General features: G+C 37.5%; 1 protein-coding gene across 1 annotated transcript; it reads left to right on the top strand.

Annotated features, from left to right (window-relative positions):
- The first annotated feature begins 16,877 nt into the window (after positions 1 to 16,877).
- Positions 16,878 to 103,914, top strand: MTA3 (metastasis associated 1 family member 3). The gene is made up of 14 exons (XM_075042796.1): positions 16,878 to 16,991; positions 19,238 to 19,305; positions 21,235 to 21,328; positions 40,054 to 40,180; positions 53,094 to 53,157; positions 54,261 to 54,378; positions 72,839 to 72,941; positions 82,401 to 82,500; positions 87,532 to 87,720; positions 93,043 to 93,117; positions 98,944 to 99,002; positions 101,515 to 101,639; positions 102,925 to 103,076; positions 103,575 to 103,914. Exons 1-14 carry the CDS (start codon positions 16,964 to 16,966, stop codon positions 103,812 to 103,814), a joined length of 1,542 nt encoding a protein of 513 aa, XP_074898897.1. The 5' UTR covers positions 16,878 to 16,963; the 3' UTR covers positions 103,815 to 103,914.
- Positions 103,915 to 144,179: the final 40,265 nt, after the last annotated feature.

The raw sequence follows: 144,179 nt of genomic DNA on the forward strand, positions 1-144,179 counted from the left end.
TCTTATTTTCCAGGCAACTTCACCGAGTGTGACATTTTTTTTGTTGGTGTTGAATTTCGTGACTGGAAGTCTTAAGAAATTTGAAAAAATAGGATGGAGAGCATGAAAGAGACAAAACACTTAAGACTTTGTGTGACCGTAAGCAAAACACTTAGTAACATATTAAGAAAAAGATCTTTCTAAAGGCTATTGTGGGGAAAAAGGTGTGCTTGAAAGTTCCAGCTGTCCTGATTTGAAAGATGGTACCTAATTAGTAAAAAACAAGTGAGCCAATAAATCCATTTAAATAGGTCAGCATAGAAATTAGTAAAGAGTATTCAACCTATATGTTAAATGGTAAAGTATGAGACATAAAGTGAATCTCTAGAAGTGCTGAGCTGGCTAATAATCTAAAATATAATAAAGACCTCTTTCAAGTAGTTGAGTTCAGGTGGTTGGGGGGTTGGGTTGGTTTTGGTTTGGGCTGGGTTTTTATGATCTGGAGATACGTGCTGGGATGTTGAATCAAGGCAATTGCCCTTTTCCTGGTGTTATAGTTATTATCCTTTGCTGCCCAGGAGGAACTTCACAATTAATAGTCATTATGTAAAAATAGCTTTCTTTGTGTCAACATTTGTTTTCATGGCTTGCACTATGCTATTGCATCCTAGGGATATTTAATGAACTTGAAATATTTTCTACAGTTTCCAAATCTTTCTGGCCGCACGCTGAGACCATTGCTTTGTGTTTTGAGTGTAGCTCTATGTTTGCTTTTTGGAAAAGAGATTCTGTACTTGCATTTTGTATGTGCTATATTTTGATGGCAGGCATTTTTCATAACTTGGGATGAGATTCTGTTCCTACTGAGGTAGCTGAGTGCTGTTGACTTCAGCACAAGCAAAACTGGCTTTTGGTGGGCTGTCTTCTGTCAGGAATCTCGATTATTTTTATGACCACAACATGTAGGAACTCTAGCTGTGGAGCAGGTTGCCATGATGATAGACCTGTACACACAGAACAAAAAGATCTTCCTGGCCAGGGAGTATACAGTATGTAACACGTAAAATTGTGGGGGGAAAACCCCAATGCTTTTTGGTATTAAACATGCTGCATTTGGCCGTATCTATCTTAATTACCTGAAGAGACAATACATAAAGACTAGAACAAATGCTTCAAAAAGTTCTGCATGCACATATGGACTATGGTTTGCATTTCTCTTTAGTTTAGGAAGAATTGTTTCAAATAGATGTTTTTTTCTTTACCTAAACTTCTCTGCACCAAAGCCCCTCTACTTCAGTGTGATTTGGGGGCTATGTAGAAAACCTTTCAGGAGATGAGCCTATTACCACATATAATTGCCAAACAAACAGTCTAATGACAGATGCAGTGTGGATTGTCAGTGGCACCTGACATAAGAGTACAAGTTCCCTTGTCACTGAGGCACTTATAAAAATCTGAATAATTTTGAATATGAATGTTTCTAAAAGTGGATGAATGACATTTAGTAGGGAGCTGGGTATTCACATGTATATACATGTGCACAGAATACAATCTGTAGTTGACATTTATAATTAGACTAACTTATTTCATGAAACATGTTAACAATTTGGGAAATTTGGCTGTGAAGAATTAAGATTTGATACTAGAGACTTGATGTATTTATAGGTCAGACTGCGAGTTTTTTTTAATGTGAGAGACAACTGCCTTCTCTGTTGTCCTTCATCTCCATATTGAGAAAATCCCAGCAAAACTTCTTGTACCTGTTGCTGAGCTAATTACTGAAAGCTATTAAATTTCAATGATCATTGAATGAAATGAAGCCCTCTTGGACAGAGATGGTTACTAGCTGGCGTAAACCAGTTTTTTACATATGAACTCCAGGCAGGCAAAGTACAGAGAGAAGGACATTGCTTGCCTGAGGAAGGTGATTAGGAGACTTGCTAATGGGGAATTCAAAGGCATGAATGTATTCTCACAGGAGAGTACAAGACATGAAGATCCTTTTCTAAATGCCTACTGAGGGGAGGGGAAACTATCTGCAGAGAAGATGGAGAGAAATACTGGGATTTGGAGAAGCTGTGTGTGGGTGAATCTGAAGTATGCTCTCAAAAGAGGAAGAAAACCAGGCCAGACAAATGCATATAAACACTATATTGTCACGATCTTACTTTTTTTTTTTGCATTAGCTAACAAAAAGAGTTACTGTTGTGCGTTTTTGTAGGGGTTGGTTTGGTTTGGGGTTTTTTTTCCGCTTGCATCCTCAGCAAAGGCTATGAGCTCAGCTGACTTGCCTAAACATACATGCGTTAGTGCCGCTTGAGATGCCCTCCATTTTCCCTATTCCCCACCTGCTGCTCCAGTCGTGCATAAGCCTTCTGTGTCCTGTCCACCAGCCCCCGTGGATGTCCTGGATGCCATACAGGGGACGCTTCGTGCCTGTGTTTAGGTAACTGAATTGAACCCTAGGCATCTGTCATGCCTTGTTGAAGAACAGGACTGGAAACTTGGAAGTTGTGTTGGCTGGGACTTGCGTCAGTTGCCCCCACCCGTGGTCTTTGGGAAGGGAATTCTGACAGCTGGGACTCTGAAATCCCATTGCTGGGGACTTCTGCAGAGCTATTGAAAGCAGCACACATAGCTCTGCCTGCTCATTTAGAGGAGGTGGTAAGCCTGGAGGTCTAATTAGGTGAGACTTAACCACAGTGAGTTAGTGTCCTGCAAGTAGGGTTTTACAGGATTTGTGGAAAAAATATTCTAAAGAGAAGTTTCTGGAAATATTAATTTCTTTTATTCCTTAATGAGAAATAGATACCTAAAATGGAAAAGTATACTAAGCTCTCAGGGGAAAGAAAGGAGAGTTAGAAACTCTGTCTTGCTATTACACTGCTCTAAGCTTCACACTTCTGAAGAAATTAAGTTAAATAGGGCATTTTTTAAAAAACCCTTTCACTTGTTTCCTGATGAATAGGGGAAATAATTCCTTCTTAAATACTGCTCTTCTCAAATGCTGCATTGTTAACTACTGACCACTCGATTGTACTGAACGACAATAAATGGTGCAGAATCAGGTCTTATATAACACTTGAGCATACAAAATTGAGTCAGTTTGACCCCTTACATGCAGATTTTTATTTCTAAAAAGAACATTCATCTTTTTCATCTAATCCTACATGTTCTTCTAGAAGTCCCAGAAACTCTTCCTGTTGACTCTACTTGTTTATAAGAATGATCGAGCTTGCTAACTTAGATAAACTTTTGCATGACTATTTAAAACTTAAAGGTGGTGCTCAGGTTCTTAAAATATTAAATCTGAAGTCAAATACTCATCCAGTTAACATAAATAAACCAGTAGTGTCTTGTGTTCTGTTCCCAAAGAAATCCTTTCATTCTCGGTGAAAATGAGATCAGACCTCTCTGTAAAAATGCTCTTTTCCCAAGCCTCCTGCAGCACTCTCCAGTGCTGCGTTCTTGTATCCTTCTGCAGGACGTAGGCAGACCTGGTTCTGCAGTGCAACGAGGTGTTAAAGCCTTTGTGTTAAAACCTTTGCGTTATCGGAGCTTCAGGAGCAACTGGAGCATAGCTCCGTTACCATTACAGGGAAGCCAATCAAGCCGCTCCAGCCTGAGTTTACCGTGTAGGATGTTAAATGGTAGCTTGCCGTTCATGGCTGTGCAGAAATAAGCTAAAGATCTCTCAGTACTTTCTGTAACTTACCTGCAATATATTGGAGAGGACTCTGGCTTCTATAAAAAAGGTTCTATTAAACTGGGTTGCATGTAAGCAGTTGTATACAGGTCTGCCCAGGTGTCCACATTTAGGCAAATTACATAGATGTTTCCCAAGCTCACTGCTGTACCACTGGCACAAGCTGGTATCTGCTTCCAGGAGGAGTGGTAACTTCTCACCCCTTACATCAAGTGATTCCTTCCTAAATCACACAAGAGGCTGGATTATGTCCCAGAATTGGAAATTAAAGTGATCACACCATTATCTCCACTACATAGCTAGAAATGTCTCATAGCCAGAATGAGTCTGTCTTCCTCTGCCTTCATTTTACGAAGGTATAATATTCCTTGTGATGGTATTTTTCAACTATGACTTCAAGATGTAACCACTGATGGTCTGGATCAGGTACAAATACTTGCAACAAAATCCACCACAACAATCTGGTGGATTGATCATGTCTTAGCAAAATATCTGAGAATCTGGTTCTTGATATTAAAAATATGTTCTCCTGCAGTTGTTTTATTTCTTTCACACTGTAAAAATATACATTTGTGTACAGTTTTTATGCTGTGTTGTTCTCTGGTATAAATTACTATAGCTTGATTTTCTGCAAGTACTGATTTAATGATTTTTCTTTTTAATACATACTTTTGCCTGTTTCAACACACTTATGTCTCTATGCTAGCAACTGCAGATCCTACCTATGTGCAGACCTGCCCCCCCTTTTAAGTCAAGTGTCACTAAAGTCACAGTTCCTGAGTCACTTCTTGGAAAGCTGCAATATGTTCACTAATTGTTCTTTTCCTGCTAATTACAGGAGGGGAAGTTGAACTCCCCACACTCCCCTTGGGGAGGGAGGAGTGGGAATCAGAGGAGGAGCAGTTTGCTAGTGGTATCCCTCTATAATGCGTGCCAAATCCATGATGAAATTGCAGTTGAAAAAGATGCATTCCTTTGCCATCACTGGGTGCATTAGGAAGTGCTGCTGGTGGACTTTGCAGTGCTCAAAAACTGCTGCGTTGTGCTGAAATCAAAGGGCAAGTGGGCCACCTGCATTGCTGTAATGGCCACTACCTCTCTGACTCAGCTGCTGATGTACCTGCAGGATGTAAAGCTAATCAAGTGACATTAGCAATTTAGACATCCCCTAATTTCCCTGCTTCCCATTGTGATAAACTGTGGAACTGAACTGCTGAGGCTGGAGTGACTTCGGCACAACTTTGCCATCAAGTTAGGACTGACTCTAGCCTGGATATAGCAGAAAACCAAAATGTCACAATATTGATGACAAACCAGATCTTTCCTGGAAATGATGGCTAAGAAACAAATTATTAGTGCTGTCTGCAGAGCTATGTGAATTTATTCTGATAAATATCTTTGTTAAATTTTTGGCTGGGTATGACTGGGTTTTTGCATGTTAAACTGCCCGGGCAGGCTTACAGATGTGCCTTTCAACTGCAAGAGCCAGAATAAAATAGATCGGTCATTTCAGATTCTAAATCATGGGTTTTTTTGATCCATGGGAGTTTGTTTTGTGGGGTTTTTTCTTTTTTTTTTTTTTAAACTATTGCACAAACAAGGTGGGAGACATCAGTAATCTTGAAATCATAGAAGAAATTTGTACATGTCTTTTCTAAAAAGCTTAATATCATTTAATGAGACACACTGTGTTATGTTGCACTTCAATGAGTATGATATTTCCCTGGTTCTCAATCACAGAAGCTTGTTCTGAAGGCTCCTACCCTTAGCAGAAAGTCTCTGCCCATAGACTGTGGCATTCAGCTGGAGGAGCTTCTTTCTGTTTGGGGGTTTGGACTTTTTTTTATTTATTCATTTATTTATTTATCTTTATTTGGTGTTGTAGTCTTATGCTGAAGACCACAAAACATGACATTAAGATCATGTTGCTGCCTTAATTTTCTGAAGAGTATTGTTATCAGATCATCAAGACATTTTTCCCTCAGCAGGTTTAAATGTGACTCTCTCTCTCCTCTCCTTTTTAGAAATTTCATCTGTTTAAACATTTGTGCTGCCAAACAGCTTTCAAACTGGGAACAGACATCTCATGTTTGCAGTGCCTTGTTTGTTTGATTTCTTTTCTCCTATAGTTATATCTTTAATTCTGAGATCTGTCTTTAATTCACCAATTTATATCACTGGTTTTCTGTGTCTTTTACCTAATACTTTTTGTAATCCACATGTTAAAAAATATTTTTCTTCAAAAGAGAAGAATAGGGAAAATAAGCTTTAAAAAAAAACCAAAACACAAAACCAAAATAGCCCTCCAAATAACCCCCCCAAACCCCAAATACTGATTAAAACATAGGCTTGAAATCCTGTGATTTTGTTTTCCAGGAGCCATACTGGGAGCCCTACTTCTGAGTGTCCTACTCAGCAAGTCATACATTCATCCTCTCTCTTTCTCTCTTCTTAGCCCCAAGCACCTTGTGCCTCTTCTCACAAAGAGGATGGTGAGGAGTTCCCCGCTCAGCCTGGGCCGTGGTCACCCGTTCAAAGATGCGTACAGTTGCCATGGCATGGGTCCCAGCAGAAATTAGGGATGTGCCAGAGCCTGGTGCTCTCTCTTATTATTTGCAGAGATTATCTGGAAAATATTCCTTACAATCTCCTCATCTCTCAAGTTCAACGTTTCAGTGACTTCACAGAACGTGAAAAATACTCAGTCACTGCCAAATATGTAGTTAGATCGTCTACTCCGACAGCTGATTTTTACGGTCTCTTGCACTTCTGTTATCCCCCAAGAGGAAGTCCTTGAAAGCCATGAGGAAGACAAGCTTCTGGAGCTGTGATTCCTAACCCCGCAGTTCTTGGCAGGTTTGTGGGAGCGAGCCTGTTGAGGTTTACCAGTATTCCTCCTCCCAGTGTGCCGGGGAGCTCTGGCAGACCAGTTACCAACCTGAAGTGTGCAGTTTCCCATCCCGTACTGGGAGCAGAGCAGATAGATGCGCAGCTTTCCTTTCGTGGGGTTGGGCCTTAAAGATTCTATCTATTGCTGAATTTTGTAATCACGTAACCAAGTTCTCTTGCCTTCCCCAAGACTGTGATTCCTCTGGATTAACTCAACGGTATCAATAGAGTTATTCTGAATTTACGTTGGTGTGACTGAGAGTTAATTATGGCTCAGTATTTCTGGGTCTTTGTAGGCAAATAAAATAATACATTTTCATCGCTAATAATGATTGTCTAGTATTCCAGTATTCGCTGTATTTAAGGAATTTTAGATGATAAATTCCATTGAAAGGAATCTGCATTGCAGAAATTGTGACCATTTAGGTCAAGTGGCTCAAGAGACAGATATTCTGAGTAACAGAAAAATTATTTCTCATAGGCAAATTGCTTGGTACAACTGTTTGCGGGCATTAGATTCTTTGCCTATTTTGTTGATGTAAAAGCAATCCTCTCTCTCTCCTACAACCAGAGAAGTAATTCAATAGTAAAAAAGAAAATAGCTCTTAGGTTCCTTAAACCTCACAGGACAAATTTCAGCCTAGCATGAACTTTTACTGCCAAGTTATAAACCTTGGAACAGAGGCTGGTAATGGAAATAGTGATGGAGAAAATTTTAGAGTTATGAATGGTGACATGATGGATTCTCTGTGCCTCAAAGTTTTGTACTCAGGGGGAATTGCAAGACTGGTATGTCTGAAATAGCAGCATTACCTTTTGCTGTTCAGAATGGCAGACTCCAACAGAAAGTGAATACTATGATTTAATACACCATTCCAGACAGATCATGAAGAACTGTAGTTATTTTTGTCCTCTTTGGTGGGGAAATAATTTTGATGAAAGTGTAATGGGGTTTCCCAGTGTTTGTAGGGAGCAGCTCATCCCTGAACAATGAAGTTCTTGAACTGTGCACTTGCATTCAGAAATGTATTTGCATTTGTTAAGGACTAATACAGCAGCAAATATTGCTTTCAGTCCTTGTGGTATTTCCATCATAGAAATCTGTAGGTGAATAAGAAAGCTGCTAGGCAGCACAGTTCGTCCATAAAAAAAAAGGGGGGGGGGGGGAGGCTTAATCTACAAGTCGATACTTTCATTTTTACATTTTGATGTATAAGGAAAACTGTAAAAGGCCTTTAAAAATGATTGGTCACCCTTAAGTCATGATTGATCTTAAGCAGTGCACTTCAAGTATTAAAGATAGAACTAACATAAACTTAACATATTCTATGCTTTATAGATTGTATTAAGCTTGCTAAAGAGCTAAGGTAAAATGTCAGATTAAGTAGTGTAAACTCCATATAGTCCAGGTGCCACCCTATAGAAGGCAACACTATGGCCCTGCCCAAACGCCTTTTCCTCCTGCGTCTCCCATCACAACAGATCACTATGCTATATTCAATAACTTGTTATTTTCTTTTCTAAACAGAAAAGGTTGGTAGCCAAACACACAATGACTCATGTTCAGAAGAAAATATTCATCAAACGATCGTAAATAAACTTCCTCATCCCAAAATGCTGGGCAACTACCAAAGATGAACCCAATCAAAACATGAAATCTTCTTAAAATATTCATTAAAAATGTCATATTCTGAAAGGCTTGACAGTCACTATGGCTAGGATATTTTTATTGCAATTTCCCCCTCCCTGTCACGGTGTCCTATTTTCGACTCCTGTTTTCATGGAGAAGTCTGTAGGGAACTGATGTTATGAATAATTATTACAAGAACTTACACAGTACTCTCCAGCACTGTGAAGTTGGAGGGCCTTCTACCTGTATTGTACATTTGGTACCTTCTGGTTGATGTTCATGAAAGCAGAAGGCATTCGGCACCTGTTAGAACTGAGCCCTACACTGAAGGGGCTGGATGTGGACCACTGCTTATTCACAGATCCAACCAGTCCTCGGAGGGATATGAGTCTTTGCTTGGGAAGAAGACCAGAACTTCTGGAAGCAGATCTGAGAAACATGCATGAGCAGGCCTCATCTGTCTCAGTGTATATGTGATTTAGCAGCATGAGCTGTGTTTATTTTCTCTCTAATGTCTTCTGCGCATTTCACGTACACAGATGTTTGTACTTTGACCTGGCTGCTGGTTGTTACGCTGGTGAGATTCAGGCTTCAGTGAAAATAGTCCTGGGTAACTTGCTGCGTAATTTGGGGGTTCTTTGGTTGTGGTTTGTTTGGTGGTTTGGGGTTTTTTTTGTTGTTTTGTGGTTTGTTTATGTTCTTTTTTTTTTTTTAATTGATGTTGATATGCATTAGTTTAAAAACTTACAGATTCCTAAAGGGAAAGAGCTGTAACAGTATAAAAGGGGGTTATTCCAGTATAGCTTATTCTTGTGTTTAGGAGAATAGGAAAACAAGCACACTGTATGCGTGTGAGCCCAAGATTCCTTCCTTCTTTCTATCACGTGTGTCTCTCTTCTGGAATTTTTGAGTTCTGTCCCAAAGCAGAACTCACAGGATGGACCTTGAAATATTTTCAGATTTGTATGGCAGAACCATTGGTTCATGGTTTCAAAGAGCATACTGTAAAAGGCATTTCTTTGGTCACATTCTTCCTGAAGAGCAAGAATTTGTGTTTTCCCCTAGCAATTCTCTTCATTGCCACTTCCCTAGTTCAGAGCAGTTGGTTGGATAGTTTTGAGGAAGACAGGGGATTGGCAACATTCAGGTTTGTGTCTCTGTGTGTTTGTTAGTCTCAGCTATGTGTTGTACTCTTGCCTCCCAGTGGAGCTTCGTAAGGAGAAGAGTTCTGATGCACCCTGCTTTTTTGTTTATATTGAAATATAAATGATGAGAACAACTTGTTTGTAAGCACATAAACTATTCCTTGGTATTCTAGACAATATTGTAGAATGTTAAAACTTGTATACTTGCAGACTGTTAATCTCAGGTATCCAGATTTTACAGGTTTCCATCCTTAGGTGTAACCAAGACCCAACCTGCAAAAGGGTCTAGTTGCAGAGATTGAAGAATAGTGAGAGGCTCATCTGATAAATGGGCCTGAACACTGTAGAGCCAAAAATCTTCAATCTGCCAGGGAAAAGAGTAAAACTTGACAGACTGAGCATGGACATGACAGACCCATCAAGTAGAATTGGCATCTGCCTTCCCTACAAAGAAGAGAGACTTAACTCCAATAGTGGGGAGATTTTTACTGAATATGGATGTTTCAGAGGCAGGTAGTATGTTCAGGTTTTTTGTTTCTACCTACTTGGTACAAAGAGCCAAAGTTGGCACAAATTTGCCTATTGTTGTGTCTATTTTGGCACAAACAGCCATTATTAAAGAACTTGCAGGACATATCAGTTCATATGACATCCAAAGTTAGGCTCCTTGCTGTAGTCCTGTTTAGGAAATATGTAAAATCTCCTGTTCCCTTGCATACAGGGGGAATACTCAGGGTATTCCAAGTGCACGAGTGTTCTCCATCAGTACTTTGTGTGCTGTGGGGAAGAGGGTTTTTAAACTGTTTATTTCTTCTTGCCAGGCATAACACATAGCTGATTTAAAACAAACAAACAAAATCCAAACAACAAAAAAACGTGCCAGCTTTGCGACTAGCGATCCTCTCCATTCTTAACAATATTTCTTGTGTCATCACCTGTTGCCTGGTGTGGTAACTCCAACTACCTGGAGTAATCTGGCTACCTAAAGGTACGTTACCTGTTTTTTTCCCTCATCTAGAGAAAATACTTTATGCAATTCACTGACTGTAGCCAGGTATGTGATTGTCTCTAGGTAAAAGACTCGCTTAAAAGTCAACTGCCAATACTTTCCAAAATAACAGTATTACTACCGTTCTGCGGAGTGCTGCTGTTCTTCCTCGACAGTACCCAGATTGATTTTTGGATGCAAGTCATCTAGTCAGAAGCCTGTTAATCAGGCAGGCAAACTGGCCTCCTCTGTGATATTGCCTGTTGTTAAGAAAAAAGGTCACTTGAGCACAAAGTTAAATTCACTGTGTGTAAGCAGGCACGATTTCCCTGATTTAAGAGGAAGGCATGTGTATTATACCACTGATAAATGTGTCCCTGAAATTCATCCAGCCATTCCAGAAGTGAAGCTCCTCCTACCGAAAGAATAATAAGTGATCCTCTTCTCACCGCACTGACCTGGAGACTTGCTACCTGCAGAACGAAATTGTTCTGATTTTCAAAACTAAAGGTAAAAACAGTACCTGAGAAGTTCAGGTCGAACGTGTCTGTAATGGAAACACAAGGCAGTATTTAGAGACACGGTAAGGCACTGAGGGACTGAGGGTACATTTGATCAATAAGTTGTACTTCGGTGTTGCTTGCCCATAATCATTCAATCCCCAGAAAAACTGAACTGAACAGATGCCGAGTCCTTGACTTAAATTAATTCTGCTCAGATGAATGTACTGTACTTTACTTAAATATGTGTCATTAAGCACCTTTGACAGCTTTTTAGCAGGTGTTTAGCACGAAAAATAGATCAGTTGAGAGAAAGGGAAAGATAAAGAGTAAATCCAGTGTGATGTCTTTAATGTCTACCTAGTATTATTGTGTTGAAGCGCAAAATGGCTTCATTTAGGAGTGCTGCAGATGTATGCAGCGCTCCAGTGTGCTTCCAACTGCTCTGATTTGCAACCTTGCTTATGTCAAAGATAACAGAGGTATATAATGGTCTCACCTTAGCCCTACTGGAAGCAACCACAAAACTCACATTGACTTTAACAGAAACAAGATATGAACCGAAGTCTTCTCTAAAACTGGCAAACAGAATGGGGTACAAAACTGAATCCTAGAGTTGCAGGCTTTTTCTCCATTAGGATGTGAACTGCAAAATAAATTGGTAGCTATAACAAAAGCTCTAGATGGGCAACTTTTATTTTTAAAATCTGATTAGAAAATAATATCTTTACTCTGTTACTGAGATTATTATAAAAACCTGTGAGCATTATACCTGTGGAGTGGAAGAAATGCATGTTTTGCATATCTAGTCTTTAGTAGTAGACTAATAATAAACCCTACTTTACCATCCCTCCCTCCCTCTCTCCATCAAACCTGTAGTATTATTTCCATTGCAATAGGATGGTTTTCATTAAAGCAAATTCAGTCAGACCAAGAAGATAAGTACATACAGGTCCAGATCTGACTTGATTCTGCACAAAAAAAAGTCCTTAATTCAGTTGTATGATTTATGGGAAATGAAATTATGTATAGTACCAAAGCAGTGCCATATGGTAGGCTATAGCATCTATCTATGTAATGGTATGATAGTTGTTGAAAAACCATTACCAAGTATCTCTTTTTCACTACCCACTCAAATAATAACTTGTTGCCAGCATAAGTACCATTTTTCTCTGCAGATTGATTTAGGAGTATTCTTACAACTTTTAAGATTTGGATTGAATGTCTAAATCTGCAGACTACTGATAATTCAGCAATTAACTTTATTGTTTAAATGGTATTTAATGAAAATAGTGACATATTTAGCTAAGAGTCGCTTGAGAGATCTGACTCACAGTCAATAAAAAAGCCAATGTTATTTCTGATGCCAAGAGAAGATCATTTCTCTTGTGGGAGGGTTGGGATTTTTTTTTTCTGATTTATAAGGAAGTTGATATGGAAGCATCTATTACAGATTGCACCTAGCTTCTGTTTCAGTAGAGGCAGCTAAAATTTTTTATTGCTTATTATAATAAACATTGAATTTCATATTCCTGTAAATTAAACAAAAAAACCCCCTTATATAATGTCTGTTACAAAATGGAAGTTATCTAAGGTTTTGATAAATATAATCATGAGTGTTGAAATGGAAAAAATGTTTTTCTTCGGTGACTAATTAAGTGACAGCAATATGAATTCTCTTTCTGCTACAAATTCATTAATGAGGTTTTGCAAGCTATGGTGTGTCTTTGCATTAGTAAAAAAAAAAGTGCATGTACTTTTAGCTGCCTGTAAGCCAGTCTGATCGATGTGCAGCTGTATTAGCTGGCATGTTTGTTCACACTAGATGAAAGTGACTTTGTACAGACTACATATTATTTTTGAGCCACAGGACAAGTCTGTGAACTACTGAAGTCCTCTGTGGCGGTGAATTACTTTCATTGTAAGTAGGAGTTTAGGCTGATAAGAAATGATAACTTGTGAAGTCTGTTGTAATTTTTTTAACTGTTTGCATGGGTTATGTGCATGCAGCCTGTTTATCCATTGTAGCAAAGTTTTACTAGCTAGGGAGCCACGTTCCCTTGGTGTGAACCCATAAACTTGAACTGCTGAATGTTTCCTGTGCTTCCAGGTTACCCATGCCAAAAAGAAACTCCAGGCTCAGCCACTTTGAGTTAGGCAGGTCCTGTGTATGGCCCAAGGATCAGAAAGTTTAAATGCTTTTAACTTTCTTTTGCATCAGCATGAGGGCGAGTCTTTATGAAAGCTCTACAAGGAGCCAAGCACCTTTTATTAAGGTTCAAGCAACTCTCTTTTCCAATGCTTTTGTTAATTCAATAACATGTTTCTACCTGTAAGATCCCAAAGTATTCCATTCTTAAACACACCTCTATCAATATATTTTACTTTAGACCTCTGAACTGTCAGTTTAGTCCTTAAGCAAGTAATTTAGGAAAAAGATTTGTCTTCAGTAGTGGTGTCTCTTATGAGCAAGTTCTTGGGGTTTTGTTTTTTTTGGGGGGTGGTGGTGGTTTGGGTTTTTTTTGTGGGTTGGTTGGGTTTGTTTGGGTTTTTGGGGTGGGGAGTTTTTTTGTTTGTGTTTTTGGGGCTTTTTTTATTCAGGCTTTTATTACTTCGAAAAGATGCTGGGCTGGAACCTTTGAAATTAAGTTTTCTGGACACAAAACAGGATGTTGCACGACAGTTGCAAGGGAATTTCCCTCATTCTGCTGCTTTCTGGTGTGATAAGGTTGTCGGAGCTTTTTGAAACTTTCATCTTGGCTCTGCAATAGTGGAAAAAGAACGTTGGTGCTGATGCAAGAATCCTTGAGGATTTGTCCTAAAACCTCTGAACTCATGTGAACAGCCAGAGTTCTGGCACTGGCTGAACACAACTTCTGGTCTCTGAAAAGCTATAGGGAATTAAAAATGAAAATTCAGGAATAAAATTCTCTGCTAGCAGATTCCCATTCCCTTTGTCCAACCAATTCTACACATGAGAAAGAAGCTTTAAATTGCCTATAAAGTGAAACTTTTTTTATTATCCCAAATGAAAAAAAAAATGTATTTCATCATGCATTTTTTTAAAATACAATAAGAAAATTGTACAGCTCCAGTCAGCTTAATGGGTATTTAATATACATGATTTAGGTGCATCCAACGATGCTAAAGTGAAAAATCCAATAAAGAGGGTGCAGCCTGGGCAAGTAAATAGACACTGTATTGGTAATACCATAAAAGGTCCTCGGGCAGCCCTGCTCTCAGTGCCTTGTCTCCATCTCCTTCAGTACTGCTGAGCTAGTGGAAGGTGTCCCTGCCCATGGCAGGGGAGTTGGAACTTGATGATATTTAAGGTCCTTTCTAACCCAGACCATTCTATGATTCTATGATCTAGCTCACAGTGGGGGCTATTGGTGAGCCTGGACCAAGGAACTGGTCTATGTTCTAAAATGATCCTTTGCACTCTGTTCTTTTCTTATTGGCTTTTTTTTTTTTTTTTTTTTTTTTTTGAGGAATATGAGGAAGAATGATGGGCTGCTTGGGATGGCACAACAAAAAAAAGTTGTGAAATGAAGTTCTCAGGTAATCTGTGTCTCTAAAAGGAATAATCTATTTTGCAACTTTGATTTCAGTTGCCACAGAAATGTGGTGCTTTTGAACAACACAAGTAATCTTAGTCTGTAGCTGAATACAGTTCATTTACCAGGTTAAGAGAAAGCTATCTGAATTTTTTTCTCAACAATGTTGTGGTTGAAACAAGAGTTTCCCATTATATTTAATCTAGAAAAATGAAGATGTTTACATAACTTTAATTTTTCTCATTCTGTGCACTGAGATAGCACAGAAAATAAACTGTATCCAAGCTTTTGTCTACATTACACCGAAGTAAAATGTACTGCCATTCCTGCAACTTGGTACCTGACCACAGCTAGCTGTGCCCACTACCTCCCTCAGCTTGCAGCAGTGACTTTAAACTATGCAATTACAGCAGCACGACACCATACAGTATCAGGTTGTGCTGTCTATGGCTGTGCAAATGCTGTTAGTGTGAATACCAAGGCCCAGTGATTCAGTACTAAGGTATATAGAAGTCATTCTTCATTTGTCTGGTCTGTGATGCATGCCTTAGGCAACTGTAAATAAAGGGGGTTTTTCTTAGTATTTTCAGGCTGTCAACCTGAAAGGGCAGGCTGGGACCATGGGCTTTCCTGGGCTGCTCTCTCATGATTTTGAGAGGCGAATGCTGTATCTTCAGGAACTGCCTTCCTTTTCCGTAGGCCATGCCTTCAGATGTTGGGAGCAAGAGCCTGTGTCTACCAAAATCCACTCCTTGCTGGGTGAGGGTACATTGTAAGCTTCCAAGTGTGGGAAACTCCTCTAATGTCAAAGTGCAGACTTAAGATGAGGAAAAGAGCTTGGAGGCATTTTAATTGATAATGACTGCGACAAGCCAGCTATTTGAATTAACTGTTCTCTTGCCTTGGAAGTTTAACCTGTTTCCTTTACCAAGCAGTAAACCACAAGAGTAAAAATAACACCCCATTTAACTTCTAGCTATTTGTATTTGGGTATCTGCTAAGGTAGTGTTGCTGTGTCTCCAGAAATAGCCAGCTGCACAGAGCTGCTACTTCCCAAGGAGTTTCTGCAGGCTTTCTTTTCAGCTCCCACAGACGTTCTTGTCAGGAGACAAAACGGAGGAAGATTTCCAATTTTTCAATGCGTGAATGTGTTGCTGTTTATTACAGACTAAATCACTGTGAATATCACATGCCTTCTTCACGTATTTCAGGAATTTGGTACTCGGATGCCTGTTTGACACAAAGCAGCCACTCAGGACATAAGCGTGCCCTAAAAAAATAGAAGAAATCTTAGCCCAATAGTCCCAGATTCACTTAAAGGGGGAAACGGAAGAGAGCATACGATCGTTTCAAACACCAGGGAAGCTCATCCTTCTTCTAATCAACACGTTTCCAAGCAGCTCAGGATGAAGTGAAATGTTAAGCTTGGTAACGCTCAAGCTACGTGCGCAAAAATCCAGGACATGAAACAAATGATAAATCATCACCTTCCTTGCAAGAAAATGCTAAAAAGCATTTCTCACCTAAGGAAGAATTCTACAGCAGGATCAATTTGTTTGTAAAGCGTGTGGATTGTCTGTGATGGTGTGAACTTTGTGTAAGACAAACGGGGGCCATGGCTTCGTGTTACATCAGCGTTGATGTTTTCGGAGCGCCCCTCTCGCCCGATGATTTGTAAGCATCTCCTTGAACGCTCCCCGACTCCGAGCCGCGCTGCTAGATTTATCTTTATCCTGTCGTAGCCGCTTTCTGCTGCCTGTTGCCAGCGAGCTGGCTTCTCCCCTGCCAACGGCGGAGCCCTCAGGGAGCCGCCGTGCCCCGCCGCCGGAGCCGCCCGCTCTCCCCGGCTCCGTCCCGCTCCGAAGGCGAACAAAGGAGCCGCCACGTCGGTCACCAACAGGTGCTGCGCACTCGCGCGTGTGAGAAACTTCCTCGGAGTTGCTGCTGGGAGGCTCCTAGGGGGAAGACATCCCTCGGCCGCAGGGGACAAAGCGGCGCCGGGGCAAGAGGCAACCGCCAAACAACCCCAGAAAAAGGGGGGCGGCGGGGAGATGGAAGAAACAGTCACCCGCTCCTTCCAGGCAGCGCGAGGCTCCCGAGTTTTGGGACAAAGCGGCGGGAGCCCGCCAAACGCGGCGGGCTCTGGGGTACGGCGGGCAGCCCTCGCTCTGAGGGAAACGCACCTCGCCCGGCGCCCGCCGAGCCGGGGGAGCCCGCACCTCCCCGGGGAACGCCGGCCCCGGCCTCGGGCCGCCCCACCTGCGGCCCCGCGCCTCCGGCCCCTGTCTGCGACCCGCCCCGGGGCCGGTGCGCGGCGGGGGAGGGAGGGAAGTGGTGGGGGCGGGCGGTTAACCCTTTCCCCGCACGGGCGCCTCCGGAAACGGCCGAGGCGGCGCCGGCCCCGGCCCCGTGAGGCGCGGCGCTGTGTCCTGTGCCCGGGCGGGGAGGGGTGGCGCAGGGTGGGGGCGAGCGCGGGGCGGGGGGGCCGCGGGAGCCGCTCCCTCCTTGCCCAGCCCGGCCCGGCAGAGGCGGCGGCAGGAGGAGGAGGAGGAGGGCGCAGAGCGCAGACATGGCGGCCAACATGTACCGAGTGGGAGGTATGTGGGGACGCGGCAGCGCCCGCCCGGCGCCGGGGGGCCCTGCGCCCGGCAGCGGTGGACGGGGCTTGGCCGGGGAGCCCCGCTGAGCCGCAGGCGGTCCGCGCCGGGGCGAAGAGAGGCGCACCCGCCCCCCCTTCGCTTGGCCGCGGCCAGCGCCATGGCCCCGAGCGCGGCGGCCAGGCCCGGGCGGGCGGCGGGTAGGCGGCAGCCGGTCCCCGCAGAGGGGCCGCCGGCCTTTCCGCGGGGCGGAGGGGGAGGACGCAGGTTCCTCCCCCGCCAGCCCCGTGCGCCGGGTGGGAGGCCGGCCCCCACCGCCGAGGAGGAGAAGGGCAGCGCCGCCCTCCGCGGGGAAGGGGGGAGCGGCGCCGCCGGCTTTCTGCCCCTCTTACCGCGGCGCGGGCCGGGCACGGCCTCCCTTCGCGCCTCGCCTTGCCTCGCCTCTCCTTCCCCGGCGAGCGGCGAAGGGGCCGCCCGCCGGGCCTCCGGCCCCGCCGCCCGCCGAGCCAGCGCACCGCAGCGGGCTGCCCCGCCTGCGAGGCGAGCGAGGGGCGGCCTACGGGGGCCGTGCGCCCCCCGGCCCGGGGGCCTGCCTCGGCCCAGCCCTGCCGGCGCTGCGGCCTGGCGGGCCCCGGCGGCGTGGCGCGGGCAGCGGGCGCCCGCCCCGGGGGGCCCCCGGCGGCGCTTCCCTCCGTGCCGTACCCCGGCCTCCGCTCCTTCCCGTTAGCGGCGGAGTTCTCCGCGCCTTCCTTCGCCTCCCGCGGAGAAATAATAAATCCGGCTGCGTAACCGGGGGATTTCTGTCAGCTTTCCTGGTCACCGACGTGACCCTTGAGGAGTGTGCTCCTGCGCGACTGCTTGGCGCTGGGCAAAGGGGGGGGCACTTGGGCGGTAAAAAACAGGGCAAGCGTTTCTCTTCCCACCGCCGGTCTGTCGAAATAGACACCGATAACTTTTTGCTGCCCTCCCTTTGGGAGTGAACATGGCTGTGTTCCTAGCACAGTGGCTCAGGTGCACCGCTCAAGTTAGGTTTTCAGTACTTGGTGCTCAGAAATGGCTTGTTTCTTCCTGCTGTCTCCTCAGCAGCCGGAGCTGAGAGGGAAGATGCAAGGAAATGAGGGGTGACAGTAGTTTGAATCTCTTTCTGCCTCTCTTCTGAGATATGCTGATATATCCACAAATCATCCATCTGCATGCTCCTTCGTTAGGGCATTTAGATTGTAATCCCGTCAGCCTTTACTCTTAAAGTAATTCTTCTCGGAGTAGCGCTGTTGAAATCTGGGTAGGGGTTGCTTCTTAGGTCATCAATTCTCAGGGTTTTTTTGTTGTACTCTTAATAAGCAATTTTGAACGATATCCAGAGATCATTTTCTTTAGAACTAAATGAGCTACCTGAGGCTTGATTTCACCGTAATGTAGGGTCAAAGCATTGCAGAGGAGCTTTATACGTCATTCTGGTCCCCCCCCCCATTTTTTTAAATAAAGGTTGCAAGGTGCATGGTGCAGAAGTCAAATAGCAAGTGTAAAGTGTGGTTAGCATTTGATGGGTACTTTTTCATTTGAGGGAAACGAGTTTTGAGAAAACTATTGAAGGAAATGCAGTGCATGTCAATTCTTCATATGTTACGTGAGGGCAGCTTTCAGGATATGAGTAAACTTCCATATACTCTATGAAAATATATTAATGACACTATAAGAGATTTTGTCCTGGAAGAACCTCGCTAATCTCATGACTATTACTGCTTAATGGAGTTCGCATGTTACTACACAGAGATGACAACAAAAGCAAGTATCATAAAATGTACATTACTCATTTGGACAACTGTACTACCACAGCACCAGATAATAAATGTGAGGTAGCATACCTTATAGAAATATTTATCTCCATAATAAAGAAACTCACTACAGATTCTTAAATCTTCCCTAATTGATTGTGAGAAACTGCCGCTTTTCTATCAAGATTTATGAAGTGTGTGGATTACTGAATTACAATGTAAGCTCCAGCACAAGGCATTTAACTTTATTTCAGCATGATTATTAAAGCATGTGTAGTGCAGTTATAACCAGAATGTAGGAACAAATTATGTTAAAGTCAGTATAGAAATACTTCACTGTCTTAACATTTACTAAGAAATCTCAGCTTTTTAAGAGCTTCTAGGTTTAGAAGAAAATTTTTGCACTAATAATGATACGCTTTTACTTTTTTTTTTTCTGGTATTTCAATATCTTTCCTTTTTCCATTGCAGATTATGTTTATTTTGAAAATTCTTCCAGCAATCCATATCTCATTAGGAGAATTGAAGAACTTAACAAGGTACACAAGTATCTAAGATTCTTGCTTAACCTTTGACAACAGTCAGTGCACTCTTCAAAAACATAATGACTTCCATTCCATAAGATTTCTATTGTGGTAGAATTTTCTGGGTTTTGGAGGGTTTTTTGGTTTTTGCTTTTGGTTGTTTTTTTTTTTTTTTTTTCCCTTGAGATTTGCTATGTATTTTGTGCATGTTTCAGTTACTGAAATCTTGCTATGTGATATCCTGTAATTCTCTGTTATCTAAGGAAATGCCCAGTTGTTCATTCCTGGTGAACAGGAGTACTCTGCTGTAAAAATTTCTAAACGAAGCCTATGAATGCTTGAGGAAATGAATGAATTTAATTCTCTGTATGTTGATGACACTGTGAATCCATCTGGAATGATAGTGATCATGTAATGTGTCTGCGTTTGGATGTATGTGTAAAGACTTAGTAGGTATCAGTGAGACCTTGCAGTGATCAAATAACAGAGTATGTGACTTCAGTGGCTGTTTATTGCTCTGCTTATTGGCAGCTGTGAATGAAGGATGGGCTTTTGAAGAGAAACAGAGACTGTATTCTCTGTCTTTATAAGTGTATTTATATAAAAAATACAGGCTTTTCAGAGTGTCATTTTAGGGAAGGCATGATTATTTTTCTTCATTCTTGTACTACTAAAATGGTGTGGGATTTAATTTTTTTTTTTTTTTTAGCATGGCATATTTTTACTATTCTATCAAGCAGCATTAAAACTTACTGATACATTATGTCAAAAGTTAATGATCAAAATGCCTGTTGTGATGTAAATAATGATAAAGACTATTTTTTTTTTTTTCTGGTTAGAAAATGAATTAAAAAACTGGTGACCTGCAAATGGTTTTCTTCTTACTGATGGAACATAACACTACTCCATAGCAGACATCAACCACATTACCTGTTAGTGCTGTCCAACACAACATCCACTGAACTTGTGCATGGCAAATTATTTTGGACTTTTATTGGAGAAGAATACTTTTTATTTGCAGTAATTGAAGTGATTCCAGTCATGTTCTGAATGTAATGTTTATTATCTTTAAACTGCATTGCCATAATTTAATCTTGCTCGTGGATGGTAGAGCATAGTCATGTATTGATTTTCTTTTTTAAAATTTTTATTTAAAGAGAGTTTCGAGGCTATAGTCCAGATATCTTAATTGTGAATTATGTGCTTTCATGTGTTAAAGGCATTGAGCAAACATGGAGATGTTACGCAAATATGTAATGAAATGCTTTGCGTATCATTTTAGCGGAGATAAGGTGCTTTTTTTTTCTTTTTTGTAAGAAACTTAATTAAAACATGATACTTCTTAGTGCTACATCTTGAGTTTTAAATAAATAACTCAAGGTAATGAACTAATTTTGTACTTCTCATAACAAGAAAGAGGGTACAGTTCTTCAAATATTAGTAGCTTCCTTACATTATCAGGCTAAAGAGCATGAGCCCTGTAATGAGCCATGAAGACAACTGTGAACTAAATAGCTCTTTTATCTTATGAGCTGAAGTGAATTTTCAAATAAACCATGTTATATTAAATATGATTCCAAAAAAATGCTAGAGAACTTTGAAGTATACGTTTCTGTCTAAAGCTAGGTTGCAAAGAAATGTTCACAAGCTTCTAATACTTCTTAAGAATTCTCATGTTAACATAATACTGGCATTACATCTCTAAACAGCTGAATAGTATATAAATTCTTAGGACTAAATAATTATTAACAATACTGTTGTCTGATCTGAAATTAATATTGGCCTGTGTCAGGAAGTTTTTACTTACTTGAGTAATTCTGTTGATTTCAGCCTGACCATGTGAGAACTACTAACATGAGGGAAAATTGCAAGCAGAGGACATTTAATTTGTATTACTCAGCTAAGGAAAGATACATTCTGACTTGGTTTATCTTTCTTTTGTAGACTGCCAATGGAAACGTGGAAGCAAAAGTGGTGTGTTTTTACAGGCGAAGAGATATTTCCAACAGCCTTATAATGCTTGCAGATAAGCATGCTAGTAAGTAGATCGTATAGGGCATTTTTTCTTTCTATCGACGCCTGTTCTGTTTCTGCAGCTACTTGAAATTGCATTTCTTTGGCATGTGGAATATATATTTACATTAGGCATTAATTAATACCAGGTTAGATGCTTAGCATTATCTGATACTGGCCGTGCTCCTAGTAGTTGCTTCTGGGACTTAAGCTGTATTAAAGTGATTGAAAGTCTCCATTTGAAAAAAAAAAAAGAATATACTTTTTCATCTGGAAGATACAGCCATATTTCTTTTTTTATGTCAAAAGTAAATCTTGGGTGTAAGTCAATTTAAGCTTAAGAGCATTCATGAGGATTTGATTTGAGTTTTTTGTGTTGGACATAATCGTGTATTGCTTACTGTAAAGGATGAAATGTATTATTGGAGACTGAAAATCACTAGGGATTGTAAAATAGCTGTTATGTGCATTTATGCTAAATGTAGATATTAATCAGTAAAATAGTAGTAAGCATCATCTCATTGGTTTTTCAGAGAAGCAACAAGTGTTAATAGGAAAAAAAAGCCCCATTTTCATCATGAACTTAACTTTTTTGGTAGGTGCCATTTGGTCTACAACTGAAATATGATATTTTTTCCATAACTTTATAATTAAAATATAATTCTGAAGACAAAAACAGACCCTAAAAAAACTGAGATGTTTGAGAAAATAGTTATTTGCAAAATATTACACTGAAGTGTTAAATATGTCAACATCTGGTAAATTTCTCGCCATATACTGTTAAATAACATACTGATTATAAATGATACTTGAGTTTTCAAAATTAATACGCGAAGAAGTGATATAGGGATTATAAATCTCTGTTCTCTAATTTATTGGGATGAATCTCTTTAAAGACATTACCTGATGCCATCTTTTGTGTGCACATACATTATGGAGTAATTAGGCACTTAAATTGTAAGGTATTTTTTTAATGATTTTTTTTTTAATGATTTTTTAATAATTTTTTTAATTCTGATAGTTTTACTAATGCAAGTACTGTTAGTGAAGAGAAACAGCCAGCTTTCAGCTTTTGTTTTATTCTTTCATTGGTCCTAGAGAAGTGGAGGTGATTTGAGTACATAGTTTGAAGTACTAGCTTGGTTTTTAAAGAAAGAAGGTACATCTTGCTTATGTTCTAAGGGAATGATTTATTTGATGTTTTTCTAATATGATTGGGTACACTTTATAATTATTGGTGACCTATTTGACGGTAATCTACCTCCACAATCATTATAGTCTTTTGAGTTCTCCCATGTGAAGCATACAGAAACATAGAACTTCTAGTGAGCTTCACTAAGCTTTCCAGCGCATTTTTTTTTGTTTTTCCTTTCTAATGGAGGGGGCAGGGAAGGATGAAACAATTTTACTGGAAGTACAATTATTTTTCATTTGACTTTTAAAATGTGAATCTTTTAAGTTTTTTTGGTTGGCTTATTTTTTAGAAAAGGGTGTGTTAGTTCTGTGGGCATCATTCAATCTGGAGAAGTGAATAAGATTTTTCTATTTCCTTTGTGAGTTTTAAATTGCCATTTTGTCAGCACTTTGATATAAAGGACTTGTTGACGGTCTGTTGCTCTTCCACTATAGCATAATAGGGATTTGTTGGTGTCAGTAGAAGTACCATGGAATCTTCCATCATGTTTTCTCTATTGAGATTCTCTTGCTGTTTTTTAGTGAGAAAATAGAAACGTAATTTCTAGCTGATTCAACAAGCGTCTTTAGAATGCCTCGGTCTCACAAGTTGTAAGTCTTCTAACCCAGCATTCTTATGGATTAGGTTTTTCTGTTGACATTTCCTCTGTACATAATGTTTTCTTTCTGACCAATCTGTGGAATCTGTACAGCTGAGTTATCTTACGAGATGTATGTTACGGTTACAGGGGACAGCACATAGTGTAGGATTGCTTGCCTGGATTTTTGTACAGCAGATGTACTTAAATGTCAAATCAATTTAAATGTTTAGATGCAATGCCACAGTGTTCTGTTTCAAAATATGACGTATGTAAACAAAATATTTGTATGTTTATGTATTGAATGTTTTGGGAATGTTTTATATAGCTCTAAACATGTTGATGCTTCAGGACTTCTACCTGGATTGTTATAAAATAAATGCTAAAAGATGCAAGTTTCTTATGGAATTTAAATTCTGGTTCAGTCACTGGTTACTCCAGTGTATGTGTCTAGAGAAGTCTTTTAAGTATAAGATCTGCTTGATCTTTTCTGATGACAATTTATATTTCTGGCAATTTTTTTTTTTTCTTTATGATAGCAAAAACTGTCCTTAGTAATGCACTTTTGAAGGTTTTGGCAAGTGGGGATTGGGGTTTTTTTGTGTGACACTTCAATTTCTGAAGGTTGCATTTTATGATGTAGGTACAGTGCCATTTAATATGAGAAGAAGATAACTTTGTAAGAACATACTTTGGAGCTTCAAGAACAAATTTTCAATAACGTGAAAAAGTTTCAAAACAATTTTAAAGAATGTTTGGGAAAAATGGAATTAAGTAGATCTGTGATACTGTCACCGGTAAAGAGTCAATATACTGCTTTGGGAGTGTGTGGGGGTTGTTTTTAAGTTATCTTCAAAAAAGGTTCAGGATATTAAAAGAAACTGGGGGGGAAAGAACGAGTTTTTCTTAGGCCGTTCTAAAATACTAGGTACAGAGGAGTTCCCTTGATTTCTAAGTATCTGACACTAATCTGTGAGGAAATTGCATTTCCTCCATTTTTTCTCTGGTGTTTCTGGTGGAAGTTAATTAACAAGCATTTTTGTCTATCAGCATCATGTATGATGTCAGTCTAGATCTGGGAACAGTTCTATAAGCTGACCATAGCCACTGAAATCCAGGGGTTTGCAATGTTTTATGGGCCCTTGAAGACATTACATTTTCCCCCCTTTGATTTCTGTTACTGTAAATTTGAGTTTATGATAAGGCCAACTTGAAAACCAAAACAAAATGCTGGCCAAGATCAGGTTCTTGATCCTATGCAGCCTCCTGAACTGAGTAGGGAAGTTCTGTTGGAGTGTTAACAGCCACCACTCTTAGGTTGTAGCCATTACCATAGGGTCACTGTGCAGGGGTCATTCCTTTCTTTGTGCAGCAGAGTAAGGCTTACTTTATGGGGAAAAGAAGGAAAAGAGATGAATAGAAGACAGCAGGCAGTACAAGAGCTAGTGCAACAGATGACTAAAGTACGTAAGCAAATGCACTTGGGAGAGGTGGGTCAAAACCACTCAGGTCATTAAAACAGGTGGAGCAAACATAAATGGGTGCCATAGAGATGTTTTCTAACCAAATGGTGTGATTGAGAAATTGCTAACTGTAGCTGGATCTATAAAATTTAGATGATCCTTTACCTAAAGTGAAGCTGACATAAATATTTTAGGGCAAGGTTTTAATAGCTGAGGAGGGGGGACTATACTAGCTCTGTACCAGCACTGAGTTTGTCTTAGTGAAGGGCTTAACTTTTGTATTTCCTTTGTTTGAAATAGATTTATGCACTCAGGGTGGCCTGAGTGCATGATGCCATTTTTTACAGTTCTTTATGTTTTAAATTCTTTATCTGGTCATGTGCTATAAAGTGCTGTCATGTAATACTATGTCTGAATCATTCTCTTACTGCAACTCCTCAAACAGCTTTTGGCTAGTCAGCCACCTGGGGAGGTTATAAAAAAAATTCCTGTTGTCAGAGGCCTTTGTCTTCAGATTTATTAAGAGAGCTTGCTTTGACTTAGGTGTGCTGAGCTTCTGACTAAATGCCCAGAATTTTTCTGGGCCTGTGATAAAGCCCATGCACTATGTATTTTTTCTTATTAACAAAATTGATGCTCTTGTGAATGAGACAGTAGTCAATTTAAAAAAAAATCTGATGCATATTGTTTTCAGTGACTGAGAGATCAAAGGTAAAACTGAGATTTTTCTAGATTGCAGAAGCTCTAGTCAAAATCTCCTTTTTTCAATCTCAATTGCTCTTTGTAGACATCACTTAACCACCTTTACTTCTCACAGTTGCACTTTTTTTAGGACTTTTCTGAGCCTTTGGCTCTTGGACAGTCATATTTCCTGTCACATTGCTTTGCAAAATGGTGTTTCTGCTACAGGATTTTTGTATGTGATAGATTTCTAGGAAGAAAGGAAGAGTCCTGCTAGTGATCTGGTGATTCCTGTTGAACAGTTGGAGTCTGTACTCAGTTCTGACCTTGGTATGACACTGATGTATTGTGATCAGAAACAAATCCAGTATTCTCTCTGTACTTCAGTTTCTTTATCTGTAAAGTAATGCTCTTATTAGAAGTTCTTATTAAGGTTGGTGAAAAATACTTAATATACCAAAACATTTTTATGGCTCTTGTTAAAAGATCTCAAAGCACCTTACAAATAAAAATTAAGACTTTATTTTGTATGTTACTATCAAGAATATTCCGACAGTCCGGGAAGTGGTTTGATCTTACACAGCAGTTTTGCTGCTGTCGAGCTCTCTTACATAAAGATGCTATGTATTTATGAAAAAAATAACACTTATTTTGCATATTGTCAATCTACGTTAGCATCATAATAATTTCCAAACACTCCAGATGCATCCAAGAGAAGGAAACTGTTAATATTCCATCTGATTTTTGGGAAGCATTTTATTTTAGTAGAGCAGCAGGCTAGCAGGTGGCATAGAGGATGGCAAGAAAATGAGCTTAACTTGAGAAATATTGTTTAATATATTCAATAGTAATGCGGATTACTCATTAATATTCCCAAAGATATACAAAACTGAAATGTGAATTCCTTTCATATGTTATCAGGTTTTTTAATATATGGTTGCTGTTGCATAGTGGTAATCTTAATACACAATTCCAGGAAAAACATGAGAGTTTTTCCTGCCCTCTTCAACAATTGAAGAAATACAACTTAGAATGTTTCATTTCTCAGTATTTTTCTCAAGTGTACATAGAACTAAAACAGGAATAGGGCAATTCACATACTCAGTCTATAAGAAAAAAGTTATGTGTGTATGGAGACCCTCAGGATTCAGTAAAGAACTCCAGAGTAACGCCAGAATAACATGCCTAAACCACGTTGTGTTGTTCAGTGTTCTTTTCTCTTAGCCACATATTTGACTGTATAATTCAAAACATTTATAATCTATTTTTACTGGGATATTTTTGTCCAATCAGATGATAACACAACCAAAAACTTGGTGTTTGTTTGTTTTTTTTTTCTCCTGGTTCTTTTTCATCATAGTAGTTCTTGTACATCAAACTAAAAAGCTGTTACTCAGAAAGGATATAATGTTTCTTTAATCACAATCCCTTTTCTGAAAAATCACTTTAAGACAAGAGACTTTTCCTGTTACTTAATTCAGACCATATAATGTCTTAGCATAAAAAGTATCTTTTGACTGGAGATTTTATTTGAAACCTTAAACTGGCTTTTTTTTTTGGTCCCATTAGTTCCCTTGAATACCTGTTGTTTCCACAGCCTGTGTTTAGTTAGAAACACCTTTGGTCAAATGAATGTGAGAGACAAATGTTAATTCTTCCATTGCATATGATCCATTTTCTCCACCTTCATAATTTTATGTCTTGAAATAGTGCCTACTTTTTTTTTTTTTTTTTTTTTTTAACATGGTGAATGCTTATATTGTATCCTATGTACAACTTCCAGGGAATGAATTAAGACAGTTTATTTCCTTTACTGCTAGTGCTAGTAGAGATTGACATCCATCCTACAGAAAAGGGTGCTCAGAGGCATAGAGGGTTTTTAGTTACTCTTCCAAGGGAATTGAAGTTTAAAGAGCTGCCTTTTTAGCAGGTGGTCCTCTGAATGGAAAGAAGATACTGTATTGCATTGGTCTTGATACAGATAAAACAGAAACAAAACTTTTTGGGTCTTATTTATGGTCAAGTGGGTGCAAAAAAAAAAAAATAGTCTTTAGAGCTCAAGAGTTGAATTGATTTGCGTCTCTTGGAGTAGTGTGTAAGTGGCTCTTCCATGGAATTTAGTGGCTTTTGGAAGGTTTTCTGGTAGGTTATTGTCTGTTTTTTAACTGCACTCGGTGAGAAGGCCTCTTTCCTGCTTGCACTTAAGAAAACAGATCTGTTGATACGACTCTGTGATGAAGGGTACCATTTTTCTGGATGTTAGGTAGCCAAGAAAGGAGCTAAGGAGTGGAGAGGTGAAGTTGGGAATCAAACACAGGAGAATCTCTTGCAGCATTTATAAGGAAGAAGAAGGCTTGGCTGCTAGATATGCCGAGTGGGTGAGCAGACTTGTGTAACTGGTTCAGTGAGATACTACCTTCTTAATCGGAAGGTCTGTAAATATAAACTAGTGTTTGTTTGCAGTTTAGTGTTCCTGGCTCTGTTGTCTGCGTCCACTTACCCCCCTGGTGAGTACCCAAGAATTAGGAGAAAATGATTTTTGACCTCACATATTTGCCCTCTTTGAGGAAAAGACAAGTCTTTCAGAAGTCCGTGTCTGTGAGCAAGCCATCAGAAGACTCGGATTTGCTTTGAAGATGGGGTAGTGAACAGAGACAAAAATAAATACAGTAAGCCAGGAAGGTTTAGGAGAATAAGTTCCAATGGCTCTTTTGCCTGAGACTGGAATTTTACATGTTACACTTATTTACAGTCAACTAATAGAGACATGTAGACTAAGCACTAGCAAATTCAAGTATGTATGTTGCTTCTGGGGATCCTGAAGTCTGTGATGTGGGTGAGACACACCCTAGGAGGACCATTTAAGAATGATACAGATAACAAATTCTTCCATCAGTGGCAGAGTAGCTTTTATGCTAAGGTCTTTTTATTTTAGTGTAACTATCACTTTCACTGAAAATGAGCTTGAGGAATGGGTGGTTTTTTTGTGAGGAAGATATGACCTTTTTGATCTCCTGAGACAAGGGAACATGAAGTTTTCCTTCATTTACCCAAGAGAATGCCTTCAGTTGTAATTTATTTGGAGAGGGGGAAAAAATTCAGAACTTGCTGAAATAGAGCAGGCCTTGTCCAAAATTACATCCTTGTCACCAAGGAGAAACTTGTCTCAAGGCTCCCAATTATCCTCTTTCAAGGGGGCTTTGGGTAGTCTCATAAATTATGTGTTTTGTTCATTTGATTTTTGTGCAAGAACTGCATACTTGTGAATTTTTTTTCCCCTCAATGGTAAAAGCAATAAAGAAGCAGTAATGAGGAGCTTTTTGCTTCTGACAATATCCGAGTCTTCTTTTTGTGAATGACATTTTAGAATTAGTAGTTAACCGTAGTGTATATTGTCTCATTAACAAGTTTACTGTCAGCTCTAAGTATCTTGTGGAATTATTAACTGCTGTGGCTGTTCAGACTCTTCCTTTGGTGCAGAATGTCTTGTTAGATTGTGAATGTTAATGATCTTCTCTTACTGGAGTGAATGGATTTCAAACTAAATTCATAATTTTAGGAGTTCTTAGCTCTGATGGAAAACTTGCATAAATACTTTTTTTTCACCTGAGTATACGTGATCTGCGTTTGAGTGTGTAGGATTTTGCACATATAAAAATACTGTCCATTCTACGCAGTTAGTTTATATAACTGTATCTGAATTTTTGCATGAACTAGCAAACTAGCTAGTAACTGCTAGCTTCATCTTTTGACCTCTTAAGAATAGATTTATAATTTTTGGGTGGCCATACCTAGTTTTTTTTTTAATTCAAAAATCTTATTTTCTGAATGCATAATTTAAAAGGCTTGAACACATTGCTGCCAATCTCTGTGAATGTAAAAACAAACAAAAACCAAAATCTGGATTAACTCTGTGAGTTTGCTGTGGAGAGTGGAAAGCTGCAAAATACCATTTCATATTGATGCTTAAAACTGTTTAATATATACCTGAAATTCAGCTTTTATTGTTATTACTTATATACTGAAATTATTTATTTAGTGTGTTTGCTCAGTATGGAGGGACTCAGTGGGGTACAAAAGTTGGCACTTTTTGAGCTCTACTCACAAAATAAATTCTTCACATTCGAGTTTTTGGAAAGAGACAGCATTCACAGAAAACGGCCAAAGAATTGTGCATTCTCTGTTTCCTGTGTTCCTTAGGATTTGTTTCCCCATGGTCAAGTTTAAATACGTGCATTAGTATTACTGTACTTCTTGTTCTGGATTTCTTTTGATTTGTGGAAAACATGTAACTGTCATCTCTCAGCTGCTAACTTTCTTGCCTCCTTAATGTTCCTTAATTGTGCAGGCCAATGATCCTACACTGTGTTCTTGATGCCCTCCAAAATACTAGTAACATTTAAATTGGTATTATTGATCACAATTTTTTGTATCATGAAAATAAATAGGATGTTTCACACCTCCTAGATTTCCATAATCTTGTATGGTTCTACTCCCCCCCCCCCCCCGCCCTTTGGCTCGCAATTTTAAGTGACTCTTCCCACTTCCTCCCCAGTGCATCCACACTGTACCAAAGCACCTGAGGCATAAATTTTAGACTACAAAAACATTGCTAGGTTATCTCTATCTGTAAAGCTCCAATTAGAGATGCATTTTACATCTTCAGAGAGTTCTCTGATAGTCTAATTGAGTTAGTAGTTTATATCATTTGCAAATTTGAATGATGTAAACTCACTATTAATATAGAAAGCCTTTTTTCCCATCGCGCAGTGGCAGTTAAATGTATGAATTGGGGATCAGGCCTGGTGGTTTAAAGGCTTACCAGTGGTAATTTTTGAACGTCTATATCATGCAATGGAATGAAGTCTGGAATATTTGTCCTTGGTAATACTCGTGAATGCCTGTAACTTCACACAGGATGACAGAGATGGAGCCTATTAGCTTGGGCAAAGCACTGTGTGAGAATGAATGTAGTGCTTCCTACCCAAGCTGATTCATGCAGTGCTGAGTATATATATGGTGCGAGGTATTGTGGAAAAGGTAGAAGTAGCAGATAAGTTTAATCTATAAAGTACTTCTGTGGTTTGTCTGTAGATTCTCTTTCTGTTAAATGTAGCCTGCGCGAATAACAGGATATGGGCTCAAAGTTACCGTATATGTTGAGTTTGACATGCCCTGAACCACATGGAGTATCAGAGTGGGTGGCTGGAATGGCTGTGCTGTTTGGCCATGTGATTTGTCTTTTTGATCGATACTTTGTTTTTCACCTCAGCTACTGTTTGTAACCCTATCTGAGCAAGGAAAGATTTGTAGCTGAACCTGCTTTGATTCCGATTTTGTTGCGCTACACAAATGCTACTGCAAGGATCCTTGCAGAGAGATGTTTTGTAATAATGCAGAATACATCACTCCCAAGAGGAAAACAAGTTTGGTAAAAAGTGCAATTTTTTTCAGTAAAAGCCTGTTCTACATTATCAAATTCCTAAATGACTTTGGGGAGCTAAGCAGTACATTTTGACTGTCACCCACTGTCTGAATCCAAAACTTGTGTGCAGATTTATCACAGTACATAAGATATCTTCGCTGTGCAAATTGCGTAGTGCTGGGGTATGCATAGAGCACTATGTATGCATAAATCCAAAGGTTACGTAAGTACATGTGCGTTTTCCACTTGTACAACAGGTTAAGCATCTATCAAAAAACAGCACAACTAAATTAGCAGTCTTCCCATTTTTGATATGATGATGATAGACTTAAATTTTCATTTGTCTGTTCTTGTTTCTGTGAAGGATTGTGACAGTGATATGCGGTGCTGAAGAGAGTCATGTTTCAGTTTCCTATATTAAAAGTGCAGCTTTGTTTTGGCTTAGACCAGTGCAGAAATTGTTAGTGTTGGCCGGGTCAGTGGCCTCTAACCTAGTCCTACAGGGTACTGTGGCCTTTTGCTATGTGACAGTTCCTTTAGGCTGGATCCATTGACTGATGCTGCTGTCAGGAGTGAAATCCTCATGCTGTTATTCTCAGTAGGGCCTCAAGGGGCCAAGGATTCAGTTGCCAAGTATTATACAAGAAAAAGGGCTTTGATATATGGGCAGCTTTTGTATTTATATTTGCCTTCAAAGAGTGACTAGCTTCATATACTTTCATAATGCTCTTCCCTTTTTTTTCTTGATAATGGGGGAAAAAACCAGCATCAGAATGCTGAACATTCAACATGTATGAAGTAAATGAATGATAATTTTTGATATTTTACTTGATATTATAACAAACATGGTATGTCAATGTGTTGTCTATAAAACAAAGTACTGAGAGTAGAAGAAAAACATTATTGGTTTACTTGACCTTTGTTTCTGTTTATTTAAATAAGTGATGAAAATGGCACTTGTACTAAAGATTTGACTAGTTAACACAATGTAATGTTTATTCTTATGCTGTTTTGTTTGCTTGTTGTTTTGTTTTTCTCCACTGGCAACAGAATTAATAAATTAAAAGGTTTTAATAATTTAAAGTCATACTTTTCTCAGTTTGTATGTATAGTTCCTGTTAATTAGAATCTTAAGATCTCTGTCCATGCATCAAGGAAATCATATACTCTGGAAGATAAATCTCTAGCGTAGCTGAAGATAGAAAAAAATGATCTTTTAAGTCTTACACAGATCATCAGAGTGAATGAACTCCTCTTCTTGCTTGTCTCATCAGGTCTATAAACAGAAAAGCTTTCTTACCATGCTGGCTTTGAGCAGACATTATCTTTGATAACGTTCTTCTCATTTTAAAATCCTGCACATAGAGCTTTAATGTGTCTTGGTTAAGTTTACTCAAGAACAGGATATACAAAACCTTTTCTTTCTTTCTTTTCTTTTTCCTACTTCTTCTTTCCTTCCTGAAAAAAATCAAACAAGATTCAGCCCTCCTGGAACGAGATACTGTAGAAGATAAATAACTTGTGTTTTATAAGCAGAATCATATGCCATTCTGAGTAGGGGTAGGAAAGTGCTTGTACAATCTGTGCCTTTCTGTCTCTGCCAGCAAATTTTGAAAAGCTGTTTACCTGCTATTGAGGATGTGAATTGTATGTTAGAAAAGCAGCTTAGATCTCTGAAGCCCTGTGGTTATCATTGTCACACAGTAAAATAAAATGACAATATCTATCTTAAATGTGGACTCTGGGTTCTTACAGAAAACTTATGGGGTTTTGGTTTTCCTAGTTCTCTACGTGATACAGTTATTATTTTTTAAATATATATGCTGCATTTTGTTAAGGAGAGGCAACTATACAACTTGTTAACTAACTAGATCAGGCATACCTGTTGCCTATTCTGAAGTAAAGGCCATCTTGTTTTAACAAGATAGGAGCAGGAGGTCTGTATGGAAATGGTGAAAATGCAAGTGATGGGAAAAGTTGTTAATAGCATCAGTCTCATGAAAATGGAAGATACAGATCTCCCTTTTCTCAAAATCAGGTCTAATAATAATTCATGCAGGTTACATGGCATTTTTGCAGATAGTAATTTTTGAGCCACATGATAGATTTAAAAAATGATTTCTTGGACAGTGTCAGATTACCCATGTGAACTTTTGCTCTGTGGGTGGTCTGCCAGCCTGGATTTGAGGGTAGAACTAGAACTTTGCACTTTCTTTCCTCCCACAGCTCTAAACATATTTACACTTTAGAAAAATTACTAATTGGCTTGTGATTCAGCTGACGAGCTGGATACTAGTAATGGGACATTGAAAATACTTATCATATTTATTGCGAATAGCTGTGTTCATGGCACATTTTTGAGTCTGCGGATTGCTGGCTCTAACGAGCTGCTTAAAAAAACACTGTGCAGGACAGTTGCTTCACACATCCTGCAACGGGTTGCTACAGTTCATACTGTATATATGACCAAACACATTTTGAGCCCTGTAACAGGGTATTTTCTCATTTGGAAGAGTTTGCATTTGAATAGGTGAGACAGAAACCAGGTTAAGTGGGAGAGAGGGGAAAAATCTAGTTTAGATTTATGGTGCAGAATTGCCAGCTCTTTCACCATTGCCTGCATGTCATTGTTTTCATGCTTCTGTGGGACCCATCTGTACTGTAGTGTTGTCATAAACTGGTTTGCAGTGCTGAATAATAGGGTTAATGATTACTCTTGCATTTATTCATGTCGCATTTAATTTATTAGGATATATTTATTAATGTAGGGCATCATGATTCATACCACTTATGAAGGTAATCCTTCCCTGCCTTCCACCCACAAGCTCCTTGCTCAAAAATTTCCAAAACCAGTTATCCAAAAAACCCATCTATCAAGTTTTGGAAGGTGGAGTTTTCTGGTAATGAAAACCATGATAGTTTTCAATACATATTTTTGCTCCAGGCCTATGATAAACGTGAGGTAGCTAACCAGTTGCTTATAGCTGACTGTCATCCTAGGAATTATTATTATTGTAACATGCTACTTGCACAAGTACTCAAAAAAACCCTTTTGCATGATTTTAGAAACAATTTTTATTATTGGAGAGTAGGTGTGGCATATTAGTTCTTAATGATTGTACAGTGTAATTATTTCTTTGTTTTGTGACCTCCTTTAGAAAAATAATGATGAGGTAGTGTGGAAGGATCACCTGGATAATTGTGTAAGAAGGCTGGATAACCCCTTAGAGGACACGTGTGTATCTGTGCTATCCAATAGGAATTAAAAGTACACCTGTTCCCTGTAAACACAACCGATCAGTCTTTTTTTTTTCTACCTGCAGAATTGCTCAGATTCACACTTTACATAGTAATATGCTGTCTGAATGACTCACAATCCATGGAATTTGTGCTTTAGATTTCTAACCCTATCTGACAGTAACAGCAAGTATCAAATTGATGTTATATATTCTAACAGCCATCTGAACATTGTACTAACAGATGTGGTATAAGTAAAGCTAGTTAATTCAGCTTTGGTAAACACTTTCTCAGTCAAACTGACAGTATAACCATGCATAGTCCAGCTCACAGTGGTGGCTAAACTGCTTTACTAACAGTGCCTAAGGGGTTAAACATCACAACCAAGTTAGTACAACATGTGGCAAGAAGCCTCACTCAGATGAGCAAATTGGCCAACTGCTCACCTAAGAGAGCTCTTCATTCACAGTCTGAATAGTGTTGTTCAGATGGTTATACTTAGCGTTTCTCTTTTGTACTCAATTTGGCAGTAAATAGATTTACTCTCTCTCCCCCAAAATCTATGTTTATAATTCTTACTGCTGTAACATCTAACTGCCAAATGCGCACTTGATGTTTTTGCCACAACCAGCTAAGCTTACAAGAGACTTACATGCAGCCGTCTTCCCTTTGATGTGTGTGGTAAACTTGCTGCTGTTCAGCATTGTCAGCTTTTTATCTGTAGGTTTTAAAATATGTTGGTGATATCTATGATGTATATAATTTTGGGGCTGAGTATAGAAGAAAAAGGTATACAGGAAAGGAGAAAAAGTTTAGAAACTTTTCTGAAAGTAAGGCTTAGTGGCATTCTTTGAACTGAAATTTACACTGATAATTGTAAAGGTATTTTAACAAACTTAGTGAAACTGCTGTAACTCCACAGATTGTGGTAGTGATTTAAATCTCTTCATCAAAGCTTGCATAAGCCGGATGCAGCGAAGCTGAGGTATGGTTTCAAAATTAGAAGCAATTAAGTTTAAGAGGTAGGAAGTTAATGCACCTCAGTTTTTGGTTACATTACTGATTTAATTCAGCATTGGTCTGTGCTGCTGTTGAAAGGAGTGGTCTTGGTTTTTCCCATCATGTCTTCCCAGTGTAAGTCTCTTATTCCTGCTTTTTTCTTTTGTGCCAGCAGTAGCATTTTTGGTAGGCACACCAGGCCAAGGAATTGGAGTTGATCAGGATTAAGGGACAACTAGGTGAATAAAAAACTAATTGCGTGGTCTGAGCCAGAGGGTGGTGGTTAAGGGTTCATACTGTGTGTGGAGTCCCACAGGGATCTACACAAGGAGCCGTCTTCATCAGTGACTGGAGCAGGCAATGTGGTACCCTCTCATCGTGTTCACAGGTGACACCACACTGGAGGGGGGTGACCAGGTGATATGCTTGAGGGAAGGGCTGGCAGTCAGGGATTCCTAGAAAGCAGGAGGAATGGTCTGTGGAGAGCCTGAAAATATTCAGCAGGGACAAATGCCAAGTCTTGCACCTGGGAAGGAAGAGCCCCTGGCAGGGGTACAAGCTGAGGACAGAGGGGCTTGGGGGAGCAGCTCTGCAGGGAAGGCCCTGGGGGTGCTGGCAGACAGCAACTCCCTGGCAATGAAGTTGGCAGACAGCATCCTTGGCTGTATCACCAGGCGCATAGCCAGTAAATCAAGGCAAGTGATTATCTTCCCTGATTATTCAGCACCCGATTATTGCATCACATCTAGGTACCGCATCCAGTTTTAGGCCCCTGATATGGAAGGTTGCTGATAAATTGGAGCAGGTTCAGCAGAGGCCACCATGATGGGCACTTGTCCTGCTAGGAGAGGCTGTGGGGATTGAGCCTGTTCAGCTTGGAGAAGGGGTGGACTCCCAGTGCCTATGGGGAGGTTATAGAGAAGATGGAGTTGGACTTTTTGCAGTGACTAAGTTGAAACAGGAGTGATTCAGATTAGATATAATGAAAAGCTTTTTGACTGTGATTGGGTTATGTGGTCTCTGTCCTCAGAGGTTTTCAAGACCCAACTGAATAAAATGCTGAGTAACCTGGGCTGACCTCGCAGCTGAGCCTACTTTGAGGAGGAGCTTGTACTAGAGACCTCCTGAGGCCCTCTTCAGTCTGAATTACTCTGTGTTTCCATGGTTCTGTGATCTAGCCAACCTCTAGCTGAAAATAATGCTCAACAGTTTGGTGGCAATAGAGGGAGAACTTTCTTCTTCCTTTTAAAACTGAAGCTTTACTCCTCCCTGAAGATAGCCTTCAGTGTTTAAACTAATGTCTCTTACTTTCTGTTGCAGTAGACGAGGGGAGCACATGATGGGTTGACTTTGTTAAGGAAGAGTAATACATTAGAGGAGTGTAACGTGTTTGCTAGCTCATGGTTAACTATAGAGTGGTTTGAGTCGCATTTAAACGTTTAATTGTCTTTCAGGATTTATTTTTTTTGGTTATTTTTAAACCATTTTATATTAAATGGGAGTACTGTGTTTCTAGAGACTTGCCCTCAGTTTATTTTGACTTTAGTTGTAAAAACAAGAAGTTCCTCCTAGTGGCAAGCTTGAGTCATCACATTATTTAGCTATAAACAGAGACACTGTATACAAAGTTTAGGTGGCATGGACAGTTGTCTCTTCTTCTCACGCTCATTTACACCACCATTTTCTAACAGTGAATCCCACAAATTAAATGGGGGGGGGAGTAATAGTTCATGTTTTTAAAAGTGATTATGCATATGTAAAATGGGTGAGGATTACAGTTTCTTCCCAGTATCCATTGCTTGACTGAGTCAGTTAAGTCTTGTTTACATCAGAGGGAAAAAGGGAAACGGTAAGTCTGCAGCACTGCCACTGAAAGTATCACCATATCACTCTGGTTTTCAGGATCAAAGTAAGTATTTACAATTGCTGGGGTTTTTCCTTTAAATAATGAAATATTTCTTGTAAATCAGGAAAAGTACTACAAAACAGCATTGTCTTAAGCTTCACCCAAGGCCTAATGGGGATTGTGTCAATTTGAAGCTGAACAATTTTAAATTTAATTCTGTTTTCTCTCTAATTTTGGAACGATGAGGCCTGTGTATGTCATCACCATATTGCTCCATTAAAATACGTGCTCACTGAGCCATTGCTTTATTTCTCTTCCTGAGTGCTGAAAATGTGCTTAGCTTAGTGCTACTTTATGATTTCCTGTAGGTATCTTCCATTTCACTCCTTTTGACAGGGTAATCTCTCCTTGGATGGCAAATTAAATTTCACATGTGCTGCAAATCTGAGTCAAAAAGGTGAAGAGATCTCTAAAAGTACTGGAAGTTCATCACTTTTTTTCTAATAGATGTTAAGGCCTGATATGAGCAAAAAACTGGCTCGAAAGCAGTTGTCTAAAGGTTTGTTCAGATGCAGAATTCTTTGTATTGCCATCAAGCAAATTGGTTTTGTATTTGTATTTGCCATCAAGCAAATTTAGTTTTCTTGCTTCTTTATGCTATTCAGTGTTTCCTTCCCTGGTACAGGTTTGTGTTACTGCTGGGGCAAACTATTACTTGTTTTACGAAATGCTAATCCTGCTGTTAGCATTGTTTCTATATTATAACGTAGAAGAAGAAAACTGTAAAATTATCCTGGTGATAAATTATATTGTGTTAAGAGTGGAACTGTTCTGTGTCTGGCCATGGCTTGTTCTACTTATTACTGAGCTTGTCAGGTCATCATGAGTAAAACATATGTGTTTTATTTCTAAAAATACAACAGAAAAAGTTACATTGTTTCACATTTAGGTTTGAGTGTTTTAAGAGATGTGTGTAAGAGATGTTTAATTTCAGCTTCAGGCTCTTGGATCAACACTTTCGTGGTTTATGTAAGATTAGTGCAATAAATATGTGAATCAAGTTCTTGCATTTTTAAATTTTTTTTTTTTTTTTTTTTTTTTTTAGAATTCTTACTCTGAGGGAGGTATTAAGATACTTAAGCATAGGTGTCTAAAGCTGTTATAAATTCTCCGGAAAATCATCTCTGGCTCCCTGCAGCCACTTTAAAATGGCACATATTCTCCTGTGTTTTGTGTGGTATCTGCAGTCAGATGTTTTGGATATGTCAATATAAAATGGTCCCAGACACCTGTGTTTGGACTGCTTTTTGTCAGCTGTTTTCAGATGGTTATAACATAAGATTACATTGCTTTGATATTTTTCAGGAAGGAGAGAGGAAGTAAATAGCCAACAGAACTTTGAACCTGTAGAATACTACAAGCAGTAAATTTATTTAAAAAAAAAAACCCAAACAATAAAGCAACCACTGGCATGTCACTAACATACTGGCATGGTATTTTAAGAAGAAATATTAATGCTTGAACTTTGAAATACAAATGTAGCTTGTAATGGTAATTTACTGTAATAAGCAGTCATAGCTATTAATTGCTTGATACATAAACCTTTTAACATTAATTTCTATTTTTTCTTTAATTACTTGCTTAATTAAAAAAATGTTTTGCTTTTGCACAGATTTTTTTTTTTTAGCTTTATTTATTGTTAGTATTATAGATGCCAGAATAATTCTGAACTGAGTTGTGGTCTGACTTGAACCTGTACATGTGTCAGGTGAGGCTGTGGGGTGTCAGGTGAGACTAGGGGGAATCTTGTTTTAATCTTTGTTTATTCTTATTCTATCTCCCCACAAAACATGCCAAAATAAAGAAGGTGACAGGCAGGGTGGTCTACAGCAAGATAGCCTGAAAGTGGATGGAATCAATTTTGAAGGAGTTGATTATATGAGAGTGTATTGTTTTATGACTTTTGTGGAAAGAACGATTACAAGTGGAATGAGCTACACACAGGCATGATTAAAAAAAATAAAATAATAAAGTGTTGCATTTGGAGAGAACTGTGGTTGCCATGAGGATGCGGGCAGGCTTCATTTTGAAATAGTGTCTGTAGGTTGTTTGTAAAAATGGTTATTGTTGGAAGAGCAGATGAGGTGATCTGTTCTAGGTAGTTACGTGAAATACCACCTAATGCTGAGGTTTCATTGTTTAATTTCTGAGACGTATTTTATAAAGCACACTTGTTTTTGCAGCTGATGGATAATTTAGCAGGCAGAAAATTGCCAAATATTAGAGAAATTATTAAAGTGTCTGTATTTTTGCATACAGTATTCACGTACGCTTTTTGTCCTTTCTGGGAACCTAGAGCAAGTATATATTCCAGTTCCCCATGTCCCAAGAATCCACTAGGAAGGCAGATTTCAGCCATGAAGTTCCCAGAGTAGCTGTTTTAGAGAGCCTGTCATCGTATGACATGTTAGCAACCACTGTGAAAGTTGCTGTTTAACTCTGTATGTGATGCTTTCCAGTATCTGCTTTTATTTCTTCCTTTATGTTCCCAGTTTACAGTTGGTTTAAATCTTTAAAAGGGAATGATTGCCTTGGTTTTATCACATATGAGGTAATACTAGAGAATTTCAGATTAGACTAACTATAAAAGATAGTTTTCAACTGAAAATACGCTTTAAAAAGAACTATATAATTGATGATTTGCTGTTAACAGATGCTATCTTCTAGATTAAATAGTGCTGTCACCTAAAATAGAAATAATTTTAAATCTTATTTAAATATGAAAATAAATGGTATTTGTTGTCAGTATCTAATAAGGTTAACACAATGGAAGGCAGAAGGCTGTTTCAGTTTTCTTAGACTGTGATCGGGCAGTCTTGGACTGCAATTGTGTTTAGTAAATTTTTGTTCATAGAAAGTATGCTTTTCCCCAGGACTTCTGTTAAAGTTTTAGTAATATCAATATCATCAGCAGAAAATCTAAACCAGAACTGGTCAGCAAGCAATAGCCACCCCCAAAGAAAAAACCAGATGAAAGAAGATGAAAAAAGAATGAGTAATGTTGTCAAGATTGTTCTTACAGCTGGGTAAAAGACATTAACTCTTAGTACAGTAGGAGAGGAGCATAATTTTTTCAAGCGTTTAAGTAGATAGTATAGAATTCAAAATACTTAATATTCTGTCAAGTTACATAAACTGTACTCTTGTTAAACTCTTCTTTGAAATACTAAGGGAGGTTGCTAAGGGGTGGGGGGTATGTCAACTGAAATGGCTGCAATGGTGTTACGCAGCAGAGTTAATTTCAACCTACGCTCTGCTTCTCTGCAGAAGAAGTTGAAGAAGAGTCTGAAACTACAATTGAGGTTGATTTGACTGATAAACAGAAACATCAGTTGAAGCACAGAGAGCTCTTCCTTTCTCGCCAGTATGAGTCCCTTCCGGCAACACATATCAGGTAAGAAAAAGTAATTATCTGTGTATTCTGTTGAGGTGGATTGCCTGCCAGTAGCCTACCTGCTTGAACACTTCAGCCTTTACCTTGCAAAAGGGTGTGATTGATCACAGCTGAGTTGTGCTAGGTTGTCCCATGAACTACTTTGGAGCTGCCTTTGGTTTTTCCTTCTCTTCATGTTGGAGCCTTGGAAGGGACAAGAGTCTCAGAGCTCTGGCTTGCCAGTTAGAGCATCCGTTGATAATGTGGTATAAAGTCAGTCCGTTCCTACTTTAGAAGAGTTGGGTTTTTTTTAATTATTCTGCTGGCCAGAGGAACTTCGACCGTTATGCCTGCCCAGGGAAACCACAGATGGGTTTGGAAAGGAGACAATGACTCAGTGGTCAGATGTGCAATTTAGGGCTGCACACATTTAAAAATAAAATTACCCCAGCTTACTGCAGTAAATGTGAAGGAGTCATGATTGAGTTTGGCTAAATGTTGCAAAAGCATTTCAAGTGTTGTTTTAAATTGCCCTAATGCTGATGGAGGAAGAGGCTTGCTAAAGCTCAAAAAGGGCTTGTTGATTTCTTCCTCTAAATGATGTAAGCACTCACGTCATCTTCTATTCAGCAATCAAGCGAATGCTTTTTGTGTTGGGGGGATGATGTACCTAGAAATGGAAAAGAAAGAGCACAGTGACAGGGAAGAGTGTAGTAAGTGTAAAACAAGGGCTCTTAACATTGCATTCTGAAGGAATTTTTGTTTTCTCATTACATCCAGCTCCCCTTGGCCATTTCAGACTAGAAGCTGCCAAAAAAAAAGTGTGTATGCTCCAACAGGAGAAACACTTTGTATGTGCATATGTATTTTCTGTCTCATTGGCAAATGTGTGGTTTATCTTTCTCACTGCCAACACAAAAACTGGAAGTTGGAAATTTTTGTTTTAATTTCCTGTGCTTGATTCAGCTACTTGTTCTCTGACTTCGAGAAAGTCATTTAACTGTCAAATCTCTGCTTCTCCAGCTATAGCATAGAGATAATAATCCTGCACAGTTTCTTTCACTTATTTTGACATTTAGACACTGAAATAAGGTATTCTCTTCATAGAGAGAAGATTACGTGTGAGAAGACATTTACAGTGCTTCTTCTAGCTCAGGGAGCAAATACAATAGAGGTTCTCCAGTACATACTTCACAAAGAAGCAGAAAAACACGTGAATTTGTAGTACATGCAGCACTGCACAGCAGGCAGATGCAGAGTGACGACTTGCATCTACTTTTCAGAACAGATGAATGCTGTAGGGCTGTGCTGTCATGTGTTGCTGAGACCTTTACCAGACAAATTCTGAAACAAGCTTAATGTAGTCTAATGACATTTTAACAATCTTAACTCCATTTTAAAAAGAAACAAGAATGAAAATACACGGCAAAATATTCCTTGTTTGGCTTTTTAACTTGTTAATGTTCAGATTCTGTGATTCTCAATAATTCTTATTAGTTAGCCTGCCCTGCGAAGGAGGAATGTTGTGAAGGTGCTACTCCTCCAACTTTCTCCCATCGGTACTCCAGAATATCCAAGGATGGAGATTCCACAGCCTCTCTGGGTGTTGGTTCCAGTGTTTGACCACAATTGTGGTGCACATTTTTCTCCCATCATGTAACTGGGATTTCCCTTGTTGAAACTTACTGTCCACTGCCTCTTGTCCTATCACTGTGCTTCTCAGAAAGGAGCCCAGCTCTGTCTTATTTATATATCTTTTCATTAGGTAATTGAAGACAGCAGTAGGATTTCTCCCTTTAGTTGTCATACCTTAAGAGGGAACAAATCCAGTTTAGTATCATCTGCAGACTTGCTGAAAATGTATTCAGTTAACTTGTTCAGATAATAAAGATGTTAAACTGTTTGTGCCAGTATCAGCACTTAGGGGGATGCCCCCAGTAACCAGCTGCCAGCTGGACTTTGTACTACTCACTACAATCTTTTCAGCCTGGTGGTCCAGCTATTTTTTTTCCAACCTTGCTGTTTACTTACCTAGTCCGTATGTTACCAATCCTGTTAAAGGACACTGTGGAATGCACTGCAAGCCTTGCTAGAGTCAGGGTAGATGACATTCACTGCTGTCACTGGTCTACCAAGCCAGTCATCTCCATATAGAAAGCTAGCAGATACTCATGCAATGAAAGTCTGAGTAGCTCCATTCTGTGGGCCTTTGCTCTTACCACCTGCAGTTTTAGCCCCTAGATAGGAACAATTGGCTTTACAGGAGAAAATAAATGGTACAGTGGAATAGAGCGGAGAATGGAGATCAGTTATCTCAAGAGTGAGAATACAAAAGCTCAGTCCCTTTGGAAGGAAGAGGAGAAAGCTAAAAGTAATTTTAAGAGAATCAAGGAAGCTGAACCATCTATGGTTGCTTTTGGCAGCTACAGATCTTGAACTTTTACTGACATCTTCAGCCAAGAAAAGAAACTGAGTTTGGTTGCCTTTCTGCTTGTACTTTAAGGGAATAAAATTATATTACCTGGTGTGGTATGTTTTTATTTAATTTTTACTAGTATACATTCACTGCTTTTGTTTCATCTTTCTTAACTTTACTCTTTTTATGTTTTTTAAACTGAATGGCAGAGAAAATTACAGTCCTCTGTCTGAAAAACCCTATGACTGAGATTACTATATTTGTAATTGTGAATTAGAATAAAAGTAATGTCTCATTTATACACCTGGTGCCACTACTTTATAGTTCAGATGCCTTGCAGTTATTTTAGCAGGTTAGATTTCCTTGTGCAAGTCTAATTCTGAAGCTCTTTGGTCTGTAATGTTGAGTTTTGAATAATTCTGATGTAATTTGTTTGCTTTTTAATTACTAAGTACAGTTTCATTCCTTATTCTCATGCTTTTTATTTTGCTATATACTTTATATATAACTCTCTTGAGATATAATTTGTTTTGTTATAAATAATGGGATTTTTTAGACTTCACCTTGGTTCCCCTTTACATTAGGTGTCACTATGCCATTTTAGTAGCTTTAGGAAATGGTGTAAGTTTTGACACACAAAAAAAAAAGCCAGATTTAGAAAAGAATTGGAAGTGGGTAGTATAGTAGTAATTAAACATGGCAGTGCTGCCTTGTATACAGTGTTCTGCAGTGGAATGTATTTAAGAAGGTATAACTGCCTAGCTCAGTGCAGCATCATTCTGGAGTGGTGGCATGTGGTACAGTACAAGCTGATTGTACTAGTTTGTGTCTCAAAGACAAGGCTTGTTACCTTAGTGCCTACTTGTCAAGTTACAAGTGAAACTATTACCTCCCCTATCTGCTGAAATGTGTAAGGTTAGAAGCACCCCTCCTTCCTTCCTAATTCCTGCATGTTACAGATGCTGTTTTGCCAGGCACTGTAATCTCCAGATGTCCTCGTAACAGAGTTATGCTGCCAGCCAGGCTCGCTGAACACTCTCCTTCATTAATGTCACAGAGTGAACGCACCCAGAATTCATGCAGATGGCTCCTGTAAGCAATGCCAGTCCCAGAGCGGGGCTGAGTTGAACCAAAGTGCTGTGTACTGTGGGTTTTCAGAGATTTGAGCATTACCAAACATAGTATTTTGGAAAGGCATGTGAAGGTGCATGGGAAGAAAAAATGCTGAAAGTTGTCATAAAGGTGAAATTGTTTGCCAGTGTTGTAGAATTCACCATAAAACTTAGCACGTGGTGAAATGGGTTCCTTGTATAAAAATCTGCAAAGGCTTATCTTGTTGGAGAGATGCACTGGGTTGTCTGACTTGGGCTTTACATTTATTTTTCATTCGTAAGGTCTCAAGAGTTAACAGGTGAGAAACACATTTAGATTGCAGTAAAAGATTGCATTAAATTCTAACATCCGTTGTAATTGCTTTTAAATTTAATACTTCATATGAGTTGTGTAGAAGAACTTATTGATCCATCAGGGTTCCTCTTGCCATTTCATTATCTTTGCTTAGTTCTTGTTTGCTAATAACTGTCTCAGTATTGGGGTTGTGGGTTTTTGTGTTTGTTTATTATTATTGTTATTGTTGTTGTTATTATTTATTGTTATTATTTAAAATGTTTGGAAAGCATATGTAAGCCAAGCATTTTCAGATGTAATAAAATCAGGTGTGAATCTTTTGGGCTGCTCTATACTACAGTAACAATTTAAAAAAAAAAAAGAAATATGAACTCATTTATGCAAAATAAAAAGAGACTTCTATACAGACTATTTGACTAAAGTCAAAACAGCTTGAGGATGGAGAAAAGTTTCAAAAAGTAGTGGCCATTTGTGAAGGGGAAAGAGGATTTCAAATATATAATTAGATTTGGTTGCCATCATGTTGATGATTTAGTTGGTTGATACAGTTGTGTGGTTTTTTGTTAGGGTTAAAGAATAAACTACTATGTCAAAATTTTTTCTTAGTTACAGCAGGGTGATAAATATTTATCTTGAGTAAATAAAAATGAAATCTGCTAGATTACTTCTCTTCTACAGTCCTTCTGGTAAGTTAGAGTTTGAGTACAAGTTTTTAAGAGTCCTTCCCTGGGACCAAAGAAGAGTGGTGTGGGATTGTCATAACCTCTTTGGTTGCTCTTTTACCTGATTCAGGCCACACAATTTTGTGCAGTGACTGTTGACATGATCCCAGCTGTTTGCGCTTGAATTAAATTGTGTACTTCAGTGAGACATCCATGCTTGATTGAAAACTTTCCAAGTGATGGATAGTTTACTATATTCTTTATACTTTTATAAGTTGCTAATTATGTGTTTTTGTACCAGTCCACTTTTTTTTTTTGTACGTGCAGGGATTCTGGTCACATAGTATTTTTTTTTTATAATTTTTTTTTTTCTCCTGGAGACCGTGTTTTCACTGAGTACTTTTTGCTTTCCTTGGACACAATTTCAAGACGCTGAAATTCTGGCTGAGCTTGATTCCTGGACTCAACATGTCTGTGTATGATACCTGTGCCTGTCATTATGGGAATTATTCAAATACTGTAATAAATCTACACCCTAATCTTTAATGGGGAGTATTTATTTAATCTGTCATTGAATGAACTAAGTGTTTCTTGTATTTCTTAGAGGATTATATTCGTTGCTTGGCATCAGCAGCAAATTCAAGTTTTCTATATACCTACGGCCTTAACTCAGAAAAACTTTCTGAACTCTAACTCTGAAATCTTCAGTTCTTTCTAAGTTAGGAATCCTTTTCATACATAGTCTTTATTTAAAAAACAAACAAACCAGAAAACAAACAAAACCAAACCAAAACCAAACCCCAAAGTATCTTAAGGTGCTCTTGGCTTGGTTCTTACTTCTGTTCCCACACAGAAAGGACTTAATGAGCCTTTTAAAGATTGTGATTGCATAAGATCATTTTATTAAAAGCTGATTAATATGATTGGGAGAAGGTGAATATTTTTGTGGAATGCCTGTGCTTGTCTGACATTAAAGGGCTTCTAAATATTCTGATCATGAGAAAAGTTGTTTAATTTTTATCATGAAATTTGGAGCTTCTGCATATTTTTACATGTAAGTATACAAAAAAGTGTACTCGTACTTCGAAAGTATCAAGGTATAAGAATCTTGATTTCCCTCAGTTCTGAAATTGTTCCCTGTATTAGTTCATACACTTTTACTCTTCCCCCGCCCCCCGTATTTTTTGACATCATTCTGATCAGTAATGCAGTCCAGAACACGATGTCGTCTTTTTTTTTTTTTTGGTTGGTTTTTTTTTTTTTTGAGTTTGGTATTTTGGGGATTTGTTTGTTTGTTTATTGGTGGATTTGGGTTTTGTTTGTATGTTTGTTTGTTTTGTGTTAAATTATGCCCTAGCTCCTGGGTAGACTAAAGTAACTTTGGTTGGTACCACTTCGTAGACATACTGGAAGAAGTAACTTAAGTATGTGCAGTTTATAAAAACATGCTGTGCTTACAAACTGCCTATAAGAGCATGATGCTTTTTAGATGCATAAGAAATGACTCAGTTTTATCATACAGCTTCCTTTGTGCTGTGCTTTCTTCTTCATGATCTCATCAAGACTCACTAATATTGCTATTTCAAACAACTAAGGTGTCGAGAAATACTTTTTTCTGAATGTGGGATTCCTTCATGTAAAACACACCAAATGGTCTGAAGCTCAAGACAGATAAGGCAGGTCATTTTATAGAAGAATTGCTGTGACTTTTTAAGGCATGGCACCTTAGGTTTTAGTGGTATTACCACAGGATTTCTAGTTTTGGCATTCTTGGCAAACTAGAAGTTTCTGGAGTATGGGGGGGTATGCCTGTACGCATTTATATACCTCTTGTGTGTGTGTATATACGAGATACAAATTTTAGCTAATTTTTAAAAGCTTTCTTTGAGCCTTATAAGCCTGACTTATTTTCTGGCATAAATCAGACTGGATAAGGAATGAATCTGCTTTGCATAGGTATGTGCTTACCTGATGATTTGGATTGTTAAGAAAGGAATTCTTCCTTTCTGGATTGAGTTTATTTAGAGCAAAGGGACTTTTGAAGCATGTCTGATTTTTTTTTTTCTTCTTTTTTTCTTTTCCAATAGAATTTGGAGAATTCTTACATGAATTAAGATGAAGATTCAGTCTAGGCCGAATCTGTTTTTTCAGATGTGGTCAGTAGCCAGAACCAGTAACAGTATAAGAAAAAATATATTTATCGGTAGAAGGTTGTCACTTAAATACCTGAAAATCAGTACATACTTCCCTGTGGTGACATAATTATGAAGTAGGAATCTTTCATGTGGTGCAAAACTTTAAATTCAGTTGCATGGAGTGACGTGCATTGCTTCTGAGCTGGGTGACTGTGTAATGCCACAGTGAAAAATCATTCCTAACTAGCCTCCTGTGTTTTTGTTCAATACTTGTGCATTGCTGCTGCTGTGCTAAAGGGTAACAATTTTTTTACTTTTTAGCATGAATTAACCCCTAGAGGAAAAATATCAGTGACTTGAGTTTCTTATAGTAGTTTATTGAAAGTATACATACGGTTATGCTTATTTTGAGATATCAAAGCATGTAGTTTTACTGTGCCCAGACCAAGAAAACATTTACCTCTCTCCGTGGCACTCAGTGCATTGTTCTTTCTACTCAGGGTTTTCTTGTAGACCCTTCTCAGCTACAGAACACAAGATTCAGACAGTAATGTAGACTGGAACAGTATTAGTGTAAATCCGGTTTTAAGTGATAATGTGTTGAAGCTTGTTTAAAGTGTGTGTATGTTCATAGATCCATACATTGACCTTTTAACATTTTCTGCAACTATTAAGGTGAGATCTTCTGGTAGAGTTGTTGGATACTTTGGCTCTTTGGCTAACAGCGTAGTAGTTTAAGCATATAAACTGTGTAAATTGTTACAGAATGCGAAGTCTCCTTTAATTTTGTCTTTTGTAAATTTGTTTCACATTGGGAATGCTTTTTCCTGTTTAGATTGTGACTAGACAATGGTGGTGAGAACTATATAAAAGTTGGAACCTTGAGAATAAAATTTGAACATTATCTACAAATTACTTTTAAATCCATGTCAGTTGTACATGATTGCTCCAAGAGACTGCCTTTAAATCTTACTAATTTTAAGTGTTCAGAAAGAGCACTCCAGTTCTAATTTTTTAGGCTGGAGTCTAAAACTAAATTTTTTGACTAAAAGCCATGTGCAGGATAAAAAGCATGGGCCATCCATATGATCTATGCGTATGTTTAGATGCGAGGCATTTACTGGTTCATTTAGATGTACATAAATCAATTTGGTGTGCATTCTGTTCTTAATTTTATTTGATCAAGAGTGTGTTAATCAGGGAATATCAAGTTTATTGATGTATCTTTTGGCCACAGATATACAAACTTGTAGTGTTTGGGGGATTGGTATCGTTTTGTTGGAGACACAGATCCCAGTAGTATTCACCTATCAAATGTTTTTTGTTCTGTTTTGGTTTTTTTTTCCTCATGTTAGAGATGGCTCTGTAAATGAGCAGAGCCAAATTCAAGCCAATTAAATATGAATCAATACAATGTAGATCTTTCTTCTGTCAATTCTAGTTATTGATTGAGTATTTTAAAAGTTGAACTCTAGTTAGGGGTCTGTTGCAGATTTAAATTACTCTGACGATGCTTTTATTTTCTTGGTTTTAGTGTTATGCAATAGCTTGCTCTCCAGTTTAAATATCTTTGCAATCTGGAGAACTTGAAATTTGCTATAAAGGCTTTGGTACATGCATCGTTCTGTGCCCCTTAAACTGCGCTTAAAGTAAAATGCATAAGTACTCTTAGTGTTGGCTTCCCATAACTGGGGAATCAATTTAATATAATTAGCAGAAGCTCTTTGGACTCCACCGTTCCTAGTCTGTGATTTGGTGATCATCACTGCAATTTAGACTCCTTGTAAGGGATCAGGACTTGGCTCAAAGTGGTTGTTTGATTGGAAATCTTCAGAAAACTTTCCCACTTAAGACAGTTGAGGAAAAACCTTTTTTAAGGTAGCTGTCTCCTCCTGTACTCCATATCTGGACCCTTTTTTCTCCCTTCTTTCCCTTTATGCAGAATATGGGAAAGGTTACTCCTGAGCAATACTCCTGCACAAAACCTTTCTACCCTTCTTCATTATGCACCTTCTTTTTAGTTCAGTCTCTGGTTCTTGTTGAAGTAACAACGTATGTTAAATAAGATTTTCCTCACAAACTTAATATTTCCTAATATTCTCTCCTGTTATTTTATTCTCAGACTGTCTAGCTAGTGACTCACTTCTGTGTTCCAAATTGCTACTGAGACACCAACATTTCTTGATGAAGATCAGCAAGAGACAGTTGGTATATATGTACAGAATTATCCAACATCATTCCGTCATATTCAGGAGCGCAGTTAATAATTGTTAATAGCAGAATTTTAAAGTCTGGGATCATGCCTGTATATATTATTTTCTTTCTTCAACTTGTATCTGAATGATGAAGGCATATCAATTTTCATTGACTTGCTCTGACTCATCAGAGCAATGAGTTCTGAGGGTTCTTACACTGCATCAATCTCGCCCAGACTACATCTACCTTGCCATAGGAAACTCACATGGCATAATACCATACCCAGGAGGTTGCCTTTTCCACTCCTGTGGTTTGTCCTGGTTAACAGGCACCAAGTGTTTTGTTTCTTTTGTAATTTCTTTCTGTAATTTTTGTTTATATACCTCCTGTCCCAAGAAATCCTCATTAAAATAAGATTTGTATCTCGTGGGCTTACTCGTCTGGTGAAAACATGAAGAAATTGCCTGCAAGAGTAGCACATAAAAATTTTAAAAGCAGACAAGAGCTTTTAACAAATGAGAGTGAAAGAAGGTGTAACATGAAAACAGCTTTCACATGGTTAATGCTTTGAAGAAAGAAAAAAGTTATGAGTTGTAGTCTGGTACCTAGGACAGAGGGAAGCAACTGAATCCGGAGTGGTTTATATGATAGAGGCTGGTAATACCATGAGCATATATACAGGTGATCTTTGTTGTCTCCTTTTACTGCAAGACCTCTAAATTACTTTTTATTGCTGACTGATTTTATAATATAACAAGTTTTGCTGGTATTGTTGTCAGCTCAATGGAAGAACTTCTTATTTGTGACCAGTTTAAATACAAAGTACATCTAAGAGCAGAAAGGATTCTGAAGGGACAGTTTAGTCTCATCAGACTTAAATTGTAACTGAAAACATAAAAGCTAACTTATTTTTTGTTTGCTGTTATTTGTACATTGCTGAGGTATCTGAAACTTTCCCTCAACATTCGTACAAGATAAATTTTGCCTAATTCTGTAGGAAGTAAAAAATATTTTTCTGAATGTTTTTAGTTTGAGAAAAAGGTCAAAACCAGATATGTAATCTTAACATCATTGAGACCTTCTCATGCTATTTACTAGTAATTCACCCTGTTGATACCAGTTAAGTCAAGAATGCTGCTTGGTGGAGGAATACAGCTTAAATCAAAGAATTAGAGTCGGATAAGAAGAAGAAAGTTTCATACCTGAATAAATATTTGACATCTCTCCAGTTTTTAATTTATTTTTTTTTTCTTCCATGAAAGCTGGGTAATTAGTAATTTTTACCTTAGTTTGGTTAGTTCTTGTGACACATTTCAGGCAGGAGACTCCACCAATAGAACAATGACACTATGGCATTATACTCTACCACTCTAAATAATACTCAAAACTTTCAGAAATCCTGGTGTCTGCAAAGAGAGTATCATTTTATTTTGGTGTGTAACTGATTTTACAATCTAGTAAATGTAGTTTATATTCTCTTTCATTTGTCTCTGTAGGTAGGTAACTAGCTAGGTAACTAGCACCCCCTTGCTTCTCTTCTATCTAGGTTAGAATAGTCAGATTTTATCCTGTTACATTGATTCTTTATTTGATATAACTCCATCTGTCCCAATTATCTGAAATTGTTTAAAAACATTAATGAACAAACTTCCAGAACACTGTGAGGAGGAGAATATTACATTTAAATCTGGCGAAGCTCTGGATTTTTGCATACATGCCTTAGAGAAAGAACTCCAAGTCTTGTTGTAATGTGGTTTAAACCACATTAACTTTCTCTCCAGGGCATTTTGATTATTAGTATTGGAAGAAAAGGTGAAAAGTGCGGTGGTGGTTGGAGAATATTGAGGGACATAGCACTGCAAATCTGTATTCACTAAAGTTCTTTCCTAGGCATCCATGATTGAGAGATGCCAGAGACAATATAATGAGCTAGATGCTTGGTTCAACGCTGTAGACAGTTTACAGTAGGCTGAGAGGATTTTCCTCTGATGGAAAAAAAGAGAAAGAGGAGATAGACAAATGGTAGGCTTTTATACATTTGGAAAAAAATTCTAAATAATTTGTAAGAAGTATTGCAGGTTTCTAGATTATAGAAACTGGTAACTGTAATATAGATTATTTTTCCTAATTGTGACTCTATGTAATTTACCTGTTTTCAGTTTTGTTGGTTTTTATTTTTCATTTTAATATGGTACCTACTACTGTATGCCTAGTATTGTCTTTTTTGAGACTGTAGTCTGTGCATGTGAGATACCATATATGCATATAAAATGTTACGTGTGTGTGTGACTCCAGCCATTAAATGATTAAAGTGCTGTGCAAAGAAATGTAACATTGACTAGAAATTCACTCACTCGGAACACATGCTGGGGGATTAATCTTGTCTCTTAATGAAATAAAACAAAATTCTTTAAATTACCAGCAATAAGGTATAAGGTCAGTCAATAAAATACTCTTGCAGTCGCAATGACAGTGAAGGAATGCTTCTGTAATAATTGGAGTTAAATAAGTGTAGGCTGTAGTGGACAGAGCATACTAGAGGTATATGGAATAGAAGGAAATTGGAAAGGTAAACTCCTGTTTAGCCTTGAACACTAAGAAAAGCATTAAAATAAAGTTGACAAACTGACTTAATGGTACAACATATAATTAATTTTTAGAAGCGAATGTTGTGGAATTATCAAGGCCAAAAGCTTCAAAAAACATTCAAAGACATGGTCGGGTATAGAGAAGGTTTCCTACTTCTCTGCTGCAGGAGTCTTTTCCTCTGCTGTTGTGTATTGTGCTCAGATTTTTCTCGCTGATCTTCCCACCTTTTCTCTTTGGTCGTGTGGTTCTCCTGAGAAATTCAGGAGGGTGTATACTGCAGACTTAAGTGTGGTTTAACCCCATTTCCTATGATGTGCAATGGCAATGAATAAGATGTTAGCTGGTTATGTTTGCTTAATGATCAGCTGTTAACAATTGGCATCTAATGCTTATGGTTGAGCTTAACAGTCATCGTTCACTGAAATGAATGATGGTTTTTACAATAACTCCTTTGGTGTTATCTTAAAATCAAGGAGGTCTCTGCAAACAATTACCCTTTCTATATTTGTGTGCTGGTCTGTTCCATGGGAGAAGGGTGTTCTGGGCAGAGGTCATATAGCTATATGTATAAGGCCACTGGAACCTCCTGGTAAATACCAACTAAACTGATAGAAACGGAATAAAACTTAGGTGCATGAAACACAAGGTGATGTATAAGGGGTAATAAATATATATTATTATAAAATAGTAGTTCAGTTGAAAATGATAGCATAAAAACACAGTTGCTAGAGAGATGATTCAGCACACTTTTAACATTTTTCCTCCAAATCTATATGTGTTTCTTTAAAATACCATTTGTTAAAAATAATTCTGCAGATTACTTGCAGAGGACTCAGAGGCAGAGGAATTTGAGGCCAAAGGGAATGTTGGGGGAGAAGGGGGTGAGAAAGAGGGGAGAGAAAGGTGTGGGGGTAGTGGGGTCAAACTCCCATTGCGTTATCTACACGTTATACATGGGCAGCTCTGCATCACTACTGAATAAAGGGAAGCTTTCTACTGGCAGCCTGCACAAAATGTGGTAGTTAACATTTTTATGCGGCCATAGAGAAATGAATATAATTCCATGCTTAATTATTAGAAATAATTCCATTAAAAAAAGAAAAATACTTTATTTTTACAGGCCATTGGTAAAACCTTATATTGTTTCTAGTTTGGGTTATTTTTTTCACATTAGGCATTGAATTTACTGGAGATAAGTCACTCGGAGGTGGTACTTCATTCATCCAGGCCTTTTTATTAATTGTATGTGTATTTATTGTTTGCCATAGTACCTCTTGTTCTTTCATTGCTTCTCTGTTTCCCAGTTTGGCAGAATTCCGATGTATTTGAGTGCTTAGGTCAGTACAGCCATTAATTTTGTTATTTTGATATTAATTTTGGTATCTTAAAAGTATGACAACGTGCATTTTATTATATTTTTAATGTGGAAGTTTAAAGCATAACGAAATCATTTTCTTGCAAATAACTTTTTGACTTAATAAAAATGCGAACTTTTTACAAAGTAACAGTTCTTCCTTATGTTTGTTTAGGGGAAAATGCAGTGTTGCTCTTCTGAATGAAACAGAATCTGTGTTGTCATATCTGGAGAAAGAGGTAAGATGTGACTTCTATTTGGGTAAATATTGGGATGGGTTTAAGGGGATTTTACGGCTGTATTTTTAATAAATGGGCAAACAATACTTTGAAAATATTTTCTTGGTAAGTTAGAAAAAATATGTTGTTGAAAACACTGATTTTAAAAATGTTATTTGATAAAAACTTAATTGACACTCTTAAATGATGGTTTTATTATGAGTATGGTTGTATTTAGAAAATAAGTAATGCAAAGTAATTCCTATGGTATCTTGCAAAAGAAGAACATACAGACTTTTTCCTAGTGGATGCTCAAGGGGGAATTCACATGGCTCTTCCCTGCCCCCCTCCCCCCCAAATGTTCTAGAAAGAAGAATCTTCCATAGTCAATGGACAGAGAGAGCAAGAGAGGCTCCTATAGAGGGCAACTTAGCATAGGACTTTAATTTTAAGGGCTCTGAATTATTGTATGGAAAGTATCTCCTCACCTTTCATTTCCTGTGGAAGGAATTGTATTGCAGAATACCTTCAAAATAAATATATTTTTCTTTGGAGTGTCTTAATATAACATGAGGTAGACAGTGCTTTTTAGCTGAAATTAGCATGGCTTTATTTAAATTTCTACACCAAGCCCACTGATAATCAGTAAAAATGTTTCTGAACACAAGACTTGCCCTATACTTAGATAGCTGTACCAGATATACCAATACTATTTTTCTGTAAGCCCTTTTCAGACAATGACAGTGTTTTATGCTTTTTTGAGACTAATTTATAATGCAGAGTCATTGTGGTAGAGATATTTATGAGAGGAAACATACTAAATTCAGAAAGCAGCTAATATTAATTGTTTTCAAATCCATTGATATATTTTTTTGTGTATGAATCTCTTCATTACTGCGCTGTTCTGAAATAACTGCTAGCGATGAGAGAAGCTTCAATTAGCCATTTAAAAGTACTCATGAAACATCTGCATTATTTAAAATAAGGATTAATGTACAAAACCTGTGCTTTGTAAAAGTGTGCAGGGGGGGCTACTCTAATAATTTCCAAAAGGAAGGTGATACAGGTCTACAAACTTAATTTTAAAAATCATTATGCTGTTGCAAATGTGTCTTCTTTTTTAGGATACCTTTTTTTATTCATTGGTGTATGATCCTTCACTGAAAACGCTTTTAGCAGACAAGGGAGAAATCAGAGTGGGGCCTAGATATCAAGCAGATGTGCCAGATATGCTTGCAGAAGGTAAATGTATGATCTTTGATTAGTCAAAAACATAAATCCTCATCTTGCATTATTACTTATGCTGACTTTCTGAACTAAACTAATCAGCACAGAGGCAGAGAAGGTAAAATAGTAGGTCTTAGAAAACAGACAAATACCAGTAGATATTACAAAGAAAGAAAAAAAGGATACTTGAATAGCTGTTGAAAAGACATTGTCCACTTCCAGTTTGTGCATAACGCAATTTAGGCCTTCAGTGTTTGTTTATTTAATTGTATGGTCCAGTTACTTCTTTGATGTTACGCCTCATAAAAAGATGATGTTGAGGACCAACCCAATTTGTAGAATAATAACATGGTAACAAAGCAAGTGAAAAACATATTCTTTTACTCCCTATTAAAACAGGCTCTGCATAGAGAATGTGTGTCTTTATGTCTTCTTATTTTAGAATACTGGCTTCCATCAAAGCATCTTGTCTGTTGTAGCAGGACTGAAACAAATGTTTCAAGTCTTGGCATATCTTTAAAATCACCGGTATTTTTAAAATTTTATTTCATTTCTTTATAAACTAGCACAACTACTTGTGCCTTAGTATTTTGCTACATAGGAGCTTTATTCTTTTAAAGAAAATTTCAAGTACAATATTTATTTAGTATTTGGATGTTATTTAAGAAGCATGAGCAGCTGTGTCTTATGTTTGCAATAATATTTACTTAGTAAATTTTAAAATGAGCTCGTTTGGTCAGTGAAATGGGCACTCTACACTGAGTGCTGGCAAAAGAAAAAGTTTCCTGAGACATATCTAGACATAGATACTATTTTCAAGAATCTTGGTATTTATTCCTTAATAAGATTATGTTACAGGAATATCACTTGCAGTAAGTCAGAGGAGTTCTGAATGCCCCAAATATGTATATTTGTAACCTTAAATGGTGTGTTTTCCATTTGTCATGGGCTGCTTTTTTTTTCTGCTATACTTTTTTTTTTTTCATGCAAAATAAGCATTATTTCTACAAAGCTTATTTAATAAACTGTATAAAACAAAAATGATTTCAATTCTGGCAAGTGGCAGATTATTTTACAATGGATGCTGTTTAGTAGCTCACCTGCATTATTATTCTGAATTTTATTTTAATATCCAGAAATAAACTATAGGAAATCTTTTCCAGATTTGTTTATAAGGCATACAGACTTGTTTCAGAACAAGTTTATGACTAGAATATGATACACTGCTATTCTTGCTGTAAAATATGCCTCTCATAGGGAAACAAATAATTATGTAGACATTCATATGCTCAAGAGGAAAGCTTCCCAGAGGACTAAGAGAAAATGACTGTCTCAGTGTGTGTATCAGGTAGCCAGGAAGTACTGATGTACTTTTGAAGTAGCTGGTTGAATTGTTGGGTTTTCAGGATGAGCTGGGGTTGTCTGCCAGGCAGGAAGTCTTCTCCTACTGAATACTGCTACTTAAATTCTTAAAGACAGAGTCTGATTATGGAGTAGAGAATACTACATATAAAATAAATGGTTTTCCTGTGGAAATTTTACTCATTTTTTTTCTAAAATTAAATTCTGTATTTATTAAAAGTTAAGTTACTAAGTTCTTCTGGAGTGTGACTTTGAGTTAAATCCTTGATTCAGTTAAATGAGTAGAAGATCTTTTTCTTATATCATGAAGACAGGATTTCACTGTGTGTTACTGTCTTGTTTTTCTCACATCCCATTAATCCCCAAAGTGCAATAAGTGATACAGTCTTCTTGCAGTCTTTAGTAGGCAATAATAGTCCATCAGTTATTAAGGTTCAGAAAAACCAAGTTGCCCACAAACCAAAGATCTGGTGGTATACAGAGCACTTCTTTGGCAGTTTCTCTGGATTAATCTGCACTTATTTCCAGTGGGTGGTGGAAAAAAGAGTTTGGTTTTAGGAGGATAAAACTATCTGAATTCTTGTAGTTTTGACTGATTGTTATCTAAATGTTTCTGTAGCCTTCTAACCTCCAAGGAAGAGAAAAAGATGATTTAGCTGTTACTGTGTCTTTATGCAAGCTGACAGCCTGAAAGTTAATCCATTCACTGTCAAGCCTTTTCATTCATGAAAACAAATCTAAACAATGTTTAAAATTAACAGAATGAAATACATATGTTTGGATTCTGTGAAGATTTCTGAATCTTGAAATAAATTTTTCAGCCTGTATTTTTGAAAGTGGCTAATGATCTGTATGTCCAAATTATTTATGCCATAATGTATAACTCTTTAAAACTAAAAGCCTAGAGCAATCACCTTAGGGATCACTTGAGAAAAATTAGTTTTTATGTCATCTAATAATAGTATTATATAATAAAATAGAAAGCATTGCTAACTTTATTCACACGTAAAATTTGTCCTTTAATGTATAGAAAGTACACCTTTTTGAATGTTGTTGGTAGGCATATTTTATGTTTACAGAAAATCCCTAAAGCCATTTAAAAAAAAAAAAAAGATTTAGAAAAATTGAAGAGTCACACACCATCAGTTATGTTATTTTAAAACTTACTGGCATATAAATCCAATTCAAATGACTGAAGACATGCCAGTTCAGATTAGCTTTCAGAAGACCATTCACAAAGTGGCTGAAAAATGAAAAAAGTTCTTTGAACTGTGGAAGCCCTTCCACATCTACTATAAACATTAAATTATTTTGATACAAACACACTGATGTATTCTAGTAGATGAAAAATTAAAATTGCTTGCATTTTCTCTATACTATGATAATTTGTTTTCTGTCTGAATGGACTATTTTTTTAAATGTTTTTTGGAGAACTATATGCATTTTTTTTGTGGGAGTAGATTTCCCCCCCTCCTCTTCCATTGACGGTACCATTTTCCATCTGTAAATAAAACATACTCCAAAACCTGGTGTTTAGGCCAAACTTTGGATAATGCAGCATACCATCTCCCCACCCTCCCCAACCCCGCCCTGCCCCATGGGTGAATTGGATAACTTTATATTTCTCTTTAATTTTTGAAATGAAAAGAATGTTTACTTTTTAAAAGACTAAAAGGTTTATTAAAATCAAGTTACATAATAAAGTACTAGATCCAACTGATTTCCAACTTTAAGATACAATGAATCATAAATCCTTTACACAATTACAGGAGAAAGACCAGACCAGATTTCTTTCAGCAGTCTCTTATGACTTTTGTTATGAACATCTTTGGGAGTAAAACTATGATCAAAGTTGTCAGATTCAAATGATATTATGGTTCTGTGAAGCCCTTCCTTCTACCTTCGTGCTCCAGCCTTTCTAGACTCTAGTTTGAAGATTTTGAGAGTCTTTTTGGTTGCTTTTATTACACCGGAGAACAGGAGACTATATTTTACAGCATTGACTCAAATTCTGGCTAGTACAATACTAAAGGTCCTTCCTTTATTTTTAACAACACATTCTCCAGTGGCTTATTCTGTGAATATAGCAGTTGTTTATTTTCAAATCTGTTTCCAGTGTGGGGTAACATTCTGCTCCTCTGTACAAAGCAGGAATAAAAAGGTTTATCTTGGAGGATGAAAGCACACATTTGGACAAAGAGTATCTTGTTTCAAGCATCCCTACCCTACAGTCCAGGAGCAAGGTACCTGGTTCTCTGCATGTGATGGCCAGAAGCTGCTGTCTGGTGCATCCACCTACTGTATTTGATTAACAACTTATAAAATATGTGACTAGTAAGTTCAAAAAAACAAAACAAAAAACCTCAAACAACAAAATCCCCCTGTACAGTTTTGCTTTGGGCAAGTCATTATTATCATCGTTATTTGGTTAAAAGGTTACTTTTATAAATTGTTCTGAATATAATCAAATTGTTATCACCTTTAACTAACAGATTTTATTTAGTTCTGTTTTGTGTATGGGGAAATATGAGAAAGCTCAGGGAAATTGCTCCAAAGCAGATCAGTTCAGATACTTGGTAGACTTATGGAACATTGATCCTTCCCTATCTCACAACTTTAAAAACCAAATGTTTTTAAATTCTGAAATTTAAATTAATTTCAACCAGTATATGTCAGCAGTGGAACAACTGATGCAGTGACAAGTTGTGTTACGTGGTTGGCTAAAAAGCAGAGAATGAGAGAGAGGAAAGTACCAGCATAGCATTAGGGATGTAGTTCATGGAGTAGGATAATGCTTAAGAATGGGAGTAACTGGGAAATTTATTTTTTTGCTTGCTCTGCAGGATTGCTTTTAAAGCATTAAAAAAAATTGGTTTTCTCATATGCCTGCACTGATCTTTCTGCCTCATGCATACTGTTGTAGGTCTAATTGTAGTTGTCACACAGTAAAATGCATGACAGCTCAGCTAAACAAATACAGTCAAAGTGTTATTATAGGTAGGGAAGCCAAGTATTTAAAATAACCTCATTGGCCAAATCAGTAATTTCTTAAGTAATGCTTACTTCTATTTATTCATAGGGTTGCGAATCAGGTGGAAACACTGGGACAAAGTCAACAAAGGTCAATAATTGTTCCCCTGTCTGACAAAGCTCGATTAAAATTTCTGAAGCAAAGGATATCTTCTAAATAAACCTAACAGAGAACTTCATCATGACTGTTCTTGTCATGATATGCAAATCTAATGAAACTATTTGGAGTAATTCTCTGACTAAAAAAAACCCCGACAAAACAAAAAAAATACTAAATTGTATTTTCAAGAAAACTAATAAGATTTGGAATAAGTATCTCCTATGATTTTAAAGAAAATTAGAGATTAAGTGTAATTTGTTGAAATAAATTTTCTGATGTTACATTTCCTTTGTCAGCAATAATGAATGAACCTTTTGTGTACCAGGATTTGGTAGAACAGTGCTTTGTTAGGCAATGTAAAATGTTTAAATGTTGAAATTGGCATTTTCAAGAAAATTTAGCCCACCAGCGTATGAACAACCATGCTGAATCAGACCATCAGCTGTTTATGCATGAAGAAGATCTTATCTCTTGTGGTTTCTTAGTTTTCTTAAAACTTGTTAAAATCCAGTAGGCTATCACCTTGAGGTTCCTTACGTATCCCTATGATCTCTTTGCAGAACTTCAGTATGTATGTGAGGTGTGATTTTTTTTTTTTTTTTTATAAAAGGTGTGCTGACCTATCTCTAGTGTATCTTTGTTGCAGTTTCTACTGATATGGCTAGTGTAGTTGTGAGCCTTGACAGTGCTTAGTTGCCCACGTTTTCTCTTTAGCCCATAAACCCTCCTTCATGCCCTAGGTAACACAAAAGGATTTAAGTTCACATGTCACTATTAGTAGCTATTGTATCCTTGAGTTCCTGTAGAAATCTCAAGAGGATGCTTGTCCAAACTCCAATAACGTGTTAATGTTGATATTTTATAATTGTTCTGTAACCTCTCCTACAGATGCTACATTTTAAGATAGGTCTTTTAGATCTCTCATGAAGAATGTGCACGTCTCCCATTTTGTCCAGTTATTACAAATGCAGAGAATTAATTTGATTTCTCTGCTAACAGTTAACTTGGATTTCTCTTATTTGCTCCCTTTTTATACAGATCACATTGCAAAGGTCTTAGATCCTTAGGTAGTTTTATAGACCTTTGACTATATTGATTATCTGAGACGACTTTAATCATTTGAATGTCCTCTGAAATTTGGACAATATTGTAGCAAATAGGCTGAAAGAGTGACAAGACTAAAAAAAAAATAATAGTTAACCCTATATCTGGTAGTGTGCCTCAATCACAAGGACAGTTTTCTTCCTCTGTGGCTTGAGTTGACTTTAATTTTGTTCTACCTAAAGGGAAGATTACGGCATATGAAGGTACTCTTATACATATCTTTCATAAATGTATGAAATTTATTGGGGGATGAACAGGCTGAGGGGAGCAGCTCTGTGGGAAGGACCGTGGGGTGCTGCTGGCAGACAGGAGGGGGATGTAAGCCAGCAGTGTGCCCTGGCAGCGAAGGCGGCCTACAGCATTCTGGGCTGTGTCACCTGGCACATCGCCAGTAGATCAAGGGAAGTGATCATCCCCCTTTACTGAGTACTCATTAGATCACATCTAGATACTGCATCCAGGTTTGGGAAAATTACTGATAAACTGAAGTAAGTTCAGTGGAGGCCATCGCACTTGTTGGGGATAGAGGAGTTGCCCTGCAAGGGCAGGCTGAGGGAATTGAGGTTGTTCAACCTGGACAAGAGGTGGCTTCAAGGGGGGGGACCAACAGCAGCCCCCAGTAGCTTGGGGGAGGTTGTTGAGAAGACAGACAGGTTCTTGACAGTGGTGTGTAGTGGGAGGATGAGATAAAACAGACATAACTTGAATTGAGAGGTTCAGAATGGCCATGAGCAGAAATTTTTTTCAGATACAGATGGTCAGGCGGTGGAGCAAGTACCCAAGGAGGTTGTGTCATCTCTGTCCTTAGAGGTTTTCAAGACCCAAGTGGATAAAGCTCTGGTCTGATCTTACAGCTGAGCCTGCTTTGAGGAGGAGGTTGGGCTAGACACCTGAGCTCCCTTCCAACTTGAACTGATCCTACTATCGTACTCCAGTTTAACAGCCTGCTGATGAGATTCAGCCCACAGTCTTCTGCCTTTTACCCTTGGGAAGTGCTTCTTTATCTGTAGAGAAAGAGTTGGGACCGGAAGTTTATCTCTTACTAAACAAGCATGTGAGTAGACAGTCGTTTAATCAAAACACCTATGCTTCAAAGATGATCTTGGGCCACATCATCTTCTGTGCTTATCTAGAGTCATATTTCAATAAGAGAAGCTGCAAGAGAAACTGCTACTTAGTCGCCTTCCCTCCAGTGATGATGCTGGGTAGTATGTAACTTCTTTGTGTGTGTTCAGTCGTTCCCATTAGCATGCTTAGTTTCAGCTGACTTTTCCATAAAGGCTTGAGACAATATGTTGAGCTTTTAGCAAATCTCAGTCTAAAAATAAAAGGAACACCTGCAGATTAGGAAGTGCAAACACTAATGTTAAGCTAACAGCATTAATACCTACTGAAAAGTCTTCAGTATAATTAGATTATAATACTGCAATATAAGAAAAAGTATAATGTGCATAGTATGATTCAGTTAATAGAGCAACTGCTAACCTTTAAAAATTTTGTTTCGCTCTTGTAAAAACATTGGGTAATTTCTGAGATTTAGCACAAAACCACCAGCTTGAAAGTAGATTGTAGAGGGAGTTAACCTCTGAACTTTCTCTGTCTTAAGTTGTTCAGGTGGTTGAATGGTGTCTGGGCACACAAAGATTCCCAGCCTATGTTATCCTGGGCAGCATCATAGTGGTAGCTGTTCGCAACTATCAGTGTGCACATGCTTATCTGAGCAGTGGAAAGTGCCTGGTAAGAACATTTTACTGCTAATTAATTGCCCTGTGTACAGCAGCACCTTCTGTTGGCTCATCTAAGCTCTGCTCATAGTGCCTGCTGTAAGGATTCTGAGTGCTGAGCGAGTCGTGTGGGGCTAGAGATCACTGGGCAAAACAGAGTCATATCGGAGTGGGAAATGTGATGATGGATGCATGAAGGGTTAGGGTTGATTCGCGGTTGGTAGGAAATGAGATTTTAGTCTCCATGCAGAGGTATATGTAAGGAGACAAACATCAAGAGGTTGACAGGTGTGGTGGGGTATGATTAGGTTTAAAGGTTTATCTAGAGAACTGGCTGCTAGTCCTAATTGAGTATTGCCACCAGCAATGGCAAACTGTTTGCAAAGCCCTGTTTTAATTAGCCTGGAGGGCTGATCTTAGAGTCACTGTTACTGGGATGTCTGTGTACTGCTGCATGGAATTTTTCTGATGCTAATGGTCCCTTCCCAGCTGCAGTCCTGTTCCTAGGGCAGTGCTGCTTATCTCTTGTATCTGGGTTTGAAAGGAGACTACTGTGTTCTGGGGAATTCTTTATGGAGCCAGGATCTGACACAATTGGGTACTCTCTGGCCATTTAAAGCAGTACAAAGAGTTTGGGGTTGGCAAGGAAGAGAACTACCCCCTTACTAAGATACAGAGAGGAAGAGGAATTAGAGTCTCTGAAATGGAGGGAGAAACAGCCTGTAGGAAAGATGTTCTGTTCAAAGCTTTTTTTTTTTTCTTTTTAAAAAATAAAATTATAAACTATATTCAAAGTATCTGTATAAAAATGCAAAGTCCCTCTTGCACATCTGAAAATATCCAGAGAGTGCCTAGAAATAGCACCTGCTGTGCAGTTGGTTCCATTTCTTGAAGGCAAGGCATTTTAGAATTAATGGACTTCAAGTAGCTGAGGGCTTAATGGGAAGAAGGGAAACGGTTGGGGAAATTTAAGCTGTAGAGTTTGGATGATGAACAGAGAACTTGTACCCAAAATTTCTAAAACTTTCTGTGTTTTGAAAAACCAAACTAATTCCTTAGAGATGTTTCCTAATGTCTTCTCTGGTTTTGTGCTTCTTCCTGCAACTCAGCTGTGAAAGTATGTTGTTTTTAATAGACCAGACATATCAGATGGAAGCTATGGATGGAGTTCAAGCCTGTTAATGTTTGGGAATATTGGAATTCCAGGATTTTAAGCTTAAACATGGTTGCAAGTAAAGAGGCAGATAAGAAACTCATCATGAAAGTTCAGGATGTTTAGACTCAGTATATTGTATTTTCTGGTTCTTTGAATGCTTCCCATATACACTAAATTTTTATTTTCATTTAATATGTGAAAAATATGTTTTAGAATAGTGGAACCCAACTGTAATCTCCTGAGGAGGGATCTGTTCTGTTACTTCATGGTACCTAATACTCCCATTTATTGAAAGAACCACTGCTGTATTTGAAAATCACTCATACTAGTCAGAGACCTTCAGGAGTTGTTTTAATGGTGCATCTGATTCTCTTGTGAAAAGTCTGTGTGCTGGATTATCTCTGTTAGTGTTGATGTAGTTACAATGATTTCATTCTGTTGCGAGGAGATGAAAATCAGGCCTTTTAAAAATCGACTGATGTGAAATATTTTTAGAAGATTCTGTATTCAAATATTTAAGTTAAAAATTGGAGAGCCATGCAATTGTTAGACTCTGATAATGTGTGGCTATGAGAAATGTCTGACGGGATAAACAAGTATTGTATCTTAGTGTCCTATCAATTTTCAGAAAATATAGTCCGTAATTTGTGCTGAGTGACAGTTTTATGACAATTGTTCGATATGAGAACTAGAACTGGACACATTAATACAATAGGCAGTTCTTAGAAAACAAAATTCAGAAAATACTGCCTCTTTTTTTTCTGAGTTCAGTATCTCACAAATAGTTTATGTCTAGCCTTTTGTCTTTAACTGGCTTTAAGAAATCATGAGGGCTGATGATTTTGAGGCCATGTTAATGTTTCCTTTGTGAGTGAACCAAATTGCAGTTAAATTAATGAATTTAGTGTAAACCTACTTGCTTAGGTACGATCATCAAAGAAAGAATTGCTTTTCCTGTGCACACACAGAAAGTGACAGCAGCAGCAGCTTTAGGCTCTTCAATGAGCAGTGTGTTGGCATGTGTTAAAAAGATTTTTTGTGGGAAAAGCTGTCAATAATAAAGTACTTTTTTGGATGGTGTGGAAGAACTAGTGTGTGTAGTAGCTTGCACACCTCTCTTGTTCTACATACAGCAATTTGGAAGTCCATTGTCTGTTGTCTAAAACCAGATTTCCTGTCAATTCAAGACGACCTTACAGGGGTCTAGACAGCAGAAAGCAAAGCTCAAATTCTGAAACCAAAACTACCTTCAGGAGCAAGTATAAAAGTTTATGCCTGACTTGCATTTGCTTCAAGAAGATGCCCAGGAACCTTGTAGACACCTATTCCACCAAGTTCAATGTGAAATGCATTGAAGCTTCAAAGTTGTCGGAAAATCTAGTAACAGCAGCACAATAAATGATTCCTTCAAAATGTCAGTCAGAATATGCCAGAAGCAGAGGGATCTTTGAGGGTGATTGGTTCAACTAAAAGATAATGGCTTTCTATTTTAATGAATTTTTCAGAAGGAATGTGTGGAACAAAAGACACAAAACGCAGATTCAGGAGTTCTTACTTGTGGAAGCTGCAATAGAATACCAGACATAAAAGGTGTGATTGTGCTAACCCAGTAAGACTTACCTGTATGGTCAGAGTAGAAGAATGTTGCCTAGACTTGATTCATTTCAGCTGAAGATGGGTACCTAAAATAGATCAGAGAATGTTTAAGGTTAGATGAGATGAATCTTGACGAAGGTAATACACTAGAATGAAACTCCTGTTTATGTCTACTCAAATATATTTTGTTCTCACATGGAGTTTCTGTTGGTTGCACTTTTGACTTTGAGTAACAGAAAATTTTTTCTATAATACCTTCTAAAAGAAGGAGCTGTTTCTTGAGGGTTAGCAAATTTAAATATGGTAGTCACTTGTCCCATTTGCAGATTTTTTTCTTGTTACTAAACTCAGTGGAGTAAATTTTGCACAATTAACTGTCAAATGCACGATCATCACAAATAGTAAAATAGTCTTTACAATGTTGTTCATGTCAAATTTTAATAGGATTATAATATCCTTTACATCAGTCTTGCCAATCTCCCGTCTAGGGAACTGAGTTAGTGATTTATGTGCTGGGCAATTAAATGCATGTTTATAGACTTTTATCAGTTTTACTGTAAATTAAAAAAAACAGAAGTGCATGTAAATTACCTCTTTGTGGCTGTTTTCAGTAATGACTTCATTTACTTCTGTCTAACCTTGCAGATGCAAGGGAAATGTGTAGTTTAGGGTTGCAGCCACACATACTACAGAAGCTCAATTAGGTATTTGGAAGCTTTACATTATAAAACAGTATTTTATGAAGTCTTTTCAGTAATGTTATTGAAAAATATTTGTTGCCTTCTGGTGCAATTTGTCAAGGTATTAAGTGCATGTATAATTTTGATCAAACAAGCGGTTACATGGGTTAAGTTGGTTCTTCCTTACATACTTTCTATACTTATACTATTCTTACATAATGTTGTAATGCAAATTTCTGAACTTCAATTCTCAGATGATTCAGAACTTCTATTTTAACAGTCAAATGATAAATTAGAAGAGTTGGAAATTGTGCTGTTTAGCAATTAGATCTTATTAAAACTGCTCAACAGTTGAGGTGAGTTATGCGGGTTGTTCTGCTTGGGGATTGTTGGAGGCGTCTTTTTTTTTCCCCTGTCCCAAATTGTAAAAGGAGGTCTGCCTTTCTCAAGTTTGCTTTATGCTTGAAGAGAAGTCAGTTGGAGTTTTAAGTCTTCAAGAGAGCCATGATTTCCTGCTGTCCTTAGCTTCTTGAGGAGATTTAGGCATCTGTTCTCATTCTTTTATTGTGGTTGTTATGAACTTCCTATTTTTCAACAACTTGAAGGAAATGGTTAAAGTAGCTGTATTCTCTTTTGCCTTCTGGTTGCAGGGCAACATGAATGGTCTGTGCTGAGTTGTTGATGTGGAAGGTTGTGCATGATTGCTGTCAGAAAGATTTCTTTATTAGTAATAGCTGTAGAGCCTTGGCTGAGATTGTTCAAATACTAAATGAGTTCTGTCGGGTAGTCAGTCTTATGAAGGATACAGTTACTTACTGTATGCTGTATCTTTGCTTATTATCCCAAGTAATGTATCACAATGAGCACTCAAATCACCTTTTAAGCAGCATCTTAGGGTTTAATTGACTTTGCTGGTTTTTTCTACCTCAGTAACTTTGCCTAAATGGACATATTGTAAATTCAGAATTTTGCTTCCTTTGCTGTTTTACTGTAAGGCTTGTTTTCTCTTAAACTTATTCTGCAGAGAATGAAAAACAAATATCAGATGCAGATGAAATGTGGCTTTTACACTTGAATAAGTCAAAATACATGTAATACTAAAGTTATTCTCTAAGTTATACGTTTTGTTTAAATTTATGCAAATGAATAGTCCTATTTATCTTTAGAGTACTATAGTCACAGGGAATTTTCGTATTCATAACATTAAGTTTATTTAAAAAAAGCAAATTGCAGCACCAAAGATTTCCTTTTAATTTAGTGGGGGTTTTTTTGAAGAATACAATGTCTATGCATTGTTGTATCCCTCTTTCCAAAACAAGTATTTTAAATATTGTTAATATTCATATGTAGTATGGTACTGTTATTTATACACAGAGTCATTTTCACTATGCTTTCCTGAAAACTGTATTAGCTCATGAGTTGTTATTTCAGGAATTCGGAAAAACTGTTGTAATCATTCTGTATTCAGACTGGCCTAGGTGCTAGACCACTGCACAGTCTCTACCAACCAAAACATCATCTAAAATGGAGGCGAGGTGTGGGGAACCTTGGTGCAAGCCACATTGTTCAGGTTTATTCACAGATGTCAAAGGAGTACAAGAAGCTAATTCCAAAATAAAGGTGAATTTCAGATATTTTTTTTCATTAGTTGAGTACTTACCCTTGTCTTTGAACTGAAGGTGACCTTGTAGTTTTATGCAGTATATTAATTTAGGTCATTGCCTTTAGATTTGCCATAGAAAGTTAAATTGAAAGGGCTGACTTTTTATTATTTCATTTCTCTTGACAGTGAGGATTCTACCTAAATGTGATTTAATGTAAGGACTATAAAGTGAGGAATGGTGTGATTTTAGGACATTATGCCTCCATGTTCTTCAATCTGTGGAAGTTCCTTTTTGCATACTGTTCTGCAGGGTTTTGGGAAAGAGGCAACCTTGTTTGTTTGTTTCTTGCAGCACTGGACATTCCCATAAGCCAGCCATTCTTGATGCAGTGGTATGGAGAAGTTGGTCATTACTGTGTGGTTACAGTTTAGTTTAGTCTGAGCCCAACTGTAATTCTTTCTGTCTGTTTCTAGGAATTTAGAACATGATGAATTAAAGCTCTTTTGAGTGCTTTGTGAGGTCTTGTCTTCTGATCATCAGTGGTTGATTTATAAGCACTGCAAGGCTGAGTACTGAGAGAGCTCCAAGGTCGTTAGAGGTAGTTTAATTCGAAAGGAATTTTTCAAGTGAAAAATGACTGAATTTTTTTATACGCTAGAGCTCTAGAGGGTAGGAGGCAATTGGACTGTGTGTGTTTTATTGGCTCAGAAAATGCTCAGTAGCAGTTTAAGTTGCTGTAGACAAATAATGGGCTTGTATCACCCGATATCTTTCATTTGTAGTCTCTATACATGTAGTCTTTATATAGTCTGGTTTTTGTTTCTAGCCTTCATACATGTGTTATGTTCATAAATTGAGTTTTACCATAAGATTTGTATAAATATACAACTCATTGTCTGAACAACTAATTGAAATCTTGGATATACAACTGTCAGGCAAGCTAAGGGGGGGCAATTGTTCTGCAATTGAAAGGTAAACAGATAATTTTCCTTTTGCCTACACTTTTAAAATAATCTAAGCTTTCTCATGTTACTTTAATAAGAAAAGTTATTTGCACATAATTCAGTTCTATTTTTTGCAGAGATAGGTGTAAATTTTTGAACTTTTTTTCTGAATGATTTTTGATTATCAGTACTGGTGAGAATCACAAATCATAAAAAATAAAATAAAAAATGATTAATAAGAATTCTATGTCTGCAGAGCTTTTATAATGAGAAGGGTTGTAATTTCTGTTAGTTAAGACCAACAGTCAGCTAGCTGTTTACTTTGAATTCTGTTTATGTGGAGCTAAACTCATTAAGTGTCAGTAGATAAAGTTTGTACATCCATCTGAAAGATGTTTTTTCTCCTGTACCTCATGTAAAACTTATTTTCCCAGTGTCAATTACTTGGACGTTTTGTAACCAGCTTTTTCAGTTAAGCTGTTCATGCCCCCATCAATTGTTTGTCAAAAGCTGTGTGATGTTTTGTGATAATTAACCTCTGTGTATGAATCTGTAATTCATTTTATGCAGAATTAATATGTTGAGTGTTTTAGAGGGGGACTAATGAACTTTTCATTGAAGGAGAAAGCTCAGATTTTACTTTAGACAGACAGGCTTAATGGCTGGAACCTTGTTCATAGCTAGACAGTATGAGAAGATCCAATATGATGCTACTTTTCTCATCTGTCAGTTAGAGAAAAAGTTTGCAGACAGGCAGGCTACATAGCAACATGAGAAGGTGGTTCATGAATTGAAACCTCTTTTTCAATGGTTAGTTGCCTATGTTTAGAGTGTTATATAGCACATGAAGCTATGTTTAAAAAGACTTTTAGTATTACCTGCAGTTTGTATACTGCCCAATGGTTCTGACAAAAATCTGCTAAATGCTGTCCACTAAATCTGATCTTGTATTTCAGTAACAGAAATTTCATTGTGTTGCATGCTGAACTGGACTAAGGGAGGATAAGAACTGACAAGTCTCTCTCTTCTGCATCCTTGTAATGTAGCTAAGAGAAATTCCTGTTTCACAGGTATAAAACTGAAGCACAAAGGTGAAGACACAGAATTTACTTCTTAGAGATGTGTCAAGCATTAAGAACATAAACATCTACACAGGCCTTCATGTTTATGTGCTTAGGTACCTAGTGAGTCTGGGTAACTAATGCATGAGTCAAAACTACTGGCTGATTTCAAGATTGTGTCAAGCCCTGAATGAATTTCCATAGTAGGAGGAACTCTGCGGTACAAACTATTGGTCTGGTGTCCAAATGCTGTCCATGGATATGTCTTCCTTCTTACTATGACCAAAAAATTGCAACTCAGATTTTCTGTCCCATGTGATTAAGGATCCAGCAGCTGGTACCTCTGTTTTGCATATCATGAAAGATGGATTCACTCAGAAAGCTGAGAACTGGGGGTGTTCAGTTTATGTTTGGATTGAAGTGACTGCTAAATTACTTTTTGAATGGGAGAATAAAAAGGTATTTTGAAAAATAGTGCAAATTGTGCAAAGTACAAAAATAAGACTTTGTACCTGACAAGTTGTATCTCTAGAAACTGTCCTCCTGGCTATTTTTCAGGCAGATCCCTCATCAGTTGTTTGTCATTAGAAGTGGAATTGGCATTGTCTCCCAGAAAACCATTTTTTAAAAAGTCCAGCTTTTACAGATTTAAAGTTTCAGTTTCTTAAAAGGATACCATATTGCAGCATTGTTACAGATCTGTAAAATTAAAAGAATTACACTCTGAGAAAATGTTCATAGTTCATATTGCAAGTTATTTTCTTTTAGTTGGATATATTATAAGGAGAACATAGAATCATGGTGAATCTGATGTACTAATTACCTTGGGGATATTTATCTGCAGGAAGTGAAATCTAAAAGACTGACTAAGCAGATCTTTAAATTCTTGTAGTTCATCTTAATTGCAGTCAGTTAAAAGTTGCATTTGGTATACTTTTGTAAAATTTTTCTTAAAATGGTTTTTGGAGGGGGGCATGTCATGCTTTCCTTTGTTTAAAATGACTAACTGAAATGGAGAACTTTTTTTGTTTGTTTTAAGAAAAAAAAATAACATTTTGGTTTTTATTAGAAGAGAACCACGAGAAGTAAGGCATTGAATAATTGATGAGGAGAAAGACCAGGCATATTTCTGCTATCTACTAATGCTTTTCAGTAAAATTAAGCTTCAGGATTGGATTGGCTATAATAAAACTATAAGGAACGCTCAAAATAAATTGGATACACTGGTATGTCATATGAGCCATTCAAAAAAATAGCCTAGCACTTCTCAGAAGCTGTAATTGGTATGTTGGTGGTGAGGGAAGTTTACGCTTGTAAAACAGAACCCGAGAACCTTCTTGGATGGAATACTGAAAATGTTAAAAGTTAACCTCCCCCATTCCATGGTGGTGGTTAGATTTGATGATCTTGAAGGTCTTTTCCAACCTAAATGATTCTATGATTCTGTTTCTGTCCTGGAATTTGCAATAAAAGGAATTAATACTATGGCAACTTTGATACCTGTTCAGTTTGAATGACTTATAGTTCTGTGTCAAATCCAGCAATATAAAAGGTTAATGTAGAGCTGTTAACGGAGAAATTGTGACTTAGTTTTAAAGGGGTCTGCCACATTAAAAGTTCTATAGTATACGGTACAGGCATGATTAACTAAGGACAGACAGCTCAAGGAAAACAGAGGGGGTTTTATAATTACTATTTTGAAAGAAGACCTCCAGAAAGAAGACCTGTTTATCTTACATGATCCTCCTATACTGATTCTTTCAGCACATTCAAAGGAAGTAAACAAAATTTTTATTCCTGAAATCAACATTTCAAAGGTTTCTACAGCACCGTTTGACTGCTTCCATGATTTGATCTGTTTAGGTTGCTTTTCTTCCTGTTTAAATGATACTATCCTGCCATGTAAGTGGAAAATTGGGAATGAAGCATTTTTGCAAGTGCAGTTTGGCAGAGACCACATATCTTCTGGAAACCTGTCTACCATTTTTGCAGTAATATTTGATATTGCAAATACTACATTATATCTGTTTGGATTCTTTTGGTATAGATATTTCATTGCTCATATCCTGTTTATGTCTACTGCCATTACAAAATACTGTTTGGCAATATTTCAGATTTACCTTTATCAAGAGTTACAATGACATTTTGTAGTAGCATTTGTTTAATTACCTCTAATTGAAGTAAGACATGTATTGCAATTTCTTTCATCCTTTTGCAAACTTGGTTCAGGAGAATGACATGGTTTTGGTTGAATACTTGTGCTGTGCTTGCATGATGTTTTCTTTTTGTGACAGGTATATCCTGCCTGAGTATTGTTACGATCTCCAGTATATGATGTCCTGAAACAGTTAACTAACATAAAAGATATTTTAAAAATATATATTAACAGATTGAAATGAAGTGCTCAGAGATTATTTATAAAATGTAGAACGTCACCCACAATGTGTCTGTCACATGTGAAAAAAAGAATGTATTGATAGGTGTGTAGTCCATTGAATAAGTTTATAGACCTAAAATCCTACCCAAGATTGCCAGAAATTAACAGTTTGTCTCCAGTACTGGATGTGAATTAGTTGAAACAGAATCAGAAGTCCCATTAGACAGGCAATTCTTCATTCCTGCATATCAGTAGAAAGTAATTTACTGTGTCTTTCTGAGAATGTGACTGTGAAATTTGTTCCTGAAACATTAACCAGACAGCATGGTGCAGTTCTTAACTTGTATATTGGTAGGGATAAATATATACCACATTTTCCTTTCCTTCCAGAATGAATGTGCTAGAGAAACTCGCCATGTATGATCAGATTTCAGAAGAGCCAGTGCTTGGTTTGCAGTCTGCTTCCAGACTTTTAACTGTACGAGTTATTTCATGTCTTGATGATACTGTGCGTGTTTAGACTGGCTGTTTTCATTAAGTCATAAAAAATAGCATGGACTGAAGTGATCTTCTCTGTGCTCAGAGAGGTACCTACACAGCCTAGCTTTTTGAAGGAAATGGAAGGCTGTATTTGAGAACAGGTTTGTATTCTTGTAGTAGCTCATAAAAGTCAGAGATGAGTACTGGCAGCCAATTAAACATTGGAGTTTCTCCACATGTTCACTGAAGGAGGAACATGCTCATATTCTAAAATACCAAGGAAAGACAATGATTTTAACTTTGCTGTTGTCATCTGTTGTGGCCTTAAACGTGTTGGCCGCATCCCATAGTTTAATCTTCTCATACTAGTAGAATATGTCGTGTCTACTTAATCAGCTTCTGTAATGTTTCTCATTTTGCAGTAGAAATTATTGGTGTAGTAGTCAAGCCAAGATACAGGCTTCCATATCAGTGTGAGACATTGTAGTGTTTTCACACTTTACTCTTCTTCCAAGCAGTACAAATGCAATACTCTTTTAATAATGAATGCAGGGCAAATTAAATTTCAGAAACTGCCATGATTGTTTTGGCCAGGTGCTTGTACACAAATTGCTCTGTTCAGACAAATGGAGTTGGGAAATGATGATGTAGTATATAGTAACTTCCTTGTGCTGTAGCCTTGTATATTATTTTGTAAAAGAGTATACCTAGTCAACAGACACAGCAATTTTAATAGTTGGATTTGTGTTAACAATACAGATAATGTAGTGGCTGAGAGCAAGAGGTAAAAAAAAATTAAACAATTAAATGTACTAGACAGCATTTTTTCGTAATGATTTTTTGTTTGGGGGCATAGAATACAAATTGGATAGAATTTAATTGCTAAAGCTGGTTAAGTATACAATTAATTTTAATATAGCTTAAGTGAAACAGTAACTTTGATATAGTTAAGAAGCAATTTAAAGAAACCACTGGTTACTTAGGTTATGGTTTCAAGTTTATAATCACATTGTATTAAAGTTCCTTGATACTATGCCTCGTAAGAATGCCTCCTTAAATTTAACTGCTGATGTTAAGGGAAGTTATTTATTTTACTGAAGCTGCATTATGGAATTTAAATGGATAACTGCTGATTGTTAAGTACTGTGTGTGTGTGTGTTTAAGAATGTACAATGTCTCTTTTAAACATAGTACAAGAAATACACAGAGAAAAACATTGTGAGTAATAAGTGTTTTGTCCCATCTACCTTTTGACAGGAGAATTAGATGACAGAGAACAGGCAAAGCTGGAAGTAAAAGTATGGGATCCAGATAGCCCCCTTACTGACCGTCAGATTGACCAGTTTTTAGTTGTAGCACGGTAAGATTAAAATCCTCTAATAAAAGAAAATTCCTTTTCCTTTTCCTGCTGACTATTTATTCCCCTATATCATGTTACTCAACTTGTTTGCCATTTTGTGAGCCCTTCTCTTTCCCACAGTTAGCTAAAAGAGAAAATCAGACCATAACCTTCTGCATATATATTGAAGCTACCAATACAGAAGAGAGAAAAAGAGAGTGAGTTTTGGAATAATGCTACACTCCCTGTATGTCAGGTTATAGTGGAATTTGATACTTTAATGTAGACATCCGACTGTTTTCCCCTCAGAGTAAATGAAACAGGATTTCAGTGCTAACATTTCAGTCTTGTATTATAGTACTTGGAATTTCATAGTGTAAAATAAAACTTAAGAGTAGAAATAAAGAAAATGTTAACAAATGAAATGGATGCAGAACTTGCTGAGTTTGCCTGTAAGCTGCAGTGCTATTATTTTCGATGAATGTTGAAATAAAAGTTTTGAAGTGATGCAATTCATTAGTGAAAAAAATCTGGTCCGTTCAATTTTATAGCCTAACATAGGATTATGCAGATTTATGAGAGGAACATCAAAGCCCTTGGAATTCATAAATAACTTTAAAAATTATTTCTCTACTTTAAAAAAAAGAAAAACTTTCAAAACTCTAGGACAACTCTACACTCATAAGATACAGCATGTTTCACCTGTCCTGTAATTCATGCTTACAAATATAGTACAAAGGTACTGTTATAAGATGGCAGAGAACTCTTAATCACAGCTAATGTAGGGATTTTATCCTAAATTACTCCATCTCTTATATTTTCTGTAACCTGGTTGCAGAGTGTAGTCTCAAATCTTCTTAGACAAATAATCCTTTTACGTTCTTTCCAGTTTTTGTTCTTTATTCTTTCTCTGTTTTGAACAAAGCATTTCAGGAAGGAAGTAGAGAAGTTGCTTTATATTTTCTAGCTTATGTATACAGTGAAATGGGTTGCTGATTTATTGTTTTACAGTTCAGATGCTGATCCACCTGGATTTCTTCTCTCTCCCCCACTTTGTAGTGCTGTATCCTTTCTATACAGTAGTAAAAATGGCCTGCCGCTTTTGAATTTCCAAGCAAACCGGAGGGGTGTAGGTGTTAACATGCATCAAAAGATCACAATGCCTGGTAAATGCTCCATAGAACAGAACCCAGAAAACGGAACTACTTCTATCACCAGCAATATAATACCTGGACATGTATGGGCAGACCATTATGGAGTGCCCTAAAAAACCATCTGTATGAAGATTATGTGCATTTTTGAAGAGTTAATTCATTGCCTTCACATCCCTCCACTCCCTGTTTTGCAGTCACTCTGGGAAGCTGAAGTATTACACTGCAAAGCTGAAAATATTGCCAGAGAAGTGTACCAGTAAGCAGTCTACTGGGAAGTGACAGAGAATAAATGAATTTTTTAGAGAAAAACATTCTTCCCTCTTCTTCCCCTTATTTAAGACATCCCGTGCAATGCTGTGCCCTCACCAAGACTGCATTTGTTTAGAAGTTGATACATTTCTGTAAAGAAGGTTTCTGTTATGGCGGGAATGGGTCTTGGTCATAGCTGACTAATTGTAGCTCTCCAAGATCTTGTGGTAGACAATCACTAATGACGACCTGTAATCAAATGTTACTCAGGTACCACTTTATTGATGTTCTTCCACAAAACTCCATTCATTTTTGTAAGCTGCTTTTGAACTGACAGAAACTATTTCCAAGCTCCTATATGCTTGTATTCACAGGCTGCAAAATCACATTTCTGTTGCATTAAGTGCTTCTGAGACAGATTTTTACCAATTTCTGGAGAAACAGTTCTATGATGATTGTGGCAGCTCTAAATTCAGTAAGTTGTGTGCTTGCAGGTAAAAGTTTTCATTGTACTGGACCATTAAAAGCTGCTTGAGTAACAGTGGAGTTGGTATTATGATCTGGTAAGCTGTGCTTACAGACTCGGAAGATAGTTCTGCTGTGGCCTAACTGCAGTTCACTGGGTATTAGCTGTGCCTGCTGGGTTTCCAGTGAGAATGGTATTTGTCTGGTTATGTTTAGTTTTGCAAATTTGAAATTCTGACGATAAGAACTTTTTCCTAAATGCTTTCCTATATGTGGTTTTGGTTAAGTGTGTGTATGCTATCTGTATTTGAAATTTTAAAAGTATTTTCACATGATCATTTTTACATGCTGCATCAAAGGCATCGAGTAATTTTTTCCTCATTTTTTTTTTCAGTCTGCTCTGGTTGAAGGAAGAGTTGCTTTTAGTCCTTATAGGCTTTAGTTTTTTCAACCACACAAGCATCCTTCCTTAGTTCTTTAGAAGGTGTTTAAATGCTCTCTTTTTCTGTTTTTCTGTCCGTTTGCAAGAACATTTATATTTGGCCTCGGGCATGTAGCTTTCCCAGTCTCACAAGGTTTGTTTACTGTCCCAGGAATGGGAGGCCTTTTTTCTAGGCTTATATGCTTGGTCAGTCTGGGCCTGTCACTAAGCCCTAGTTTGCAATAAATTGCTGGATATTAACATAGATGAATATGCCTGTCCTGTCTGGAAATTGGAGGTAGCAGTGCCAGAAAAATGTATGGAGATTTTGAAAAAAGCTTGAGTTCTTGAGTGGAAAGATCCTTAACCTTGAGCTCCCTAAGTAGTCTTGCTTGACGCTCTGGATTTACAAATCTTGAAAGTACCTTATTGCTACTACTGAAGCACAATTTGGGTGAGGGCTCTTGCTTGAACTAGCAAAAGCGTCTGTTAGGAGAAGCGTGAGGCATCAGACTAATGTATTCTGGGTTTGAGTAACACATTGTCATTTATATTCTTGCAATGAGAATTCCAACACCATGTTCTACTCCATTCAAGTAGGATGCAACTTCATCAACCAATTTTTGTTCATCATATATATTGGCAACAGTTCGTCTGTGTCTACTAGCTTCAAAGAAGAGGACTCTGAGAAGCTGCAACAGCAGTTTAGATCTGTCCACGTTAGCAAATAGTACAATACAGTACAAGTGGATTTGTAGAATTGAAATGTTTGGTGCTGAGGACCTAGCATCCACACTACGCATGTTTGAGCAGTTTTATTTTTAGGCTAACTCTAATCTGGTCCTGTGGAGTAAGTATCTATGAATATGTGGAACTACTGTTTGACTTAACAGAAGTCCATTTTGTATGCTACAAGATAACTTTTGGTGTTGGTTAAAGTGCAGTAGATAAAGACTCTGGGGACAGTTGCTTTGAAGCTCCATTCCTAATTTGAACTAACTGATATAGATGCATCCTGTTTTCTCCAGTCATCAATCTCGTTCCTAATACACAATGACTACTTTATTTCCTTGTGAGAGGTCATGTTTTCTTTCTAACTCTATTCCAAGTTGCATAGGATTAGGAAATAGAAAGTTTCCTATTGTGTGTATAACATAATAGTCCTGTCCTTTTTTTTTTTTTTTTTTTTTTAGTTTGTCAAGGAGACAAAAATGGTCCTGACCAGACTCAAATGTGGTAGGAGTTGTTGGCTCCAGTCTGCACAGATGCTGAGAACCGTAGACCTGATGCTTTTTTTTAGTTTCTTTCTGTCTGCTAATTTGGTCTATAATTCATTACATGATACTTTTTTTTGATACATTCTAGTTCCATTTATGTGCTTTATGATGCAGTGAAACAATTAACAACTTAGTTCTTTTATACTGCTTCATCTAACCACATTATCAGCATCATGTTCTGGAAGGAATGTATCTCTAAATCAAGCTATTTTCCAGACATTCTTGGTTACAGCTTATTTCCCACTAAACCAGAGTTTTTAAGACTAATTATAATAGCCTTAAAGCGTTGCATCTCCACCTTAAAATTCTGTTCTTTGATTTCTTAGTAATTACAATGGCATTGCATACCTCTGGCTAATACAACATACTTCTCTTCATTTGAATGCTTGCTTATTTTTTGACGGAAAATCATGTGTTAGTCATTTTGAATTAGAGCTCGATTCTTCCCGTGTTGTTCCCACTTTTCCATTTTCTCTAAGACAGTGATTATATTCATTTTCTGTTGGTTACTACTGATTTAATTAGAAGTGCTCATGATATATGGAGGTGTATTTGTTACACGAATTTATTTTACAGTGAGGAGGGGAACACAGCGGAGCTTCAACTAGTAATGTGTTGTTCTTCATACTGAGGAAAAGAATACACTTGTCAGCTGAGAACAATAGGTAAAAACATTTAAAAGTGTGCTCAAATAGTAATACTCTGTTCTTGCAAGATAATTCAGTGTAGTCAGTGGCAGTAGACAAGCTCATCTATGAAAATAAATACATGAAAGTCGCTGGTTTGGAAGCTTCAGTATTAGTGTGCTTCTGGATTCTCTTTAGGCAGTGGGAAGTAAGAGGAGTTGGAGTTCATTAAAAGAGGTAATGAAATTTAATGGCAGAATTGCAACATAAATTTAGGTGGTAAAGATAGTGAAAAATCCTGATGCTAGTGCTGCACTTGCAAAGCTGGATGTTTGCTAGCAAGGTGAATTACAGCATCTAATGGTAGGCAGATGGTTTAGTAATAAAAAAGAAAAATACGTTCACATCAAGTTTACTAGGAGTATCAAAAATACTATGTTTCTGCCTGTCTGTCATGCTTGGCCAATATACGTTTATTCCTTTGTGTATTTTGTGTTACTATATTTCTTCTTGATTAAATTCATTTGAAAACAATTAATTCAGACTTGGAGCTGAATTTCTTTTTCCATCTTTTTTAATGAATTTTGAGCTATTGCATTAGAAAGAAAAAAACTTCTGCAGCAGTGTTTTCATGGACCTGCTTTTTGGGGGCTGTAAATCTCCTCTGTGACTGTGAAATTGGAGGATGGCATACAGATAGATGATCGCTTAAATTGTATCCGGTGAATTAAACTATTTGTATGTACCAGATTCTATTTCTGTTGAATTTGATTTCAGATATGTTCCATTTCTATTCATTACTAATGAAACTGAAGGTTAGTTGTGGTGTGTAGGGGACATTATATGTCATGCTGCTCCCTACCCTAACTTTGAGAGTCTTTCAGAGGAAGAATAGAGGCAGGTGACTTTTCATGTTTATCATGTCATCTCCCTTTGTGCTGTAAATATCTGAAGTGATAATAATGAAACATGGCACTGTACAGACAGTTGCTTAGAAATGCAAGGAAAATGTGTCTTCTGGAACAGCATCGTTTTACTTTGAATATGTTCTTCATGTCAGATTTTGCATTATCCAATAGTAAAAATCTCAGGGGTGTTTTTCAACTTTAATTAATACTGTGCTGGTGACATATATCTTCACTAAGTATTTTTTTTCTTTATTCCGTGATTTTAAGTATCATGAGACTTTTCTTGAGCGATCAGATATTAATTGGCTGTTTGTAAAATGCTGTTATTGATAGCAGTCTAAGAGGTCACCTTTTAGGACTGTTTCCAACTCTCATGGTGAAGGGGAGCATTGATGTTACAATAAGGAAAACAAAAAGCTTTCTGAATATGTAGGAAACTACCAAAGACCCACTTAATTATTTTCTTCAAAAATGTTAACTCTGAGGTGAGGCATAGGCCTTATTCATTACCTTGCAAATATGTGAAGAAAACTGTGAATTTGTGGATTCATGTATGCACAGAGGTGCTTCACTTTAAACAGATTTGTCCAGAGTATACCCACTACTCACCTCGTATCACTGCAACAGAGGAACAATGTATGAAAGTGAACAATTTTAAAATAAACATGCTCAGATTAAAAAAGATCTCTGTCTTAGCTGGATTTTTGAGAAAACAAGGTAGAAGAAAATAGAGTTACTGGCCTGGATCCAGAACTTTCTGGATCTGATTTGATGCTGGACTGCTGTTGTTACCGGGGAGACTAGTGACTATTTTTATCCTGATGTATAATCACAGTGGTTCCAGATTTTCTTTGGTAAATAATGTCCCTTTTCAGAACTAGTTACTGACGAGCATTGAAGCTTTAGAAATGCGTTATGACAATCTTGCATTTGCTGCTTCATAATTTCACTGGCTGCCACTAATACTAATCTTGTGCAAAAAATTGAACAGTTACTTCCTTTAATGTCTTAAGTTACAAGAAGTTTGGAGCAATGTATTTTCTGTGTTCGATACCTATCTGAAGTTTTGCCTGAATGTGGGGTGCACGGGCACAACAAAATGATGATGAGCTACTTCATCTCTAGAGAGTTCACTGTCAGGTTTTTTTGGACATGGATATTGTTGAGTTTCGCTGAATGTATGGATTTTTTGTGTAGTCTTAGAACCTGGCGCCAGATGATCTTGATTTTGTTCTATGTTTGTGTGGTTGTCTGCTACAGTCCCTGTTACAAGTCCTTGAGAGAACATTCTTGGTTCTGGTCTTTAAGATAATTAAACAAGGAGAATCCAATTCAGGTAACACTGGATCATTTGGTCTAGCCCTTAAAGCTCTTATACCTGCTTGCCTGTGCAAAGAGTGATCTCTCTGCTGATATCACCAATTGTTTATCATTCTTGTCCGCCTCTCTGCCACCTGCGTAATTCACGGTCTGTATGCCTTTTGGCTTTAGCTTATTCTGGGACACATGGGGAGTGTTGGTTTCTGTTTGAAGTCACAGTACTTTAATTATTTGTTGAATAATTGATTTGTGACTAGCCTGCCGAGCACTTTTTTTTGGTAACGTGAGTTTGTTATTATTGAATTAAATATAGTTTCAGTTAAACATTTACAAATACTCTTTGGATGCTACCAACTTAATGGAATGTTTATGTTAAAGGGTCTGTTCAAAAGAAAAAATGAGTAGTTAGTGTCTGACTGTTCAGCCTGCATTGGCTTAATACTGAGTTTTATTTTGGTAGCAGACAGGTGAAGACAATAGTGTGTCTTCGGGAAGTAGGCATTGGTTAGTTAGTTATTTTTGCCTTTTAACATTTTAAAAATAATTCTTTGGTGGTATTATTAGAAAAAAATATGGAAGGAAAAATGACAAAGGAAAGGTTTGACCTTTGTATCAATATGTTCCTCATATCTGTGTTTTAAGTGGAAAAACATAAAAAGGTATTGTAATGATTTCTAAAATTAATATTGAGTTTGGATTTCATGGCTGGATTATACAGAGCACTGTGTATCACTGTTAAGTTTTGAAACTAGTTACTCTTTAACAGCCAGTGCTCTAGAATTCCTACACTTAATTGGGTTGTCTTTCACTGTTTTTTCAGAAGTTTCCAGGGAGAGGTGAACTGGAAGTTACATTGATTTCAAGATATAGCCACAGACACACACATCACTGTCCCCCCCCCTCAAAATGGCACGTTGCCTGCATTTTATGGTGATTCTTACTTGTTTTGCACTCGCATACCCCACGCTCCCACACAGCATTCCTCTGACGGTTGTGATCCTCTCCTACTCAGTACAGCACTGGAAATGATGTCAACTAGTGCATCAGTTCTTACTTCTTTATCACTTATTCAAAATAAACCTAGCTTTATACTGTGTCTTAATTTTGACTGTACATACTGGGCAACATAATTCACATACGCTTGAACTCTGAAATCAGCCTAAAAAATTGGAAGGCAGCTTGATGTGCTAGAGAGTGACTTGTGAGGACATACTCTTTGTAATTTTCATAGCATACTCTGATTTTATTTTAGAAATATGGTCAAAAGAAAATAGTGTTAATTATGAAAAAGGAAGATAAGAAGCTAATAGGCAGCAGCAGAAGGGAAATACAGTCATGCGGCATGCCACTTTACTGGTTTGAACAGTAGCGACGGAAGGATCACAGGGAAGGCTGTTTAGCTACAACCCTTATCAATGCCAACATGTTTAAAGGGGTTGACTATCAGGAAATGTGTTCACAATACAGCCTTATTCCTGGGACTGATTTGTCGACAAATACTGTTGTATATACTGTCAAACTTTTTAAAAAAAAAAAAAGGTGTGTGTGTGTTCTTGTCACATATTTGCCATCTCTGCAAAGAGGGAGCAAAGGTTGTGGAACAACATTTGAATATAACTTATTCCACAGCCTTTAGAAATTTAAGCAGTTAATATCTGGAGTGTGTGAATCCCTGCTGTTGAATCTTAACTGTGTCTTACAAGTTTTTGGTAGCAACTACTGAAACATGCATTCAGTATTAAATGTTTTGAGATTCAAAGTAAAATTGCAATAACAGATGTTATTACTAGTTTCTCCACAATCAATAATACAGCTGAGTAAGTTAAACTCTTGATGCATGTTACATTATTTTATTGTTGAATATTGGGTTTATAGTACTCAATAATGTGACTCTTTCAGTGTGTTGTTCTCTGTCAATGACATGCCTCATTGATATAATTCTGCACTTATAACGTGTGGAGTGTAATTGCTGAATGAGGCTCCAGTCCTTAGTCCAGAGGCTTAGACTGTATTAAAAATGTTAGGTGAGTAATTGGGTCTCTGAATTTAGGAGGAGTTATATCATGTCACAACTGCAACAAATAATTTTTTTCTAAGTTCATAGTGACACAATGCACCTCCAGAGTCATTTTGCAACTCAGGGTACTGGAGCAACTTCTGTTCTATTAATTAATAATCTTTCTCATGTGTTGCTGCATCTTTGCTTGTTTGTGTATGATATGCTGGGACAAGTCAGATTCTCTTATGCATCTTTCCCTTCACTGTGTGTGATGTATAGATGTACTTCCAAGAAAAGTTTGCAGTTTAGAACAGTAACTATCACACTAATTCTCCATCTCTGTTCCTTATGTTTTGTTGCTCTGGTAAGTATGATAAAAGCCATGTACAATTCATCATCAAAAGTGAATAAAAAGGGTAAAGGTTTGGAGAAAAATATGTCCATTTTAATAATGCTAGGATGCTTTTATTAAGTAGGCTGAGAGATCCATTTGTTTCCTTATTACTTAAAACCTGTGACAAAAATATGATTTTGGAGGTACCTTGGACCAAGCTAATACGCTTTCTTTGCCTCACTAATGGAAGTAGTAGACATGAGTTACTGAAGTGAATAAAATGTTATTAATTTCCTCATGGGAACATGGTGAACCCCCTTTTTTAATTGTATTGTAATTTGTTAAACAGTTTTGTGGCTTTTTAATTTTACAAATAAGTCATGGTTGCAAAACCCAAACTGAGTAGGATTTTTGACTTCATAATTAATAAAAAACTGGTACATTAAAAAGTTGGCACATTAGAATTCTCTAAGTATCTTTTGTTTCCATGCTGTTGTTCTTATGTGTAGTTTGTTAATTTTGGGAGAGAATATCAGAGTTTTTACTGCTGTGTTAAGTGATTTGTCTTTATCTAATTGTCCTTGGCTAGCAAAGATCTGAAATCTTAAGAGTAACAGTATATGGCTTTTATTTTTAAAAGGACACTTTTATAGATATGACATAGTCTGATAATAAAAAAGAGGTTACATCTTTCTGTGTATTAATATCTACTGTTTCTCTGTTGTAGTGCGGTTGGCACATTTGCTCGAGCATTGGACTGCAGTAGTTCTGTCAGACAACCTAGTTTACACATGAGTGCAGCGGCTGCTTCCCGAGACATCACACTGGTACGTGGCTTCTTAACAACTCTACAACTTTTTTATATCTATGAATTCAACAGTATCTATTACTTCAGAATCCCTGTCCTCCGGATATCTGTTTTTCTTTAGATACCTGTGTGCGAGGTGCCTATGTGTATGGTAGATAATGCTGTGTGTTTTCTGTAAACTTATAAGTGCTGCCCTTGTAATCATACTGTAAATCACTTGACTTTAGCTGAAGTCTGTTTAAATATATCTTCATATGTGATAATTTGCACAGCAGAGTGGGTAATACACATTGTATAGGGATTCATTCAGTATAATTGATCAATAGTGTGATTTAAAGTATGTGGTAATAAAGCTGATTGAAAATTTTTTGGATAATCTTTTGTACTTACTAGAGGTGTGTCAGTATATTTTCTAAAGGATAAGCAATCTGACTTTAAGCAACTTTTTGAAGAACTTTTTACTTAGGATATACTTAGGGTGTTTCCTTAGCTGGTTAAAGTATTCACTGTAATGTAAGCACCTGCATCTTTTAGAGAAGGTTAAAAATATATCAATAACAGACCAAAGTTTTGTCTCTGTATACTCATATTAGCTGAGATGACAAGAAGTGCTGTAGTAGTAAAAGCATGCCAGGAAAACTATGTGAGAACAAAAAATGTTACTGTTTTGCAGAATCAAGTTTGATTTAGATTTCCAAAGACATCAGTAGGAGATGTTTATTATTTTAAGTATTTGTGTACAGAATCATGAAGATGATAGTTAAGGCTAAGGTAGATCTGCTATTCATCAGATACTTGAGTATTTGAACTAGAGGACACTCGAAACTAACATCATTTTAAAATAGTTATGGTACTGCCTTAAAGTGGCCTGAGACCCCTGGAATTTAGTTACACAAAATGTTGTTGGAACAGATAATATCAGCAGGTTAAAAAAAGGGGTTAGAAGAATTATGGACCATGGGCCCATAAATGGGTACTGAGGAGAATAGGGAGAGGTGTACCATCTAGCATTCCTAATTCCCAAGTTTTGTAGATGCTGGTGAATGAAATGGGAATTGATCTCGGGCTGTGGTTAGACTTACATACATATTTTCTCTAAGTAACATCCGTTGGTGCTGCTGTCAGAGACAGAATGCTTGGCTAAATGGATTACTGGTCTGATTCAGTAGGGCAGTTCTTATATTACACATAAAATATAGTTAGCAGTATGATGAGAAAAATATTTAATTTCTTACATTTTGCAGTGTACTCAAAGGCTATTAAACAGGAAACTGATTTAGTCTGGACTACAGTAGTGTAGTAAAGGCAGTCAGTGGCAAAATGTAATGTTTTCAGTAATACTCAAAATGAGTTTTCTGTTTTACAGTTGCTTATATGATCTTACCAACACAACCCTGCTTACATTAAATGCTTTATTTTTTTCCATCAAAATAGTTCTTTAGGTTAACATTTTTCATGTTAAGATTTCATTGGGTAAAGAATTTCTAATAAATCCCACACATTGCTCATCCTTCTTACTGTATTCAGTAATTAATAGAATAGAATAATCCTTTCAGCAGTGTCATCTTACTTGAAAGTACATGTGCAGTGCTGCTAATAAAGGGATACTCTTAGTGTTTGAGTGCCGTATAAATGTTTCTCCATTGCAAATGATCCATTAGGTTCCATTACACTTAATGAAAGGTATATGTTATAATGAGGCACCAAAGGAGCCACCCCAGGTTTAATTATTGTGTCTGTTCTCATTTTCCTACCCCCTCAGCTTTTTAAAACCCTTCTCTTTTGCTCTTTGGCAATGTACTTCCTTCTAAGTTAAGAAAAGACATATTTGTCATTGTAGTAGTTACTCTTCCAGACATTCCCATGTTAATTGGTAGCATATTTTGAGCAGCAGTTAAAGTTAGTACAGACGCTTGCAGAACTTGTGGTGTAACTCATTCATGCTTTGGAAGGGACATAGCGACATAACACTAAGAAAATTATACTGTCTGTATTCTTAATGCAAGGCAGATAACCCTTGCACCTGAAGTGCTATTAATGGGGTTTCTGTACACCACATCTATGGCTTTCCAGTGTTCCTAATTAGTTGTTTCAATTAGAGATGAGTGTAAACAGATTGATACTAAAAAAAAAACCAAACATAAAAATTCAATAAATGCATGGGTTATAAACATGAGTAAATTCAGGGTGGATGTACACATTAAGAGAGGTCTTGCAGCTTAACAGTGAGTGAGAGGCTACTTTCAGGCTTCCTTATTTTGAAAACATGGGGAAGGTAATGAGACAAAGCAGGAAACTACCAATGCTTTTAGAAAACCCTACTGAAATACATGAAACAATCTGTGTTTACCTTCTTAGATGATAGTAGATCTTCTTTTCTTACAGTGATAAAGACTTGTGAGACAGCCAACCAACTGAAGCTTGTATTTCTGGCCTTCTCAGAGGCAGTGTTTTATTTTAAAATGAAAACTGATCTCTGAGAAGAGAAAGAAACCAGGAAGACTTCCTGTTTCAGATTCCTAAACATTGTGTAGTGCATACGCTGATTATGAGAGCCATTAAAGCAAAGCAGGTTGATGGAATCGCTTGGTCCTTGTGGTGGGCTTGTTCAGAAGAGCCTGTGCTACTTTACTGTAAGGACAAGGACGTAAATCTGGTTTTGGATGTCTCTTCAAAATGAAAAGTATGAACAGGTTTTTCCTTTGTATTTTGAATAACATCTTTGTAATGATTTTTATTAGACTTCCATATATGTGGCTCCTAAGATAAACATGCCTAAAATATTACTGAATTATAGAATCCATACTCTGTTTCCAGTTTGAGTGCTTTGTTAGGGGCAGTTCGGTCTAGGTGATTTAGCTGACTACTGAAATTGCAGCTGGTTTGGGAACTGTGTGTTACAGCTTGTTTGTAGCATGCCCTGTCATTGCCTTTCTTCCCAGCTCCATGCAGCCCACCCTTAGCTTTTGGTGGATAGTTTCTTCCTTTGCTTGTCTAAATTTGGACTTGGAAGTTCCCTCTATCTCTGTGGCTAATACCTTTCCTCTGGCAGGACCCCTTGTCTCTGCTGGGCAGTATGCTCTGGGCAAGAGTTCTTGGAGAACGGTGGGTTTTCCTCTGTCCTTCAAGCTCCTGTTTGGGAGAGGCAACACGAGGTCTTCCCAGCCTCCTGCTCCTTAGGTATCAGATACCTGCTAGTTGTTTCTTGGGGTCTTCTCATCCTTGGGTAAAGCAGATAAAAAGGGCATACTGCAGGACTTTTTGTCTTGGGCTCTAGTAATGTCTTCAGTCTGCTCTTGCTTTAGCTAGCACAGTTTACTCACTGCAGTGTGGGAATTTTAATTGCAGGTGAGGGCTGACAAACCTGCAGAAGGCAAAGAGTTGTTATCATGGGAACTGGTCAGTGGTCTGTCACACAACAGCTCCGTGAAGACAGTACTTACACATGGAGTTCATTATGAATCTTTTCTTTAGTAATATCAAAAAAAGCTTTATGGAATCAGATGCTTATTATAGATGGAAAAATAAACATAAGGCAAAAGCAAGATCCTGATTTATTGACTTCTGTTGTCATTTTTAAGAAAGTTGGTATCAGTGAATAGATCCAGATTTAGCAGCTGCTCAGAAAATGCCTGATACGTACTGCTTTTCCATGAGGGCTGCAATGTAAACAAAGATTTAAACCTTGGTAACACATACACTGTAGGAGTTCAATCTTTAGGCCTGGTTTACCCATTGCCTGAATGATAAGCAATAAACAAGTGATATCACTTTACATTCTCTAATCTGAATGTTATGGATTTTGGCATTATGTTACATATTTCTGTATTAGAATACTTCATTTTAACAATGGCTTTTTCTCAAGGCTGGTGAATTCAACCTGAGCCACAAGTAAAATGACGTATTGTAGGATAATTGTGATATTACTTCTTGCAGAGGAAGCAGTTCAAGAATCTTGTGCTTGATAGATTTCAAGGAGGTATATTGAAAGCTGGAGAAAGATTTTAGCCACTCATAGGAGATCCAAAAGATAAGGAGAATTCATTATTTGCAGTACATTTGTGTGCGGAAGCTCAACTGGATTAGCTCTGTTAAGTCCTATACTGACACATAATGCAAGAGTGTTCCTTCCTTGAAAGGTTTTGGGTGCCCCCCTCTCATGAGTATAAGGTTGTGTGAGAGATTGCATGCTACAGTTACAGCTCATCACTGAGGTGGGACAAAGAGGTAGGAGACTGAAGTTAGACAGTCACACACATTATTGCACTTTATACCTCTAATACTTCTTTCAGCGTAGCAATTTAAGATTGTAGTGATGAGTCTTTTGGGATGCTGAGTCAGAAAGGCTTTTGTATGTTGCTCATTTTCTGTGCAGGTGGATTTGTGATGTAGTTGCTTACTTTTCATATTCCCCATCATTGGTTAGTGATGTAAGCATTCAGTGTCACCTGTAAGGTGAAGAATGCCCTAACTTGTTCATTTTCTGTTTTTCACTTTTTATAACAGAAAGTGAATTAACCGAAGAAACCTCATATACCCATCTCTGACGACAGAGTTTAGCAAGGGACAAAATTCTTGCTTTTTTTTTCAGTATGATGATAATGAAAAGAATGAATGACTTCTTCTCCAGCAATGAGAACATTGAGCACATAGCTGAACAGCTGCCCAGACATCTACTGTTTAGAACTTCTGTTAATTGAAAATGGCTCTTCGGTCAATATATACCACTGTCTCTATTGGGTTACTTAGAACCAATTTCTACCAGCTAAAGATTCTCTAGAAATGTTTGCTAGTAATTTGCAGGAACTATTAAACTAATGTCATTTTTAGTAAACAATTTATTAAGGCATTTCCCTTGCCAAAATAATTAATGAATTATTTTCCTTATGTTCCACAACAGAAAACCTATGATATCAAGATTGATTCTAAATTTAGCATTAGTTGAGGCTTCTTGCATGGCTTATAGAAAATAATACATTGAATTTGCATTAACTGAAATGGACTACTGTCTATTTAAACACGTTTTTTATTCTCTCCTTCTCCTTGCTAGTTTCATGCAATGGATACACTGCATAAACACAACTATGATTTGAGCAGTGCCATCAGTGTTCTAGTGCCACTTGGAGGGCCTGTCTTGTGTAGGGATGAAATGGAAGAGTGGTCAGCATCAGAAGCTAGTTTATTTGAAGAGGCATTGGAAAAGTATGGCAAGGACTTCAATGACATTCGACAAGACTTCGTAAGTATGAAAGTAGTACACTTTTCTGTTACTATGCGTTGCATGGGTGAGCATAACTGCTTTCTGTAGGTTTGGAAGATTAGCTAGAGGAGCTATCTGTATAGCTGATATATGTAATTAACATATAAATACATTTTATCTGGCTTGAAGGTCAGTATGCTTTCTTGTTCAGTGCCATTCTTTGGGGAGGTGTTGACAGAAAATAATCTGTTTAAATGGTTTAATACCAAATAGGATGTCTCATGCTGATGTGTTTTGATAAGGATTTTTACAAGGATTTTACAAGCATCTCAAAAAGTTCCAGCAACTTTTCGGAACTTTTCCACAATTTCCAGTGAAATTCATTAGTAGCTATGTGGCTGACTCCCCTGAGTGTTTTTGGAAAGCTGGGGTTTCCTTCTATGGTTAGAAGAGAGAAATTTATATTCAGATAGCTTCTAAAGTGCACTACAGGGAGTTATTTTGACATATTAGGTATTTTGGCACTTCTGAAAAGTAAAGGAAATGTTTTCCATTACGTTCTAACTACACTGGTTTTGGTACTGAAGTATCAGACTATAGGGCAGCAAAGCTTTAAATTGCTGAATTCTAATGCAGAGTAATGGAATGAAATTGATTCTAACACTGATTGCTGGAATTGCTAGTAATTTGTCTACAAATTTTTTTGTACATTTCTTGGAGAGCCTCTTTCTTTCAAGGAAAAAGATTTCCTTTGTTGTACTAGCTTAAAGTTGGGCTTTGTGAAAAGATTAGGATTTGAGCCAAAGGTATTCCATTATTTAAGACTGAAGTGGATTGAAACATTTTTCACAACAATCTCATTCTGCTTGACTCTGAGAACTCAGATTTTTTTTCTTTGTGGAAGTTACTCAGCCGTGAGGGGAAAATGGTACTGTATGGTAAATGTAGAAGTCCTTCCAAAATAGGGTGCAGGGCAGTGGGAGGAGGCTTGGCACTGAGCTAAGCTGTCTTTCCTTCACTTTCATGGTTGTGAAATGAAACAGATAATTGAATGAAGGTGGGAAGGAAAGGCTATTGTTTTTGTGAAGAACTGACATTTTGACAGGTGTATTATATCTGCATGCTTAATTTTGAGATTCCGAAGCGAGAAAATGTTCACTGCATTCATCACATAAAGTTGAAAACTGCATCATGGATGAAATAGTTCTGTTAAGTTCAAGAAAATATGATTGGAAAATAATATTTTATAGAGTTTTAGAACTGAAATCTTAATGTAAACTACAGTTCCTTATTATTTCTCATACAGATAAATGGCCCTCAGCTGTAACTCTACCATAGTTCAGTAGCTATGTCTTCTAACTAAATGTTTCCTAATACATAGTATTTGACTTTTCAAAATGCCTAAAGCATATAATACAGATTTTATTGGCTATTTACAAGTTGAGTCCTAACACAATTTGTGACCAAGTATACCTAAGCCTTGTCTCTGGTATTTATGTAGTATTTTTATTTTTTGTATAATTTCTGTGGTATGTAACATGTAATTCTGTTGATATGCATACAGTAAAGTGATACAGTGGAGTAATGTGTTGCAGGAATTGCTTATGCATTTGTAACATTTAAATGCTAGATACTTGAGTGAGTCTACTAGAAGCTGTTTAAAATGTTCAGATTTTACCTCAGGTAGACTCCTGACACTCTCCCTCTTTCACTGAATCTTTCTTCCCAAAACAGAGATATTTTCCCTTGCCCTCCTCCCAAAGTGAGACACATGCACAGATCTAGAGGTAGGGTTGCATAGCCTACTGAGGGCAGCAGAAATGGATGTGGGGCACTAATTAATTACAGTCTCATTTAGTTAGAATGGGGTGTTGTCTATCCTTAGTCACTTTTTTTTTTACCCTTGGAAAAGTGACATGTCATTTTTAAAACATCATTAGAAGAACATCTATTTTACATATCAATTTATATGGTATTGGTAACTTAGTGCACAGTCTTGATCTAATTCTATGTAATTTGAAATCTTTCAATTATATTAATCATTGTGTAATCTTGGGATATCTTAATTTCTCTAGAGTATAATTTATGTGTTCTCACTTGCCATGTTGCATTCTAAAAGTATAGGGATTTGAAAACAAACATTGGGTTTTAAGTAATCATCTAAAATAGTCCTTCAAGATTTAGATCGTGGATATATGAAAAGCTTCTGCAAGGTGAGGTAGGAATAAATACGTAGCACTTCAGCAGTGATTCTCCATGAGAATACATTTGTCTATTATCATCCCTCTCTTCAGTGGCTAGTCATTGAAAAGTAAGTACTCTTACATGTGTTGTAAGAGCATGGACAAAGAAGCTAATGCACTGGTAGTATACATGCGAACTTGTTCGAGTGTCCCTGTAGAATTTAATGATAAAATTAAATCCTGTGGTGCCTGAGATTAAACTCGAACCTAAGCAGTCACGCAGTGGTGCCACAGTACAGGCAAGACTGTCATGTTGCATGGCAGAAAGTGGTTGGTAGCAGTCTCCTGAAGCAGAAGGCTTATATAGTACCTGCTTGAGTCGTCATATGCCAGAGGAGTTGCCTTTTCTGAATCGGCCTGGACTTGCAAGGCATGGCAGCTGCAATTGCAGCCCTTACATGATAGTTCTCTAAAGAGCGGGTTCATTTAATTTTTCCAGCAGTTATTAAGAACTGGTGCTGTTTGATGTTCAATGTGCAGCTCAAGCATTAAGCTATAAATGTTAAATATTAGTAAGCAAGACAATTATTATAAATTAAATTGTGTAAAGGAGTTTGCCTTTTTTTTTTTATAGACAGGAGAAGCTCATTTCTTATCAAATTACCAGTCTAGCCTTTGAATAATCATTCTCATCAGCTGTTGACTCATCAACTGTTATAGAAGCTCATTTGTTGAGGTTTTGCTGTTTTTAAGAACCTCTATGAATCCTAATCATCCTAAACCTTTTAAGTTAATTGAATTTACTTGATGTACTTGAATTACTTTACATCCCAGGATAGTAGAAAGGAAGAAGACTGAATATTTTATGTTCTCCAAATATAACTATTTTCCTAATGGTAAGAGACAGCTGTTATGCTTGTTATTTCTTATTTTTTCATTATCAACAGTTTTCACAAATTTATAACTATTACTTCTCAAATATGGCAGGAAAGGCCTTGGGAATCAAACTTGAACCGTTTATAGAAAACAGGAGCAACTGTTTTCCAACTTCAGAAAATTGTGGAAACATTCCTTGAAGTTAACATACTCCTTTTAAGATACTTCATAATCCTAAGGTTTTCCTGCTGGTCTGATTGGAGTGGGCCATTTTTACCCTGAAGAAACTAAAGAAACTGAAAATTCCCTCTCCCTGTTTTTGTACTGCTGACACCTCTCTGCTAATTTTCTCCTACAAAAATGTCACGCAGATAGTCATTTTTACTTCTTTCAAATAGCGTTTAATAGAATTTGGTAATGAGAGTACATTATTCTATGACTGTTCACAGCTTCTCTGGCAGTTCAGAGCAACCTCTGGAAAATTCACGTCCCTCTACAGTGTTTTGTCATTTAAGTGCATAGGTAAACAGAATACAGGATATTCATAGTCAGTGTGTCAAACAGGTTTTCTGAGTTGTGAATCAAAATGTAAAAGGATTATGGTTATCCATCCAAGCACGTTACTTACCTTTCTTTAATTGTAGATGCCTACTGAGTGAATGAATATACTGGTGTCACAAGTTAGAACAGAATGAAATATTTTCTAGAGAAATGGCAAACATAATCTTATAGCATGGATGTGTTAAGTGTTCAGGAAGGAAAATAAATAAGGAGATGCTAAAATGTACTTGTTGACAATGGAAGGTAGTTGGGGTGACAGTGTTTCATCTGGATGCCAGGAAGAATATGGACCTAAAGACTGAGAAGCAGCTCATCTGTTACCTCACACCAAACACGTGTTCCTGTCGCTGGCCTTTTCTTGGGCAGATTTCTCTTAAGGCATAATTTACCTGTGAAAGTAAAAGGATTTCAGTAAACCAAATTGTGTCGCTATTTATTGGAACATCAGCTTCTGCATTTGTTACACTGCTACTTTTTAATTAAATGCAAATGGTCAGGGATTTACACACTGTGGTACACTGCCTGAGAAAGAATTCACAGCTAAGTCTGTGGACCTGAATCCTAGCTCATGAAAGGCAGAGGTGGGAGCCAGACTCAGTTCCTCTAAGTGTCTGCAAGCAAGCAGCATGAAAAACTGGCTGTCAGCTCTGCATGCAGGGAGAGGCAGCTTGATAAGGTGTTCCTCTGTTGTTTTAGGAACTTAATTAAAGGTTCAGGAACATATTCTTTTGGCTTAATACATGCAGAAAGCCTCAAAGTGGAGTGAGTAAGGTTGGAAAGATAAGTTTCCACACCTGTGTTCTCTGGGACTTCCTAAAAATGATCTTCATTTCTGGGAAGCAGAGAATATTGGCGTTAATGCATGCATCTAGAAAATACAATGCACAAAACAGTAGCATGTTCCTAGGTTATGAAGAAAAATTGCATGAATTTTGTAAGAGAAGTACTAATTTAAATTATAGAAGCCATTTATGGAGTTAAATAGATTATTTGGTAGTAATTAAAAATGGCTGCTGCATGCTTAATTTTCTCCCCTAAACTTAGGCTAATACATTTTTGTTTTACCAATGAACATGTGCACCCAAAATCATCATCATCATCATCATCAATTGCCCTGAGTCTGCACAGAGATTCTTGTGAAACATTCATTGAAAGTGTGACTCTTGTTGCTCAAGGTAGCATTTGTCCCTAGCATCCTTTCATTTCTTGTTTAATGGTCGAGGGTATGTGGAAGTTTGTGCAAAACCAAGTGGTATTGTATGAGAGGCTGAGTTGTTATGTGACTTGAAAAACCTGTGAACTAAGTACAGTAACCATTGTATTTATTAAGAGTAAAATTATCGTGAGACTCAAATGCAGTCTTGTCAAGATGATTAATTTTAGTTCTTAAATTGTTCTCCATCTGATACACTTTTAATAGAGATACTGCCTTCTGTGTTTCCTGATGGAAATCTGGATTCTGTTTTGATCATTTTCTTTAACCATATGGCTTAAACAGGATATTACATTTGGATTTGGATGTGTAATATTGCTGTAATTCTGCATCCTTGTTAATGATAAAAGAAAGGTTGTGTATTATTAATAGTAGTATGTATTCATTTGCATATGGGTTTTAATGTAGGTATGTAATATATTCACATTTTAGTATTTGTATATCAACTACTTGATTTTAACATGTTTAATAAGATGTGGACATTGCAATTTCTTGGAACCGCTTTAATTTGTAACAAATGTTTTTCAGCTCCCTTGGAAGTCACTGACTAGCATCATTGAGTATTATTACATGTGGAAAACCACTGACAGATATGTGCAGCAGGTAATTTAATGATTATTTCAGTCTGCCACATTCTTAAAAAATCTGAACATGTTAATGCATAAAAATCTGTTTGTGTTCATAAAAAGAGATATGTTGGGAGGTCTATGGTAATATTTCAGGCTATAGACCAGTGGTTTTGTGCTGTTCACAGAGTGCATTGTCAGATCCTCTGATGCTTACTGTACATCACATAGCTGTGAAGAGCTTTTTAAGCCATTTGTATTGTATGGTGGTGTGTAGCAGTATAATTCCTGGTTCTTACTGCAGTATGGGATAAGAAGGAAATGGGCTGCAGAGCAAATGCTTTAGGCTCTGACACTGTGCATGGGACTGAAGGAAAAGGAAAAATACATTGTTTTAAAGTGGTTGCTAATGTTATGAACCTTTTATTGGTACTTCACGATAAAACATTACTTTGGCATTATCAGAATTTAAGAACAAAATTGAGAACATTCTGCATACAGTGGATGTGTTCATCCTTCAGATTGAATGTTCAGTTAGTTGGGTTGCTCTGGAGCAGAAACATAAGATCATATTGGGTACCGACACTGGGATATTTTAAGAAGGTTTAGGCAAAATTTTAGTGTTGGTGCTTTTTATATATTGCACTCCTAATATATTTACTCTTTGGTTTAGATATATAAAATATTTTAAAATACTCCATTTTAATTTATCATTTAACATTTAAGTTTGTAGCCCCTTTACTTGCTGCATAATTAGTGGCAATGTTGTGTACAGCATGTTGAAAAGAAATTTTATGCTGTTATGATTACCATTGTATTGTTAGATATGGATCTTTGGAATTGTTCCAGATTTGTTACAATGTGTCAGAAGGATGATTGCTTCAGGTTGTTCTGGTTTATTTGAAAGCATTTCTACATCGTCAGGTTAGGATATGGAAAGTAAGGGAATCATCTTTTACCACGTAGTAGAATCTTGGACTATCACTAGGACCTTTTAGTTCTATGGATAATACAAACAGAAAATAATATGCTGTGTATAAAGGCATGTTTTTCTGGGTTTGTCACCATATATTTCACTTCCAACACTTTTTTTGCGCTGTTAATCTTTATCCTAGAAAGGTATTGCCAGCAGAGATTTCCTGTGCCGTTTGTCAGCTCTTAAGGATTGGGTGACAGATGATCTTGAAGAATCGCATAAAAAGATATGATTAATACTGAAAGCCATGGAGTAAGGATAAATTGAAGGGCAAATTGAGTTTTGTCAACACTCTTAGGTTGCGCAGAGACTGATCTTGTTTCCTGTGAAATTTTTCTGAAATACTTGCTCTGGAGTGGTTGGCAAAAGACTAAGACACCCTTCCTAAAGTTCTCTAGGGCTTCGCTGTGATTCTGTTGCTACAATGATCAAGGTGTGTGATGGTGTGTTGAGTTTGTGTATCCTTTCACAGGATTAGGTTTTTAGCCTCACAAGAAAAGCGCATAGGCTTTATGGTTATCTACAAATTGAATGCTCTTATAAATGCCTGTGTGTTACTTGTAACGAAGTAAACTTAGAACATCTGAACTCAGAACATGGCAGTACACCACGTGATTGAATGGTTTAGACATGTTTTTTCAGGGTCATGCATATGATCATCAGTAACAAAACCAGTGTAGGCCAAATACCTCATTTTTATCCTGGCTAACATTTCTGTAATCCTTCCTAATGAGAGACCAGAACTTGTTCCTGCCTTTCTTTAGTTTGTTCTGGAATGGTAAAAATAATACAGTTCAGTAAAAATGATATCTGTAGGGGTTTTTTCCCCACCAGAACAAGCTGTGATAATTGAATGCATTTCAGGGAGAAAATATGTTCAGTAAGAAAGTGGCAGTTTCAGAGTCATTCTTATCTAAATATCATGCTTGAGGCGTAGGGCAGCTTGAGGGAATGGGAAGAGAAAAAGATAGACGTACATGCTTGAATCTTATGCATAAAATACAGTCTCTGAATTCTAGATTGGTGTGATTTAATATGAAAATTTGCTCTTTAATTATCTTTATTTTTTTTTGTGTGAATTGGCTGCATTATGTCAGGCATAAGAAAGATTTACTTATGTCATGGTTTAACCCCAGCCAGCAACTAAGCACCATGCAGCCACTCGCTCCCTCCTCCCCCTCTCCCGGTGGGATGGGGAGGAGAATCGAAAAAAAAAGAAGTAAAACTTGTGGGTTGAGATAAGAACGGTTTAATAACTAAAGTAAAAGAAAACACAATAACAACAACAGTAATAATAAAAAATATAATACTAATAATTGTAATGAAAATGAATATAAGAAAAACAAAAAAAAAGAGAAATAAAACCCAAGAAAAGACAAGTGATGCACAATGCAGTTGCTCCCCATGTGCTGACTGATGCCGGAGCAGCAATCTGTGCCTCCTGGCCAACTCCCCCCAGTTCATATACTGAACATGATGTTCTGTACTATGGAATATCCCTTTGGCTAGTTCGGGTCAGCTGTCCTGGCTGTGCTCCCTGCCAGCTTCTTGTGCACCTGCTTGCTGGCAGAGCATGGGAAGCTGAAAAATCCTTAACTTAGGATAAGCACTACTTAGCAACAACTAAAACATCAGTGTGTTATCAATGTTATTCTCACACTAAATCCAAAACACGCAGTACCAGCTACTAAGAAGAAAATTAACTGTATCCCAGCCAAAACCAGGACACCTTGTCATAATTGCTACTAAATATTATTCCTGCTTGGTAGCTAAAGGTGGTGATTTAATGGCAGGGGAGATACTGCTGCCACGTTGCCTTCAGAGCATGTTCCCTTGACATCAAGGTGAAGGGAAATAGATACGTTGAAGTTCTCAGTCTGTGCTGAAGCTGTTTAGCAAAACTAATTCAGGCCTTGGGTAATCATTCTTGGTGATCTGGCACTTTTCATGACCACTACATTATATAGTGTTTGAGGAAGGCCAGGTGGCTGATACCACTGAATGAAATGTGTTCTCCTTATTTGAAGTGTTCCTAAAAATCTGATTCAATGTGAAAAGACTTTTACTGAGACTTTGCAACAGAAAAAGGAGAACATATGTAAGGATAACTAAATTACTGTACTACAACAATATATTTCCCTCTCATTTATTTATTTCCACTGTTGAAAACAGTACTAATATAGGGAAATGGTAATTTCTTGGGATATTTGTCAGTTGATATTCATAACAAAAGTTCCTAAAAACAAGTAACATTCAGTTTCAAGGGTGGCCGATTAAAAGTAGTGAAGCCCAGGTGAAAAGCAGGGTTAGTGTAGCTTGACCTCCCCTACAATGCAGTCTATAAGATTTGTTTGAAATAGTTACTGTTTAAGATCAGATGTAAATTTTTTTTCAGGAAAAGCATCATCTCACTTTGTTACATTGCTCCAGTGATGTATTACTCTTGTTGTTTCAAACTGGTGCTTTGTTTCTTGTCTAAATATTTTCAATTTCAACTTCCAGCCTTTACAGTTTACCAGTTTTCATCCTCTAAACTTCAACAGGCAGAGGTTTCATCTAAGAAATTGCAACTATTTGTTGATAGTTTTGTTTCTGCATCCTTTCTTTTCTCTCTGTACTTAAAAGTTGATAGGTCAGTGTGAATTCAAACTGTGACATTTTCTTTTGCTTTTAGAGAGCAATGCTGACCATAGTTTTAGTGTGTAAAAATATAGCTTATACTGAAATGGTATTGTGTGATTATTTCATAGAAGGTGGCTTGTCATTTATTTTAGTAAATAAAGGATGAAAGCATTGCTAAAACTGCATTCCTTACAACCCCTATGCCAGCACTAAAAGTATGCCAAAATTTAATTAATGTGTATGGTCACTTCTCACTGACGCTGCCATCAGGGCTCGAAACAGCTTCCTACAAATGTCTTCACATTTTGGCAGTGCTTCAAGGCTACTTTCCTCATTTCTTTCCCTTTATTGTGTTTTTCTCTTTTTCTCTGATGATCTTGCTAGGTGTGCAGTGAGATTTATTCGTTCTTTTTGTAGAATGGGACTGGTTTGTTATGAACCTCTGTGGAACACGTTACCTGCTGACCTACAGTCTCACATGCTTTTTCAGTTTGAAAGCAAATTCTATGTTGTTGGGTAGAATATGAAAAGGAAAGAGAAACAGTTGTGGAAGGCCTGTGGCCTGAAGCTGTTAAGCAGAAAGAGTTCACCATTGAGAGCTCTTCTGCTGGGGCTGTGAAATGTTCTCAGATTAAAAACTATCAATTTATGAGACTTGGAACATGCTGCTGCTGCTGCTGTTCTTTCTCCTTGCTCTTGTAGAAACTGATTTAAGCAGACAGAGCATACCAGGTTTCTGTTTTTGCCACAGGCCCGTTGAGGGTAGTGCAGTGTTGCCAAGCCTGGTGCTGGGGAAAGACCACAACTGCACCAGATGTATCAATGGAAGTCACTTCTGTAGCTCTGAACACAACTAGGCATTTGTGAACAACAAAAACCTGTTTTTTTTAAAAAAAAAAGCCTATCATGGAAATAAATGGAAAAGGGCTCTCATATTGCATGAGAATTAATTTGTGATGGCATGGACTGCTTAGGAGTCTATTTGATTGCTCCTCAAAGATGCAACTTTTATAAATGAGAGTTACGGTGATGGACAGCACAGAGGCAACTTTCTGAAATGGAAAAGAGCAGCCATTTACATGAGGAGGCTTACTCAGGCTATTCGACCAGGCAAGCTGATTAACCCTGTGACTTGCCTTGTGGCTAAGGCAAAAAACTCTCAGAGCAGAATTTTTGATGATACTTTTCTCAAGATGGGAAATACCTTCCTGGATTGTGAATCTTGCAAAGATTGGATACCAGAAAATAGGAGTGTAGCAAAGAAGAGAATTGGCTGTTGAAGGTGAAATGGACAACTGAGTTCTAAACACCTGATAAAGAAAGGGGGAAAAGGGGGGATCTTGAGAGGTGGGGAGGTAGTGTTGGTTTATTATTGCTGGATATCAATGCCCCCCCCCCTTTTTTTTCCTCCTCTGTGATAAAATTGACCTTGTTTCAACTGCTTTTCTCTCTTTTTTTTTTTAATTTTATTTTTATTTTTCCCAAGCGAACAAAAGTAATGTCTTGTGTACAGCAAGAGCAGAGAAATAATCTTTTTTCCTTCATCTTTTACATAAGGACAAATGTTTCAGATGTCTACTGGTTATCTGAACTCTGTATTTCTTGTGCCATTGCTGAAAAAATTACTTAGTTACTTGTATAATACGTGGCAATAACTATTACTCCTCAACATTTTAGAAGTTAGTATTACTACCTTGAGTGCAATGCATTAAATTCACAGACTGTCTTGATAGTCATGTAGCTGTCCTGCTACTGCTGTGTTCCTGAGCTACAGTTTTAATGGCACTTAACGGATGTAGATGTTTAGTTATTTCTAACAGTCACTGGGCTTTACTGTTCCCCTTTCTTATACTGCTTATAAAATACTAGCCTCAGGCTTGACAGAGCACGCAGGAAGTATCGAGTTACATTGACTGATGAGGAACTCATCATGTGCAATTTCATTCATTTATTTTCTACTTATTCTGCAATGAGGTTTAGCCACAATGTCATACATGTTTATGTAGTTGTAATTTATGTAAATTATAATTGTCGTTTTTACAGTTTTGTTGTCATATGTGAGGCCTGTGAGTTTTACTGGGGAGGATAGTATGCTATAATTTCTAACTAATAATAAAACCAGAGAAATCATTTTTCATGGTTTTCATCTTGTAGATTTGTGCACTTGTTTTGGAGGTTCTTGTGGAATCACAAAATAGAAATAATTTTATGAAATCTTGTACTGGAATATAATAAAATATTTTAATGTGTTAATTTTTCAACTAGAAACGTCTGAAAGCGGCTGAAGCAGAAAGTAAATTGAAACAAGTATACATCCCTACCTAGTGAGTATAACAAAGTGATTTTTTTTTTAATAATGCACAGGTAAAATTGAAACAGTAACATGCAGTTACATGCAGTAACATGCATGATATTTTCTTAGTTGTCTTTTTAATAGTTACTTTCTAAATAATTGTTATATACAAACAGAACATACAGTGATATAATCAGAAAATGCCACAAACTCTCGCCATAAGTGAAACCTTCGTACTTAACTGAGCCCATTGTCTTTGACCTGCAAACTGCCTGTTCTGGAATGATGAGAAGTTTTACAAAAGGTGATGAAATGCTACATGAACTTCACACATGCAAGAAGGGCCTTATAATTTTAAAAGTGTTTTCTCCAGAAAATTGCTTCTGAATCCCTGTAGCACAACACTTCGTATTTCTGTAAATGCTGTATTTCAAAACAGAAGCAGTTGTTAATGTTACATAAAATAAAATCGGATACTTTCCCATTACAGTTTTATCTTGCTGATACAGTCTGTGTTTTGGCTAGAGACAAGAGATGTTCTGACTGTAAATTAAAGGTAGCACACAGGCCAAAATCTTATATCTTTGAACAAGTCTTATTAATGAAATCTGTTTTCTTCTGAGGGGTTTTAAATCTGTTTTTTTTAATTTAAACTCAGTACTATATCTGCTTTTGTTAACATGTAGTTTACAGAAACAAGATGTAATCTGTCTCTTTCATATTCATAACTTCCTCAAGATTATGTGAAGGGAAAGGGTTACAGATGACATTCTTTTAAGCTTTCTGTGGTTATATTTAGTTTATATATATGTGAATTTCCCATTGTTTGAGTGTTTGTATAACGGAAGACTAGAATACCAAATGAAATACTTTGAAAATCCATTGTTGTCTTTTTGATGACTTATATGAATTGCATATAATAGAGCTTCATTTCCATATTTCATACAGATTTTTCTCTCTTAAACAGATTTAATAATACAGCAGACTGTTCAATTAATTCTTTTAATCTCATCTCTGAAGAAACGTTGTGAGTTTTGAAGCTCAAGTCTCTAATAAAGGATGCCTTTTAAAAAAAGCTGAAAACTCTAGTATGAGTGTTCCCTAACCTTGTCAGGGAAGTGGCTGCTTTAGGAAAACTGTAAGATGCTCAGTCTTTACATAATGCTTTTTCAGTTCCATTTCCTTGGTCCATGTGGACAATTCAGGACTTTTGCCAATATATTCGCAGGAGGGACTAGTTGTATTGGATGACAAAACCTGTTATGAAGTGTAGGATTTCTGTAGTTTTTTTTTTTCTTACTGTCTGTCTTTTGCCTCCATGTCAAGGCAAAATGCATAGTCAATGGTAAGAGGGCGGTAGGACTTCTCAAGTCTTTGATAACTGTGCAATCTAGGGCACTCATGGTCAAATGGATTGCTTAACATTCTGTTTCAAGACTGATTTATAGTATTTGAAATCCAAGTAGAATTGATTCTCAGAGCTGAATACCTTTTTGAACTTGCTCATAAGGTATTTCCTGCAAAAGCAAGGTGCTGCCCTCAATACCAGAGGGTCCCTTTCAATTCATGGCTTCTCTGGAAGGTAACTAAGCAACAGATCATAATGTGCAAGACTTGATCATCTCTCCATCCCTTCCCTTGTACCTTGAGCCCACGGTACTTGATAAAGGGTATCTGGAAATTGTAAAAGTGTCTCTCAGTGGATACAGTGAAAAAGAAGGCGGCAGAAGTCAGACATGCTGGCATTTGGATTAGAGACTTGATACAGCAAAGATTTCTTTAGTGACTCATTTTAACTAGTCTTGAATATATTTTATGCTACCTAAAGTAATGAATAATCATCTTAGGAATCAGTGTATCCAGCCTTGCATTGTATTGAGAGTATAGTGTGTCAAAGGGGTAATTAACACCCACAAAGTTGGAGCTTTGGAAATACTGTACTTAACCTGGTGAGGAGTATACTAATTCTCTCTGAATTAACTGACCTGTAAAGTCCTACTTCACTGAAGTATTAGTAGGTAAAATAATCACAATAATAATATAACAAAACAGTAATCCAAACCCAGTTCTTCAGCCTTCTCAGAGAGAAAGTAGTTTAGGACAGAATCCAGACAGAACAGCCTGATATTATATGGGCGAACTTTGCCAGGGTTATAGTACATTCACATTTATTGCAGTTGGTCGGAAGGTATGTACTTCTGCTTGAGATAAGAGGCAACAGACCCTCTTTTAGGGTGGACAGCCTTGTAGTATTACAGACAGCGTTACTACTCTTACTTGTTATACTCACCCAAAGTCCAGCCTTAGCTTGTAAAGCCTTATCTGTTGACTGCAACCCCCGTCTTAAATTCTGTGCTGTGTCAGACTTTTGTTAATGCTTGACCTTGAGGTTTGGTCTTTTACTAGCTTGCCAAGTAGCTTGGACCATGTGAGAGCATTTTACAAAGATCTGTAAATTTGACTATCAAAGCAGCTAATAAGATTGATTGTTTTCATGTTGACTAGCTGGTTAGTAAAATCACCTTTATTTTTATTTTTTAAAGCAATAAGCCAAATCCCAATCAAATATCCAGCAACAATGGGAAACCTGCTGCAGTCAATGGAGCAATGGGAGCCTCTTATCAGGCACAGGCCTCGCTAATAGGTCGGGCTTGTGAAAGCTGCTATAGTAAGTAAATTTTTATATTTTTTTTTTAATAATTCGGGAGTTTGAGCTAATCTTAATATGCACTGTTTTTTAGAAACAAATGTATGTACTTCTGATTGCATGCTATAGAGGATGATTTTCAATGATTTGTGTGGCAGAAATAACTTCTACATTAGAGCTACCTTCAATATACTGATTAAATGTCAATATTCAAATCCACTTCATGATTATTTTTTTTTCACAATTCAGAAAGTACAGAAGGATAAAGTAGTATAATATGATGGCACTGAAACATTAGTCCTTTACCTTCAGAATACTAGATTCAAATTTTATTTTCGGTTCTCCTATAAGGCTGCAGGGTTTTTGAGTTGTTTCTTGGGGGGTTTTGGGGGTTCTCCCCCCATCCCCACCCCATTGTTGTTGGGGGGCAGGGAGAGGGCATGTTGGTGGGTTTTTTTCCTAGTATTTTTTGTGTTTCTGATGGTCCTTGTTGTACTTCTTACAGCCTTCAACACAGGTTGTATGAGAGTGGATACAATAAAATCTAGAAATGGGAAGAATTGAAAAGGCCTACCATGTGACAGTTCTTCAGTTATCATTGCTATGGCTGCCTGTCTCTGAAACGCCAATTAAATTAAAACCATATTTTGTATACAGGAAGTTCCAGTTACATCCTTTGTTGTTTTTCAAATCACATTTTTTTAAAAGAATAGTTTTCTTGTGAAACATTACAAAAAGAAAAGAAAAAAGGTTAAATTAGTGTTTCCTGCTGAGTCTCCACATGCACAAGATAAAGGTATACATGCATCTTCAAGGTCAATAGGAGATGTGCTTGTCCTTTTCTTACATGGATCTTGATTTATAAGTACTTACTTTGCATGACTTGAGGAAAAAAAACAGATCTTAACTAATTCTACTAAGTAACAAGCAGCTTAATAAAGCCTGTCTTCCAGGGTAAGATTAGAACTAGTGGAGGACTTACGGGGCTTTTGGGGGGTTTTTTTTTGGTAGTCCCCTGGAAGAAAAATCTCTTCTTGGCAATACAAAGCCTCTGGTTTGAAATTAAATAGGGAAGCATTTTCAAAATTTCCATTTGGGAAATTGACTTCTGGGGTGCTTTTGTAAAAAATCGACTAAAAATTTAAATTCTTATTTTCTCCTTGTCAAGTGTATTAAATATTTATCCATATAATGCTCTTACAGTGCCCTATATCATGGCCACATAAAGCCATCTATTACAGCATTTGGATTTAACATATTGAACGTAGCATGCACCGGTTTACCTGTTCTGTTTTCTCCTCGTTAGCTCCACAGTCTCACCAATGGTATTCTTGGGGTCCTCCTAATATGCAGTGTAGATTGTGTGCATCTTGCTGGATTTATTGGAAGAAATACGGTGGCCTGAAAATGCCCACACAAACAGATGACGATAAACTGTCTTCCAGCCAACCTACAGAGGTAGGTTCTGTAGATAAACTTTCCTGAAATCAAATGTGGTGATTTCACAAGACTGATGTGATTTGAATATTTAATGGCATGATTTTGTGTGTGTGTTCAACTTTGGTATTACAAAACTCAATTTATTAATCCTTTTCCTGTCTTAAGGAGAACTGAACAGTGTGCAGGTCCTGCCATGTCTTTCTTGATTAAGTCTTAGATAAACAAACATCCACTTCATGCATTTTTGGTGGACAAATTTCATCTTGTCAATAAAATAATATACTATCTATAAAATGTTAATATGATTATACAATATCTCATCTGGAATGGCATTATATATCCACTCACAGCAGAGTTCTCTACTCTGTGTTTTACAGCTTCTTACGTAAGCCCCATTTTTTTGTCTAGTGTTTATACATAATATTTGATTAGCCTTGTGAATTTATCCAAATTGTGGATTTTTTTTAATACTGTAATTCAGATGTATGGGTTGTGATTTTTTGTTTGTTTTTGTAGGAATCCCACGTTAGAACTCACATGTCCCGGCAGGCCACACAGGGAACTCCAGTTCGTAACACTGGAAGTCCAAAGTCGGCAGTGAAAACGCGTCAAGCTTTCTTTCTTCACACAACGTGTTGGACAAAACTGGCCCGTCAGGTCTGCAAAAATACTCTCCGGCTGCGGCAGGCAGCAAGACGTCCCTTTGTCCCTATTAACTGTGCTGCCATTAAGGCAGAATGTAAGATGTTTTTTTAATTCTTAGTTCTGTGTGCTGTGCTTCCCACCCATTTTTGTCTTTTAATTTTATTTTCTTTTTCAATAAACATTTCTTGTCTATACACTTTTGCTTTTCATTTTTTTCATTTGTCCAGCATATCACCAATACATTGGATAAAGTCTGGCTGCCTTGAACAGACTTCAGGCTGGGGAGATATTTCAAATGAATTAAAAAGGGGATAACTATTACCTCATTCACTTACAAAAACCTGTTATTAAAAAAAAAATTGGGGGCAGGGAGGGGAAATCAATGCTGTGACATAAAAAACATGCTTCCTACTAGGCAGTGTGAAAGAAGTTTGGTTTTATATTGTGCGTTTATTCTTTCACTGAGCAGAAAATATAGATCTGTACCTGGTTTACTACTTCTCCATGGGGTTAGTCAAGGAATAAGGAGCTAAGGATGCATTAGAATTTCAAACTGGCCTGTAATACAGCCCTTTTGTTATTGTGGTGATCAGATGGTGGTGATAGCCATGTTTATTATTACATCATAGTTGCATCTTTTTTTTTTTTGTCCGTTCCTGTTTTAAATTTTAGTTTTAAATAAAAGTCTGTATTATGCTTGTTCTTTTTATAGCCAAAATATAAAGAACTTGACAAATTCACTAGTTACGTGACAAAAGGTTATGAGTTGTTGTAGATAGCAACAGTAAGTCTCTTTATGTGCATATGTGTGTAAGTTCTGCCGCAAAGTCACTGAACGTTCCAGCAGGTTTTGTATCTGCGCTGAGCGCATTGTTTTACTGCTCATGCTGTTTGGTTTATGTTTCCCAGTCTTCCATAGATGCAGTTCTTGGAGCAGACGCTTGGTATTCCAAGATGAGCCATGCTGGCTCATCGTACTGTGAATTGTATTAGAATTGAAGACACCTTTTTTAGGATATTAGATGTTGGGTTTATAACCATGTTTACTAGATTAACGCTAAAAGTTTTCCCAGCATATTTAAGTGGGATGCTGATGATGTCAGTGTTGATTATAAGAAATTTACTCCATGGAGGCTTAAAATCTGGTTTTGAGTAATTATTTTCCTCTCATGTACTTCTTACACCAGCCGTTCTTCACATCAAACTCCTCACTTCTGCAGTCATCCAGAACTTGATGAATATTTCTGTTCATTGTCCTCGTCTTATGTATTTAGTTTCCCTGTTGGCCATTTTCTTTCTTCTTTCAAAGCTATGCAAGTCAGCAGCAGCTTTCAGATTTAAGGAAACCATATGTCCACTGTGTGAATAAAATGGGTTGTAGTTTATGGAAGAAGTGTGTCTAAAGCTGGGTTAGGATTATGTTTTTTAATCCTTAACGCAAAATAAGAGTTATTTTCTGAGAGGAAAGCATTGTACCTTTTAATTTACGTAGTTGGCACTGATTTCTGCTGAATCATGGAGGAAAAATAATTTTAGAAGTTCACTTGAACACTGAATCCTTTTATCCATATCCATATTTCTTCTCACTCACTGCAGTAACTTAGTTCGAAAGAACATGAAGCTTTTGTTTAATGACGAGAAAAAATGGAAAAAAAATGTTTCATCCAGCTGTTAATCATCGTAGTAGAACAAGTGTTATATACACAGTTCAACTTTAAAACAAAGGAGTGAAAAGCTGAGCTTTTCAGCAGGAAATAGTCATTCTTCTATCAGAATGGCAGTGCTGTGAGTGCTTCCTCTTTGTTCCCTTGAATGAAAAAGTGCCGCATCAGATTAACAACAAGAGCAGAAAGATTTTCTTTTTTCCTGTAGTCTTTGTATTTCATTATTGGTTTTGCTTAAAGCAAAATTTGGGCCTTGCAATTTTGTCTTTTTGAATGCTGATATTTCCTGATTAGACTTAGCATAGATTGGGGCGGGGGGGTGGAGTCACAGTTGTCAATGCTTTTTGAACATAGCGTTCAAATTATTTCGTAATAGCAGAAACCAGATTATACCTCATTTAATTAATTTAACTTATGTTTCTCTGTGTGTATACACACACATATATACACACACATACTCTGTTTCTGGCAATATCTCTTTCTGTGGAATCATACATTACTCTTACCTGCATTGTCATTGTCATATTCTCACTCTAGTAAAGCCTAGTAAGTAAATAAAAAAAAAAACCAAACTAAAAAAAAAAACGTTTTTGAGTTTTGTTCCTGTACTTATATCTGGTGACCTGTGTTCCATGCACTCTGTAGATTTTAATGTTATGACTAAATAGGATCTCTCTTCCTAAATGCCTTGAATCCTTTTCTAAGGATAGCTTGATGCAAGTAATTTTTTAATTTTTAAATGAGATACTTCATTAACAGTAATGATTTCATATGTTGAATACCACTAAGTAATTACAATATTGACTGAATATCTGTGTTGGTGTTACAAAAGTTAGAATTGTGCTGGCCAGAGTAGCAGATCACCCATGATGTGATATGGCATGACATGGTTAGGGCATCCTAGAACTGATTTGAAATTTGTTTTCCATGTTGGTGTGCTGAAACTTGAATCTAATGACTGTTTAGATGCTTTGTCACTCGCCTGATTCTTTGTGTGTGCCAAACCAGTGCTTGAGAACAACAGCGTTTCACAACTGTATTGCAGTAGGCACCATACCAACACTCAGAAACCGTAAAATCTAAAGACAGAAGGATGGTAGGGCACTTACCCCAGCAGCATACCAGGTTTTATGCCTTCGTAGTCATATGCAATTTGTTGAAGTGCCAGGTTGTAAATGAAACTAATTCCCAGTTCTGAGACAAAAAGTCTGAAAAAGCCAGTCAGAGCTTGCTCATAAAATAAATTGATTTTTGCAGTCCACCCGAACTCATCTGCAGATACTTCTTTTGTTTTGGAGGGGCATGGAAGCCTCTGAGAATGCTAATCTCAGGCCCAGCCATCTTTTAGGTAAAAACAGTTTTCAGACAGAGCATTTTTTTTATTACTATAATTCCACCCACATCGTCGCCTTCGGCCCATTACATCCACTGGCAGAAAACAAGGTCCTATTCTATGTTCTTCATTCCTTCAGTTAATGCAGAGAATTAGGTTTTTCTCATTAGTGAACCATACAGCATGACCCCTGCCCGGATGCCAGCAGGAGGTAGTGGAGACAATGCATTTACATCCCAGTTCAATCTAGGGATGGTCACCGGGAGGTTGAGAAGGCATGGCATCTCCTGCTAGGAGCACAACCCATTGTGGCAATCTCGGACTTTGTTCTGCCTGAAGAGAATAGACTCGCTGTAGTTGTTGACAGTAAACTTGTCTGATGGATTTTTCAGGAATAATTAGAATTGGTGGACTGTTTTAGTAAGAGGAAATTCCCATGCTGTAAATTAGGCAAAATACCTTCATTTTATTTTAAATACGTTGCACGTTTTTTTAGCAAGTTAAGCAAAATTACCCTGTCTATGGAAGGTCTCTTAATCAGAGAAAACCAGAGTGGGCATTCTTCTCCAGACAGTCACTGACAAGATGGGATCTCACTCAAGCTTACAAGCATGTTGATACATACATGGCAGTGAGCCATGATCTGTGAACCTTATTACTTCAACACAGGAAGATTTGTGAGGGGCTTTTTTTTTTTTTTCCCCTGCTTGGATATAGTTTTATGAATATAACTATATATTAATTATAGTAATTTAAATTTGGGTAACAGTACTCCGTCTGTGTAGACATGATTGTCAAAATGTTTTCAGTGGATGGTAATATATTAGCTGTATAATATATATATAGTTATTTGGAAGTGGGTATACTGTTTATGATGAAGACTTAACGTACCTTTAAATCTGCAGATTTAATAACAAGTTTGGTACACAATACTTGCTTGTTATGATCTGGTTTGATAAAACAAACACAAGTGAAAATTAAGTAGAATATGCAAAATGTTACTGATTTGTCTTTGTAAGCATACAGCCTATGTTTTACTGACATAAAACTACCCATTCATCTGAAGTGAGTAACATTTATGGGTATTGGCTCACAAACAATGTTTTGTATCCTTGATTTTGATAGCTACAGAAGATCTTTTGGCTGCATCTAGGATGAAAATATTTTCCCTACTGTTATCTTTGAATACAATTTGTGCCAGATTTTAGTAGCCAGTAAAATAATTAAAAGAACACACTATTTTTTTCCCAAAGCTTCCAAGAAAAATGCAATTCAGGGAGTACATAGAGCACAGTACATTCATTAGATAATCTGAATTTTGATAGAGATACGATGAAATGTCAAAGAGAAATAACTCCCCAGTGAGAGTCTCTAAGCTAAAGAGACCTACAAATCTAGTTTAAAAAAACCTTTCAAATCTGAAAGAACAAGCCTCATTCGCTATTATTTTCCCCATGGCATTCCTCATTTCGTTGACCTCTGTAATACCCACAACAGTCATCACTTTTCTAGGTTAAAGATTTGGTCTGTTTAAAACGTCATAAAGAATCTGTTTCACCCTGTGGTTCATTATGTTGTTCCCTGGAGTTTTTCTAATCATATTGTATCCTCTTTAGGGTTATGGTGCCCCAAATTACATGCACTTCAAGATACAGGTTTCCCATAATTTCAGTGTCACAGGTTTTCTATTTTCCTATTATAATTTCTAGTATTCTAATTTTAATTTCTTTTTAAGTGACTACTCTTTAGTGTTGCCTAGATATTTTTAGAAAACTGTTGATACTGACTCCATGAATTCTCTTCTGCATGATGGTGGTGTAGAACCCATCATTATATATTTATGTTACAGTCATTTTACCCCTTAAGAGTCAATTTACATTTATTGCTTGATGCTGCTGATGTCCTCTGCAATCAGTTTTAGCTTTGATTATGCTCAGTCATTTCTTCCTAGGAAACTTTAACTCTCTAACCACCTCTTTTCCTGATCTTTTCTATGTTGAACTGCACAGATCCTTTGGGGCTTACATAGACAATTAGTTTTAATCAGGTTTTAATACCTGAAAAAACTTCTCTTTTACCCTGTAACAGCTGGACAGCAACCGCCTTTGGTGACAGAGTTTTTTGAAAGCCAATTGAAATGCCAAGTTGGATGCCAGATCAGCTGCATGTGTGCATGTCATGATTCCTGCAGAGGATCCTGGCAGACCTGTGACACTTGCCGTTACTGGTTTACAAAACATGGAGGTAGGAGGGGACCTGTGGAGGTGTCTGATCCCAGCCCCTGCATGAAGTTCCTGTGCTCGGGGGCTCTTTGTCCAGGTGAGATCTGTGTATCTCCAAGGGTGGAGACCGCAGCTTCTCTGGGCACCTGTTCCAGTGTTCGATCAACCTCACAGTAAATGATCTTTTCCTTACCTCTAGCAAGAATTTCCCCTCTCCCAGCTTGTGTCTGTTGCTGCAGCCAGCCATAGTGTGTTGTCCTACCCCTGCGTACCTCCGGGAGGGGTCTGGCTCGGCCATCCCTGTGCTCTGCCGCTAGGTGGTCTCCCCGTGGCCGCCTCATCCGAAGGCTGCCAGACCCAGCTCCCTCAGACTCTCTGGGCACGTCCTGTACTCCAGCCCCCGGCCAGCTCGGTGGCTCCCCAACAGCTGGACTCGCTCCAGTGTGTCCGTATCTCTGTTGTAGTGGGGATCCTGGGGTCTGGACGTGGTTTCACAAGGGCCGAGGGGAAGGGTGACCTCCCTCTCCCCGCTGGCTGCGCTTCTGCTGGTACGGCCCAGCGTGCCCCCGTCCTTGTTGCAAGGACACGCCGCTGAACAATGCGAGCACATTAAGCATGTTTTCCCCTTTCAAGGTCTTTGTTGGCTCCCTTGATGTTTCCATATTTAACTGTATGCCTCTATTAATAGTTCAGCCCTTTTGCCAGTCTGCAGACCTACTTACTGAAGAATGTTATCACATTTGCCGTGCTTTTGTTCTCTTGAACCAAGAGCAGTTTGAGCATTAGTTACACACCAGTAGTGTACGTGCTCAGCAGTTTCTGTTTGGATGAATTCCACCTGGTCCGTGTAACTTGTTTTTATTCATTAACTAGCTTGTTGGGAAGTATTTCCTATGGACCCTTTGACATGACACAGTTCTCATGCTTTCCTCATAAAAGAATTTTGAAAGTGAGCTTCTTTTAAGTTCTTCTGCAGTGAATGCTGATGCAAAGAATGCATTTGGCTTTTCTGCCATGCCTTCATCCTTCTTGTCTATTTTCCTCACACCTTGATCGTCTCCTATTGCTACAGGCACTAGCACACTTTCTGCTTTTCATATGTTTGAAAAAATACACTATCAAATACAATACTCTTTTTTATTATTTTTTTTTTCTCATAGCTTCCACTACATCACTGATCTCAGAAGATTTTTATTGTTCATGTGGAAACCTGTATTTGATTTTAGGACTTGTTACTAATTTTGTTTTTGACAACTTCCTACCTAAATTTTATTCTATGGTTTTACACTTGAGGGTGATGCACAATCTAATGTTTGTGGTTTTCTGTATGTAGTGCATAAAAATCATAAAGTTTATTATACTTTTTTTATGGGAGTACCATATTGTGGATTAAAGTTTGCTGCTGTGTTAAACATATTTAACTGTTTTACTGGATAAGCGTGCTTTGGAATACCCTCCTGGTAGCTTTGGTGAACATGCTTTGCCGCAGCATGGATATTGTGCTTTCTTTGCAGTCTATATTCTCAGTCAGCATATTAATATCTCACCATGATTCAATGTCTTTTTTTACAGTCAAGACATGTAGATGGAAAATTTTCTTGCTAATTACTTCTTAGGAGATGCTTTGCTGGTCCCAAAGTTAACTTTAAAATATTTACTATATAGTCTGTGCTTATTTTACTTAAGGGAGACAGTGGAGACACATTGTTCTACTCTGTCACTTAAAATATTTCAAGTGTTGTGGAATATTAAAAACATTCCAGGCACCAGGTTCAGTGCATTATTTTTTTTTTTTTTTCACTGAGAACAGTATATTTTGTTACTAAGATAAAATAATAAAGCACTTTGTGTACTCAGCATTAGGGCTCTGGCATCTTTGGGCTGCCCAGATACGAGCTTGCATTTCCAGAATTTCAAGTAGATTTCTTAATATATTGAAATAAGTTGTGCACTGTCTTTTGCATTGAAAACATCTGTGAACATATTGAAATACTTATTTCAGTCATTGCTGGGGTTTCATGACCTACATGGTTTTTACACAGAGCTGGATAGAATATATAAAGGGATTGTAAATTTTTCTAGATAGTGTCTTATCCTCTTCATGTGACTCCATCTCATGTGCTGGAATGAAGCAAACAGGAACATTTTGGTAAAATGCAAGGTGGAGGCAAAGGGCAATTACGATTACTATAATCTGTTTATAATATGTAGCTCCTGTAAAGCTTGTTAGGAAATGCAGATCTGCATGGGTGTATGTGAAACGTATAGAAAGAAAGGTGTACATGTAGGTATGTATATGTAGGAAGTAATTCCACGTGAAAGAATTCTAGATCTACACAATCAACATATTAATGCAGTTTTGTACAAAACAGACTACCTGCGTTTTAGGAATACTGGAGGACCTATATGGGGATTACTTGTGTGCTTTTGGGAGACAGATAACCCAATCATTCTGAGTCATTTAAAAAAAAAGATAGTACTCTTCCAGTAGTCTTGAAACTATTTACTGAATCCTAGTGTCTTGTGAATTTTTGCCTTAGGTTGATTGACTCCGCTGTCTAAGCATGAACCTCTTCATAGTAACACTTCTATGTTTGGGGCATTTAGTCAGATTCTCTGCTTGTGTATTTGCAGTGCCTTTAAAGGTGTGAGTTCATACTTGTAGCATCAAATTTAAGGTAGTTACTGAACTGCTTATTTTCATTTACAGGAAGTTACAATCTTTGAGACATTTTGCTCTGTTATACTTGGTCACAACTGACCACTTTGTTCAAAAGTTACAGTAAAGGGGTTTTTTTGGTTTGGTTTTTTTTTTAACCTTCATCTTGCCATGATAGCCCGAGTTCTGTTTTACTTATTAAGAATTATATGAATCACTATACCATGTGAGTAAGGCATGAGAGAAATCAGTAGTCCCAACTTTAAATCCTTCTTACTTCTGTGTTACCCTATTTAAAGCCAGACAAGCATGTAGAAAACAGTGAAGAATTCAATGTAAATTATTTTTAATAGCCAGAGCTGCTTTTATTTTAGTACTCATGTTTTCACATGTTTCATTTGCCCAGCTGACTGTCTCCAAAAAGACTTTGTCAGCAAAAAATGTGGTCAATTTGTGTTAGAACTTACATTAACTTAAAAAGAAAAAAATAGTCATAACATCACTTGCATGAATGAGGACATGGCCTGCCTCTAAATACCCATCATTTTTAGTGCTGATGAAAAAAAAGAAGAACGTGCTAAAAGGAAAAAAGAAATTTGTGGTAAAAATGCAAGTCAGAAACTGGTTGGTGTGTCCTAATTATATTTGTAACAGTAAAATATTTAAACTGAGTTTTATTCTTTAAAATTCTCAGATGCAGATCGACATTGTGAACTTGCTGGAAATCCACTGAAGATAAAAAGCACCAGAAAACCACTGTCATGTATCATTGGGTATTTAGGTGCGTATCTGCCTCCAGAGAATAACGAACCAAATGAATATTCAGTGTGTACTGATACTTAAAAATCCTATATGCATAGAATGAGAGATTTACACTTTTAGCAACAAGAAAACTACAAAATTAATAAATTTATAAAAAGTCTGGTCTGCTATCAGTTGCAAAACTGCATGATTGAACTTGCAGGATGTAGGCAGAAGGCCTTCTGATACTGGTTTAAAATGACAGAGTGAAACCTGATGTAATTTACAATGTGAAAAATAGTTGGGTAGTCTAAATAAAAAAATAAGTGCTCAAAGGGGAGATATTCAGTATACTCAGTGGTGCTCTGCTGTGCCCCTTGAATGCACTTGTAATACTCCTGTGTACTTAAAATGAGGAGACCTCAGCCACACTTAGACACTGATCTTTTAATTTGATGACATAATTTTAAAAGATGTGATGAAATCTGTACTGAGATCACAGCCAAGAGGATAATGAACTCACATAAGATAATGGGGAGAGGAGAAATCTAGTAATTGTGATTCCTTATTAAAAAAATGAAAATCATCCTCTTTGCAAGGAACCACCATTGACAAATATTTACACAGTCATACAAGAGTTGAGATACCCCAGAGGCTTTCTATTAATCCTCAGATGAATACAGAAATCAATCCATTGATCAGAAAAGCAGTGAGTAATTCTGCAGTGTATTAATCCCATTCTACAGAAGGGAAGCTGAGGGTGGAGCTCAGTCTTGATGTTTTGCTCAAAATTTCAATCAACAGGAGCTTTTTTTGTACTGGAACAAAGTACACAATAACAGGCTCTTACTGAAATAGAAATCAGCTATTAATGTAGTTATAGCTGTTCTTCCAGAACATCAATTTTAACAAAATCCAAACTGGATAATGAAGAATTAATGCCCACTCTCACTGAATTTTGATTCCTTCTGCCCTGGAGTTTAAGAAATAAGCCAGTGATAATTTCCCACAGGCATGCCAGCTGGGTGCATTACGTATGTTGTCAGAGTGGATGAGGAAAGGACTGCTTTGATTGACTTGGTGGAGCTGTGGTTGTACAGGGAGGTAATCAGAAGGGAGATGGTTCATCAGGCTGACCCGTCTGTTCAGTCAAAGGAAGAAACAGCAGCATGTGTAATCTTAGAAGATACTGCGTGTTTTTAGTGCCTGCATTTTTATTTAGTCGGTGAGGGGTTGTCTTGATACCTCTGGAAGCATAAGTCTGTAGGGTTAATGGGAGCAAATGGCTGAACAGTGTCAGACAGCATTATGTGTACTTAGGTGAAGGTTTTGTAGAAGATTAACAGTGCTAAAATATACCAGGTCTCTGTAGAGTCCACTTAGCATTTGACGGCATGGGAAATAAAGGTATCTCACTACATTTGATGGCAAATAGTATGCGTTACAGGGATATGAAGGGGGTACCCAGTGTAGCTGAGTACGTGCATCTGAATTAGCTGTATAAGGATGGCTAGAAAATGGCTTTTTGTTTGCCATTTAGCTTGGTGAGGTTGTTTTTGGTTTAGTTTGTGAGGTTTTTTTTGTTTATTTGGGATTTTTGCATGTTCCAGTGAATAAGTAATGCTTGCATTATTTTTCTCATAAAACTTAGTATTAAATATCATGTCATAGCTTATACAGGAGGCATTTGTTTTCTTTTAAAAATTCCTTCCATGCCATTCCCACAGACATTTATTGGCATACAGTTAATCGTGTGTCTCGGGGCACTACTGTTTTCAGCCCTAGTGGTAAGGCAGAGAGGATTTCAGTGCCCTACACACCCTGCATCATCGCTTCCCTTTATCCCTGTTCTGCTTCTTGGCTGCCAGTTCCACAGGTGAGACAGGTTAAGTGTTAAAAGTAGGCCCTGTCCTCTAGAGAGCTGGGGCTAATCCCCTCTAATCTCTTCAGTCATCACTGTGCTTACTAAACAAACCCCCTAAGGTGAACCACTGACTAATTAAATGTCCTATATTACCTCCTAGTTAAGAGGAAACCAGGCTAACATTTCCAGCTGGGATGCATGTTGAGGAGATGAGATGGGAGAGAGGTGCAGCTGCTTAAGCACCTCTGGAATCCAGGATACTTATTTAAGTGCCTCAGTAGGAGACTTCAGCTTTTCTTTGTTTGTTTTGGATTATTTTTTTTTTTTTTTACCCTAGTGACATTAGTAGAAATGGGAGTTGTTGTTTACTTGTTTGCGGCTGCAACTTGGTCATATAAAAAGGGTTCCTAATACATCATTCAAGTATCATTTCTCACTCCTGTTTTATTTTTATTTCAGAAATGATCAATACAGTCTGAATGTGGCCAACTGGTTATTTGTTGTGTGGGTAAAGGGATAATTTGAGTTATTTGGATGTTATATAGTTAGTTCTCTGAATAAGCAGAAGGTGCAGGTGACTAGAAGATTTTCAGTGAAGTATGAGACAATAGAACAAGGATAGGCACAGCAGGAATTAAAAGATCCTTAATTACTATTAATCCATAATACAATAATATGATGGGATAATATAATTCAGGCAAAACCCCTGAAATGCCTCATTACCCCTCTCAGGTATGATGAAGTAGCTAGTGAGAAAGTGCTGATCTAAAGCATGCAGATATTTGAAGCAAGTCTATATGTAGAGGATGAGTGAGTGTAAGGTGTAAAGACCCCACAGGAAGGACTCAGTCCATTGGGAAGTGGTCCTGGCTGTTTAATTAAGTTTGTTTCTACAACTTAAAGGGAGAGCTTGGTCTTGCTACCTTCCTCTACTGCAGAAAGAGAGAAAGGACAGCCTTTGTGGTAAACTAATGGAGGATTAGTGACCTCCAAACTGAAGAAAAGTCGAAGGAAGAAAATGCTTCCTTCTTCAACTGTTTGCTCACACTGAAAATACAAAATTACATGTCCTATACGCTGTAGACAGAAGGAGTTTATGAGTTGTTGTATGTTGGTGCAGCTGCTGGGATTGCTGCGGTTGCTGCTGGAGCTCTTTGGCAAATAAGGTAGTATTTTAGTGGTGTTAGCCCTGAAAATTAACCATTTCCTTCAGAAAATTGGAAAAGATTGCCAAATGAACATTTTAGAATCCAAATTCCAATCGTCTTCAGCAAACAGCGCAAACCTTTCTATTTCACTTTAAAGGTTTGCTTTAGCAATCAGTAGTGTTCATAACATTAAGCACGCCTCTGTTCCCATTTTGGTAAAAAAACCAAAATAGACACTTGTTCTCTACAGCATGAAGAATGGGACATGCCATGAAATCTGCTGGGTGCGTGGTGTTCCTAAACTCTTTTATATGAAAAGCAGAAGAGTACTGCAGTGAATGGCAGTAAAAAGCTCTCGTCTCAGTAAGTGGTGAGAAGATCGGTGACATCAGACTAGCCTTTACAGGGCTGCCCTGACGCAGTTACCTGTACGCCAGCCCTGTGCTATCCTAACACCTGTCTGTACACTACCATACTCTTTCTTACCTGACCCTCTTGAAGCATATTGGATGAGGGTGTTCATGCTTTAAGACTATTATTGCAAGCTCTGACCAAATCAGCGGTTAACGGTTAAGCAAAGTCTTTTCAAGAAATGTGGAAATTGTTGGCATTGTCTCCTCCTGGCATGCCATTCCCAGTGCAGCCTGGCCAAGTCACTGTGGCCATCCTGCTCCTTTCCACCTGTTTGGGTACTGGTGAAACTGTTTGGCTGTCCCACCTTTATTTATCTGCGTTTTAAAGGTTATCATGACCTCTCACGGCACACCCCCAGCCTCCCCTGCAGCCACGGCTGGTTGCTGGTCGGGCTGGGTGGGCTGGGTACCTGCAGGCTGCGGGTGAAGGCTTGCCGTGGGAGCGAGAGCGTGAGGTTGGGCAGGCGGGCGCTCGGATATCAGACTTACTTGGCATTTCTGAAAGAGGAAAAATCTGCTATCGCAGCAGACTTCAACTTTGTGCAATGATTTCTGTTTCTCCTGCTTGATAACCAGGAATGGCAGAGGCTGGAGGGCCTCCTCGTTGGATACCTGGCCTCACTTTAGATTTTGCATATTCCCAGCTTCCATGCTTTATTTTATAAACAGAAAAGCAGAAAGGGGCACTCTTCAGGAGGTGGAAACCTGGGCTGCAAATGAGAAAGTACTTAATTTTTGCCTTCTGATCTTACTCCCTTGGGGCAGCTGACTCTCCTGATCTGTCTCCCAGCCCCTCTGCCCTCATGTTCTCAGCCCAGAGGTCTCTCCTACTCCCCGGAGCAATCAGGTGGCTGGCTGTAATAGGGCTGCAAGTGCCTTGCAACCTCTGCAGTGCCGGCAGCTGGTGCCCTGCGGCCGTGTCAGAGGGACGGGGACCTGTCCTCGAGCAGTCTGACGTCCCTCACAAATCTGGGTCGGTCTGAGGGCGTATACAGTGGTGGCATTTTGAACCCAAATGTGTGATGGGAATAAGTTAATTGGTTCAGCAAATGCCTGGTGAAGGGCAAGCAGACTCTACTGAGGCTTCCTTTTGCCGCTTCTATCTGGCAGACATCAGAGAAATTCCATACAGCTGCATCAGCTTTTGGCAAACACAGCAGCTGCCACCTTGAAGTGTGCTGGCCAGATGCATTTCGCTGCCTCTTACGCACCTTTCTTCCTCCTTCTCCAAAATAATCCTGCCCCGTGAACCATATTAGATACTCTGGTACGTTTGAAGCTCCCCAGTAATGACTGTGTATGGGAGTCTGGCAGTTCCTGGGGAACCCACTGCAGTCTTAATGATTTTTGTGTTCCTGCTGCAGTTTTGGGGTACTTCTAGCTCCAGAGCTCTGCTGTGGCTGGTCCCCTGACTTTTGCACCCGGTGACCTGTGTTTGGGAAGATCCCCTAAAGCTTGTTATTGGGACAGAAAATACTGAATAGCTGAGGTAGTGAGGTGATTTCACTATAGTAAAATGCTTTTATTTGCTTGCTAAAAAATCTGGAGGCTTGTAGCTCCAATACAAACCTCAAAAGGGTAGGAAAATGTAAACACAGTCCTGTTTCAGATTGATTTGTATTAACATATTTGTATTAAGAAATTTCTCTTCAACCTCTGAAATCCTTACACTTCTACACCCATAATATTGAACTTGGGCAATCTAAAGTGAAATAGATTTTTCTGACTTGGAGGAACTGTAGGTGTGAAGACTTGTATTTGAATTGTTATTCAAGGTCCTGTAAACACACTCCTGCAAAAGAAACTTTATTTCCTTTCACTGGAAATTTAAATGTAAATTTAGTATGTTGAATAGAATACTTTTATTTATTTTTTAAATCAAGTATGTATAATTTCTCTCTCTCTCTCTTTTGTCTCAAAACAGAGATTCATCCTGCAGTGAAACCCAATGTAATCAGGTCAACACCAAGCCTTCAAAGTCCAAGTGCAAAACGACTGCTTGCACCCTCCAATCACTCTTCATTAAGTATTTTGGGAAAAAGAAACTACAGCCATCATAATGGTCTTGATGGTATGTGAAGGAATATAAAAGAAATATTCTTTAAGTCTCTGAATTGCAAAACTTTGTGTGGACCTGAGATGACATTAAATAAGGGGATACAGACCGACAAGTGTAAGACATAGCATGTGTATAGCATTGGTTCTTAATGCAGTGGATGGTGGTGCTTATTCATTGAACATGGATATATTAATGGCACCTCTTACAAAAACCCCTTTTACCATTTTTCTTAGTAATCTTGATATAAAAGGATGAGAAAAGAATAAAACAAATTTGGTGAAGGCAGTGATGCAACATGTTTTGTTTTGCCTTACTGCTTTGTGTTTTTATTTGAAGAAATATTTTGCAGAGATCTGCAAGACCCTTTGAATTATTCTGTGTGAAATTACTTATTACATACTGGGCCTGCTACTTTACAGCCAATCCCTTTGTTGTTATGTGAATTCTAAACACAGCTTAGTCTGGATTCTCAACAGTGCGATTGGTGATAGAGGGGAAAAAAACTTCTGGCGTCTTGCATCCCAAGACCGATGTCAAAGAGTCAGTTCAAACAAGAAGTAGTCCTGGCTATAAGGACTGGTGGAAGGTAGGCACTCCTTAGAAAGCGATTGTACCTGCATTTATACCGCTTGCAGAGGAGGAAGCGAAAGGGCTGTCACGGAGGTACAGGAGAAGCTTTTCCTGTACGCTATGCAGCGCCAGAGGTGATGTTTAAGCCTGTTGTATCCAGCCACTTCATTACAATATGGTGCAAATAGAGAGCAGATATGAAGCTGTGCAAAAACTGATGGAAACTTCTGGGTAAGGCTAACTTTTCTCAAATAACCTTTATTTTTTTATTCTGAAAAGTGACTGTGGATTACCGATTTTTCTTTTTTTTTTTTTTTAAATCATTAGCAGAAAGAAAGGTTTTCAACTGGAACTGTGAACAGTTTTACTTCATGTCCAAGTAGGAGGAGAATCCAGTAGGTTATAATTTCTTTGCACTGAAAAGAAATGCAAGTGTTCCTGAACTCTGTTTTTGTGAGATGTAACTTCTGTAAGCCATTAGCTTATTTGTTCTGTAATTGAACAAGGTTTTTGAGATTAGAAATCTGAAAGAAGTTAGGCTCTGAAATAGATTGTTCAGGATACGATCTGCTCAAAAGAGGTGACTGTTTAATGCTTCACAGAATAGGTTGAGGTAGAAATGAGAGGGACTCCCCTTTTAGACAAACTAATAGAAATAGTATTCCAAATACAGGAAGAAAAACTTGATCCGTTACCCATCATCTTCCCATAATGATCATGTTTTTCTGTCATTGCCAATGCTTTTTATATCTTGCAGTGAAAATACCTACTGTACATTTAATAATACCTAGACAGAAATCACTACACACTTTGACAAGAAGTGGTTATTTAGTACACACAGAAGAGAGGATCGCTTGGACCTCTGCTCAGTGTGCAAACAGTCGTTACACAGGAGGCAAATAGCTTGTGTTGCCACGCATGTTATTTGGTGGACCAAGATGACAACTATGTGACTTGTACTTGGAAGAAAAGATGATGACATTAATAGACATAGCCATAAATGCTGAATTTCCACTATGATCTTTGAGTGTGAAGATCTGCAGGGATGGTCTAGTAGTTGCTGCTTCCCCCCTCCACCAATGCTGGCCATTAGACTGGGCTTTCCATATGAGCTTTCAGAGATGAATGACTTTCATCTGGAAATAAAGATGATGTTACATTTCTACTGCAGAGAAAGCTGTAGCAATAAGTTCAAGGTAAACATTATTATGATTACGTCCCTCCTTCTGTCCCTATAAGGAGGCATGCTTGGAAGTCTAAAATTTTCCTTCTACTTAGTACGGATATTCTCTTCAAAGTAACGAGTGTATAAAACCAGTCATTAGCCATGCTGATTAGTTTGTATCAAACAGTCAGACAACTGTGTCAAGGCAATTTGCACAAAATCTAATTTGAAAAATTAGTATTGAGAACTGTAAGTCACTGCTTTAGGAGATAACTATTTCTGCTTATCTAATCTTCTGTGAAAATACAACTTACTGGAAAGCATATATCCTAAATAACTGAAATCTGTATTTTGTTAGCGTAAAAATGGCTATTTTAGTATTTAAAAATGCCTATTTTGGTTCTTATCCTAGCCCCTCTCTTTAATTAAAAGCCTGCAAATTGTATAAAATGCAAAGAAAAAGCAACAAATCAGTAGTAACGGTACTCAACAGCACAGGTCCTCTGTTCCTTTTGACTTAAAAACAATTACCTTTAATATTTACAATTTAACTCCTTCTCTGATTATTGGTAAATATAAAATACATTTTTTTTGGCTGTAATTTATCCAGCTTCTCTTTAGTACACATCAAAAACTCAGTGGCCAGATCAACTTGGGAAATTATGGTTTCTGTGTAATTGCACTGACCACAGTGTGCTATTTGTGCAATGAAAGTTTTTACCAACCTCCAGACTTTTTGTGTTACTATAATTATACTAAAAGGCTTTTTTGGTTCCAGAATACTATTGATTGTTGCAGGGTTGACTGCATTGTGTCAATTAACAGTATCCAGAAAGCCTGCTATGGAGATGATGATATATTCTGTCTTTCAGTGCATGTTCTCCTGAAGTGAGCAAACAAAAAGTAGCACAGTGGGCTTATATTAAGCCTTATCTCTTGCTATTTTCATAATCTTAATGTTATTGACATAGAAATGTCTGCATGTTCAGGTTTGCTTTTTTCCAACAGTATTAGAAATTTGTTGTAAATAAGCCATATAAATATGTTTACTTAAGATATGCAATAATTTACAGCATTCAAGTAAATGTCACTTTAGGCTTGCGTAAATATATATTTAGATTGGCATGTTTAAAGTCAGTCTTACTGCCTAGGTGAGTTGAGTGCCGTATTTTGACAGAATTTGTTATAAACAAAGTAATAATTATTGGCTCAGAAACAAAGCAATGTAATATGGAAATGGCACTTCTTTATGCCTGTATGGGGGAGTGGGGGAAGATTATGAGAAACATCTTTAATATTTGGTTTAATGCTTTTAAGAGTAACAAACAAGAACATGATTAGCATTTCTTAGAGAAGTCTTATGTTGGCTTGAGTCTTGATTTTGTCCAATGCAGCACAAGTTTCCCTTTCAATTTTCCGTGGACGCACCTCCAGCAAGAGTCTGATGCAATTGATAGGTGTAAAGGAGTCTGTAATTTCTGACTGCTATTGCTCAAGCTTTATCGAGAATGATGAGGGAACTCATTTATCTCTTCATAAATGGTGGGGTTTGTGCCCTGATGTCTTGCTATTAACTCATCTGAGTGTCAGTCACTGGTGGCCGACAGTTGTAGTTGTATGCATGAACCCATGCATAAGGCGTAGACTTAAGTAAAATTGCACTGCTTAAGCATTGTGTATTGTAACTAGATAGAAGATCTTGTACTTGTGTGTGTCCTTTATTGTAGGAGGAAGACTTTTTCTGGATGGTCTTAGAAAAGCGTTTTTCCTTTTATTTTCAAACAACAGCAAATCTCACATTCTGTAGGATGGAATGAAAAATGCCAGAAAGCTTTTTTCTATTATGGAAAAAAATCACAGTACTTTGGGGAGCTTTTGTGTAATGTGCATGCTGGTGCTTTTAACTACCCTGAGATGCAGTATTTCCACTGCTGCTGAAAATAAAGTCAACACAACATATTTAAGTGGTTCTCAGCGGTGAAGACAGTCTCTTTCAAATGGGAAAATTCCGTCTTCAGAAAATCAAAACGTTGCAGAATGTTACGTATATCCAATTTTATGACTGGAGTTGACGCTGGGAAGATTTAGGTGTGACTGTAAAGTTCTTTGTAGATGTTTTGAATCTGATCTTTAAATTACAGTGTCTGAAATTATTCCAAGCAATTACTTTCACCCACAAGCTGCTTAACTGTGAGCAACAGTACATCCAAGTAGTCAAGTTTCACATCATGCTATTGTTTTGGCAGGGTGAGTAATGATAATTTTCCTTATAATATTTGGAAAGATCAGGTAGAGGTATTTTACACGAGTATGATCTCTGTCAGCTGGCAGGCATTTCCTTACTTTTTACATGCATGAGAATCAGAATATCCACAGGATGTCCAAGATACTAACGTCACTAATGAGGTACAGAAATCAGTCTGTGCCCGTTGATACCATTTTCATGACTTACGGGCAGAAATAAGAGAACCAGTTGTTCATAGCTGAAGAGACTTTAATCAACAGCCCTGATCCTCCTTCCCTCTTCCCCTGTATTTCAGGCTGAGATGTCCTGATGCCTTCAAGAGGATTCTTTCAACAGTCAAATTTCTGTTCCTGGATGTACTGAAGTATGCAGCTGTATCCAAGAATGAGACAGGAATTTTGGGGTCCATTTTCCTAGCAATGCGCACATCTGTGGTACAGCAAGATGAGAAAGTGACATGAGCAATTTGGCAGAGGGAGAAAGACCTCAAAAAAATGCACCCTCTGTCTTAGATGCTGTTTTGGTCAATCCTTCTCTCTCTGCTTATGACTAATGCTATTGGCTCTTGAGGCGATAAGCAAGGAAGAAGGGCTTATGTTTCACTCCTATCTTTCCACAGGGAATCTGAGACTCTCCTTTGGCAAACACGTGAAAATATAAGCAGCCTAACTGAAAGGAGGTAGACTGGAATCTTTCCTGCCCCAAATTTTCTTGAAACAGAGAGCACAGTTATAATATGTGCTTCATCGTAATTAACTTCACATAACCCTATGTGAAAGTACATTAGAAGGAAGGAGTTTTCACTGTAGGATGGAATTTCTCAGCAGAAGGAGTTGGTTTTTTTCAAACGTGTCTGATGGTTGTTACCACAATACTCTTTTTTGGTAGAGATGGAGATGTTCTACTGTGGTGGCAGGCTAGCAGCATGAAATGCATACCCAAATACATCTGGCACTCCATTCCTTTAAAAAAATAAAACCTTAAATTTTCTCTTACATATTAATTTCTCTTACATATTATAAACCTACCTAAATTTTTATAAACCTTATTTTACATACCAATGATTTCCAACTGAAAGAAACGAGATGTGATAAACAAGCTACTGTGTGAATCCACTTTTGCTATTTCTTCCATGCTGAAACACAAGTATGATTGATGTTGAACTGAGTATACCCACTCTTCCCAAAAGTGACAAACAGAAGTTATATATTGTTCCACAGTCAGTTTTTCCTCTGAAATGTACTTTGGGCATGTGCGTTCTAGCTTTGATCCTTGGTATAGCCAGCAAACAATTTGAAATATTTGGCGACAGATCTTTTACTGAAATGTGTGCATTGATATCAATGGAAGTGCAAGCATTTTCTCTCTGGAAAAATTGATGTTGTGTTACTGTCATTTACTGGAGAAGCAGAGGACTATGAAAAGGGTGTTTATGACTTTGGGTTATTTCCCAACATATATTGCTCAGAGTGCTTATTCACGTCATGATATGAAATACTTTATAGTAAGAGCCTTGTGCCTTTCTATACAAAGTCATTAAAGCCATCTCAGACCCTCAAGAGATTAACCTATCAACCTTTTAACCTTTGATTTTTGCAACTTGCACAAGAGTAGCCAATTTCTGTCCATTTTCACTGTCTAATTGGAAGCAATCATTTTAAATATTTAGTAGAAAACTAAAATGCTCTAAAGCTTGCATTTCTGTGGTCAGTATATTCACTTGTTTTTGCAGAGGTACAAATGATGATACTGGAGATGATGTACTAGTGACAACTTCCAGAGCCCAAATTATGTACCTGGAAAATCACCAGGTTTATGCACCTGGAAAATTACCAGCCTTAATTACCCCAGGGTGTTACTGCTGACGTTGTCAACCATTTGTAGAACTAAGCTACTACAACTCATGTTTGCACATCTCAAGCCTTTTTTTTTTTTTTCTATTTAAATTTTTGTATTATAAAACAATGTTTTTGCCTTCAGTTTGTTTACAATGAGTTGATGATTCCCCCCTCCCCACTTTGGTCTTCATTCCTCCAACCCCAAATGAAAATGATATTGTGACTTAACACAAAAAATAATCAACTAGGAGGAAAATACTTTTGTCCAAAAACAGAAAAGAAATATCTACACACACACCCCCACCCCCCCCCCCCAGATTTCTTAAAGTTGAGAAAACAATCCGGTCATCATTTGCCTACACTGAATTCACATTACAATTATCTTCCAAGTATTTGAGGTTCTTTGATTACAAATAAAAGAACAGTCTTCCATTCTGTGTCTGAAGACTGCTCCAGTTGCAGAGTATTCTTTCAGTGGGTAAAGGTAAGCAATGTGACTTATATATGAAGAATTTGGTCACAGGAGGACTTGGAAGGAGCAAAACCATTTCTGCAAACCCATTTCCTTGAATTTCCTCTGAGAAAGAACTGTTCCTAAGCATTAGCATAGCATAGCACTGTGTTGTGGATTTTTTAAATATAGACAGTGATCGCTTTTGTTTTGCCAAAGTCAAAACACAATTTCCATTCAACTGTAGTTCTCAGGCTTGCTGTATCTTGTGAAATGTGAGTTATTTCCAAGGTTGCAAGTACACTAGAAATTGAGTAGGGGATTTTTTTTTTTCTTTTATTTCCTTCCTTTCAAAAATGTATCTTTGGATTTGTAAGGCTTCTTTGCCTACATTTGATTCACAGAAAGCCCCAAATGAGAATCGCATTCATGCTTTGATGCACCACTTTGAGTGTGCCGTACATTTTGTTGTACTAAGAAATGAATGCTTATGAAAAGATGACAGCATTGTATCTCTGTATTCACCAGTGTAACACATGCTTCTGATAACTCTGATAACAGCGGGGGTTAGGAAGAACAAGCTACGTGGGATCGCAGATAAAGGAAGGGGCACTTCATGATGAACTGCCCCTTTTCTACTGCTGAATCAGTGTTTCTTTTGTTATATATAGGTAAAATGTAGGCATGAAATTGCGGTAACACTGGCTTTTCTAATTGGCAGAATAAATCAGCTCTTAAAACAGCAAACAGTAAAAACAACACTATAATTAAGTTAGCATTTAAAACACAATGCAGATAACCAGAACCTAATTCCTGGAATCACTACTTTCACCTAGTATTACTTTAAAGAATTAAAGTTGCATAAAGAGAATCCTGTCTGTTGGATAACAGGATTAGCAGCGTATTACCTCATGAATTACGTATTCTGGATTTGATATCTGGAATTCATGCTTAAAGTGCTTCTGTGTACGATTACTGTCAAGTAGGTTGTTTATTTTTTGTAAGCTGTGATTGCAGAGCAATAGTTCTTAACAATTTTAGTACATAATGCAGTAGAGAAGGCACCTTCAGAAAGTGTTTAGACAGTGTAACTGGAAAGATCCTGAGTCTGGGGAAAATGCTTTGTGATAATTCTGTTCGGTTTTGTGCTTTTTGCTTTTCTCATCTGTATATTGTTTCTCCAGTGTTTCAAATTTCTGTCTTGGGAGACTAAGGGTCTTCCTCAAATTAAGTCAAAGTCATTCTTAGTATGATTACAAGATAGATAATATTATTTTTTTAATACTACTTTTGAAATAATACTTAATGTCACTTGTTCCATTGCTACAAACTGGTAGGAAAAAAAGAATTACATTTGGTTACTTAAAATATTCATAACCCAAGTGGAGGAGAAATAATGAAACAGTCTTCCTTTCTCAGCTTATTTCATAAGGTGGTCCATCCTGGGTGAAAAGGTTCTTTATACTCTTATGCACTATGATAAACTGGGAGTGTTACTTGGATCAAACACCTCTGCTGTTGCCCGTCTGCCTTTATTTTCCACATGTCTAAATGACGTTATCTTGAAGCATATTTATAGTTTAGAAAAAGGGCACCTTTCACCCACTAGTATTGCTCATGACCCCATTAATATAAAAGAGAAAGATGAATATCAGATAACTAAGTTTCCTATCAGCAGAACTAAAAACCAGCACATGCAACACATGAACAGCTGGAAGAGGACTGGAGTGTTATTAAGGATGTGGTTTCTGTCCTGGCTTGAAGAACTCTTAAGGGAAAAAATAATAATATGTTGCTGGGGAATAATATGTAAACTTGAAATAATTCTGTAGCTGGCACCATCCCTTAGCAGTGGACTTCTTCTGATTTAGCCTTATATGGTTTTACAGTGGGAAATTTTATGGTCTCCTAGTGCCTGTAAACAGGGAAGAACACTTGATTGGTGGTATGGTTGGAAAAGCAACTTCTAATGTGAGGAAATTTCTTTTTACAGCTTACTCATTTCTATTTGAGTTCCAATAAATATGTTGTAGAAAGAGCATATGAGCATCTTGGGCAGTTTCTGCCATCAGTGCATCAATTTCTCCACAATAATAAACTTCTAACCATCTTGCATTTACTGTAATTTACTCACGTCACATCACCAAAACCCCTTGTTAGTGATGATGTCTGTCCATTTCTGTTTAAAGTGGAGTAATCCACTAGCACTTCATCGGCCCGAAGGGGAGAATCATTCTGTATCCTGGAGTTTCCTTTCTCCTGAAGAAGTGCAAGTACAGATTATCACCTTGCACAGAATCATTTGCTGTAAGAACTTATTTATAAACCAAGTGACCACTGGTGCCAGTTTTGCTGAAATTCGAGCCCGATTATTTAAATTCCCGAAGGCATTGTAAAACTTGGCAGGTAAAACTGAAAATCCAAAGGTTTTTTTCTGTTCTGTTGAACACCAAGACATTTGTGGTTTTTAAATAAGCTCTGTTGCCCTCAAGCTGCATTGGAGGTTGATTGGCATGCAGACCTTTTGTAAAACACGCCTTTTTGAATGCTGCATGACTGCCTTTTTAATTGGAAGCAAGGGCTTTCTTCTTTAGTTACCTTAATTAAAAGCAAAGTTTTCCACAGAATTGGCCAGTGTGTGTTCATGCATAAATGTTGGTCAGATTCCTGCCAAATCAGGCTGTAATTATTTTCTGGAAGAAATCTCTGTCTCCTCAGTTCTAAAATCTGAATATTTATGTATCAGAGTATGTAAGACCTTAAACTGTGTAACAATGGCACCTTAATTAGTAGTATCTGCTAGATCCTAGAATCTTTTCACTATGTCTACTTATTAAACAGTTCTTTCCCTAGCTTTTTATTTATGAATATACTCAGGTCTTTCTAAAAGATGTTTGGCAACTCTAGATGATATTTCAGTATCTACAGCAATAAAAGCTAAGAGAGAGAGATGCAAAAACAGAGGTTGTTTTTATATTATGATATAACAGAGGGATATTACTCTACAAATATAACAAATCTTTCTTCTCTTCTTCGCCTGGTTTTATTAATAGGTTATCGATATGGTAATGTCCTGGAGTTAACAGCTGTTGGCATTGCATTAGGAGTGTCTGTAAAGTATTCTTCAAAAATACGCTGTTTAACAGCCTCCAGGTACATTTGCCTGTTCCTCAGTTCCCTTTAGGAAGATATTCTCTCTTTCACTCAGCTGTCTGTGGAACTGAGTATTTTGGGACAATCATGGCTAAGCATAGTTTTTCTAGATTTGGCATATAAAGTTAAGCCAAAAGCATAGCACCTCTGAGTAAGACTGACAATGTTATTACTGTAGTATCTGAGTATAAAAAGTATGGATTTTTGTTTGTTCACTTTGATCTTTTTGGGGATGGCTGGAAGTGCTGCGTAATGTATCTTCTCTATATTTCAAGAGGGAAGAAGCCCCATCATTCTTGTTTAACCTGATAATTCAGCTTACATTGAAGATTCCTCAGGAAATGCAGTTGTGCTCTTGGCGATAGGTTGTTGGGTTTTTTTTCTGGGTAGCTGGGCTTATAAATGGAATGAGTCCTTGTCTCAAGAGTTATTCAGGTGTTTATACCTCCATGAATGCAGTCTCTGGGTTTTCTTGGGAACATCCAGGTTCCTGAAATGTTATTTCATTGGAATGTCAAAAAAAATAAACAAACTTGTAATAACAAAAATAACTTTACTGTAAAGATAAAAATTGAACAGATTATAGAGTACTGTGATCTTCTTTTACTTTATAACAGTACCAAATGTATTCACGTGTCAGGAAACAGTAGACTGTCACAGTATGTCGTGGTTTAACCCCAGCCAGCAACTAAGCACCATGCAGCTGCTCACTCACTTCCCCCCCACCCAGTGGGATGGGGGAGAAAATCGGGAAGAGAAGTAAAACTTGTGGGTGGAGATAAGAACGGTTTAGTAGAACAGAAAAGAAGAAACTAATAATGATAATGATAACACTAATAAAATGACAGCAGTAGTAATAAAAGGATTGGAATATACAAATGATGCGCAGGGCAATTGCTCACCACCTGCCGATCGACACCCAGCCAGTCCCTGAGTGGTGATTCCCCGCCCCCACTTCCCAGTTCCTAAACTAGATGGGACATCACACCATATGGAATACCCTGTTGGCCAGTTTGGGTCAGCTGCCCTGGCTGTGTCCTGTGCCAGCTTCTTGTACCCCTCCAGCTTTCTCGCTGGCTGGGCTTGAGAAGCTGAAAAATCCTTGACTTTAGTCTAAACACTACTGAGCAACAACTGAAAATGTCAGTGTTATCAGCATTCTTCGCATACTGAACTCAAAACATAGCACTGTACCAGCTACTAGGAAGACAGTTAACTCTACCCCAGCTGAAACCAGGACACAGTAGTTAATTTTCATAGAACCAGTTTAAAACTTGCCTGGAGGACTGGTGACCTAAATGTAATTTTATATATGATAGTTTTTATGTGAAAAAAGAGAGTAAAAGAGGGCTGGAACAGGAGCTTGCAACTAAAATATTGGTGGCTTTAGATATGTTTTTGCTTTACAGAACTTTTATCAGTGGGAGGTTATTGATACCTGTATTGGTATACGTTTTTCTATTTCAATGAGATTTGGTTAAGGATGAAGACTTGGACAAATGTAAATGTAAACTAGATACAGGAATTACTGCTGCATATCGGATTGAAGTTTCTAATAGTTTGAGGTATTTAAAATGGCTTGTCTTTGTTTCTATCAGTGATTGAGCTATACCTTCAGACTGCTTAAGATGACTCCTCAAAATGAAACACTAGTTTGAAGGTGCAATGACCATTTTTTCAGAAGGCGATGTGCAGCTGTTCTTCCTCATGTCTTTTTAATCTCTTTAACGCTATTTTTAAGAATAACAAAATGCCTGGAGAATTCTTTGTGTAAGTGATGCCAGTGGGGGCCCCCATAAGAATCACGATTTGGAACTGGGGCAAGAATAACTGAGCCATTGTAATTATTGTACATTTATCTCCCTTGCAGAATTGAGACTCTGCAGGATTGTGTACATTTACCCAGAACTGCACGTAGTGTTGCTAAATGTCTCTTCCTTAAGAACTCTGTGTACTACAGCCGATATGATGTCTTACCCAAATTTTTGAGCAAGTCTATGAGATTGCTAGTAACATCATCTTGGATCTTATAGATCAGGAGCGAATTTTCTTACAGTTTTTTTAACTTTTTAGGAGGATGTTTAGTTACTGAAGTTATAGTGCTTCGAAAAAGAACATGGCTATAATATGACAACTGTACGGTTTTAAAGCCAAAGAGGGTGAGATTTCTGTCCTTGGGGGGGCGGGGGGGAAGCAAACAGAATTTAATTGAAACAGCAGGGTGAAATCTATATTAGCCTAGTCTTGATTCCTTAGCAATTATATAAATATAACCGTGAGTTCAGTTGACTGACTCATGATTTATTATACAGGAGAGTATAATTAAGATTTCTGGATGTTACACTTTTCAATATACATTGTCAATTTCAAACTGAGAATCCACCTCAAAATTCTCAGAAAAAGAATTATCTAGTTTTATAAAGCTTTTTCAAATGGAATAGTAATAGAATTATGCTGATACTATTTGTATTTTTTTCTGCAGAGCTAATCCTCCATGTTAAATGATGCCATGTGTTAAAAGCAAAATGAAAAAACCCACTTCTTGAAACATGAATTATGAATTAGTTCTATTTTTACATTTTCTTGCAGAAGAGGATAATTAAGCAAAGAGAATGAGTGCAGTTAAGAGCATACTATAGTGTGCTGTATATTTTCAGGATCAGTGATGATTCTCATGCTCATTTCATGAGAAATCTTTCCAATCTCTGCATTTTTGCTATGTTCGTTGTTGTAGCTGAACAGTAGCATCTTAGCCTTCATGGTGAGCATCAGAAAATAGGGCTTTTATGGATAAAGACAATACTCTAACGCACTGTGGTTCTTTTGTTTTCCAGAATCATGCAGCCATACAGCAAGAACAATAATGGTAAGTATAGCGGAGATTATAGGTATCTATCTATCTATAGATATGACTTTTCCTTTGAAATCAAAGTGGATATACTAGTATCCTAAGCCATTGGCATGTTTTTTTTTTTATAAAGTCCAGTATCACTGTAGAGATAAAATGAGTCTCTATGCCACTGCATTTCATGGAAAATCTTGAGAAAAAATGGGAGGTTGAATAGCTTAAGAAGTACCAGTGCTGTCAGTTTGAATAGGTGGAAAATCCAGTTACAATTCTGTATGTTATGTTTTTAAGTGATTTTTGATTATGCCAAACTACTGTTGGTAAAATCTCTTGCATTCTATGTGTATCACATGTGCCAGAGCACATTTAAAGTTCAAAAGAATAGCTGAGTAGTTTCTTGCATCACATTCCTGTGAGGCCAGTTTCTGACTTTACGTTGAGTTTGATAGTTTGGGTTCCAGAAATAAAGAAATGTTTAAACAGGCAGATGCATCTTCAGAAATAAGATTTAGAAGTTTTATGTATAAAAATGTCATGGACTTAGTGTCTATCTTGGGTTTTTATAGAGTGAGAAATTTTATCAATCTCTTTCTGTTTCAAACTCCTAATAAAAGTTAGATAAGGACTGAACAAATATTCACATAAAGAAAATGTTTCTCTGACTGGGAATGATTCATTCCTATCCTGCAGGTGTTTGGGGGGAGGGCTATCCACTTTTGGAAAAAGACTGATTTTTGAGGTGAGTTTTGAAATTTTAGAATAAAACCCAACAAAACATGATGTGAGCTTGTTTGTGTTCATTCCTGCACTTTTCAGGGTGTCCCTTCAAGTTTATTACTTCTTCAAGTTTATTACTTCTTCTGTATGTACACTATTTGTGGGACATGTAAATTCCCACACAGATGCCTGATTCAACAAGGACAAGGGGTAGATACAGTTCATTGCCTTTATCATCAACAGTCATTAATAATCCAGTGCAAATGGATAATAAATAGGTAGGGACTACAGATGACAAAACTTCAAAATAGTAGAGAGAGATCTGGAAAAAGTGATGTTTCTGTTTTCTACTGGATGTGATGTAATCCTTGTTTGTCATGAATTTGGTCTAAATAGACCCATTTCAAAATAAGATGCTTAGTTATTCAAGTGTATTCCTCTGCTACAAAATTCTGGAAGGGATTAACAATTTTTTCAGTATTTTTCTAATTCTGCATTGGTGGTGGGAAAAGAGCTAGAGGTTAATGCTGAAGCTGGTGAAAAATTCACTCTTCATTTCCCTTTATTTTTTTTCCTATTAATTTTACTCTAAAGATAACATGTTTTGTCAGTCTCTCTTTTCCATTAATGTATCAAGCCAGCTCTAAAAACTGACCCAAAGAAATGGGGGGTTTGCCTATACAAATGTGTCCTCAAACTAAAACGTGGCCAAACTTTAAAAAGATAAGAGAAAGGTTTTTAAATAATTTGAGTTCTTGAGGTTCCTGTGTTGTGAACCTATCCAGACCTCTCTGCTGACAGCTCAGACTAATGTTCTATAGTCAGCGTGGAGTAATTGTCCATTGCACTTAAATAAGAGTAGAATTAAAAATAAGTATACTGTTTAGTGTGAAAAGGTCATAACAATATGTCCACTATTCTCTGCAATTAAAGCATAACTGAATGTCTAATGGAAAATTTCTTATTCTCTAATGAGTAGGTCGAATATGTCAGTAAAGCCAGAAAATATACTATTCCTTGCATTAGAAACAGTATGAGATTATCTGTTCAACACAGACATAGTAAAGCAATACTGCTGAGATCCACTGCTGGGTACTGCAATTAATAATTACCCTGAAATAAAGTCCCCTTTTTTCTCACTGATTATGGTTAATATTGTAACAGATAAAAAGTTAAAGCATGATCTCTGGTCAATCAGAATGTGAGAGGTCGAGCAGCAAATCTATATACTGCCTCAGATGCTTTGATGTAAAAAAACTTTTGTCTTACCAAAGTGAAGTATTTGAACTGCTTTTAAGTTGCATTTATAGGTGGTGAAAGTAAGGCATTAAGTCTGATCTTGTCTCTGAAGATTCAGATTTATGTTAAAATCAAAGCCAACGAGGAATAGAGTGTACTTTGCTAAGGAAAAAGAAATGCAGTTTTTCTGAGAACACTACAAGAATTCTTATTTTGTATTTAAATACAGTGATGTCTCCCTGTCTCCCTATTTTTTGTTTCAGATTCTTGTTCATAAAAATAAAAAACTAGAAAAAATTTTAAGGGTCTATGTGAGGGGAGGAAGAAGGGGGTCTTCTGTGCTTTAACTGTAAAATAAATTTCCTCTTATTCTGTGGATAGATGCCTAGGTTAGTCTTCCATTACTAATTTACTGGTTTATATAAATATATATTTACTTCAAAATGCTAAAATGCTGCTTTTAAAGACATGGTTTATTCAGAGGTTACATAGCTTTTGTTTAAGTTCCATGAAATACAGAGGCTATAAACATTGTAGTATTTTAGCCCAGATGCTTTGGAAAGTCAGCTGTCATTTTTTTGTTGTTTGTTTGTTTTTTCCCCTTGCACAGAAAAGTAGTTGACTTGGATTTTCAGCATTACATCTATTCTAGGTGTTTTGAGAAAGGTTTGATAGCAAATCAGGAGGTTCAAAAGTAATACTTGTGTCGACTGTTTGGTTAATATCATCTGTTTGAAAATCTTTTTTTTAAATAGCCTTTGGGTTTGTTGAATGAAGTTCTATACCCAAAATGAATGTGTGCCTGCATGCTAGTATCAACATTTGCGACTCCATGCTGTGTGGAGACTGTGTTTTGTAATTTTTGCATTCATCTCAAATCTCTATGAATGAGTAAACTAAACCAGCCCCAAACCTTGATGCTTATTAGAGGTATAATGCTAATGCCTTTGCCAATAAGAACGCTTCAGGTGTGCCGAAACAGAATCGATACCCGATTTAAACTTAATGTAATTCTACAGTTGTTTTACACTATATCCTGTATAATTAGGTCAATGCAAAATATATTGAACCATCGTGTATTACCAATCATGGATTATATGGATTATTACCAATCATCTGAGCATGCCTGATTTCTTCTGGTGATTTTTTTTTTTCCATGTAGTGAGCTTCTCTTGCTCTGCTTAATTTGATATGATTTTTTGTTTAAAAAAGTGACAAGAATTTTAAAAATGCTAATTTAAGGCAATGGGAATTTTTTTCTTTTTGAGAGGATGGGGAAAAATGTTAAGAGGTCATATATTCAAGTCCACTTAGGATTTTATGATAATCCAGTTAAACATTCTTTCAGTCACAGCATAAACATTCACTATTAGTTTTTACACTTATAATGCCTGGTGTTGGTGTTATGTATTTATTTCAAAGCTGGATGTCTTTTCAGAATCTTCAGTGGCTCTCAGTGAATAAACACTCAGCCACTTATATGCCAGTACAAGTTGAGAAACTTATAGACAGGAACCTCTACTGTGATTTGGGATCTGAGTCCCATTTCTGAATTCGTACAAGATTCCTCTCTTGATTTTCCAATGTGCATCTTGATATCCTCATGCTTGAAATTCCTCTGGGAGCTAGTGAGGATAGGAGATTTACCCTCCATAATAAAGATGCTGTATTAAGTTGCCACTTTAATACAAAGTGTTTGGGGAGTATCTTTGTAGGTGTCTTTGGAATAGTATTGAAACTTTGTTGGACTGGTAGCTGCCACTACAGCACATATCACGGATATAGTGACGCTATACAGCTAATTCCTCTGTTTCCCCGACACAGCAAAGCTTTATGCCTAGTGCACCTTGTATTGAAAGACCTGGATTTACAGTTTAGCAACTGACTGAATTAGTAACTCTGTGCTGCTGCTTCCAGAAGATTTGACAGAGAGAAACACATTCTTACGTAGCTTCTTCATGAAAGGGACCGTTGCATTCATTGAACATTGGAGGTGTCTCAGCTGCCCACTGGGAAATGAATGTTTGTATATGCACATGGGAAATCCATGTCCCTGCCAGGTGAGTTGTGATGAGCAGCACTTGCAAGCAGCTCTCAAAAACCAAGCTGTGCACCAGCCTGTGGGAGAGGGACCTGAGAATGGTGCCCCCAGATAAATGTTTTAGCAGGGGATCCGTGAAGCTGTGAACACACTATAACAGACAGTCTTCCCTTAAACTCCTCCTTGTTGAAGCCCTTGAAAAGATTGACTTTGGTCTCAGAGGTCTCTGAGGATGTGTTCAGTCTGCAGCACGGACACTTCTTGTTCAGCAGGTAAAACTCTTCCCAGAGGTAACTCTGGGCTGACTTAAATATTTGTGTTCTTTATTGGATGTAACATTGCCTGAACCAAAGCTCCCTTAGCCTTGCAAGATTTTTCTTTCAAGTGTGCTCAAAGATAGGTTTTCCCATGGTGTCTTTTGGGCATGGAACAGTTTTGTCCTAGAGGTACAAGATGTCTCAATGAATGTACCCAGACTGAGATGAGGTAAAACTTGGGAGAAAGGAGTTGCTCAGCACGGGGGAGGATTTGTCCAACATGCAGTTAGGAAGCTTTGGGTAAAGCTCCTGCTGCTCAGGTGCTGCTCTGTGATCTGCCACTGCTATGTGGACTCTTAATGCCAGTAGTCTTGTTGCAAAATCATACCACAGCTTATTAGCGATGTACACAGTCAAAATCAAAATGCCAGCTGCTAATTGCACATGGCAGTATTATGATGAAATTATTGGAGCTTTCTGCATGCAGGGGGTTTGAATGAATAGGGCTTCTGTGGTAGTACAGGTAGTATTCCTGAGGCTTTCATAACCTTTCTAGCGTAACTGTGTGCTAGAGGGGGAAAATTTAAAATCATCATAATAATTTTTAAAAAGCATTTAACAATTACGTTGTATGAAAGTTCATTTTGCTCTTGGTGTTGATACTAGTCTGACTGGCATTGAATGCTCACTTTTATGCATAGTGGCAAATATATTTTTTGAGAGGAACTAATGAACTGATTTTCTACTCAAGAACTTCCAATTGTTTTGATTAACTAGAAATTACAGACAATGTGGTCCCCAGCACAGACTGGAGAACAACGATCTTATTTTCTCTTGTCCTTAAGTGAAATGTAATTAATTTCTTACTTTTTGAGCACGATCCACTTTGTACACTATGAGATCATCAGTTAAATACCTTTATGAATTTCTAGTTTCATCCAAACCATGTATTCTATACTGAATTTATTCTAAATAACAGCTGAATTGCTTCTAGTATCATGTCCCTTAGTTCTTCCTCCCCACCAAAGCCAATACAAAAAAAAAAAAAAAGTGAAAACCAAACTGCAGTCTAGACACTGAATGAAAAAATTAGGCAAATATTTAGAGGGAATACAAGGATAGATTTACAGCCCTATGTGCAACAACTAAATTCACCATAAACCTTGTTTGTCTCTAAGACAAAGGAAAATAGTTTAGCTCTGAGAAAGTGTTATCTATGACTCACTCAAATTTGATGTCTTGTTGCTCTTTTTGTTGTTGTTTGGTTTTGTTACATCAGATCTAAGGAATCATAGAGGAGATTGTTCAGTTATTTGCACTAAAATACTGAACACTGGAATTTTTCATCAAATGCATAAAATTTGTCCCACTGGAGGGAGCAAATGGTGTGGATCAGGGTTTGTTGAAAGTTGTGGCATAATGTGAATATAATGCATTGAATATGAGTGTAAGAATTGTACAGAATAAATGGGGCCCTTGTTTATTATTTTTGGCTGTTATGTTTTTATGACATGATTTAAGAGCTCCATTTTGTTCTGCTAGTTCTGCTAGTGTTTGTGGATGCTACCAACCACTTCCTTACTCAGTGACTGTGGAATTGGTCCCCTAATTAGAGGGTACTCCCATGAATTTGTGCGTTTTAAGAATATTACAGAAATGCTATCAGTAATGTGGAATACTGGTATTATTTTACCAAGAAAACAGTATTTCTGCCTAAGAAAACATGATGTTGAATCCATGTGAGAGAAAAGAAGCAAACTTTCATCTTTGTATAATGTCTTCTATTGTATCTGTTTTAATCAAAGTGTTATTAATTAGTTCTGCTGATAATCAGTTATATGGGAAACAAGATTTAAATTTACAAGATTAATATATTCGTCATGAGATATTCTTCCAAAATGTTACCTACAGATGATATACAGAACATTATTTTCACTCTCTCCTTTTCATATATCAAAAGGCAGCTTCTCTCATTACACCTGAGTATTTGCTCTCGTTGCACAATTATTCCAGGTAAAGGTTTAGTGGAAAATTAATGCATCATTTTATGTTTAGTGTGCTCTGTATTAAAATGAATGCAGACATACTGCAGTTAGCTCTAATATATGTAATGACTGGTGAGTAAATCTAAGAACCTTGGTACCAGCAAGGCGATATAAACCTTGGTTTTTCTGCTTTGATTTAGATTAGCAGCAGGACCAAACTTATTCAGTGACTTTTATTTAAAAAGACAGATAGGCAGAGTAAGGACCTATGAAGTGAGAAGTATGGATTTTTAAAGCTTAGACTGATGCCATACTTGGATGAAAAAATAAGTCTCCTATCTCATTGGTTGGGATGCTGGGGTTTTGCTCAGAAAATGTGAATTCTCTCCTAAAAACAATGGATTTCTGTTGTGGAACTGCTTAGTTCATGGCATTGATTCATGCCTCAATTTCTCTTTGTATAAAATGGCATTAGCAATAGTTAATTTTAAGACCTGTGGATAAAACATGTCAATGCCCACAGGGTGTTATCTGACCCCCAGGTACTGGTTGAGGAGGACTAGCTGGTTTTTGAGAAGGGTGCTATGTGTAGGCTGCCCTTTACAGCAGAATTAGTTAACAGAATGATGCTTATTCTCAGGAAAATATCTTTCCTTTTTATTATGATTTCAGCATGCTGCTCCCCATGTTCATATGACTAATGGTAAGGCCTTGCAAGCCAGTGCAAGTGCCATTAAGACAAGCACCATTCCAGTGATCAAGAGACAGAGGCAAAATTGGCTTGATGCTTCAGATGATGGATTCTTTATAGCTACAGAAGAGACCAGGTAAGAGAAATGAAATCTAAGCAGGGAACGCGGCTTCACTGCGTACGTGTTATTGATCCACTATTTGAGTAACAGTTTTTGACATTATTGCTTGAGGTTGCGTTAACAGTGAGGAGCAATGTTACATCAAAACATACACCCAACTTTGCATCTCTTGCATACTAATATTATCAGTATTTCACTAATAAGACTTATTCAGTCAGGGCTACTTCTCTGTGGCAAAGCTTAGAACTTTTTAATTGTTACTAACTGTAGGTCATATGCAATGACGTTTAAGGCACCTCTGATCATTCAGCAAAATGTAAATGCCTCCACGATGTAGGTTATACTCTAAAATTTTCAGAGCTTGAAAAATACATAGCACATAATAGAGAAAAGTACAGCAGATAGCATCTTTTCCAGGCTAGAAATTGATTTCCTTTAAAAGCAACTAAGATGATCATCTTTTTCAGTCTTTCATTTACAAATTAATTGGTGAAATTTAATGAGCTTTTGCTTTTCCCAGTAGAGCTTGATATCATGGAAGAGTCACTAGTTTTCTGGAGGCTCCTCTGTTCTTTTCTTCCTCTGTTAAGATCTGGTCATTCCCTGATTTCAGTCAGGCTAAGATAAGGAGTTGCAGGCTATTTTTGTAAGCTGTGGTTGCTTGGCCTGCTACTTAAAAACCTTTAAAATCTTGCTTAACCAAGGGGATTATTATGGCAAGTAACATCAGACTGCTCCTCACTTCTGTGATTATTTTACAAGCCTAGAAAAGCTGGTAGTTGAACAAAAATGTAAATAATAAAATGAGGGAAGAGAAAGAACTTACGTAAATATAGAGCTAACCAAGGAAAATGTGCATATTTAGTCCTGTTTATGGCAGATTCAGCTAGAGAAGTCAAAATACTAATATGTGAAAATTTGGTGGTTATTTCAAGACCAATTAAATATGGCATTTCATTTTTCTTTTGTATGAGGAATGAGACAATTCAGGGAGAGTGATAGGAAGATGATGAGCTCTTAGGCTTCTGATATCTAGCTCAGATTGATAGCATTCACTAGTTTGAGAGTTGTTTGATGCAAAGAGCTTAGTAGTATCAGACTAGCCCCTAGTGATTATGCCCTCAAAGTGAGACTGGTAACCTTTCAAAGTTTTAGAATTTTCAGTTTTCTTTTTTTTTCAATTATCATAGAGAAGTGCCTGTGAAAGGATGAGATGAGTCCTACACTGGCAGCATTTGTGTCTCCCCACTGATCTCAGAGGTAGCCTAGAGAACTGGCCTAGACTAGATGTTGAAATTCGAGGTGACCAAAGTATAGTGAGATGAGTCCTGCCTTTGCAAATCACTCATCCGTGATAGCCCTGCCTGTGTCCATCCTAGGAAATCCCCCACCCCTCTCCCCTGGCTGCAGAGACCATACCCAGGCCAGGCAGCACAGTCTCCAACTCTGCACCCATGGTGGTGGGTAAGCAAGGGGCTTAGTCCTCAGGACTCTGTGCCTGGTGCTCTTCTCCAGATCATTAAAAGTTTAGAGTAACGTTTGAAATCTCCTGGTGTGGGGAACATAGGGCAGTTAGACCTCATCGGTACTCCCTCCAACGAGGAGGTGCCTGAAAACGTCATCGTGCTGCGTCACGCTGGCCAGTGCTGAGGAAGCACAGCAGGGAGTGCTCGATGACCAGCGTGGGTTGGGACCCCCAGTACAGCCGTTCCCAGTGGGACAAGAGCTAACCCTGCAGGTCCGATGCCAGTACATATGCATGCACCTTCCTTCTGTGATAGCAACACACAAGGAGTGTTAGTGCCTCGCTCACATTAATCTTCAAAACTATAACTAGTAGGAGACAGCAACTTTTTATCCTTTGAAACTCTGTTTCACATGAGATCTGTTCCTTCTCTCTCACAGGGCTTTTCTTTTTTTTTTTTCTTTTTCTTTTTTTTTTTCTTTCTCTGTCCCCGTCCCATCCCCATTGATTCCTTCCCTACCTCAGGCGTGCTTTCTCCTTTCTGACTTTTTCCTTTGATCCTTTGATTCCCTCTACCTTTACTCCAATATTATTTAGAAGAGACGGTGTAGCTTGTTCTCCTCTTGGCTCTCACTTGCCTCTGACCTTTACAGCTTGAAGTGGAAAGCATTGCCTGGTTCTGCTGCTAGGAATGCACTGATGCCCAAGATGACAGTTAAATGCTCTGCTCTTTGAGGGAGGAAGGAGGAAGAGGGAATACACACTAGTCCCTGACAGCCAGCCTGCCCGGTGATAGGAGTTCATGTAGCTGAGCACGGCTGTGATGGAGTTGAATGCAATATAATTGCAATGGGAAGAGAGATCTAGGGAGGAGACATTTGTGGAAAAAGCAGCACACAACTTATCCAGTCCTGCCATAGAATGAAAAAAAATTAAAATAAAAAAATCGGTTGCCAGTTTGCAGCCATATAGGTGTTTAAATATATTCTGAACACTCAGTTCAGAAATAACCACCCCATTTGAATCAAGGTAACAACTCCTTCTTTAGGGCACTTCTTCCATGCTGCATCAGGATCCGGTCTGTTTTACCATGTGTATTTCTTCATTGAAAATACATGTAAGACAGACACATGCTAATTACAGCAAAAGGGAAAGTAGTTTTTAGTAGATTGTTTTGTTTGCAACATAACAATTTTCATTTGTCCATCCTAAAACTTTTTTGTGTGTGCAGTGAATTAAAGTTTAAGATGCATATTTCTATAAAACATCAAGTAGAGAGTCTAGAGGGTGAATTTTCTCAGACATTTAGCTAACAAAATTGTACTACAGTAGTCAGTTGATATTATCTGAGAAAAAAATGTAATATTATTGCTGCTATACTAAATGAGGTGCTAGTCTACTTCATGCTAACCAAGCCAAAGATGCACATGAGCATTCTGAATTTTATTATCCATCAGTAGGTAAGGTGAAAATATGTATTTATGCCTATAGCTCCATTTTAGAAGATATTTTAAAATAAGAAATTGCTATCATCCTCCCCCCCTCTGGATTTAAGCAGCAATCATATTTCTGTAAAGTTAAGTCTTGTATATCTAATTGCTCACAGATTCAAGATACTTGTAGCAATGGATGAGTAGGGAGCTGAATATTCAGAGCAGTGAAAATAATTGTGGAAATCATATGTCATCTAAGCCTTCCAAGGTAAAACCTTAGAGTTACCCTAGAATTTTAGGGTGGTGCCCTTTACTCCTCACTCAGGCCACAGTTCAACAGTACCTGCAGGTACGCTTAAAATTTAGTGTGAGCATATGTATCACTGAAACAAAAAGACTGGCGTTTACATCTGAAGTTCAGCATATTTTAGGTGCTGATCTGCTCTTCAGAGTAGAACAGGAATGTACTTTTTATCAGTTGTAATGTGCATTCTCATAAATTTCAGCTTTTTTTTTTTTTGAAGTTGTAGCTATTTGAATGCAGTTTTGTCCCATGTTGTGTATCAGTATCTGCACATCTGGGGGAAAATGCCAGCATAATTCCTATTTGTATTCCCCTCTCTCCAAGCCCAGAGGCCTCTGCAAAGCTGGGTTGGATGTTAGCATGGTGCTGAGCCCCAGTCGTTACAGCCACTGGCCAGTTTGGGGAAGGGACAGAGTGAGTTTGCATCTGCCTACATATTAGTGCCATGAATGAATCACCCATATGAATTTTTTGACTGATCTATATCTATATCTATATATCCACATGTAGATCCCCTTCTTGAATACCTATGAGTATGCTCAGTGAATTTTGCCAATAAATATAGAGGTCCCCAGTTTTGCTCTTTCATCTGCAGTGACAAGCTGCACTCTCCATTCAAAAACCTTCCTGATGCCTGTGGGAGTCCAGGTCACCTGGGATTTCCACACCTCTGTTCAGTCACAGGCTCACAGCAGGGATTAATCTAAGCAGAAAACCAGGAGACAGTTCAAGAACACTTAACCTTGACATTACATCATAATTTTATGTTGACCTTTGCTGGATTTAACATTTTTGTATTTTAATTTATTCTTACCCTTTTTGAATGAAAAAGGAATTATCATTCCCTACTGCGAAATAACTTGCTCAAAATTTTATTCTAAAGTGCAAATCTGTTTACACAATTCATTGAAAAATCACTCTTTAAAGGGGCTTACATTTATCACTGCTCACCAAGGGATTTTCCTTATTTCTTTTTAATATACTTAAATACTAGCTGCTAGGATTCTCCTAGCACTAAGTGCATGCTTTAGGATCAGCCAAAAGTCTCATAACTATAAAAGAATTTTATTCAGGACATTGGGCTAAATCACCTTCACTATAAGGAAGCTTTTGGGGTTTCATTCCCCTTTTGTTGACTAGCTGTGATGTGGATTCTTTTGTAGGCCCTGTTAGAGGTTAATGCAGAAATTAAATTCTTCATACTGAATCACCATTCTGGGAGTTAAATAATAATTTTAAAAGTGGGACAGTTCATATTATAGTCTCCAGAAGTTTAATAAAAAGTGTAATATATCAGCTTAATATCTGTTGAGTTATATAAGACATAATCATAATCTATGAATAAAATCAGTAATATAGCTGTTGGATGTCAAGAGAAATGTATCTATTTATTAAAACTTTTCTTACCAATTCTAGGTATGCAGTGTGCATACAGTTCCTATACACATGCTCTGTCCGTAACAGAATGCATGTGCATGCTGATGACTGTACTTGTATAGGGACAGCTAAAACACTGAGTGGAAAATGAAATTTTTTTTTTTCAGCATTTGCTTTATAAGAAATGTGTGGAAATGTTTGGCTGAATGGGTTATAGCAGCAGATTCCATATGCTTTCCTTTCATGGGCCAAAAAGCATATTTGCATATAGAACTGCAGTTGAATGACTCGATGCTTGTTTCCTTTCAGTGCTGAAGCAGTTAGAAACCTTCTCACGGTAAGTGCAACTCCATTGGGAATGAGTTAACTGCAACTGCTAAAATTAGAACGTGATCTTTAGCTGTTACCAGCAGACATTGCTTCCTTTTTGCTGATAAAATGATTTGAGAGGCATCCCTATGGCAGCATTTTATAGGCAATTTTCATATTCTTCACTTCATGTTCTGTCTCCAAAAGGAAAAGCTTCCCTTGATTTGTTGAGGTACTACATAAGGATATCACAATCGCTGTGATAATTACCTGATACCACTCATTTTTATTTATGCATGTCTCATAGCACACACAAAAAGCTTAAAAACCAAAGTTGCATGTTGAGAAAGAAGAGAATGTGAGGCTGACAACCAACTTCAGCAAAATGTTGAGTCTTGCCTTGCCATCAGTGGTCTGGTTCTCTTGCAAAAGTGGGGGAGAGTCATGCAAGCGCTCACAGCCCTTCGTGTGCCTGCATATAATACCGCTAGCACTCTCTGCATTGTAGCTTTATCAGTGGAAACCCTAACCTGTACCTTTAAAACTTGGGTGAACCAAACCCAGTATTAAGAGTTGTGAATGAGCTGCCCTTGACCCTTCTCCCTCCCACATGTGTTTTAATCAGTGCTTAGACAAGGTCAGGCACAGTGTTTGTGTTACCCCTTGTAGCACATTGCTGGGAGAAAAGGGAAAAGTGGAGGAGTAAGTCTCCAAGTGCCCGGGTCTGATACACAGTGCACAGGTGCAGGTCTAGATCAAAGTCAGAGCTCCAGCGCTATCTGCTCTGCTCCTTCTTCCTCTTCACATGTGCAGTTCCTATCACAGAAATGTTCACAGGCATGTTTACTCTTTCAGTTGTCCCCAACTGTGCAAAAAAATTTGTGCACCAAAAAAAGTATTTTTAATATACAGTCTGCTTTTCATAAAGATGAGGCAGTTTGATTTGAATTGGGATCCTGCTTTTGAACTTCACCATACTTGGATCGAGGGCATAGTGCAATTTCATTTCTTACCTGCATGGCACTGTGGCCATTAAACCCCGACCCTGTAACCGACTGCATGAAGATGCCTGGCTGCACCCTTGGAGAGTCACCTGCAAGCCTGAGAATGTGATGCACCAGCTACTACCCTCTAACCAAAAAATCAGCCTCTAAGGATGTAATTTTCTGGTTCCTTTACTTCTGCTGTATTGTATAGTTGTCATACATCTTGAAAAGCAGGGATTACAGAATATATCCCTTAGAATTATGTCTAGTCCTCACTGATAGGATTGCAAATATCTTACTGATTGACTGCAGCTGAGCACAGGTGGGCTGACAACCATATCCAGTCACTGTGACAATACTGCATATGGGGAATTTGGGGAGGAACTGTCCTTGCTACAGTTTAGGAGCAGTCCTACTTGGCTAGCTACTGTTCAAAGTTGTTATATACTCATGAGAGGGAATAATAGTTTCTGTGAGCTGTTATCTTGACCTTATTTAGTGTGGACTATTCATTAATGCTGCACACTGTTCACACCTCATAAATGATACTTCTCTGAGCTCTAGCTGAGGTACTGCGATACAGAATCCCAACCAGTGGTATAGAAACTAGATCATAATCCTTGCCATTTGTTTCTCATTGAGCAGCTTTCATGGGTCCACAGATACTTTCTTTTGCTATTTAGCTACATGAGTTTTTCCTCTGGCTCCTTTTACAGTACCTACTAAGTCCAAGTAACACTACTGTGATAATGCAAAAGTTTGTTTTTAAAAGCAGGATCATTCCATGAAGCTAAAATCAACTAATTTGAAGAATGTGAATATTTTTTAAACTTATAAAAGGAATAATAGATATATACATTGAAAACATGTACATTACAAAACCCAAAGTTCAGTTGTGCAGTTAGTTAGAGCTGATAGGTTTGAAGAGCATCTGGTATTAAGAGTTTTGCTTTATCAGTCTTCAGAACAAATTAAATGCAACCATTCTGGTTTGGAGCTATGTATTAATCTCACAGTTTAAGATGAAGTTTCAGTGACATTGTAGTAAACTGGTCGCCCTATTTAAAGCTACATGGTAAGGGAAAGATCTTGCAGTGGTTGGAGTGCTTACCTAGGACTTGGGAGAACATGATTCAGTTCCCTGCTCCCTCACAGACTTCCCATGGGACCTCAAGCAG

The sequence above is a fragment of the Buteo buteo genome, chromosome 12, assembly GCF_964188355.1.
Source record: "Buteo buteo chromosome 12, bButBut1.hap1.1, whole genome shotgun sequence".
Taxonomy (NCBI): Eukaryota; Metazoa; Chordata; class Aves; order Accipitriformes; family Accipitridae; genus Buteo; species Buteo buteo.

What these genes read in the sequence shown, in the direction of transcription:
- MTA3 (XM_075042796.1), top strand. Translation starts at nt 16,964, where the DNA reads ATGGCGGCCAACATGTACCGAGTGGGAG. An exon ending in CAGTTTTTAGTTGTAGCACG is followed by an intron (nt 72,942 to 82,400) that starts GTAAGATTAAAA and finishes TCTCTGTTGTAG; the next exon opens with TGCGGTTGGCACATTTGCTC. An exon ending in CTGACAGATATGTGCAGCAG is followed by an intron (nt 93,118 to 98,943) that starts GTAATTTAATGA and finishes TTTTTCAACTAG; the next exon opens with AAACGTCTGAAAGCGGCTGA.